Here is a 144,179-nt window from a genome sequence, read left to right as displayed (position 1 = left end):
TGGGTACCAACCGCACATGATCCGCTTACTTCCCACATGGTGGGCATAGCTGCATGTGGAAAGTAAGCAGATCAATGCATTCCTATGTGTGCGGAATCCCTGCGATTCCGCACAAGAAATGAACATGCTGCGTTTTTTTCCGGAATGCGATTCCGCCACGGAAAAAAATGCAACATGTGCACAAAAATTGCGGATTGTATTCTAATAATAGGATGCTTAATGGATGCGGGTTTTTTTGCGGTTTTATCGTGTTTTTATAGCAAAAATCAGCAAAAAAAATGTGAAAAATCCTGAACGTATGCACACAGGCTTAAGCTGTTTTTCCCTATGTCTTGGAATCCTTTGTTCAATCTGTTTTATTAGGCTTATAAAGTTAGTGGCAATTTTAAAAATGTTCAAGAACATTTTTACAAAATATTTCATATCGATGATTTTAAAGGGGTTCTCCAATTAAAATAAGTTATCACCAACCAATGACTCTTTTTATTCACTATTTAAAGCAGCAATTCTGGCGTTGTGTAATTTTTTGGGCCATATTGCTATTCTTGCACAGGAATCTGTTATGTGCTGCCATAGCGTTTTATTTTTTCTTCAATGTATGTAGATGTATGAGATCTCGTTTACTGTGGGAGAAATTATAGGTTTTATTAGCACCATTTTGGATACAAGCAACTTTTTCATCACTATTTATTCCAGGGTTTTCAGGCAGATGATGGACAGTAGTCAGCACGGCTGATGAGTCTGCAGCTACACTGCCCATACACAGCAAGGTGCTGAACTACGGTAGCTCTTCTCTCCACTGGACCACTTGCGCTAGCCCTCGGTCCCCAAATATATTAATGAGCCTTGAGCCACCGATCCAGTCATCGGGTCCATGAATGTTTTTCTTCTTTTCTTTACAAGTCTTATTAACTGATTTCAGGTTTCTAGTTCAGTCCCATCACCACAGGAGAATAATATTCATCCCCTCGCCTACAGTGTATAACATCCGGCCCCTCGCTGTGTTGTCTGCCTTTACTAACATGTGACAGAAAAGTCACCACTGCTCTGCTGACCCCATAATTGCAGAATCCAGACCTCCTCTGGTATAACATCAGCACAAACACTGATCCCCTGCCAGGAGCTTCATGGCCGAGCAGCTGCATACAGCCGTACATCACCAACCACAATGCCCAGCATAGGATGGAATGGTGTAAAGCCACCACTGGACTCTGGAGACAACATGTTCTGTGTGGTGACGGATCACACTTCTCTATCTGCGTCTGATGGAGGAGTCTGGTGATTCCAGGAGGACGTTACCCCCTGACTGCATTGTGCCCCCTGTACAGATGGTGGAGGAGGATAACGCTAGGGGCCGTTATCAGTGGGCGGCCTCGGCATCTTAGCTCCAGTGAAAAGAAATGTTATTGCTTCAGCACAAGACATTGTGGACAATTGTAGCTTCAGCTTTGTGGGAACAGTTTGGAGAAGACCCTTATCTGCCCCCCATGACCGAGCCCAGTGCATGAGGTCCATACAGACATGAGGGGAGAACATGAGCAGCCGCACAGAGCCTGGACCTCAGCCCCATGTTATACTGGAGCTCATGACTACCCCCCCTCCACAACATCAGGGTCTAACATCACAAATGGTTTTCTGGATGAAGGGGCAGAAATTCTCAGATGCCTCCAAAATCTTGTAGATATCTTCCCCAGAAGAGCGGGAACCGTTATATCTGCAGAGGGGCGACTCCATATTAATGAAGCATGGATGTAGGATGGGAGGAATAGTGCATACTGCCCAGTGGCGTAGGAAGGGGGGGGCGGGCCGCCCCGGGCGGCACAATGCGGGGGGCGGCACAATGCGGGGGGCGGGTCGCCGGCGGCGCAGAATTTACCTGTTCGCATCTCGGCTTCAGAAAAATGGCCGCCGCGATAGCCATCTGCGCATGCGCGGCATCCCGCGGCCATTTTCCTGAAGCCCCAGGCAGCAGAGCACTCCACCTGCGCACGCGCGGCCTCAGGAAGATGGCCGCCCCCACCGATAACCAGACAGAGCAGGATCGCGGTCAGGTAAGCAGAACTTGTTTTGTTTTGTTTTTTTATTGAGAGCGGCGATCGGGGGGGGGGGCCCAGGGCAGAAAGCTGGACACAGGGGGGCAGAAAGCTGGACACAGGGGGGCAGAAAGCTGGACACAGGGGGGCAGAAAGCTGGACACTGGGGGGCAGAAAGCTGGACACAGGGGGCAGAAAGCTGGACACAGGGGGGCAGAAAGCTGGACACAGGGGGGGCAGAAAGCTGGACACAGGGGGGCAGAAAGCTGGACACAGGGGGGCAGAAAGGACATTGGGGCAGAACGCTGGACACGAGGGCAGAACGCTGGACACGGGGGCAGAATGCTGGACACGGGGGCAGAACGCTGGACACGGGGGCAGAAAGCTGGACACTGGGGCAGAAAGCTGGACACTGGGGCAGAAAGCTGGACACTGGGGCAGAACGCTGGACACGGGGGCAGAACGCTGGACACGGGGGCAGAACGCTGGACACTGGGGCAGAACGCTGGACACTGAGGCAGAAAGCTGGACACTGCGGCAGAAAGCTGGACACTGGGGCAGAAAGCTGGACACTGGGGCAGAAAGCTGGACACTGGGGCAGAAGGCTGGACATTGGGGCAGAACGCTGGACACTGATGCAGAAAGCTGGACATTGGGGCAGAACGCTGGACTTTGGAGCAGAACGCTGGACACAGGAGCAGAAAACTGGACACAGGGGCAGAAAGCTGGACACAGGGGCAGAAAGCTGGACACAGGGGCAGAAAGCTGGACACAGGGGCAGAAAGCTGGACACAGGGGCAGAAAGCTGGACACGGGCAGAAAGCTGGACACAGGGGCAGAAAGCTGGACACTGGGGCAGAACGCTGGACATTGGGGCAGAAAGCTGGACACAGGAGCAGAAAACTGGACACAGGAGCAGAAAACTGGACACAGGAGCAGAAAACTGGACACAGGAGCAGAAAACTGGACACAGGGGCAGAAAGCTGGACACAGGGGCAGAAAGCTGGACACAGGGGCAGAATGCTTGACACAGGGGCAGAATGCTTGACACAGGGGCAGAATGGAGAAACGGGGCATGATTGGAGACACGGGGCAGGATGACAGACATGGCGTCATGACTGGAGACACTGGAGGCAGGATTGGAGACAGATGGGGCAGGATGGATACGATGGAGACAGATGGGGCAGGATGGGAAGATCATATGGGGCAGGATGGATACTCATGAGGGCAGGATGGGAGAACATATGGCTGGAGCCAGGAATGAGACACACGGGGGCCAGGATGGCGAATATTATTACCACAGGGGCTAATTAAGGGATATTAGGATATTATTACTGCAGTGATGTATTTATTTTATTTTTTGAGTATACTGTTTTAAATGGCGGGGCGGTCCTATTACTGTGAGAGTGACACTATGTCGCCTTCTTCATGTGGTGTAATGTAGAAGTTGGGAAAATTAAGTAATGTGTTCTGCAAGTGGAACTCGTGATAACTGTGTTATTTCCTGCAGAGACGAGTCCTGGCTGGATGAAGTGATGGCGGTCTGTGCGGGATGAAAGATGAAGGACTTCACCTAGAGACGTCACTGGTGAGTCAGTGTGTTACCTATACACTGACACTATACACTGTATACTATATACTGAGGTCCTGTGTATGTCACCGGTGATCACTGTATTACCTATACACAGACGCTGCATACTAAGTACAGATCTCCTGTGTATAATGGCACTTATGGTGATAGTATTGTGTTTTTTTTTTTATTATTGATCAGTATTGTAGTATTCAGTCACTATGTGGTGGTAATATGTGGTCTGGTCATGATGTTGTGGTATTTGTTCCTTGTATTTGATATTATTCGATCACTGTGGTGGTAATATGTCATCTGGTCATGGTGTGGCGGTATTTGTGCCTTGTAGATAGTATTATAGGTCACTGTGGTGATATTGTGTCTGGTCTGTCTATTGAACATCAGCTGAGTGAAGAAATAGACTTGTTGTCCTGACTATTTTTGGTAACCTTTGTGTGTATTGAGCCCGGGGGGGCGCCAAACTTGGGAACAGCCCCGGGCGGCAAAAGCTCTAGCTACGCCCCTGATACTGCCTCTTCAGTACGGGCCAAGGTCACAGAACCCCCCAGGAGCAGCGCGACGAGGCCGACACCACATAGGGGTCATTGTTACCGCCGAAGAGTGTCCGGCCAGTAACCTAAAGAAAGGAAGAAAAGCCAAAAATAAAATGTTACCATGAAATATAATACTGGTTACAAGCGCACGCTACTCTGTGCTGAAAACAAGTGTCAGATTATCAGACTTTCAGGATTATGTGATGCCGGATTAAAGGAAGTTTGCTACATAGTAAAGAAAATATACTTGTTAGCCCATATGCAAATTGCCTCTTCAGAGAGAAAGAGGACTTAACTCTATAGCGCCACCTGTTGGAAGTAGCGATCCTACAAGTCACAATCAACCCTCTAACGAGTCGTGCAATATGACTTAGGATAAAAGCCAAATCAGTATCTCAATTCGCAGACACGGTGTTTCGGGCTGTTGGCCCTCGTCAGTGCAAAGCATGAGAACTGATTTGGCTGGGTGAGAGGCTCTGGACTGGGGTCTAAGGGGTAACGTTTCTCCTTATGGAGAGTGACATACCATCTCTGGCTTGTCAAGGTAAGGAGGCTTATTTGCCGTGCAATGCTCCTCTACTCGCTACTTCCAACAGGTGACGCTATAGAGTTCAAGTCCTCTTTCTCTCTGAAGAGGTAATTTGCATATTATGTTTCCCAGAGGAGCATTGCACGGCGAATAAGCCTCCTTACCTTGACAAGCCAGAGATGGTATGTCACTCTCCATAAGGAGAAACGTTACCCCTTAGACCCCTTGTTAGCCCGGAAACCCACGCCTTATAATAAGAGAATATTTCTCCTATGGAGATAAATCAGAGGGGCCCAATAATTCACACATCTGACACCTGAAGAGCCCAGAACACAATAAACATGAAAGGAGAGAGAGGACCTGTGATGATGTCACTGTCATGTGATCAGTCACATGCTATAGAGTGGGCAGTCATGAAGCTGTCACTCCAGCCTGTGACTCCTCCCCTCGCTGATCACATGATTATGACATCATCACAGGTCCTTTTCCCCCTGCTCCCTGGAATCTCCTGGCATGTCCCTGGTCAGTGTCGCTTCTCTTATATCATTGTTTTACATTTATACATTATTGTTGTTTTTTTTATTTATTTTTTTTTACAAATTTAACCCATTAAAAGAGAATTTGTCAGCAAAAAGGCTCACACTATAGATGAGCAAATCGATTTGCAGAACCCTGGTCCAGCAGCCACGTTAGTGGTCCGTGGCCACCACACTGGACTGTGCTCTACCTGCCGGGGCATCTTCTGATTAACAGGCCATCATCCATGAAGGATGCCAGCAGGTAAGAAGTGGGCTCACAGGGCTCCTGTCTGGTGGCCTCAGACTACTGACGTACCCACACCCACTGCACCGGGGTCTCGATAATCAATCCGCTCATCTCTATCTCACACTACGAGGGAGAGGTACCATCCCGGCCAATCATACATGTTAGGCTCACACGGTGAGGCGGATCCACCAAGCCCAAGGTCCATGTGGGAACACAGGTGTCGGAGCAGCAGCTAGCCGGAGCACGCGGGACACGTACAGTCAAGGGACGGCAGGCAGAGGACCTGAGGAAACTGCAGGCAGGTGGAGAACCTGAGGAAGCTGCAGGCAGGTAGAGAACCTGAGGAAACCGCAGGCAGGTGGAGAACCTGAGGAAGCTGCAGGCAGGTGGATAACCTGAGGAAGCTGCAGGCAGGTGGAGAACCTGAGGAAACCTAAGGCAGGTGGAGAACCTGAGGAAGCTGCAGGCAGGTGGAAGACCTGATGACACCACAGGCAGACAGAGGACGTGAGGACAATGCAGACAGGCGGGGGGCATGACAAAACCGCAGGCAGATGGAGAACGTGAGGAAACTGCAGGCAGGCGGAGGACATGAGGAAGCCGCAGGCAGGCGGAGGACATGAGGAAGCCGCAGGCAGGCTGAGGACGTGAGGAAGCCACAGGCAGGCCACCATCATCCCACTGGCATTACCACCTCATTGATTTTGCCGTTACTGTAAAACATTTCCGCAACGAAAAAAAAGAAACAACTCCTGTCCATCAGTGTCCTGCACATTACACTCCTAAGCTGTAATTTATTTATTTCTATTGTTTATATAGGGAAATGGTATGAACAGTGTGAATGTGCAATAACACCTTCCTCTTCTTTTTTTCTTTGTGTATAAAGCATTACCTATTCTTTCTCATTTTTCTATAGGACGATTTTAATCAGAATCATGCCTAGCTGTTTGGTAAACCAGTGTCTTAGCCGAACTGGGAAAAAGGGCCAAAGTGAGCAGATAACATTACACCCTTTCCCCAAGGACATCAACAGAATAAAATTATGGCTGCAGCAGACGGGACAAGTCTTCAAGGATCTGAACGCTGTGGCCCTAAGGATATTGAACGAGAACAAAAAAAACAGGTACCGCCTGTGCTCCTGCCACTTCAGCCCGGATTCCTACATTGTGAACATTTGCGGCAGAACTTTACGAGTCGATGCCATACCCTCTATTTTTCCAATTGTCGACGAAGGGGAAACTATCATCGAAGAAAACTTAAAAAAAGACCGTGCCAAGGCGAGGAAGAGACCTTTTGTCGCAGCCCCTCCTACTACCTCAACTAACATCATTGTAAAGACTGAAGAAGAAGACGAAGACGACTACGACGAAGAATTGCTTCAGGATATACAATTGACAAAAATCGGATTTTGCAACACCGGAACGCAGACGGATTACACACTTTCCAACTCCGTTCTTGTTTTGAAAGATCTGATGATCTTTACTGACACTTTACGCCCATAAGGAAAAATCAGTTAGGGAAAAGTTTACTAGTAATTCATCAACAAGCAAAAACTTGGGAAACAAAAACTGAACTATTTCAAACTTCATATGATTCCCCCAAAGTATTAGCACCACTATTGACAATTGTTGATGAAGCCGCCCCCTGCCCCGTCATGGTCCACATTGAAAACACCTTAGGGGAAGATGCGGAGGAGACCGATGACCCAAGCATTGTCCAAGAGTAGAGGAGAATTGGACATTTTGGATTGGCTTCACTGTTTTCCAAAGTCATTTTTTTTTCAACACTATTTTAAAGTTCCTGGTAATTTACTTTGCCACCCAACCAAAACTTTGAGAGACAATTCAACTCTCAAATCTCCTTTTTGGTGACTTTTGTTCTCATGTTCCTGAAATTATATTAACTTTTAAACATTTTAGAAGTCATATATTCTGGAAAAACAAAAAAACAGATTACAGACACTAGTTCATTTCTATCAACGAACCACGGACGGCAGAAAAAGTCATACAAGTCCAAAGCATGGCATAGTCCATATCTGGTGATAGGCACCGTGGTGTGGGTCCGATCAGGCAAGAAAAAAAATACCAACAATATTTGTCTCACTGATCATCCCCATCACTACAGGTCTGTTCAGGTCTGTGCTTTCCGGTGCCATCTTGTACAAAGGAAATACTGGGAAATGCACAAAGACCCCATGGACTGGCATTTCCCAGCATGTCCTGCCTGATACTGGACTGCGAATTAAAGCCGGCGTACACCCCACCTGAGTGTCTGGGAGCTCTGTGCTAAGCACCGCGGGGGATTTTATGCCACTATGAGCCTTTGGTTAAAAAACATCCATCATCCAAAACATGGAAAGATTAATAAAGCCTGAATTAATAATCTTCAGTTTGGGATCCTAAAAAAATGTATCAGAATTAGTCAGAACTCAAGCACAGAATTTGCGCAGTGCCAAACACCAACGAAAAAAAAAAGCGAGAAAACAATAAAATTAATCAGAGAGACTTTTAGGCAATGTTCACATCTTTGTCGGAAGCTCCACGGCAGATGTAGCGGTTTAGGATCTGGAGCTTTGTTCTTAATGTTTAACTATGTTTTATTTAATAAAAATTATTTATATAATCATTTCCTGTATTTTTGTTATTGTCATAATCTATGGTGACCCCCTACTTGTCGGTGAGGGGTACGAGGGCTGCGCTTGTGCAGCCATTTCTCAGACCAGAGTGAGACATCTTCCTGTTTTCGAGATACGTTGGGGAACCAGAGATTGTGTGAACCTTGGAAGGAGCCGGTCCTGCGACCAAGTCTGTAATCTGTGGCCACTGAACAGGAGCCTCCGACCTGACAACATCCCTCCATGATCTTCTTTGGTTTCGCCGGCCTGACGTCATCGCTGCAGTGCGACCCACATGTGACGTTCTGCCAGGCTGGCTAATCGAAGGAAGAGCTCTCACAGATTACTTACTTGGCCACAGGGCAGAGTTCTTCTAATTGATTCACACCAGTTCTACTGGGAACCACAAGGTTCAGCCATCGGTACAAGATCACCACTGCCAATTATAATCCTCTTCTTGCTGGTGACGTATTTGTACAGCTACAGTAGTAAAGAGGACCTCCTGCTGTGAACAGGTAATTACACCAAGGGATGTGTAAGAACCTGCCAACAAGTCTAGGATTCCTATACTCAGAGGAGAAGTACACTCCCCAAGGCAAGAGCTTCCTCTGTTCAAAGTGCTTGTCTCACACACTGGAGACAATGTTCAGTAATGAATATTGGGGTTTGCATCGATGCGTTATTTATGGAAGATATACACTGCTCAAAAAAATAAAGGGAACACTAAAATCCCACGTCCTAGATATCTCTGAAATAAATATTCCAGTTGTAAATCTTTATTCATTACATAGTGGAATGTGTTGAGAACAATAAAACCTAAAAATGATTAATGTAAATCAAAACTAATATCCCACGGAAGTCTGGAGTTGGAATGATGCTCAAAATCAAAGTGGAAAATGAAATTACAGTGGAAATGCCTCAAGGCAAGGAAATGATGCTCAGTAGTGTGTGTGGCCTCCACATGCCTATATGACCTCCCTACAATGCCTGGGCATGCGCCTGATGAGGCAGTGGATGGTCTCCTGAGGGATCTCCTCCCAGACCTGGACTAAAGCATCCGCCAACTCCTGGACAGTCTGTGGTGCAATGTTGCATTGGTGAATGGAGTGAAACATGATGTCCCAGATGTGTTCAATCGGATTCAGGTCTGGGGAACGGGCGGGCCAGTCCATAGCTTCAATGCCTTCATCTTACAGGAACTGCTGACACACTCCAGCCACACGAGGTTTGGCATTGTCCTGCATTAGGAACCCAGGGCCAACCGAACCAGCATATGGTCTCACCAGGGGTCTGAGGATCTCATCTCGGTATCTAATGGCAGTCAGGCTACCTCTGGCGGGCACATGGTGGGCTGTGCGGCCCTCCAAAGAAATGCAACCCCACACCATTACTGACCCACTGCCAAACCGGTCATGCTGAAGGATGTTGCAGGCAGCAGATCGCTCTCCACGGCGTCTCCAGACTCTGTGACGTCTGTCACATGTGCTCAGTGTGAACCTGCTTTCATCTGTGAAGAGCACAGGGTGCCAGTGGTGAATTTGCCAATCCTGGTGTTCTGTGGCAAATGCCAAGCGTCCTGCACGGTGTTGGGCTGTGAGCACAACCCCTATCTGTTGAAGTCGGGCACTCAGAACATCCTCATGGAGTCAGTTTCCAACCGTTTGTGCAGACACATGCACATTTGTGGCCTACTGGATGTCATTTTGCAGGGCTCTGGCAGTGCTCCTCGCACAAAGGCTGAGGTAGCGGTCCTGCTGCTGGGTTGTTGCCCTCCTACGGCTCCCTCCACGTCTCGTGGTGTACTGGCCTGTTTCCTGGTAGCGCCTCCAGCCTCTGGACACTAAGCTGACAGACATAGCAAACCTTCTTGCCACAGCTCGCATTGATGTGCCATCCTGGATGAGCTGCACTACCTGAGCCACTTGTATGGGTAGCAGAGTCAGTCTCATGCTACCACGAGTGTGAAAGCACAACCAACATTCAAAAGTGACCAAAACATCAGCTAGAAAGCATTGGTACTGAGATGTGGTCTGTGGTCCCCACCTGCAGAACCACTCCTTTATTGAGGGGGTCTTGATAATTGCCAATAATTTCCATCTGTCGTCTATTCCATTTGCACAACAGCATGTGAAATTGATTGTCAGTCAGTGTTGCTTCCTAAGTGGACAGTTTGATTTCACAGAAGTTTGATTTACTTGGAGTTATATTCTGTTGTTTAAGTGTTCCCTTTATTTTTTTGAGCAGTGTATTTTTGACGTCATAGCAAAGGGACGAACATAACGCATTCTTTCACTGTCCCGTAAGACCAACCGAAGACCTAAAACTTAATATCGTTCAGATGGATCATGCTGTACATGCCATGTTTCATCTCTATAGAAAGGTAAAATCATGATAGGAAACATGACAACAATATCTACTGCCTGGGACCTCCAGGGGCGAAGATATATTGAAAGTTTGGGATCTCATAAACTTCTAAAAGACCTAGCACATCCCACAACCAGCCCACATGTGAGCTCACCAAGGAGAGGTATGTGGGAGTAACCTTGATCCAATAAAAATCAGAGTTTGGGTTTTGGCCATTTGTCAGTCCTGGAAGGTACAGATTACTGTACCTCTTTCCGTTAAGCTCTAAGCTATTTCTGTGCCATCAGGTTTAGTAATTTTCTTTTGTTAGCCCTTTTATTTTATGTATTTGTATATATTGTATTTTGTTCCCATTTTGTCTCATCTTTGTATATTTTTTATAAACACTGCCTTTCTGGATTAAATATATAAAATGTAATAGCTCTGTTCCTCTTGCTCTGTAAACCGCACCCCTGAAGCCGTATGCTGCCGGTAATATGCGTCCAATCGGCCGGTATAAATAATTGGTGGTGGCAGCTAGTAGTTCTTTAGTTATTGTGGATTTGGCAGTGACCGTATAATTTTCCACCCTGGAATTGGCGGCGTATATACCATACGCTCACTGTTGTGAATTTGGATTCTGGGCTCCCCCGGTGGCTACTGGTGGAATTGAACTTGTGACATCATCTTCCCTGTTCACCTGTTCTGATTAGATCTGGGTGTCGCTATATAACCTGGCTTCTTTGTTAGATGCTTGCCGGTCAACAATGTTATCAGAAGCCTCTCTGTGCTTGTTCCTGCTCCCAGACATCTACTAGATAAGTTGGACATTCGTCCATGTTTTGTTTTTGTATTTTGGTTCCAGTTCACAGCTGCAGTTTCGTTACTGTGTCTGGAAAGCTCTTGTTGATCAGGAATTGCCACTCTGGTATTATGAGTTAATGCCAGAGTCCTAAAGTAACTTCTGGATTTGTTTTGTTAGGGTTTTCTACTGACCATGAAAGTATGCTTTCTGTCTTCTGCTATCTAGAAAGCGGACCTCAAATTTGCTAAAACTATTTTCCTGCTGCGTTTGTTGTTTCATCTCATATCACCGCCAATATATGTGGGGGGCCTCTGTCTCCTTTTTTTTTGGGCATTTCTCTAGAGGTGAGTCAGGTCTTATATTTCCCTCTGCTAGCATTATTTAGTTCTCCGGCCGGCGCTGGGCATATAGGGATAAAAAGTAGGACATGCTACCTGGCTACTTCTAGATGATGCGGTAGGTTTAGTTCATGGTCAGTATAGTTACATCTTCCAAGAGCTTGTTCCTATAGAGGCTTATGCTAGTTCTCTGGCCATGGAGATCATGACAGTTTGACCGGCCCACTAAAGGGTTAAAATCCTTGGCTGAGAAAGGAGAGAAATAAGAAGTCTGCTGAAAATTTTTTTTTTTTTTTTTTTTTTCTCTAGTAGTTAGTGTGCTCTTGATTGGATCACTTGCCAGTCTGTCTATGCTGCAGTCTTTCTTTTTTTTCTCTCTCCTTCTAATCTTTGAATGGCTCTATGTTCACCTGTCTATAATGGATCTACAGAGTGTAACTGCAGGTTTGAATAATCTCGCCACGAAAGTACAAAGTTTGCAAGATTTTGTTGTTCATGCTCCGGTATCAGAGCCGAGAATTCCTTTGCCGGAATTCTTCTCAGGGAATAGATCTAGCTTTCAGAATTTTAGAAATAATTGTAAGTTATTTTTGTCCCTGAAATCTCGTTCTGCTGGAGACCCTGCACAGCAGGTTGGGATTGTGATTTCCTTGCTCCGCGGCGACCCTCAAGATTGGGCTTTTGCATTGGCACCAGGGGATCCTGCGTTGCGCAATGTGGATGCGTTTTTTCTGGCCTTGGGCTTGCTGTATGAGGAACCTCATTTGGAACTTCAGGCAGAAAAAACTTTGATGTCCCTATCGCAGGGGCAAGATGAAGCTGAAATTTACTGCCAAAAATTCCGTAAATGGTCTGTGCTTACTCAGTGGAATGAGTGTGCCTTGGCGGCTACTTTCAGAGAGGGTCTTTCTGATGCCATTAAGGATGTTATGGTGGGGTTCCCTGTGCCTGCAAGTCTGAATGAGTCCATGACAATGGCCATTCAGATCGATAGGCGTCTGCGGGAGCGCAAACCAGTGCACCATCTGGCGGTGTCCACTGAGAAGACGCCAGAAAACATGCAGTGTGATAGAATTCTGTCCAGAAGCGAGCGGCAGAATTTTAGACGGAAAAATGGGTTGTGTTTCTATTGTGGGGATTCTACTCATGTTATATCAGCATGCTTTAAGCGTACTAAAAAGCTTGATAAATCCGTTCCCATTGGCACTTTACAGTCTAAATTTATTTTGTCTGTGACCCTGATTTGCTCTTTGTCATCTATTACTACGGACGCCTATATCGACTCTGGCGCCGCTTTGAGTCTTATGGATTGGTCCTTTGCCAATCGTTGTGGGTATGATTTAGAGCCTTTGGAGACTCTTATTCCTCTGAAGGGGATTGACTCCACCCCATTGGCTAATAATAAACCACAATACTGGACACAAGTGACTATGTGTATTAATCCGGATCACCAGGAGACTATTCGTTTTCTGGTGCTGTATAATCTACATGATGATTTGGTGCTGGGATTGCCATGGCTGCAGTCTCACAACCCAGTCCTTGACTGGAGAGCTATGTCTGTGTTGAGCTGGGGATGTAAGGGGACTCATGGGGACGTACCTTTGGTGTCCATTTCATCATCTATTCCCTCTGAAATCCCTGAGTTCCTGTCTGATTATCGTGACGTCTTTGAAGAACCCAAGCTGGGTTCACTACCTCCGCACCGTGAGTGCGATTGTGCTATAGATTTAATTCCGGGTAGTAAATACCCAAAGGGTCGATTTATTTCTGGTTTTTCGGATGTCGTTAAGCCATTGACCGATTTGACTAGACAGGGTGCTGATGTTGCTAATTGGTCCCCTGATGCTGTGGAGGCCTTTCAGGAGCTTAAGCGCCGTTTTTCTTCTGCCCCTGTGTTGCGTCAGCCTGATGTGACTCTTCCTTTTCAGGTTGAGGTCGACGCTTCTGAGATCGGGGCTGGGGCAGTGTTGTCGCAGAAAAGTTCTGACTGCGCCGTGATGAGGCCTTGTGCCTTCTTTTCCCGTAAATTTTCGCCCGCTGAGCGGAATTATGATGTTGGGAATCGGGAGCTTTTGGCCATGAAGTGGGCGTTTGAGGAGTGGCGCCATTGGCTCGAGGGGGCCAGACATCAGGTGGTGGTATTGACTGACCACAAAAATTTGATCTATCTTGAGACCGCCAGGCGCCTGAATCCTAGACAGGCGCGCTGGTCATTATTTTTCTCTCGGTTTAATTTTGTGGTATCGTACCTACCGGGTTCTAAGAATGTTAAGGCGGATGCCCTTTCTAGGAGTTTTGAGCCTGATTCACCCGGCAACTCTGACCCCACAGGTATTCTTAAGGAGGGAGTTATCTTGTCAGCCGTTTCTCCAGACCTGCGGCGGGCCTTGCAGGAGTTTCAGGCGGATAGACCGGATCGTTGTCCGCCTGATAGGTTGTTTGTTCCTGATGATTGGACCAGTAGAGTCATCTCTGAGGTTCATTCTTCGGCATTGGCAGGTCATCCTGGAATTTTTGGTACCAGGGATTTGGTGGCAAGATCCTTCTGGTGGCCTTCCCTGTCACGAGATGTGCGAGGCTTTGTGCAGTCTTGTGACGTTTGTGCTCGGGCCAAGCCTTGTTGTTCTCGGGCTAGTGGATTATTGTTGCCCTTGCCTATTCCTAAGAGGCCTTGGACACACATCTCGATGGATTTTATTTCAGATCTGCCTGTTTCTCAGAAGATGTCTGTCATCTGGGTGGTGTGTGACCGTTTTTCTAAGATGGTCCATTTGGTTCCCCTGCCCAAATTGCCTTCTTCTTCCGAGTTGGTGCCCCTGTTTTTTCAAAATGTTGTTCGTTTGCATGGTATTCCTGAGAATATCGTTTCTGACAGAGGAACCCAATTTGTGTCTAGATTTTGGCGGGCATTCTGTGCTAGGATGGGCATAGATTTGTCTTTTTCGTCTGCTTTTCACCCTCAGACTAATGGCCAGACCGAGCGGACTAATCAGACCCTGGAGACATATCTGAGGTGTTTTGTGTCTGCTGACCAGGATGATTGGGTTGCTTTTTTGCCATTGGCGGAGTTCGCCCTCAATAATCGGGCCAGCTCTGCCACTTTGGTGTCCCCGTTTTTCTGTAATTCGGGGTTCCACCCTCGATTTTCCTCCGGTCAGATGGAATCCTCGGATTGTCCTGGAGTGGATGCGGTGGTGGAGAGATTGCATCATATCTGGGGGCAGGTGATGGACAATTTAAAGTTGTCCCAGGAGAAGACTCAGCTTTTTGCCAACCGTCACCGTCGTGTTGGTCCTCGGCTTTGTGTTGGAGATTTGGTGTGGTTGTCTTCTCGTTTTGTCCCTATGAGGGTCTCATCTCCTAAGTTTAAGCCTCGGTTCATCGGTCCGTATAAAATATTGGAGATTCTTAACCCTGTTTCCTTCCGTTTGGACCTCCCTGCATCCTTTTCTATTCATAACGTTTTTCATCGGTCGTTATTGCGCAGGTATGAGGCACCGGTTGTGCCTTCCGTTGAGCCTCCTGCTCCGGTGTTGGTTGAGGGTGAGTTGGAGTACGTTGTGGAAAAAATCCTAGACTCCCGTGTTTCCAGACGGAGACTCCAGTATCTGGTCAAGTGGAAGGGATACGGCCAGGAGGATAATTCTTGGGTCACTGCATCTGATGTTCATGCCTCTGATCTGGTTCGTGCCTTTCATAGGGCCCATCCTGATCGCCCTGGTGGTTCTGGTGAGGGTTCGGTGCCCCCTCCTTGAGGGGGGGGTACTGTTGTGAATTTGGATTCTGGGCTCCCCCGGTGGCTACTGGTGGAATTGAACTTGTGACATCATCTTCCCTGTTCACCTGTTCTGATTAGATCTGGGTGTCGCTATATAACCTGGCTTCTTTGTTAGATGCTTGCCGGTCAACAATGTTATCAGAAGCCTCTCTGTGCTTGTTCCTGCTCCCAGACATCTACTAGATAAGTTGGACATTCGTCCATGTTTTGTTTTTGTATTTTGGTTCCAGTTCACAGCTGCAGTTTCGTTACTGTGTCTGGAAAGCTCTTGTTGATCAGGAATTGCCACTCTGGTATTATGAGTTAATGCCAGAGTCCTAAAGTAACTTCTGGATTTGTTTTGTTAGGGTTTTCTACTGACCATGAAAGTATGCTTTCTGTCTTCTGCTATCTAGAAAGCGGACCTCAAATTTGCTAAAACTATTTTCCTGCTGCGTTTGTTGTTTCATCTCATATCACCGCCAATATATGTGGGGGGCCTCTGTCTCCTTTTTTTTGGGCATTTCTCTAGAGGTGAGTCAGGTCTTATATTTCCCTCTGCTAGCATTATTTAGTTCTCCGGCCGGCGCTGGGCATATAGGGATAAAAAGTAGGACATGCTACCTGGCTACTTCTAGATGATGCGGTAGGTTTAGTTCATGGTCAGTATAGTTACATCTTCCAAGAGCTTGTTCCTATAGAGGCTTATGCTAGTTCTCTGGCCATGGAGATCATGACAGCTCACTGTGGGTTCCTCGATAACCGGCCTACAAGTGGAAATAGCCATGGCCTTGTCCATCACTCGTCAGTTAATTGCGTAATTATCTTGACAATTGGAGGCAGCGGTGGGATCTGCATGATCTCTACGGTGTTATATGTGACATGCAGGCAAATAATCAAGGACACTGATTACAAGAATTTGTGTCAATTTTAATATTTTTCAAAAAGTTATAAAAACTTTAAACGTTGTTGCTTCATAATCCTGAGATGTGAATTGCAGGGGGGATCATTTTTCTGCTGCCGTCCTCAGTTGGGTAGGGAAAAGGTTAATAATCGGCTGCACTGGTCACAGTTCTAGGTCAGTACATGACATAAATGATGTTACACAGCAGCTTTCCAGACGTCTTAGGTCTCTTCCTCAGGCATGGGATAACAAAGTACCTGAAGAAACACAAATACAGTGGGGCAAAAAAGTATTTAGTCAGTCAGCAATAGTGCAAGTTCCACCACTTAAAAAGATGAGAGGCGTCTGTAATTTACATCATAGGTAGACCTCAACTATGGGAGACAAACTGAGAAAAAATAATCCAGAAAATCACATTGTCTGTTTTTTTTATCATTTTATTTGCATATTATGGTGGAAAATAAGTATTTGGTCAGAAACAAAATTTCATCTCAATACTTTGTAATATATCCTTTGTTGGCAATGACAGAGGTCAAACGTTTTCTGTAAGTCTTCACAAGGTTGCCACACACTGTTGTTGGTATGTTGGCCCATTCCTCCATGCAGATCTCCTCTAGAGCAGTGATGTTTTTGGCTTTTCGCTTGGCAACACGGACTTTCAACTCCCTCCAAAGGTTTTCTATAGGGTTGAGATCTGGAGACTGGCTAGGCCACTCCAGGACCTTGAAATGCTTCTTACGAAGCCACTCCTTCGTTGCCCTGGCGGTGTGCTTTGGATCATTGTCATGTTGAAAGACCCAGCCACATTTCATCTTCAATGCCCTTGCTGATGGAAGGAGGTTTGCACTCAAAATCTCACGATACATGGCCCCATTCATTCTTTCATGTACCCGGATCAGTCGTCCTGGCCCCTTTGCAGAGAAACAGCCCCAAAGCATGATGTTTCCACCACCATGCTTTACAGTAGGTATGGTGTTTGATGGATGCAACTCAGTATTCTTTTTCCTCCAAACACGACAAGTTGTGTTTCTACCAAACAGTTCCAGTTTGGTTTCATCAGACCATAGGACATTCTCCCAAAACTCCTCTGGATCAACCAAATGCTCTCTAGCAAACTTCAGACGGGCCCGGACATGTACTGGCTTAAGCAGTGGGACACGTCTGGCACTGCAGGATCTGAGTCCATGGTGGCGTAGTGTGTTACTTATGGTAGGCCTTGTTACATTGGTCCCAGCTCTCTGCAGTTCATTCACTAGGTCCCCCCGCGAGGTTCTGGGATTTTTGCTCACCGTTCTTGTGATCATTCTGACCCCATGGGGTGGGATTTTGCGTGGAGCCCCAGATCGAGGGAGATTATCAGTGGTCTTGTATGTCTTCCATTTTCTAATTATTGCTCCCACTGTTGATTTCTTCACTCCAAGCTGGTTGGCTATTGCAGATTCAGTCTTCCCAGCCTGGTGCAGGGCTACAATTTTGTTTCTGGTGTCCTTTGACAGCTCTTTGGTCTTCACCATAGTGGAGTTTGGAGTCAGACTGTTTGAGGGTGTGCACAGGTGTCTTTTTATACTGATAACAAGTTTAAACAGGTGCCATTACTACAGGTAATGAGTGGAGGAAAGAGGAGACTCTTAAAGAAGAAGTTACAGGTCTGTGAGAGCCAGAAATCTTGATTGTTTGTTTCTGACCAAATACTTATTTTCCACCATAATATGCAAATAAAATGATAAAAAAAACAGACAATGTGATTTTCTGGATTTTTTTTTCTCAGTTTGTCTCCCATAGTTGAGGTCTACCTATGATGTAAATTACAGACGCCTCTCATCTTTTTAAGTGGTGGAACTTGCACTATTGCTGACTGACTAAATACTTTTTTGCCCCACTGTATGTCCACAAAAAGAGCAGAGCTATGGCATAATAAATGGACACTGAATTAAACAAAGAAACTGAGCTCAGAGAATGATGTATCCGAGGGCGCTGAACTTCGGATCATGATGTTTCTTAAATTAGGAGGTTGCTTGTAGCAGAGGAGGGTTTGGACATTTTTAGCAGTTTTTCTCCGTACCTTCTCAGGGGCTGTAGGACACCACCAGAGGGTCCATGATTACTTTCCTCCTTTTCTCTGTATGGAAGTAATTGACTTCTAGTGATCCTGGTGGTCCTAACGATGTGATCATCAATGGAGGCGGGGTGGGGGCCTCGATTTAAGAATGTCTTTTTAAGATGGGATAAGTGTTCATCCCTTTCTGGTGGGCTGGAACAGACACGATTATATCTGAGGGTCCGGCTGCAGACGATGGACTTGTCCCATCTGGGGTCTGTGGGACGGTCAATTAGTTTCCGATAAAGAGAAGTCTGGGTTGAACCATTTTGATTTTTTTATGATGGTATCAAGAACGTTGAGTTCCGTTTCTGGGTGGTCCAATGTCAGCTTTATGGTGGGATGAAATATATAGATCTTGCTGTGTAACATCATTTTTTTTTGTTAGCCATTAAAATGTCTAACTACCGGATTGTTATCTTGTTTCCCCCCTGAGAGCAATCTTTATCTTTTTTTTCAGCTGGCTAACAAGGCAACAAACCTTTTTATCTTTCAAGAATGGACAAAGACCTGGAAGCTGCAGAATGTAAAAATTGTGGTTGCAGAAGGTGGAAAATGAGGAAATTGTAACGTGTGCTGAGGGGGGTATGTGGTGACAAAAGCATTAGATGGCCATAGCCCGGCTGGTCTGTGGTACTGAAAGCGTTAAATGATGTCATTCCTGGCTATCTGGGTTTCTGAAATGGTTATAAGGTGACAGCCCTGGTGGCTTGGGTTGCTTAAAACATTTTAAAAGAACTGTGTTTAGTGGTCTGAGGAGATGAAAAGGGTTAAATATTGACGTTCCTGGTGGTCTGAGTGATGAATGTGATATCAACAAACCTGGTGATCTGCTGTATTGAAAAGGTTTAGTATCAATGTCCCTGGTGGTGAAAAGATTAAATATAAACTTCCATGGTGGTCTGGGTTACTGAAAAGGTTAAATATCAACGACCCTGGTGGTCTGGGGTGGTAAAGGAGGTTAAATATTGATGTCCCTGCTGGACTAGGGTAGTGAAAAGGATAAATATCAACATCCCTGGTGGTTAAATATTCATGTCCCTGGTGGTCTGGGGTGGTGAAAGAGGTTAAATATCAACATCCGCCTTGGTCTGGGGTGGTGAAAGAATTAAATACCGATGTTCCTAGTGGTCTGGGGTGGTAAAAAAAAAAGGTTAAATATCGACTTCCCTGGTGGTCAGGGGTGGTCAAAGAGGTTCAATATCAATGTCACTTGTGGTCTCAATGTCACTTGTGGTCTGGGTTGGTGAAAGAAGTTAAAGGTCTTGAAAAGCTTAAATATCAATGTCCCTGGTGGCCTGAGGTGGTGTAAAGGTTAAATATCAATTTTCCTGTTGGTCTGAGGTGGTGAATGAGGTTAAATATCAATGTCCCTGGTGATCTGGGGTGGTGAATGAGGTTAAATATCAAAGTCCCTGGTGGTCTGGGGAATTGAAAAGGTTAAATATCCATTTTTCTGGTGGTCTGATGTATTGGAAGAGCTTAAATATTGATGTTCCTGGTGATCTAAGGTGGTGAAAAGGGTTAAATATTAATGTCCCTGGTGGTCTGGGGAGTTGAAAGAGATTAAATATCAACGTCCCTGGTGGTCTGGGGCGGTGAAAAGGTTAAATACTGACATTCCTGGTGGTCTGGGGTAGTGAAATATTGGCTTCCCTGGTGGTCTGGCATGGTGAAAGAAGTTAAATATCTATCCCTGGTGGTCTGAGGTGGTGAATAGTTTAAATATTGATTGCCCTAGTGGTCTGGGGTGGTGAAAAAGCTTAAATATCAACCTCCTTGGTGGTCTGGGGTAGTGAAATGGGTTATATATTGATGTCCCTAATGCTGTAGATATGTGTAAGAGGTTAGATATCATCATCCCTAGTGGTCTGGGGTGGTGAATGAGGTTAAATATGAACGTCCCTGGTGGTCTGAGGTGGTGAAAGAAATTAAATATCAACATCCCTGGTAGTCTGGCATGGTGAAAGAGGTTAAATAGCAATGTCCCTTGTGGTCTGGGTGGTAAAATAGGTTAAAGACAAAATTCCCTGGTGGTCTAGGGTAATGAATAAGGTTAAATGTCAACGTCCCCGGTGGTCTGGGATGGTTAAAGAGTTAAATATTGAAGTCTATGGTGGTCTGGGGTGGTGAAAGGCTTAAATACCGACATCCCTGGTGGTCTGGGGTGGTAAGAGGTTAAATATCAACGTCCCTGGTGTTCTGGGGTGGTGAAAGAGGTTAAATATTGATGTCCCTGATGGTCTAGGGTAGTGAAAGGTATAAATATCAATATCCCTTGCGGTGAAAAGGGTTAAATATTCATGTCCCTGGTGGTCTGGGGTGGTGAAAGAGGTTAAATATCAACGTCGTTGGTGGTCTAGTGTGATGAAAGAGGTTAAATATCAACATCCCTGGTGGTATAGGGTTGTGAATGATTTAAATATTGATGTCCATGGTGGTCTGGGGTAGTGAAAAGGATAAATACCAATGTCCCTGGTGGTGAAAGGGGTTAAATATCCATGTCTCTGGTGGTCTGGGGTGGTGAAAGAAGTTAAATATAGAATTCCTTGGTGGTATGGGGTGGTAAAAAGGTTAAATATCAACGTCCCTGGTGGTCTGGGGTCATGAATGCGGTTAAATACCAGATTCTCTGGTGGTCTGAAGTGGTGAAAAGGTTAAATATTAATATCCCTGGTGGTCTGGGGGTGGTGAAAGGGTTAAATACTGACAACCCTGGTGGTCTGGGGTAGTGAACTATTGGCTTCCCTGGTGGTCTGGGGTAGCGAAAAAGATAAATATTAACGTCCCTGGTACTGAGAGGGGTTAAATAATGCCCCTTGTGTTTTCCTCAGTGACTAGGTTTGGACATCATTGACTTCCGTAGTTCTCCCCCTCCCCGGCGTCTCCGGGTTTCCTAGCAACGCTCTGGATCACTGCCGGTGCCTTTCCCTTGACCGTGGGCGGCGACACAGAAGGATCCTGTAGAGCCGTGAGAAGCCGTCACATTGCCTGCCATGGGGAGTGTGCCGCCTGCTGTCCTGAGGGCCTAGCGGTCAGTAACGTCCTGCACCTGTTGTTATCACATTGTACATTCATTATTTCATGTGATTCATTGAGTCGGTGACCGGTGACCAGTGTGACATCGTCGTGTGACGGGGACTCCTTCTTCCAGTTTTTGTATGGGTGCATTCACATTAGGCGCAATTTTACGCCACGGAAAAATCTACAAAACCTCCGGATTCTATGGGGCAAGAACGGGGATATTACTACAGAAAGGACCAGGACGGGGACATTATTACAGGATGGGGCCTTTATTACAGAAGGGGCCAGGATGGGGGACATTATTACAGGATAGGGCCAGGATGGGGACAGTATTACAGAAAGGGGCCAGGATGGGGGACATTATTACAGAAGGGGCCAGGATGGGGACATTATTACAAAAGGGGCCAGGACGGGGACATTATTACAGAAAGGACCAGGATGGGGATATTATTACAGAAGGGGCCAGGACGGGGACATTATTACAGAAAGGGCCAGGATGGGGGACATTATTACAGAAGGGGCCAGGATGGGGGACATTATTACAGAAGGGGCCAGGACAGGGACATTATTACAGAAAGGGCCAGGACGGGGACATTATTATAGAAAGGGCCAGGAAGGGAGACATTATTCCAGGACGGGAACATTATTACAGAAAGGAGCCGGGATGGGGACATTGTTACAGAAAGGGCCAGGACGGGGACATTATTACAGAAGGGGCCAGGAAGGGAGACATTATTACAGGACGGGGACATTATTACAGAAGGGGCCAGGACTGGGACATTATTACAGAAAGGGCCAGGATGGGGGACATTATTACAGAAGGGACCAGGACAGGGACATTATTACAGAAGGGGCCAGGATGGGGGACATTATTACAGAAGGGGCCAGGACGGGGACATTATTACAGAAGGGGCCAGGACGGGGATATTATTACAGAAAGGGCCAGGACGGGGACATTATTACAGAAAGGGCCAGGAAGGGAGACATTATTACAGAAAGGGCCAGGAAGGGAGACATTATTCCAGGACGGGAACATTATTACAGAAAGGAGCCAGGATGGGGACATTGTTACAGAAAGGGGCCAGGATGGGGGAACATTACAGAAAGGGGCCAGGACGGGGACATTATTACAGGAAAGAGCCAGGACGGGGACATTGTTACAGCAAGGGGCCAGGACGGGGACATTGTTGCAGAAAGGGGCCAGGACGGGGGAACATTATTCCAGAAAGGGGCCAGTACGGGGGCATTATTACAGGAAAGGACCAGGACAGGGACATTATTACAGCAAGGGGCCAGGACGGGGACATTTTTACAGAAAGGGCCAGGACGGGGACATTATTACAGAAGGGGCCAGGACGGGGACGTTATTACAGAAAAGGCCAGGACGGGGACATTATTACAGAAGGGGCCAGTTTGGGGGGGGACATTATTACAGAAAGGGGCCAGGACAGGGACATTATTACAGAAGGGGCCAGGATGGGGACATTATTACAGAAGGGGCCAGGACGGTGACATTATTACAGAAGGGGCCAGGACGGTGACATTATTCCAGAAAGGGGCCAGGATGGGGACATTATTACAGCAAGGGGCCAGGACGGGGACATTATTACAGAAAGGGCCAGGATGGGGGGGACATTATTGCAGAAAGGGGCCAGGACAGGGACATTAATACAGAAGGGGCCAGGACGGTGACATTCCAGAAAGGGGCCAGGACGGGGACATTATTACAGGAAAGAGCCAGGACAGGGGGGAGACATTATTACAGAAAGGGACATTATTCCAGAAGGGACCAGGACGGGGACATTATTCCAGAAAGGGGCCAGGACGGGGACATTATTACAGGAAAGAGCCAGGACAGGGACATTATTAAAGCAAGGGGCCAGGACGGGGACATTATTACAGAAAGGGCGAGGACGGGGGGGACATTATTACAGAAAGGGGCCAGTACAGGGACATTATTACAGAAGGGGCCAGGATGGGGACATTATTACAGAAGGGGCCAGGACGGGGACATTATTACAGAAAGGGCCAGGATGGGGGGGACATTATTACAGAAAGGGGCCAGGAAAGGGACATTATTCCAGAAAGGGGCCAGGACGGGGACATTATTGCAGGAAAGAGCCAGGACAGGGACATTATTAAATCAAGAGGCCAGGACGGGGACATTATTACAGAAAGGACCAGGACGGGGGGGACATTATTACAGAAAGGGGCCAGTACAGGGACATTATTACAGAAGGGACCAGGATGGGGACATTATTACAGAAGGGACCAGGACGGGGACATTATTACAAAAGGGGCCAGGACGGGGACATTATTACAGAAAGGGCCAGGATGGGGGATATTATTACAGAAGGGGCCAGGACGGGGACATTATTACAGAAAGGGCCAGGATGGGGGACATTATTACAGAAGGGGCCAGGACGGGGACATTATTACAGAAAGGGCCAGGACGGGGACATTATTACAGAAAGGGCCAGGAAGGGAGACATTATTCCAGGACGGGAACATTATTACAGAAAGGAGCCAGGATGGGGACATTGTTACAGAAAGGGCCAGGATGGGAGACATTATTACAGAAGGGGGCAGGACGGGGACATTATTACAGAAGGGGCCAGGATGGGGACATTGTTACAGAAAGGGCCAGGATGGGAGACACTATTACAGAAGAGGCCAGGACGGGGACATTGTTACAGAAGGGGCGAGGAAGGGAGACATTATTACAGGACAGGGACATTATTACAGAAGGGGCCAGGACTGGGACATTATTACACAAAGGGTCAGGATGGGGGACATTATTACAGAAGGGTCCAGGACAGGGACATTATTACAGAAGGGGCCAGGATGGGGGACATTATTACAGAAAGGGCCAGGATGGGGGACATTATTACAGAAGGGGCCAGGATGGGGACATTATTACAGAAGGGGCCAGGACAAGGACATTATTACAGAAGGGGCCAGGACGGGGACATTATTACAGAAGGGGCCAGGACGGGGACATTATTACAGAAGGGGCCAGTTCGGGGACATTATTACAGAAGGGGCCAGGACGGGGACATTATTACAGGAAATGGCCAGATTTCCGTCAGTCCGTAGACTACAATGTGGTGGACCTTGGCAAGGTCCATCTCTGTAAGGCTAGGGTCACATTGCGTTATGTGACCGCGTTTAACGGACTACGTTACACCGCGGCATAACGCGGTGTTAACGTAGTCCGTTAACGCCGCCATAGCCTGTAATGGTGAACGCGTCGCTAGCATTGGGCGGGCGCTAGCGATGTGCCGTCATTTGAGTGATTTTGCGCTTAACGGATTGCCCTAACGCAATGTGACCCTAGCCTAAGTAAGGGTGATGGTGTGATGATGGACCTCGTCGACTTCTTGCTGTTTTGCATGAGCTCTGGAGCCGAAGACTCGCACAGGACTGCCGCATTCATTAAGGCCAGGAGCATTGTAGCTGACTATGTCCTATGATGGGCCGGTGCCTCCGCTGTCGGGTCCGCTCACATAGCAATCTACAGGCTTATCATGTTGTCTCTGTATTTAGTGTATATCCGTATCTGATTCTCTTTTTTTCTCTTCAGGTTCCTGGGATCTTTCTCCACTTGATCATCTCTTACTGACCAATCGAAGATGGACAAGGACAGAGATAACATGGCCGAGCGGATCTTAGGCCTCACCCTGGAGATCATCCACCTGCTGACCGGAGAGGTGAGGGCTGGGCATTATATGCCACAAGGGTTCCTAAGATGGCAGCATGTAGTGACATTTATCCGTGCGTCTCTCCTCACACACAGGATTACACCGTAGTGAAAAAAACAGATGAGTCCGTGGCCTCCAGTTCCCGACGGCAAGAATCAGGGGGATGGAGCAAGAGCCAAATCCCCAGGATGGTCCCTCCGCCCTCCACCCTAATACACGGGAGGAGCAACGAGCTGCAGATCCTGGAGCTCATCAGTAAGATCCTGCAGGTGGTGACCGGAGAGGTGAGTGCTGCCGGGGACGCCGGGACCTTATATAATGTGTCTGGGTGATGACGGGACCGTTGTGTTGTCAGGTCCCTGTGAGGTATCAGGACGTCACCGTCTATCTCTCCATGGAGGAGTGGGAGTATATGGAAGGACACAAGGACCAGTACAAGGACGTCCTGATGGAGGACCCCCGGCCCCTCACACCACCGGGTAAGAGGAGACTGCCATTTGTTGTGAAGAGTAATTAGGGAATTTTCACAAAATAGATTCTGGGGGGTCATGTGATGATGAGTTCAGTTCAATAGTCCCGGGTCCTGGTGGGCTTTTGAACCCACAGTAAAGCCGAGATATGTGGCTGCATTATTGTGGAGGAATCTGCCGGATCCTTCTCAGTAGGTGATCACATCGGGATTCACTGTGTTTTTCCACATCTTACAGGTGGATCCAGTAAAAGCCATTCACCCAACCGATGCGGCAGTCCTCAGGATGGAAACCAGGACGTGTCAGAGCATCACCAGGTAGAAGGACGAGAGGAGAATAAAGAGCCATGAGGACACATTGTATTACATGATATCAAACACCTTCTATTTCATTTTATAGAACGATGATCTAATTATTGTCAAAGTGGAAGACCCCGATCAGGAGGATGATGGGGCTGATTCCCCGGAGGAGGAGGAAACTCCTACCGCCATCAGCACCGGTGAGTATGGAAGATATACTATTGAGGCGAATAGATAAGTGTAGTCATCTTAAAGGAGCCTCCAAGTATAAATGGTTTTCTTTTGCTTTAACGTCTTCAGGTAAGTGATACTGATGGTAATTTCCTTACTAGGGTCCTGGTTATTTCACACTCTGTCCTCCGAATACTGCAGCGCCGTCTGTGTGGCCGGACGAGCGTCTCTCCAGACATCCCTGCGAGACTCAGATCTAGGCCCTTATAGGATTCAGAGAGGCAGACGTCGGCTCATGTGTTACAACCGAAGGACCATAACTGAGCCCATAATTCAGGAATAAAGCCACCAGTGAAAAAAGCACCATCAGTGTTATTTACCTTCACAACCAGGCCGGAGATACGACGTGTGCTGCATGGAGTAGCGCGGTCTTGATAAAAACTGTAGACAATCAGCTGGCAGAATCCTGGACAGGAGGCGCTGAGAGGGTTAATAACATATATGGGTCCAGGGTTGTTAGGAATGATTAGATGAGATGGGAAGAACCAGTCATTCCCACCCGCCGATCCAGGAGGAGCAGCTGGTGTAGATCGGCAGCTGAGCTGCTCAGTCCGTGTCTGGGAGTGGAGGTGCAAACACCTGGTATTTGGGTCTGTGTGTAGAGGTGGAAACATCTGTGGGCCCTGGTCTTTGTGGGAGACACCTCACCTCTGGTCAGACCGTGCAGTGAGAATCTGAACAATATTATGAATGATGCAAAATAGCCTTGGCACTCGGATGTTGCTGCCTGTCACTTGCACTTTTGCTTCTGATTTCCTTTTACTTGTGCAATCAGTGCTACTGAAGAAGGTCCACGTTGGGATCGAAACGTCTATTTTGGATTGCCTAAATATGTATTTACCGTTTTCGCATCCAAGTGCCAAGTTTACTTTGATAACAAGACTGTTTATCTGCTTTGTTGGGAAAGATTTATGAACTTTAATAAATCTGCCTGCTTGGACAAAGGAACTGCATCCCTGTGTGAACGCTGCCTACTACCTGAGACTGAAATCCTACCAAACATAAAATAATCCGTTTTTTCTTTACAGGAGATGACGGCTCCAGAGACTCGGAGGGACATCTCCTGCCATATTTAGATCGCGATGCAGAAAATTACAACATCCCACAAGATCTGTATGGAGACCACCTTGTTATGCCCAGGTTACCTTCCACCCTCGACAGCTTAGATCTCCCATCTGATGATCCCGCTCCTCTCACAGAACCTTCATCAGATCAGTCCCAGGTTCCTAAACCCTTCCCATGGTCTGAATACAGGGAGTATTGCAGAAAGAAATTGAATTTGTTGTCGCGGAATCACAGGGACGAGAGACAATTTTCATGTCCCGAATGCGAAAAATGTTTTTTGTACAAATCCAACCTATACGACCATCTAAAAATTCACACCGGGGAGAGGCCGTATCTGTGTTCTGATTGTGGGAAATGTTTCACCCGCAGATCAGACCTTGTCAGACATCAAAGAACTCACAGCGGGGAGAAGCCGTACTCGTGTCCGGACTGCGGCAAGAAATTTGCCATGAAATCAGTTCTAGTCGGACATCAGAGAATTCACACCGGGGAGAGGCCGTTCTCATGTCTGGAGTGTGGGAAACGCTTCAACCGGAAATTCAGTCTTGTGGTCCATCAGAGGATTCACACTGGGGAGAGGCCGTTCTCATGTTCAGAATGTGAGAAATCCTATACAAACAAGAAACAGCTGGTTCTACATCAGAGACTGCACACGGAGGGACAGACGTGACCGGAACGTGGGAAATGCTTTACCGGGAAGGCTACGTTCCTACTGGGTGGATAGGCGCAGATGTTCCTTCTATTCACAGTAACATGGACCGGTGTAGGAGACTTTTGGGAATCTCATGCCCTCAGTGCAGAAAACATCCGCAGCGGGCACTGATGTGTGTTGCAGATTTGAACTGTAAAGGGATCGTCCCCTCATCTTATCCCCTCGTCTTAAGGGCCCCATACATAATAGATAGTTGTCGGCTGAACAATGGCCATCGTGCCCGGTTCTCCCACACATGGGAGCTCGCGCTCTACCAAACATTTCTGTATTCTCGACAAAAGCCGCGCTGTTAGATCCCTCTGGCGGCTGCTTATCTCGCCAAAAATAAAAAGGATCAGCTGCCTGGAATCAGAGACATCAAATCCTCAGATCCCCCAACATCATCTTTTGGTGGAGTCGGGATGCCTCCATACACAGTGTTGGCCAAGCCTGCAGCACGTTCAGCCGACAGTCTTAATATGTATGGGACTCTTAAGATATTAATGACTGATGCAGAGAATTGATCATCAGTATCAGATCATTGGGCGTCCCACACCCGCCACCACCAATGGCCAAAGTTAATAAAAGCTGATCCTTGGGGGTGCTAGGGGGTCGGCCCCCTAAAAATATATTGTTGACTTATCCCACTTACTGGTCAATAAAATCTTTATCTTTTCCACCAGATGTTTTACAAAAACTGAAGCCGAAAAAGAAAACATATGTAGAGCAAAGTGTTTTTACAATAAAAATTATTAGGAAAAGTCTTTCATGCATTGATTTGTAGCTCCTAAAAGTACTGGTGTGAGCGTTGCCTTCAGAAATCGCACAGGAGCAGAACGACTGTCATGTTTTGGAATCTTAAGTTTACTGGAAAAATCTGAAAATTCTAGAAGAAAATCATTTTCTTGTTTCCAAGACATTTAGGTTTTCGTGCCCGTAATGAATGATGGTGGCTGGAAAAAGCAAAAGTGTCTCATACCGTGGGCAGGAGATTCACACGCAGCTTTAGGCAGAGTTTTGTCAGTATTTATTTCAGGTGTTTAATAATATGGCTGAATGTTGCTGTAAAGGGGTATTTCCATCCCGTATATTTATGGTATATCCACAGGAACGCCCGTCTATGTATGGGTGATGCAAGTTTCACCAGTAGGACCCTCATCGATCTCGGGAACGGGGTCCCAGTGCACAAAACTATCAGCGGAGAGTTGGTCAAAATTTCCATACAAATTAATTAAGTCCAACATCCTCTGCACTGATGGCGGCGTGTGTCAGAGCAAGGTTCTCGAGAAAAATGAATCTAGTGTGAATTTATGGCATATCCTATGGATAAATGTATGAGTTCAAGTTTTTGAAAAGTTTACATATAAATAATTTTTGGTTTATTGGGGGCTTCACTGGACAGGAACCGCGATAACATATAGGTCGCCTTCACATAACGGAAGCGGATGCCAAATACACCGCGAGATACTGCTGAAACCATTCTGACATTAACAACGACTTAACCAGGAATATCGGCACCCGGACACATCAGAGATCGTCCTTATGCCTTTTCAGCCAATTTTCTCTCTAAGTGGGCTTCCTCCCCTAAGGTGGACTGCACCTGCCAGTCTCTGGGCTATCTTAAGTCCACATTTAAGCTGACTCCATCCTGGCACCCCCATAGTCAGCCTCGCTGACTGCAAAGTCCAGGACCTATAAGTCCTCTTATGTATGATGGGGTGCTGGTTTCAGGTGAGTTGTTGGCTTCTCCTGCCGATACTTGTGTTATCTGCAGTTGAGGTCTTTTCGTTCGTACACAATATACTTTTCCACCACCCTTCAAGACCTGTTTTCCGATCTCCTCCTTGGCTTTCGGTTTCTCAGGCCATCTCCGATCTAATTCAGTCTATGGTTATCGTACCCAACCCCTCTTTAGAAAGATACACAGGTTTTTATTCAAAAAAGGACGGTTCACCTGGCCTATCCCGGACCTGAAATGTCTCAATACTTGAGAATCAAGTCTCTGCAGTTGGTCAAAGCTTCCATAAACCCGGCAAGTTTCTGGTCATTGATGGACATCCAAGAATCGATCTCCTCAGACCCATCTTTTCTCCTCACCAGAGGACTCTGAGGTCCACCACTCTTATTACACGGACCGGCTGCAGGTCTACATGACATGACGACCTCACAGAAGTACATGAAGCCGTCATGCTCTGGTCAGGAGACTTGCAGCCAGTCCGTGCATTAGCGGTCCGAGACCCTCGGACGTCTGAATGAGCTATTACACTTCACACCTTTCCTGAAATTTACAGATACCGCCCAAGTCCTCTTTTAACAGGTGACCCATTGAAATCCCATTGTATCCCGGGTACTCACCGATGTCTGGCCCTATGGCTCTACGAACGTTAGATCTCTTCATACAAGGAGGGAATCTGGGAAAGAAATTGTACCTGGGACGTCCAGAAGTGTTGATGTCTAACTTTAAACGGGTTGTCCAATAATGGACAACACCTTCACTGTTCAGACGCCCCCATAAATCAGAGTTTTGTAAACCAGATGGTAACAAACCTTCAGCTGTGTGAAGTATTAACCCTTTAATGACCACCAATACACTTTTTTTTATATCCCCCAAATGAGTGAAAATGCAGCAGATGTCAACTGGACAACCATGGCGGACACCGAATCACCCCCTACATGCTGCCGGCCACAGTGATATCGGCATCTAAACGGTTAACAGAGCACGAGCGCTCCCTCTTCAACCTAATCGGCAACCTGATATCAAGATTGTGTGGTTCTAATGGCAATGGCGACCCAAAGCCGAGTAATGTCCTCCGGGTGTCCCCCAGCTATAAGGGTCTACATAGTAACAGCAAGGCCGAAAAAAGACGTTTGTCCTTCCAGTTCAGCCTATATTCCATCAGAATAAATCCCCAGATCTACGTCCTTCTAAAGAACCTAATCACTGTAAGATACAAAATTGTTTTGAACAGCTGACATGTGCCCGCAACAGCCGCAGGTGGAATCGCGATCCACCCGCGGCTGTTAACCCGTTAAATGCCGCTGTCAAACTCAGCGGCACTTCTGGCAAGTGCGCCGGAAATCCTGCCCATCGGTTACCCCGTCACGTAACCGCGGGTCACTGATGGGTCAGCATGACAACCAGAGTTCTCCAGCAGACCTCTATGATTGTCACTGCTGGAATGCTATGAGCGACACCTGGTGGTCAGCACTCATAGCAAATCAGCCATTCTGCTACATAGAGGTGATCTGATCATCGCTGCTATGTAGCTGAGCCGATCGAGTTGTGCCAGTGTCTAACCTCCCATGGAGGCTATTGAAGCATGGCAAAAGTAAAAAAAAAAAAGATTTTAAAAATATTAAAAAAATAAAATATATAAAAGTTTAAATCCCCACCTTTCGGCACATTCAAAATAAAACAATAAAACAAATCAAACATACACATATTTGGTATCGCCGTGTTCAGAATCGCCCGAGCTATCAATAAAAAAAGGATTAACCTGATCGCTAAAAGGTGTAACGAAAAAAAAAGGTCAAAACCCCAGAATTCCTTTTTTTTTGTTGCCGTACCATTGCATTAAAATGCAATAACGGGTGATTAAAAGAACGTATATGCACAAAAATGGTATCATTAAGGCTATGTTCACACTGTCCTTTTTTTGCTGCGGATTTTTCAGGTCCTGGTTTTGTAAAACCGCAGTGCAAAACTGCGGTGGTTTTCCCTGCGGTTTTCTGTCCTTTTTCTACTGCGGATTCCACTGCGGGTTTCCAGCTGCACTTTCCTATTGGTGCAGGTGGAAACCCGCTGCGGAATCCGCAGAAAGAATTGACATGCTACTTTTTTTCCGCAGAAAATCAGCGCGGATTTTCAAGCCGAAAAAAGGAAAGTGGGAACAGCGGTTTTTGTTTTCCATAGGGTAACATTGTACTGTACCCTGCATGGAAAACTGCTGTGGATCCGCAGCGTCAAATCCGCTGCGGATCCGCAGCAAAAACCGCATTGTGTGAACATAGCCTAAAAATGTCAGCTCGTCAGGCAAAAAATAAGCCCTCACCCAACCTGAGAGCCTGAAAAATGGAGACGCTACGGGTATTGGAGAATGGCGCAATTTTAGTTTTTTGTAACAATTTGGATTTTTTTTTCACTACTTAAATAAAAAAGAACCTAGACATGTTTGGTGTCTATGAACTCGTAATGACCCGGAGAATCATAATGGCAGGTCGGTTGTAGCATTTGGTGAACATGGTAAAAAAAAAATTTAAAAAACTTTGTGGAATTGCAATTATTTTGCAATTTCACTGCACTTGGATTTTTTTTCCTGTTTTTGAGTACACGATATGATAAAAGCAATGCTGTAGTTCAAAAGTAAAACTCGTCTCTCAAAAAACAAGCCCTCACATGGCCATATTGACGGAAAAATATAAAAGTTAAGGCTCTGGGAAGGAGGGGAGTGAAAAACAGAAACGCAAAACCAAAAAACGGCTCCATCATGAAGGGGTTAAGTCTGTGCAGGATCCCCGGGAGCAGGTATCTCGCTATTGGCACCCAAACATTTATGTAAACGAAGACTTCAGTGGATGGAGAATCTTTTAAGAGGACACGATCATGTGACCAATCACATGGAGTGAGGGGGGGAGTGAGGGCTGTGATGATATTACGTGCTTGGTCACATGATCATGACATCATCAAAGGTCCTTCATCCACAGTGAGCTGGAGCCTCCTGGGGAGTCGGTGAATGTTTGCAGGGTCCAGCATCGCCCCCCATTGTCAGCGTCCCCCCCGGATTCTGTACACGTCCAGGTAATGTCTCCTCCATGACTCCGAACAATGCTCTTTATTGCATGTGACAATCTCCTGTGCTTCATGTGATATCACGCCAGTGATTGTCTTACCGCTGTCTCTAACATCATGTCCTCCCTCTATCTGAAACTGAACCTGTCAAAAACTGAACTCCTCGTGTTCTCTCCCTCTACAAACCTACCTTTGCCTGACATTGCCATCTCCGTGTGCGGTTCCACCATTACTCCCAAGCAACATGCCTGCTGCCTCGGGGTCATCCTTGATTCCGAGCTTTCATTCACCCCCCACATCCGATCACTGGCTCGCTCTTCTTATTTGCATCTCAAAAACATTTCTAGAATTCGCCCTTTTCTTACTTTCGACTCTGCAAAAACTCTTACTGTCTCACTTATTCATTCTCGTCTGGACTATTGTAACTCTCTACTAATCGGCCTCCCTCTTACCACACTCTCCCCGCTCCAATCTGTCCTGAATGCTGCTGCCAGAATCATATTCCTCACCAACCTCTTCTTACCTCTGCACCCCTGGTATCGCCAGTATTAGATCAGATAGACAGGATGGACAGCAGTGTGAGCAGCCTCCTCTTACCTCAGGACCCCTGATATGTCCAGTAGTATAGTACAGACCAAAAGTTTGGACACACCTTCTCATTTAAAGATTTTTCTGTATTTTCATGACTATGAAAATTGTACATTCACACTGAAGGCATCAAAACTATGAATTAACACATGTGGAATTATATACTTAACAAAAAAGTGTGAAACAACTGAAAATATGTCTTATATTCTAGGTTCTTCAAAGTAGTCACCTTTGCTTTAATGACTGCTTTGCACACTCTTGGCATTGTCTTGATGAGCTTCAAGAGGTAGTCACCGGGAATGGTCTTCCAACAATCTTGAAGGAGTTCCCAGAGATGCTTAGCACTTGTTGGCCCTTTTGCCTTCACTCTTTGTCCAGCTCACCCCAAACCATCTCGATTGGGTTCAGGTCTGGTGACTGTGGAGGCCAGGTCATCTGGCGTAGCACCCCATCACTCTCCTTCTTGGTCAAATAGCCCTTACACAGCCTGGAGGTGTGTTTGGGGTCATGGTCCTGTTGAAAAATAAATGATGGTCCAACTAAACGCAAACCGGATGGAATAGCATGCCGCTGCAAGATGCTGTGGTAGCCATGCTGGTTCAGTATGCCTTCAATTTTGAATAAATCCCCAACAGTGTCACCAGCAAAGCACCATCACACCTCCTCCTCCATGCTTCACGGTGGGAACCAGGCATGTAGAGTCCATCCGTTCACCTTTTCTGCATCGCACAAAGACACGGTGGTTGGAACCAAAGATCCTCCTCAGACCAAAGCACAGATTTCCACTAGTCTAATGTCCATTCCTTGTGTTCTCTGAAGGCCTGCTGCACAAAGTCTCCTCTTAGCAGTTGTTGTAGAGATGTGTCTGCTGCTAGAACTCTGTGTGGCATTGACCTGGTCTCTAATCTGAGCTGCTGTTAACCTGCGATTTCTGAGGCTGGTGACTCAGATAAACTTATCCTCAGAAGCAGAGGTGACTCTTGGTCTTCCTTTCCTGGGGCGGTCCTCATGTGAGCCAGTTTCTTTGTAGCGCTTGATGGTTTTTGCCACTGCACTTGGGGACACTTTCAAAGTTTTCCCAATTTTTCGGACTGACTGACCTTCATGTCTTAAAGTAATGATGGCCACTTGTTTTTCTATACTTAGCTGCTTTTTTCTTGCCATAATACAAATTCTAACAGTCTATTCAGTAGGACTATCAGCTGTGTATCCACCAGACTTCTGCTCAACACAACTGATGGTCCCAACCCCATTTATAAGGCAAGAAATCCCACTTATTAAACCTGACAGGGCACACCTGTGAAGTGAAAACCATTTCCGGTGACTACCTCTTGAAGCTCATCAAGAGAATGCCAAGAGTGTGCAAAGCAGTCATCAAAGCAAAAGGTGGCTACTTTGAAGAACCTAGAATATACAACATAATTTCAGTTGTTTCACAATTTTTTGTTAAGTATATAATTCCACATGTGTTAATTCATAGTTTTGATGCCTTCAGTGTGAATGTACAATTTTCATAGTCATGAAAATACAGAAAAATCTTTAAATGAGAAGGTGTGTCCAAACTTTTGGTCTGTACTGTATATCAGAATATCAATATGGAGCAGTCCTCATCTTGGTTGTGCAGTAAGGAGTATCAGAGGACCCCTGATCTGGTAATTATGGGGATACCTGAAATGCTTCATTGGTCATTAGTTTCAGATATTAGATCTTTTCCTTAATATTTCCTCTAAGTGAATGTATCGCTTGACTTGTCCTCTCTCCAGGTCCCTGCTGTGAGGGACCCTCTATCAGATAATGGTCCTACTGACTGACCAATTAAGGATGGACAGGAGTCATAAAATGGCTGAGCAGATATTAAGCCTCACCCTGGAGATCATCTACCTGCTGACCGGAGAGGTGAGGACTTGTCGTAATTGTCATATGATGTGACTCTGGATAAAGATGAGGCGAGAGATGATGAGTGATGTATATCAGTGCGTCTCTCTGTACACAGGATTACACAGTTGTGAAGAAATCTGGTGAACGTGGGACAACCAGCTCCGATCACCAAGCGTCAGGAGGATGGAGTGAGATCAGAAGTGCCATCATGGTGCCTCCACCTCCATCACCGTTGCATGAGAGAAGCAACGAGCAGAAGATCGTGGAGATCACCAATAAGATCCTGCACGTGGTGACCGGAGAGGTGAGTTCTCCCGGGGACGCTGGGACCTTATATAATGTGTCTGGGTGATGACGGCACCGTTGTATTCTCAGGTCCCTGTGAGGTGTCAGGACGTCACCGTCTATCTCTCCATGGAGGAGTGGGAGTATATGGAAGGACACAAGGACCAGTACAAGGACGTCCTGATGGAGGACCCCCAACCCCTAGCAACAACCATTAAAGAGGAGACTGCCCATAAACATAAAGGTGGGCTTGTGACTTATTTATTTTATGTTTTTCTCTGTCTTCTGCCTCCTTCCGGACTAGTGAGGCGGACTACGCTCGTCTCTATTGTTTTCTGATGTACATCAGACTGATGAAGGCCAAAATGAGACTATTTGCCCTCTGTTGAGTTTTCCTGGCACATATCAGTGTGAATTCAGCTTGATCCGTATATGTTCAGTAACCTTATACGTGTTTCTTACAGATCGACCAAGGCACAGTCCCTCACCAGAAAGTTGTCCCTGTCTAGTTTATTCTAAGGAAGGTCCAGGAGAAAATCCAAATGTCCCTCAGGATCGACAGGTAGAAGAATCCTTCAACAAGGACATGAAGTGCCACAAGTAGACATCACTGCGTTATACTGTATATCATTTACTGCATTTTTCTTTTAGAACAATGAGCTGATTATTGTGAAAGTGGAAGAGACGGAGGGAGACGAGGAGTATTACAGAAGTGACGACCTGAAGAGGGAAGAGGAAACTCTGACTAATGTCAGCGCAGGTGAGTAATAACCGGACAAGAGAGAAGAGCCAACACACAAGCCGACCTGCCTCCCCATGTATGGGGAACGCTCAACGCTTCCTGACGGTTGATATCAGGGGAGATCGGTATCAAACAGCTTGAAGTTCAATACGTGAGCCTTTTGTTCTCGGGGAAGATCAGCTGACCCCAGATCTGTCTGTCCGAACCTTTCTTGCCATCCTCTATCTACTGAGAACCCCTGGACCCTCAGCTAAGCCTTTATGAATGACCATATTCATGTGTCCTCATCCCAATTGTCAGCACAGTCTAAATCTCTGTTACCAGCAGTGTCGTTCTCTCTTGTGCTCGGCTCCGGAGGTCTGATGTCCCCCATTATAAGTTGACGAGATTAATTCTTCCAGACATAGAAGGTTCTCGCGTGTCCTATATCTTTTGGGTGTACGGAGCGGGATCAGGAAAATCAATTTCTCCATATTCGGCAACTACTGACTGTGACATACAGCCAATACCTGCCCCTAACAGCAATAAACGGAGCTCTGATCTCTGCCATTTAACCATTTTCGTGCCTCTGACAGGAGCATTTCAATGGCCCAGTCATTCCAGCGTCCATCAGCTGAGCCACAGGCCGGGCTTCACTGGAGACCAGTGATTTTTTTTTTATGCCCTGGAATATTAAAGTATTCCATTATACCGTACAAGAGATTAAAAAAATCATAAGTTCAAGTCCCATAAGGGCACTACAAAATAAGCTAAAAAGTAAAAAATATATAAAAGTTTTAAATCACAAATTGCAAAAATAAACATTTGATAGCATCGCGTCCGTAAAAATCCAATTTATCAAAATAATAAAATGATTTAACCCGTATGTTTAACTGAACTCCTCCGAGTGGATTTTTAGCTGCATCAAAACTTCCTTGCGGTCACAAATCAGCTTAGAGGAATTTAGTAGAAGCCAGATGTGCGATATAATCACTGCTGTCATAACAATTGTACACGGAAGCTGCAGAAAGATTGACTTTTTATGAAAATGGCCCATGAATCCAAGATAGGGAGATCTTGGGTTCCCTACTGGGGACATGGACTCCTGATATATGGCATTAGAGTCTTGGTGTCCATCTACCACTATCTTTTTCTTCCCAGCAGATGTTCCTCCGAGCCTCGGCTGCAGTCCGCTCCTGTCATCTTCAGAATATTCGTCAAACCTTAATATCTCACCGACTATTTATGGACAGCCTTTTATTACCATAAACCTTCCTTCCCTCATCACCGGCGGCAATCTGCTGTCTGTTCCCACCACGGTCCTACAGCCGTCATCCGATCAGTCACAGGCTCCACGGCTGCCTCCAAAGGCCAGAGGAGAGAAGAAGCCGAACAGCCGCAGAACCGAAGGACGATTTCCTTGTGCGGAATGTGGAAAAAGTTTTGCGATGAGATCAAACTTTCTGGAACATCTGAAAGTTCACACAGTGGAGAAGCCGCTCTCGTGTACCGTGTGCGGGAAGTGTTTCAAGCGGAAATCCGATCTCGTCAGACACCAGAAAACTCACACCGGGGAGAAGCCGCACTTGTGTACAGAATGTGGGAAACGTTTCGCCATTAAATCAAACCTCTTTGCACATCACAGAATCCACACAGGAGAGCGGCCGTTCCCGTGTCCCGTGTGTGGGAAATGTTTCATCCAGAAGTCGGATCTGGTTGTGCATCAGATCGCTCACACAGGGGAGAAGCCGTTCGGCTGTACGGTGTGCGGGAAATATTTTAACCGGAAAAGAAGTCTTGTCCGACATGAGAGAATCCACATGAGAGATAAGTCATAGTCGAGGGTCCACAATGGGGGAAGCGTCATCCAAAACTTTGTGTCAGCCGGAACCATTGACAATTTTATGTAGGACTTTTTTTTTAAATAAATAAGCCACATCTTGTATATTAGAAAATCCACACAAAGAAGAAATCGTTTCATGTGAAGAATGTGGGAAATGTTCTTCTAGGAAGTCAAATCTCATTGAATTATTACGGGAAAAATATATATTTTTGTACTGTGTTAATCAGTAGATAGAAAAATATTAAAGATTGAGAGTCTTCAGTGGTTGAAAAGATAAATGGTAAGAGACGACTCAGGTTTCTTCATCAGGTATAGAATAACACAGAATCTGAAGAGTCACATATTTATACACAGGAGGACGCAGGAGTAATGCAATAGATAGGACAAGTGACGTGAAGCAGAACTATCAGGACGGGAGACGGAGATACAATAATGGCAGCAAAGATTGGAGGAGTTCATAGATAAGGAGTATGAAAGTTTTATTGTCCTGTGATTGAGGTCTGGTTCATGTTTGTGATTATTATTTATATATACCAAATGTTCAGCTGGGGGTCTGTATGTGGGGGAGACAGGGCAAAACGTAGAACAAGGTTGAATTCTCATCACCACACGATAAAAGAATCCATCTAACTGTGGACAAACAGTTTTGTCTTCCTGATCATAGCACCATGGACATGAGATTACTTGTATTAAAACGTAACTTCAAATCTCAGAGAGACAGAAGAGTTTGTGAATATACCGTAAGCTGATAACGACCTTTGACACTATCAGTGCAGGAATGAATGTGTCGCATGGATTTATGTCTTTCTACATCACCTAAGAAATGTGCTCCTCAGACCATTTGGGGGCATTACAATCATGGACCAGACCTCAATCGCAGGACAATAAACCGTTCACACTCCTTATCTATGAACTGTTCCAATATTTATGGACATAACTGTTTATCACTGTCCCCTAATAATAGTAGTTTTGCGTCACGTCACCTGTCTTATATATGACATTATTTCAGTGTCCTGTTGTGTATAAATATGTGATTCTTCAGATTCTGTGTTATTCTATGCCTGATGAAGAGACCCGAGTCGTCTCAATTTGTTACCTTTTAAGGACTGACTGTAAAGATACTATCAACCACTGAGGACTCTCAAAAATTGAATTATTATTATTGGCCTTTGACTCGATCTCCAGCCATGGTGACTTGATGGATGAACGCTCTGTAGGAAGAGCGTTCATGTACAAGCCTAGATAGGTCCACCAGGGTCTTCTCCACCTTTATATTGATAGTATCAGGCCATCTGGTTGCTGGTTTTCCTCTTCGCCTTGTTCCTTCATTATGGAATATCTAAACATTTTATTCTGAGATAAAGTTTATGTGGACCTGTCTCCTGAAGAGACCCTGCCCGTATGCCCCTAACTTACATCCATGCTACTTTATCTCTGCATTTCATTTTCCACAGCTACTCACCATCATTATCAGCTGCTGTGCCTGCTGCCATGGCCATACTTTAGACCCTGTTCACATCATCTTTTCGGGTGTTGCAGTCAGATGACACAATAATCTTTGGGTTGTCATTGTATGGCATCCATTACAGACTCCTGGTAAAAGTTTACATTGGGAAGCGCCAGTGACCATACAGCCCACATTAGGGTATTTCAGTCACTGTAGCTTCCCGGATCCCCTCTCATCGCTTGCTAGTGCAGCTTCTCCCCACTGATATGATTTATGGATTGGTATCCTAATGGGAGGTACATTGCAACACAAAGAAGGACACGACCCTGGCTGGCAGCAGTCTGTGCCCACCACCCTCCAGGGTAGCCCACCTCCTCTAATCTAATCTTCTAACACAGGGCAGCCAGGTGTACAATGGTAGCCAGGTTCCTGACAAAGTTCAAGTAACTGCCAGTGTTCACAGCACCCATAAGTGACTACTTCCAGCCCTGTCCCTTCTTCTGCAGCTACCAGGCCAACCCCCGAGGCACCCACATATCTGGAGACGTTTAAGATCTGCTCCCCCAAACTTGACCCTTCCTCCAAAGGACGCCTGTGGCCCACTCAAGGTTTCCATAAGCCCTGCTTTCTTATAGCCAAGGAGTTCTGAGAAATTCTGGACAGATATTAACTACGACAATCAACACAGCACCCTAAACACCAGTGTCTGGTGAAGGGAGCTGTATGAGGACACATCCTACTGTGGAAGTCCCTGCAGAATGGAGTCCTCCTTACATTTACTGCTGGAAATCTCATGACGAGCCAACTTGTCAGCTGTCCTGGATTTCCCCAAACTAGATCGGAAGGGTTAGGGGGTGAGACTCTAAAAGAGCTTCTCCACTCCTCCATCTCCACACCCTGCAGATCGGTGGTTTGGGATCAGGTCCAGAGACTGATATCTCAAAACGTTTCTCGAATTTGCGCTGCTCAGGCAGCAGAATCTTCTCTGTACACACAGTGGACTTCCGCCAATCTGCAGGGCATTTTATCACCCAAGTGTAGGTACTCTAAAAATCCCCAGAAATGAGGGCAACTACGTACAGGGGCATGAAGACTCATTTCTGAAGGTAATCTCAGGGGCTGGGTCTAAACTACACGACCTGCAGCCGAACATGGCTTCTGATTAGCAGTAATTTCATAGATAGTTTGCACAGACTGACGCCATACTTCCCATCAATAACAGATCGTTCTGTGTACGTAGGCTGTAATTTTTCCAGGCAGCACATGTCCTGATTACATATGACGACGTGCTACTGAGAACAACCATTTTGAATCATTCGATTAGTGTTCTGCTCATTCATTAAAGAAGTTGTCCACTACTTGGATAACTTCTTATCATACCCCCTGATTGGCCCCTATAAAATAATAAAGTCTATACTCGCCTCCCATGCCGGCACCATTTCGGCAGTGTCTGCACTTGCTCTCCCCAGGGCTCCCGTGCTGTTGTGACACATGACCCAGGCACCCAATCAGCACTGGCGTCACTGTCCCCGCCTCCTGTCAAATTGAGCAGGAAGAGGAAGTCAGGGATCGGCTACAGCCTGGACTTCATATTCAATTTGTCCGAAGGCGGAGACAGTGACGCCAGTGCTGATTGATTGCCGACGTCACGTGTCGCAACAGCATGGGAGCCCCGGGGACAGCAAGTGGCAACGGGGCGGGAGGTGAGTATAGGCTTTATTATTTCATGTAGGCCAAATATTTTGATCAAGAAGGGGTTGTGCTAGTAGTGGACAACCCCTCTAAGTGATTGTCGGTGTATTTAGGTAGGATGACAGTCGTGAAGCAGGCATTCCTAGGAACGATCCTTTCCCAATAATCGGCCATGATGAGTGAACCTCAAGGCCAGGTTCGCATGTTGGGTATTTGGTGCGGATTTTCCAGCAATCGTAATCTAATCCTTGTGCTGCATTTCTTTTTGGTTTGGAATCCGCTAGGCCCCCGGCTCATGCCGTGTTTTATAAGTCCACAACATATCAATTTCTGCAGTGACCATGTATCTTTTTACTGCAGATTTTACTCATTTCAATTACTCCACAAAACCTTGGTCGGGACATTGCTCTGCTCCATCTTTTAAGTGCATTTCTGTAAATAAAAACCAAACACATAATGCATGAATAAGAGGAGAAAATAAACTCGTATTTTAGATGCAGAAACTTTGCAGACTGCAGTTGAGAAATCAATGCATGTTCACGTGATGTGTTCCTGATGGGGTTTTGTGCTGATATTTTGCAAAAATTCAGCGAATTCACCTGATTTTACCACGTTTGGAAAATTGCATCAAAAACCGCATCAGGAACATATCATGTGAACAATGTCGAAAACGGCATCAAATACACAAATGTCCTGAACGCAGGTTTAGCTTGGAGATTTCAGCTCTGAAATCTCAGGTCATGTTCCAATATATTATTATTTATTATTATAGCGCCATTTATTTATTATGGCGCTTTACATGTGAGGAGGGGTATACATAATAAAAACAGATACAATAATCTTGAACAATACAAGTCATAACTGGTACAGGGGGAGAGAGGACCCTGCCCGCGAGGGCTCACAATCTACAAGGGATGGGTGAGGATACAGTAGGTGTAAGGCCGGCGTCACACATGCGAGTTTTACGGACGTAAGAGCGCAGAAACTACGTCCGTAAAACTCGCATTACATACGGCACAATTATTCTCAATGGGGCTGCTCCTATCAGCCGTATATTACGGTTCAGTATTATACGTCTTTCTACGGCCGTACAAAATCGCAGCATGCTGCGTTTGTCAGCGTATTGCGCAAAAAATAAAAAATAAAATAAAAATAAAAATCGCTAATGAAAGTCTATGGGGGCGAGAAAAATACGGATTCCACACGGACCAGCAGTGTGACTTGCGAGAAATACGCAGCGCTGTTAGTGAAAAGTCGGTAATTCAATTGCTGGCTTTTAATTTCTCCTGCACAAACCCGACAGGATATGAGACACGGTTTACATACAGTAAACCATCTCATATCCCCTTTTTTTTTGCATATTCCACACTACTAATGTTAGTAGTGTGTATGTGCAAAATTTCAGCACTATAGCTGCTGAAATAAAGGGTTAAATGGCGGAAAAAATTGGCATGGGCTCCCGCGCAATTTTCTCCGCCAGAATGGTAAAGCCAGTGACTGAGGGCAGATATTAATAGCCTAGAGAGGGTCCACGGTTATTGGCCCCCCCGTGGCTAAAAACATCTGCCCCCAGCCACCCCAGAAAAGGCACATCTGGAAGATGCGCCTATTCTGGCACTTGGCCACTCTCTTCCCACTCCCTGTAGCGGTGGGATATGGGGTAATGAAGGGTTAATGCCACCTTGCTATTGTAAGGTGACATTAAGCCAGATTAATAATGGAGAGGCGTCAATTATGACACCTATCCATTATTAATCCAATTGTTTGAAAGGGTTAAAAAACACACACACACAATTTAAAAGTATTTTAATGAAATAAACACAGCGGTTGTTTTAATAATTTATTGCTCTCTCAATCCATCAGGAACACCCTCGCTTGGAAAAATAATAAACGCACAAGATACATACCTTCTGATGTCCTATCACGTCCAACGAGGTAATCCATCTGAAGGGGTTAACTAATATTACAGGCAGGAGCCCTGCTAATGCAGCTGTGCTCCGTGCCTGTAATCCCCAGCGAATGAATGAAATGTAGGTCATTGACCTACATTTCCTTCAGTCGCGGTGATGCGCCCCCTGGTGGATGTCCTCATATGACCTGGAGCGTGGGAAAAAGTTCCCAGGCTGCAGTTAATGAGAACATCCAGCAGGGGCGCATCACCGCGACTGAATGCAAGTACAGATCTAGCTTTCCTTTCAGCACCTGGGGATTACAGGCACGAGCGAGTGGTTTATCGCAGCTCGTGCCTGTAATATTAGTTAACCCCTTCAGATGGATTACCTCGTGGGACGTGATCTGACATCAGAAGGAATGTATATTGTGTGTTTATTATTTTGCCAAGCGAGGGCCTGGAAATGGATTGAGAGAGTAATAAATTATTACAACAACCGCTGTGTTTATTTCATTAAAATACTTTTCAATCATGTGTGTGTGTGTTTTTTAACCCTTTCCAACAATTGGATTAATAATGGATAGGTGTCATAATTGACGCCTCTCCATTATTAATCTGGCTCAATGTCACCTTACAATAGCAAGGTGGCATTAACCCTTCATTACCCCATATCCCACCGCTACAGGGAGTGGGAAGAGAGTGGCCAAGTGCCAGAATAGGCGCATCTTCCAGATGTGCCTTTTCTGGGGTGGCTGGGGGCAGATGTTTGTAGCCACGGGGGGGCCAATAACCATGGACCCTCTCCTGGCTATTAATATCTGCCCTCAGTCACTGGCTTTACCACTCTGGCGGAGAAAATTGCGCGGGAGCCCACGCCAATTTTTTCCGCCATTTAACCCTTTATTTCAGCAGCTACAGAGCTAAAATTTTGCACATACACACTACTAACATTAGTAGTGTGGAATATGCAAAAAAAGGGGATATGAGATGGTTTACTGTATGTAATCATGTCTCATATCCTGTCGGGTTTGTGCAGGAGAAATGAAAAGCCGGCAATTGAATTACCGGCTGTTCACAGATATTGCGCTGTAGTAAATCTAAATACAGAATATATATATATGTGTCTCAATGACATTATATATATATATACTGTATATATGTTTTCCCTAACATTTGAGCACATAAATCCATTAGATGTCGGTTTTGCAAGCCTGCGCGAAAATCTCGCAGTACGGATGCCATACGGATTACATACGGAGGATGCCATGCGCAAAATACGCTGACACACCCTGACTACGGATCACTATTTTGGGAACATTTCTCCGTATTACGGCTGTAGTATGGACGTATAATACGTAGCGTATTGTCTTACGCCAAGTGTGACCCCAGCCTAATATAGTATATAGTGCAATATAGTGTAAAAGCTGCATATTTTCTGCAAAGAATCTGTTGAATGTGATTTCATGAAACCTCATGTCCACTATGACACGTGTGGGGATTTCGTGTCCCCCCCCCATAATCATCTATGGGGAGACTGAGAACAAGAAAATAATGTATGATCGCCATTCCATGTGGAAGAGCCTAATTACAGTGTCCTGCACTGAGAAGATTCCCATTGGAAAACCCTTTCAATTCAGCATTGAAAAAAAACTATGAAAACGCATTAAAAAACCTATTGTATATTTTGGTGCAGCGTTTCCACACATGGGACCTTGGGCTATGGATTATTCGTTCCTGGACTATCGTTCATGCATCTTCCAGTTCCTCATCATATTATAGATCCAATAAACTGACAGCAAGCAGAGGTGTTAAATATGGAGAGAAACTCGACCTCCAAGCCTTTCTTAGTAAATCACGAGCTCCATACGGTTGCAGTCTAATCGATGTCCTGACCGGGAGAGATGGAAACATTCTGGGGTAAAGTGTGAAGGTTCCTCCTGACTGACAGCAAGCAGAGATCCTGAAAAGGGTTAAATATGAAAAATGAAATCCTCCTGTTTCGTCTTAGGCTGTGTTCACACCTTGCGTTTTTGCTGGGTTTTTTTTTCTGCTGTACCAGCAAACACTAGGAGCTTCCAGAAATCTCCTGCACACACATTTGTTTTTTTCCCCCTGATTTGGAAAACTGTTGTGTTTTTGCAGCGTCGCTTCTTTCCGCGTTTTTCACCCATAGAAAGCAATGAGTAGGTGCCAAAAAGAAAACGCAGGTATCAGGTTTTTCTGCAGTTTTGGTGCAAAAACCTTATGGAAGATGCGTCATGTTTTATTGGGAGGTTCCAAACTTTATCAACACACACAAGAGACAACAAAGACGCAGCAAAACGGTTTTTCTGTATGTAAAAATATATAAAAAGAGCAAAACGGCCTAAACCCGACAAAATGTCGTCAGACAGAGCATTCTTTATTACATCGCTGCCATGTATATTTGTATTCGTCCATCCGGCGCAGAGCGACGCACACGGGACCCCACCTTGTGTCTCCTCCACCTTCTGTCACCGTGACAGCAGAGCACTCTGTATGTAGCAGTAGGGTGCAGGACCTGTGATGACATCACGATCATGTGACCAGTGAGGCCTGGGAGGAGTGAGGGCTGTGATAACGTTACGTGCTTGGTCACATGATCGTGACATCATCAAAGGTCCTTCATCCACAGTGAGCTGGAGCCTCCTGGGGAGTCGGTGAATGTTTGCAGGGTCCAGCATCGCCCCCCATTGTCAGCGTCCCCCCCGGATTCTGTACACGTCCAGGTAACGACGCCTCCGTGGTGGATGTGAGTGTGTATGTCTCCTACACTGTACACGGGGTATATGTACAGTACAGACCAAAAGTTTGGACACACCTTCTCATTTAAAGATTTTTCTGTATTTCATGACTATGAAAACTGTACATTCACACTGAAGGCATCAAAACTATGAATTAACACATGTGGAATTATATACTTAAAGGGAACCTGTCACCCCCAAAATCGATGGTGACGTAAGGCTATCTTCACATTTGCGTTATTGGGCGCAGAGTCGTCAACGCATGCGTCATGCGCCCCTATCTTTAACATGGGGGGCGCATGGACATGCGCAGGTATGCGTTGCATGACGCATGCGTTTTTTTTGGCGCACCAGACAGTTTTGATGCGACACATTTCCGAAGAAAAACGCATGCAACGCACCTGCGTCGTAAATGCGCCAAAAAACACATTAGTGTCTATGAAAAACGCATAGGGCACAGTTGCCTGCGTTGAGCCGCGTTTTTTGACGCATGCGCCTTTTGACTAAATGTATTTTTTGGGGGGCGTTTTGGATCGTCAATTGTATAGGACAACGCATGCGTCAAAAAACGCTGCGTTGTGTATGCATTTGACATGCGTTGTGTTATGACCCCAGTGGACAGGGTCTCAGAGGAACGTGTAAGTCTGCAAGATACAAAAATCCAGCTCATAGGACTGTGGTAACTGGGTTGACCAAATAGCTACTCCTAACGCCAACACTAGAAGTAGCCGGGGATCATGCCTACGGTGATCGCTAGATGACTCGCGCCAGCCGGAGAATCTAACTACCCCTAGGAGAAGAAAACAAAGACCTCTCTTGCCTCCAGAGAAAGGGACCCCAAAGCAAGATACAAGCCCCCCACAAATAATAACGGTGAGGTAAGAGGAAATGACAAACACAGAAATGAACCAGGTTCAGCAAAGAGAGGCCAGCTTACTAATAGCAGAATATAGCAAGATAACTTATCTGGTCAACAAAAACCCTATAAAAATCCACGCTGGAGATTCAAGAACCCCCGAACCGTCTAACGGTCCGGGGGGAGAACACCAGCCCCCTAGAGCTTCCAGCAAAGGTCAGGATACAGATAGGAACAAGCTGGACAAAAATACCAAACAAAAACAAAAGCAAAAAGCAAAGAAGCAGACTTAGCTTGAAAAACAGGAACCAGGATCAGAGGACAAGAGCACAACAGATTAGCTCTGATTTCAACGATGCCAGGCATTGAACTGAAGGTCCAGGGAGCTTATATAGCAACGCCCCTGAACTAACGGCCCAGGTGAGGATATAGGAAAAGACAGACGCTCCAGAGTCAAATCACTAATGACCACTAGAGGGAGCAAAAAGCAAAATCACAACAGTACCCCCCCCTTAGTGAGGGGTCACCGAACCCTCACCACGACCACCAGGGCGATCAGGATGAGCGGCGTGAAAGGCACGAACTAAATCGGCCGCATGAACATCAGAGGCGACCACCCAGGAATTATCTTCCTGACCATAGCCCTTCCACTTGACCAGGTACTGAAGCCTCCGCCTGGAGAGACGAGAATCCAAGATCTTCTCCACCACGTACTCCAACTCGCCCTCAACCAACACCAGAGCAGGAGGCTCAGCAGAAGAAACCACAGGCACAACGTACCGCCGCAACAAGGACCTATGAAACACGTTGTGGATAGCAAACGACACAGGAAGATCCAGGCGAAAGGACACAGGATTAAGAATTTCCAATATCTTGTAAGGACCAATAAAACGAGGTTTAAATTTGGGAGAGGAAACCTTCATAGGAACAAAGCGGGAAGAAAGCCACACCAAATCCCCAACACGTAGTCGGGGACCCACACCGCGGCGGCGGTTGGCAAAGCGCTGAGCCCTCTCCTGTGACAACTTCAAGTTGTCCACCACAAGATTCCAGATCCGCTGCAACCTATCCACCACAGAATCCACCCCAGGGCAGTCAGAAGGTTCCACATGACCCGAAGAAAAACGAGGGTGGAAACCAGAGTTGCAGAAAAACGGCGAAACCAAGGTGGCGGAACTAGCCCGATTATTAAGGGCAAACTCAGCTAACGGCAAGAAGGTCACCCAATCGTCCTGATCAGCAGAGACAAAACACCTCAAATAAGCCTCCAAAGTCTGATTAGTTCGCTCCGTCTGTCCATTAGTCTGAGGATGGAAAGCAGACGAAAACGACAAGTCAATGCCCATCCTACTACAAAAGGATCGCCAGAATCTGGAAACGAACTGGGATCCTCTGTCTGACACAATATTCTCAGGGATGCCGTGCAAACGAACCACGTTCTGGAAAAACACAGGAACCAGATCGGAAGAGGAAGGCAGTTTAGGCAAAGGAACCAAATGGACCATCTTGGAGAAGCGATCACATATCACCCAGATAACAGACATGCCCTGAGACACCGGAAGATCAGAAATGAAATCCATGGAGATATGTGTCCAAGGTCTCTTAGGGACAGGCAAGGGCAAGAGCAACCCGCTGGCACGAGAACAGCAAGGCTTAGCTCGAGCACAAGTCCCACAGGACTGCACAAATGACCGCACATCCCTAGACAAGGAAGGCCACCAAAAGGATCTGGCCACCAGATCTCTGGTGCCAAAAATTCCTGGGTGACCTGCCAACACCGAGGAATGAACCTCGGAAATGACTCTGCTGGTCCACTTATCAGGCACAAACAGTCTGTCAGGTGGACAAGAATCAGGCCTATCAGCCTGAAATCTCTGCAACACACGTCGCAGATCAGGAGAAATAGCTGACAAGATAATACCATCCTTAAGAATACCAACAGGTTCAGCGACTGCAGGAGCATCAGGCACAAAGCTCCTAGACAGAGCATCGGCCTTCACATTCTTAGAACCTGGTAAATACGAGACCACAAAGTCAAAACGGGAGAAAAACAATGACCAGCGGGCCTGTCTAGGATTCAGGCGTTTAGCAGACTCGAGATACATCAGATTTTTGTGATCAGTCAAGACCACCACACGATGCTTAGCACCCTCGAGCCAATGACGCCACTCCTCAAATGCCCATTTCATGGCCAACAACTCCCGATTGCCCACATCATAATTTCGCTCCGCAGGCGAAAACTTCCTAGAGAAAAAGGCGCAAGGTCTCATAACAGAGCAACCAGGGCCTCTCTGCGACAAAACGGCCCCTGCTCCAATCTCTGAAGCATCCACCTCAACTTGAAAGGGAAGCGAGACATCAGGCTGGCACAAAACAGGCGCCGAAGTAAACCGACGTTTCAACTCCTGGAAAGCCTCCACGGCAGCAGGAGCCCAATTAACCACATCGGAGCCCTTCTTGGTCATATCCGTCAAAGGTTTCACAATGCTAGAAAAGTTAGCGATAAAACGACGGTAGAAATTAGCGAAACCCAAGAACTTCTGAAGACTCTTAACTGACGAGGGCTGAGTCCAATCAAGAATAGCTCGGACCTTGACTGGGTCCATCTCCACAGCAGAAGGGGAAAAAATGAACCCCAAAAAGGGAACCTTCTGTACACCAAAAAGACACTTTGAGCCCTTGACAAACAAAGAATTTTCACGCAAAATTTTAAAGACCATCCTGACCTGCTCCACATGCGAATCCCAATTATCAGAAAAAACCAAAATATCATCCAGATAAACAATCAAAAATTTATCCAGATACTTCCGGAAAATGTCATGCATAAAGGACTGAAAAACTGAAGGCGCATTGGAGAGCCCAAAAGGCATCACCAAGTACTCAAAATGACCTTCGGGCGTATTGAATGCGGTTTTCCATTCATCCCCTTGCTTAATGCGCACAAGGTTGTACGCACCACGAAGGTCTATCTTGGTAAACCACTTGGCACCTTTAATCCGGGCAAACAAGTCAGACAACAACGGCAAAGGATACTGAAATTTGACAGTGATCTTATTTAAAAGCCGATAGTCAATACAAGGTCTCAAAGATCCGTCCTTTTTAGCCACAAAAAAGAATCCCGCACCAAGAGGGGAAGAAGACGGACGGATGTGTCCTTTCTCCAGAGACTCCTTGATATATGAACGCATAGCGGTATGTTCAGGTATCGACAGATTAAACAGTCTTCCCTTAGGAAATTTACTGCCTGGAATCAAATCTATTGCACAGTCACATTCCCTATGAGGAGGCAATGCACTGGACCTGGACTCGCTAAAGACATCCTGATAATCAGACAAGTACTCCGGAACTTCCGAAGGCGTAGAAGAAGCAATAGACACAGGCAGGGAATCCTCATGAATACCACGACAGCCCCAACTAGACACTGACATAGCCTTCCAGTCAAGGACTGGATTATGGGTCTGTAACCATGGCAGCCCCAAAACAACCAAATCATGCATTTTATGTAGAACGAGAAAACGTATCACCTCGCGGTGTTCAGGAGTCATGCACATGGTAACCTGTGTCCAATACTGCGGCTTATTTTCTGCCAATGGCGTAGCATCAATACCCCTAAGAGGGATAGGATTTTCTAATGGTTCAAGAATAAAACCACAGCGCTTAGCAAATGAGAGATCCATAAGACTCAGGGCAGCACCTGAATCTACAAACGCCATGACAGGATAAGATGACAGTGAGCAAATCAAAGTTACAGACAGAATAAACTTAGGATGCAAATTACCAACGGTGACAGGACTAACAACCTTAGATATACGTTTAGAGCATGCTGAGATAACATGTGTAGAATCACCACAGTAGTAGCACAAGCCATTCCGGCGTCTATGAATTTTCCTCTCATTTCTAGTCAGGATTCTATCACATTGCATCAAATCAGGTGTCCGTTCAGACAACCCCATGAGGGAATTTGCGGTTTTTCTATCACATTGCATCACATCAGGTGTCTGTTCAGACAACAACATGAGGGAATTTGCGGTTTTGCGCTCCCGCAACCGCCGGTCAATTTGAATAGCCAGGGACATGGTATCATTCAGACCTGTGGGAATGGGAAAACCCACCATAACATTCTTAATGGCCTCAGAAAGGCCATTTCTAAAATTGGCGGCCAGTGCACACTCGTTCCAATGTGTCAGCACGGACCATTTCCGAAATTTTTGGCAATACACCTCAGCCTCGTCCTGGCCCTGAGACATAGCCAGCAAGGCTTTCTCTGCCTGAATCTCAAGATTGGGTTCCTCATAAAGTAAACCGAGCGCCAGAAAAAACGCATCAATATCAGCCAATGCCGGATCTCCTGGCGCCAACGAAAAAGCCCAATCCTGAGGGTCACCCCGTAAGAATGAAATAACAATTTTTACTTGTTGAGCAGAGTCTCCAGACGAACAAGGTTTCAGGGACAAAAATAATTTACAATTATTCCTGAAATTCCTAAACTTAAATCGGTCTCCTGAAAACAGTTCAGGAATCGGAATCTTGGGTTCAGACCTAGGATTTCTGGTAACATAATCTTGTATACCCTGCACACGAGCAGCAAGCTGGTCCACACTTGTAATCAAGGTCTGGACATTCATGTCTGCAGCAAGCTTAAGCCACTCTGAGGTAAAGGGGAAAAGAAAAAAAAAAATGAGAGAGGGAAAAAAAAACCTCAAAATTTTCTCTCTTATAATCCCTCTTCTGCAATGCATTAAACATTTAATACTGGCCTGGCATACTATTATGACCCCAGTGGACAGGGTCTCAGAGGAATGTGTAAGTCTGCAAGATACAAAAATCCAGCTCATAGGGCTGTGGTAACTGGGTTGACCAAATAGCTACTCCTAACGCCAACACTAGAAGTAGCCGGGGATCATGCCTACGGTGATCGCTAGATGACTCGCGCCAGCCGGAGAATCTAACTACCCCTAGGAGAAGAAAACAAAGACCTCTCTTGCCTCCAGAGAAAGGGACCCCAAAGCAAGATACAAGCCCCCCACAAATAATAACGGTGAGGTAAGAGGAAATGACAAACACAGAAATGAACCAGGTTCAGCAAAGAGAGGCCCACTTACTAATAGCAGAATGTAGTAAGATAACTTATATGGTCAACAAAAACCCTATAAAAATCCACGCTGGAGATTCAAGAACCCCCGAACCGTCTAACGGTCTGGGGGGAGAACACCAGCCCCCTAGAGCTTCCAGCAAAGGTCAGGATACAGATAGGAACAAGCTGGACAAAAATACCAAACAAAAACAAAAGCAAAAAGCAAAGAAGCAGACTTAGCTTGAAAAACAGGAACCAGGATCAGAGGACAAGAGCACAACAGATTAGCTCTGATTTCAACGATGCCAGGCATTGAACTGAAGGTCCAGGGAGCTTATATAGCAACGCCCCTGAACTAACGGCCCAGGTGAGGATATAGGAAAAGACAGACGCTCCAGAGTCAAATCACTAATGACCACTAGAGGGAGCAAAAAGCAAAATCACAACAGCGTTGTGCGTTGCGTCGACGACGCTGCGCCCAACAACGCAAATGTGAACGTAGCCTAAGCTCACCGTCATCAGGGGGTTATCTACAGCATTCTGTAATGCATTCTGTAATGCTGCAGATAAGCCCCCGATGTTACCTAAAAGAGGAGAAAAAGACGTTAGATTATACTCACGCAGGGTGGGTATAATTTAGCGCAGGCATACTCTATCTGTCCTGTTGAGGGCAGAACAAAGTACTGCAGTGCGCAGTCGCCGGGCCTCTCTGACCTTTCCAGCACCTGCGCACTGCAGTACTTTGCTCTGCCCTCACCAGGACAGATAGAGTATGCCTGCGCTGGAGCCGCGGCATGAAGTCCAGAAGAGGACGTCATGGAATGAAGATGGGAGGCCCCGGACCGGACCTGAGACGCCCATCGGAGCGGGACCGCCCCTGGGTGAGTATAATCTAACGTCTTTTTCTCCTCTTTCAGGTAACATCGGGGGCTTATCTACAGCATTACAGAATCGATCTGTACACCATCGATTTTGGGGCTGACAGGTTCCCTTTAACAAAAAAGTGTGAAAGCTCATCAAGAGAATGCCAAGAGTGTGCAAAGCAGTCATCAAAGCAAAAGGTGGCTACTTTGCAGAACCTAGAATATAAGACATAATTTCAGTTGTTTCACACTATTTTGTTAAGTATATAATTCCACATGTGTTAATTCATAGTTTTGATGCCTTCAGTGTGAATGTACAATTTTCATAGTCATGAAAATACAGAAAAATCTTTAAATGAGAAGGTGTGTCCAAACTTTTGTGCTCTCTCTCTCTCTCTCATCTAATATATAATTGTCTAAGGGTCACTTCCGTCTGTCTGTCCTTCTGTCTGTCGCGGATATTCATTGGTCGCTGCCTCTGTCTGTCATGGAAATCCAAGTCGCTGATTGGTCGCGGCAAGACGGGCACAGTCCGGCGGCAAAATGGCCGCTCCTTCCTCCCCGCAGTCAGTTAATGGCAGCGGTAACGGACCGCGTTATGCCGCGGTGTAATGCACTCCGTTACCGCTGCTATTAACCCTGTGTGACCAACTTTTTACTATTGATACTGCCTATGCGGCATCAATAGTAAAAAGATCTAATGTTAAAAATAATGAAAAAAATAAAAAATCGTTGTATACTCACCGCCCGTCGGCCCCTCGGATCCAGAACCGGCCTTTCCCGCTCCTCACGACGCTCCGGTGACCGCTCCATGCATTGCGGTCTCGCGAGATGATGACGACGTAGCGGTCTCGCGAGACCGCTACGTCATCATCTCGCGAGACCGCAATGCACTCTTGGGACCGGAGCGCGCGAGGAGCGTCGGAAACCGCTTCGCCTGCATCCGGGGGCCAACGGAAGGTGAGTATATAACTATTTTTTATTTTAATTATTTTTTTTTAACAGGGATATGATGCCCACATTGCTATATACTGCGTGGGCTGTGCAATATACTACGTGGGCTGTGCTATATACTGCGTGGCTGTGCAATATACTGCGTGGGCTGTGCAATATACTGCGTGGGCTGTGCAATATACTGCGTGGGCTATGCAATATACTACGTGGGCTGTGCAATATTCTACGTGGGCTGTGCAATATACTACGTGGGCTGTGCAGTGTACTACGTGGGCTGTGCAATATACTACGTGGGCTGTGCAGTGTACTACGTGGGCTGTGCAGTGTACTACGTGGGCTGTGCAATATATTACGTGGCTGTGCAATATACTACGTGGGCTGTGCAATATACTACGTGGCTGTGCAATATACTACGTGGCTGTGCAATATACTACGTGGGCTGTGCTATATACTGCGTGGGCTGTGCAATATACTGCGTGGGCTGTGCAATATACTGCGTGGGCTGTGCAATATACTACGTGGCCTGTGCTATATACTACGTGGGCTGTGCAATATACTACGTGGGCTGTGCAATATACTACGTGGGCTGTGCAATATACTACGTGGGCTGTGCAATATACTACGTGGGCTGTGCAATATACTACGTGGGCTGTGCAATATACTACGTGGGCTGTGTTATACACTACGTGGGCTGTGTTATACACTACGTGGGCTGTGTTATACACTACGTGGGCTGTGTTATACACTACGTGGGCTGTGTTATACACTACGTGGGCTGTGTTATACACTACGTGGGCTGTGTTATATACTGCGTGTGGGCTGTTATATACTACATGAGCTGTGTTATATGCTACGTGGGCTGTTATAAACTACGTGGCTGTGTTATATGCTACGTGGGCTGTTATACACTCCGTGGGCTGTGCTATATACTACGTGGCTGTGCTATATACTCCGTGGGTTGTGTTATATACTCCGTGGGCTGTGCTATATACTCCGTGGGCTGTGCTATATACTACGTGGGCTGTGCTATATACTACGTGGCTGTGCTATTTACTACGTGGACTGTTATATACTACATGGCCGGCCGCGAACAATCAGCGACAGGCGCAGTCCGGCTGCGAATTGGCGCGGGATTTGAACCACACTTCGCTAATTGGTTGCGGCTGGCCGAATCCTGTGTATTCAATGTATTATTCTAAAATCTTCATAAATAAACTACATACATATTCTAGAATACCCGATGCGTTAGAATCGGGCCTTCCATCTAGTGTGTGTGTGTATGTGTGAATATATATATATATATATATATATATATATATATATATATATATATACATACATGCATACAAGGAAATTAGTATTTGATCCCTTGCTGATTTTCTAAGTTTTCCCACTGACAAAGAAAATAGTGAGGCCGCACCCTATCATCACATCGTCTCTATGGACATCAGGGCGCACGTCCTACCAGGGGGTCCATCCCAGATAAAAGGTCCAGATCCAAATTGAAGAAAGGGACAGCGCCACACCAGGAAGTGAGAAAAGCAGCTCACATTTTATTCTGCCTCCTGCGTCAACGTTTCGGTCAGAAGACCTTTGTCAAGCACAGTACAAAAGCTTTTCAACCACCATTATATACCCTTAGGCCCACCCCATTAATTAACCAACTACCAATAGGAATACCATATCAGAATAGAAAAAACACATAACGCTATAATACACACATATATATAAAAACAATCACATATGAGTAGCAACCAATACATCACCCCATCTAACATAGATCAACTAACCCCAATCGCTCCTTTATGTATAATCTAGCCCACAAAAACAGTGATAGACTCCCGGCACCCGAGATGTAAACCAATCACATCCCCCTATCAGAGCAATGCAAGGTTTGCGCACATGTCAGGAGGAATTTTGATCCACTCCTCTTTGCAGATCATCTCTAAATCTTTAAGATCACTTGGCAACTTGGAGCTTCACTCCCTCCATAAGTTTTCTATGGGATTAAGGTCTGGAGACTGACTAGGCCACTCCATGACCTGAATGTGCTTCTTTTTGAGCCCGTCCTTTGTTGCCTTGGCTGTATGTTTTGGGTCACTGTCTTGCTGGAAGACCCAGCCATGACCCATTTTTAATATCCTGGCAGAGGGAAGGAGATTGTCACTCAGGATTTTACGGTACATGGCTCCATCCATTCTCCCATTGATGCTGTGAAGTAGTCCTGTACCATTAGAGAAACACCCCCAAAACATAATGTTTCCACCTCCATGCTTGACAGTGGAGATGGTTTTCTTTGGGTCATAGGCAGCATTTCTCTTCCTCCAAACACGGCGAGTTGAGTTAATGGCAAAGGCCTCAATTTTTGTCTCATCTGACCACAGCACCTTCTTCCAATCACTCACAGAATCATCCAGGTGTTCACTGGCAGACTTCAGACGGGCCTGCATGTGTGCCTTCTTCAGCAGGGGGACCTTGTGAGGCTGCAGGATTTTAAACCTTTACGGCGTAATGTGTTACCAATGGTTTTCTTGGTGACTGTGGTCCCAGCTGCTTTGAGATCATTAATAAGTTACCCCCCCGTGTAGTTTTAGGCTGATCGCTCACCTTCCTCATGATCAAGGATACCCCATGAGGTGATATTTTGCACGGTGCCTCAGATCGATGTCGATTGACAGTCATTTTGTATTTCTTCCATTTTCTTACTATTTCACCAACAGTTGTCTCCTTCTCTCCCAGCGTCTTACTTATGGTTTTATAGCCCATTCCAGCTTTGTGCAGATCTATAATCTTGTCCCTGACATCCTTATAAAGCTCTTTGGTCTTGTCCATGTTGTAGAGGTTAGAGTCTGACTGATTAATTGAGTCTGTGGACAGGAGTCTTTTATAAAGGTGACTATGTAAGACAGCTGTCTGTAATGCAGATAACGAGCTGATTAGGAGCGTCTAACTGGTCTGTAGGAGCCAGAAGTCTTAATGGCTGGTAGGGGATCAAATATTTATTTCTCACTACAAAATGCAAATAAATGTATATAATTTATACAATGTGATTTTCTTTTTTATATTCTATCCCTCAATGTTAAAATTAACCTACTCTTAAAATTATAGACTGTTCATGTCTTTGTCAGTGGGCAAACTTACACAATAGGCAAGGGATCAAATACTTATTTCCCCCACTGTATATATATATATATATATATATATATATAGATGTGTGTGTGTATAAATGTAATCGGCCAAGACTATAAAACCACTGACAAGTCACGCGACTGCTGATAATTGGGGAATGTGAAAGAACCGTGGAGGCGAACAGATGTCTGCCATCATAATGCATAAGGCAGCAATGGGCAACTGTCATAAGGGTTACATGGTCACACGACTGGCTCACATCTCCAAATAGCAGGTCTTGTGGGGTGTTCCCGCTATACGGCAGGTCTTGTGGGGTGTTCCCAGGATATGGCGGGTCTTGTGGGGTGTTCCCGGGATACGGCAGGTCTTGTGGGGTGTTTCCTGTATATGGCTGATCTGTGTGGGGTGTTCCCGGGATACGGCTGGTCTTGTGGGGTGATCCTGGTAAATGGCGGTTCTTGTGAGGTGTTCCTGGTATATGGTGGGTCTTGTGGGGTGTTCCCAGGATACGGCAGTTCTTGTGGGGTGTTCCTGGGATATGGCGGGTCTTCTTGTTCCTGGGATACGGTGGGTCTTGTGGGGTGTTCCTGGTATATGGCCGGTCTTGTGGGGTGTTCCCGGGATATGGCGGATCCATGTGGGTTGTTCCCGGGATATGGCGGGTCTTGTGGGGTGTTCCCGGGATATGGCAGGTCTTGTGGGGTGTTCCTGGGATATGGCGGGTCTTGTTCCTGGGATACGGCGGGTCTTGTGGGGTGTTTCCTGTATTTGGCTGAACCATGTGGGGTGTTCCCGGGATATGGCATGTCTGGTGGGGTGTTCCCAGGATATGGCGGGTCTTTTGGGGTGTTCCTGGTATATGGTGGGTCTTGTGAGGTGTTCCCAGTATACGACAGTTCTTGTGGGGTGTTCCCGGGATATGACGAGTCTTGTAGGGTGTTCCCAGGATATGGCGGGTCTTGTTCCCAGGATATGGTGGGTCTTGTGGGGTGTCTCTGATATATATCCCGTTATGCACAGCTTAGTACCTACCATATGTGGTCCAAGGAAGGAGAACCAGTGAGCAGTGTCAGGGTCATAGGTGTAGAAGGCTAAGGCTTCTTTCACACTAGCGTCCCCGACGCTAGCGTTGTCCCCGCCGCACAACGGGGGCAGCAGATGCATTTTTCCTGCGCATCCGCTGCCCCATTGTGAGGTGAGGGGAAGTGCGGGGAGGTGGGGGCGGAGTTCCGGCCGCGCATGCGCGGTCGGAAAAAGCGGACCGTCGGGAGCAAAAAACGTTACATGTAACGTTTTTTGCTCCCGACGGTCCGCAACAGCACAGCGCAACCGTCCCAGGACGGTTGCGACGTGTGTCATTGCGTCGCAAATGCGTCGCTAATGTTAGTCAATGCAGAAAAAACGCATCCTGCAAGCACTTTTGCAGGATGCGTTTTTTCGGCAAAACGACGCATTTGCGACGTAATGCAGTTAACGCTAGTGTGAAAGTAGCCTAAGGCTACTTTCACACATCAGTTTTTTGCCATCAGTCACAATCCGTCGAATTTTGAAAAAAATGGATCCGTCGCAGATTGTGAAAAACTGATGCAACGGATCCGTTTTTTCGCCGTATCCGACTAGCTGATGCAGCTAATTGGATCCTAAAAAAATCGGAGCATGCTCAGTTAAAAAAACGGATTCCGTCTCCAGATTCCTTCATTTGACGGATCCGGCGCCATAGGCTTCCATTCTAGCAAACTACGGATGGCGACGGATCTGTCACTGTCTGTTTTTTTTCTTTTTACGGACACAAAAAACGTTACTATGTTCGTTGTCTCCGGCCGCTGGATAAACAATTTTCCACGGATCTGGCAAACGACGGAGGAAACGTGAGGCCATCCGTTACAATCTGTTGCTAATACAAGTCTATGAGAAAAAAACGGACCCGGCTGCAACTTTTACCTGATCTGTTTTTTTCAAAATTCGCCGGATTGAGCCTGACGGCAAAAAACTGATGTGTGAAAGCAGCCTTACTGATGTGTGCGGGGAGTGAAGGCTAGCCGGTCTGCTCTGATCCCTCTGAAGAGCAACTGTAGTATAAAATACTGAGCTATTTGAACATGCAGAGCATCACCGCTGTGACATTAAAGGGGGCAGCAGTCGGACCCCCGGTGGGTGATTACAGACCCTGCCAGCAGCCAGCAAGACAGACCCTGCCAGCAATTTTTCAGGATTTTCCCTCAATTCAATGTAAAGTGTGGAATAAACGCCACGGGTCATGCGTTGGGCTGTGATAGGATGGATCCACCGCCTTCTCTTCCGCCGCTGCCGCAGGATGCGCAGTCTTTCTTCCTCCTTGTCTCGAACGATGACTGCCAACCGATTAGCCTCAAAAGTGTAATCCGCACATATCTTCACAATATTTGCCAGCACCCCTTCCATCTCTGCCACTTTCTCTACAACCTTTCAAAGATGTGGTGTAAATACACTGTATATATAGTTTCCCAGTAGTTTCCAGTAGCCAGTCACATTTCCAAGTACTTTGTATTAGCCAATCACATTGAGATCTTCGGTTTTTAAAAACGGATCCGTCAAAAAACGGTTCCAATGGATGTAAAAAACGGTCGCAATGGTTCTAACGGATCCGTTTTTTGACGCATCCGTGTAACGGATCCGTCAAAAAACGGATCCATTAGAACCTTTTTTCTCAACAATTTTGACGGATCCGTCAATCCGTCACTATGTCGGAGCTGACTGACGCCAAACAATTGAAGTGTGAAAGAAGCCTTAGACGAACGCACACTCACAACTCTCCACCATCATGTTTCCTTGTCGACGTCTTAAGCTGCAGTTCAGACTAGAATTTCCTTCAGAAGCAAATTCGAGATTCCAAATTAAAAAATTAAATTATTCTCAAAAAAAAAATGTGTTTTTATTTTTTCATTATTCCCTATAAGTGACGGTATCACAGGTCTTGTCCTGTCTCCAGGTTCCTGCACTGTAAGATTTCTGTGTTGTTCACCTTTTCTCTACTCCATAATTGTCCGACTACTGACCGACCATTGAAGGATGGACACGAGTCACAGGAGTCCCAACAAGACTGTTCAGATCCTAGACCTGACCCTGGAGATAATCTACCTGCTGACCGGAGAGGTGAGGACCCGTGAGTTCTAACAATGGAGGCCGCATGATCAGAAATCTTTCAAACTTTCCGAAATGTATATAGTAGAGTTGAGCAGAAACATTGTTCTTCCCTGATTCTGCGTCCAGTCCTCCGAGGTGGACAGACCAGTGTTATTTTCTCTTCTGGCATTGACTAGGCCCCGCGATGTCACGATGTGGCGGTGCTAGTAAATGCCCAGGACGCCGTCTGAGAAGTGAACACTGCCTTGGAGTGGACGCCGGCTGAGAGCAACACCAATCTTCCTGCTCATCTCTAGTATTTTCGTCTCAGCTGCAATTTCATACATCCATCATTAGGGACGCTATATTATGACCTTTACTTGGCTGAATTATAGTTATTCGGGATAAGTAATATATGCAAATTTTCATATGCAAATTGGTAACTCATTTTCATAAATTATCAACCTAAAAGGGGTTGTGCTGTAAATTGGATGGGATTCAGCCATTCAAGTCTATGAATGCAAGAGAAAAATTGGATGCCATACAGAGCCACAATCTAGCGATCGATTGTTACGGATACATTGCCGTTCTGTAACATAGGAAACTGTAAATGATCCTGTAGGTGATTAATGGCTGCTGCTGTAAAAAACAGATTGTACACGGATGACAAGTGAAAAAAATAATTTGTCACACTTTTCTGGATGAAGAAAGTTAGCGGCACTCACCAGTGTCCATAACCAGTGTCTATAAAAAGTTTTTTTTTTTTTTAAATTTCAAATCTTCCTGCGGGGCGAGAGCGGCAGAGGGAGTGGGGCGAGAGCGGCAGAGGGAGCGGGGCGAGAGCGGCAGAGGGAGCTCCCTCTGCCACAGAGATGGTTTGAAAGAAGATTTTAAAGTAAAAAAAACAACTTTTTATGGACATTTGTGAGTGTCGCTAACTTTCTTCGTCACTGGACACAGTACACAAGCAGGGATTGTCTAAGAAACCGGTAATGTGTATGTGTTGTGGCTGTCGAACAGCCGTGAGACGTGCAGGCACGGAGACTCGAACATATTATTCGAGCACACCGAAGTCACTAGGTTAGCACTTGAGCATGCTCAGATAACAGCTTATCCCCGCACGTTCGCTCATCACTAGTAACTTCACATCTAAAAAAAAAATGGTATTTTTGTGGGGCAGCAGTCAAGTGTGAATAGAATAGTGAGGAGGTTGTAGTTTAATCGTTGGTGGAAGATTTGAGGCAGACTGAAGGCTCCCATACACATTAGGCTAAAGTCCTCAGTGAGATCATCAGACAGCATTCTGTTGGGGCCTCCCGACTGTCGGGGAAGAGAAGGCTTGGGCCAGTTGAATTTCAGCGGCCGATCCTTTTGTTCTCCGAGAGGTAAACCACTACTAGAGGAGTGTGACAGCGGACCTCTCATAGAGAACACAGGAGCGATGGGCTGAATCTAGCGTTCCTGTGTATGTGGGACTCAGGTGAGATGGCAGCTATCCAATGTGTATGGAGGCCTTAAGGACTTGGCCGAGCGTTCCCATGTCACTTATAAGACAGCCCCAGTGGCTTGTCATGGCCAGATCCTTATCTGTCGCTAGGCCCCCATACACATTAGATGGTTGGCCAATCCTAGATAATTTTTATCTAATATGAGGGTTTCAATCTACCCTGCCGCACAGAGAAAACATCATCAGTGTTAACAGAACGTCATCTTTACATAAATTCAGACTCGTTAGTGTAAAGTTCTCCTGGAAACTGAGAATTATCATGTCTCTATGGATGCAGTCAGGGCCAGAGATGATGAGAGTCATGTTCCTCCATGCGTTTCTGTATACACAGGGTTATATAATAGTGAAGAAGTCTGATAAGTGTGAGACATCCAGCTTCGATCACGCAGCATCAAGACAATGGAGCAAGATCAGATGGCCCATCATGGGGCCATCACCGATACATGAGAAGAGCAAGGAGCAGAAGATCATAGAGATCACCACTAAGATCCTGCAGATGTTGACTGAAGAGGTGAGCGCTGCCGGGAACGCGGGGACATAATGCAGTAACATTGAGGGCTGATGAATGAGTGATGACTGTATCTTCGTGTGTTAGGATGTCGCTGTACATCGCGCCATGGACGAGTGGGAGGATATGAAAGGACACAAGGACCAGGGCAAGGATGGCATGATGGAGGTTCCTCGGCCCCTCACACCACCGGGTAAGAGGAGATTGTCCAGGAGAAAGCAGTTCTATGGCTCACGTAGACTCCCAATCTGTATTTAGTAACTTCGCATCTTCTTACAGAAGCATCGGGTAATATTCCCTCACCAGAGAGTTGTCCCTGTCCTCTTAACCCTCAGGAAGGTCCAGAAAAAAATTCCAAAGTCTCACAGGATCAACAGGTAGAAACATGGCCACAAGCAGACATCGCTACGTTATACTGTACTTCATTTAGTGCATTTTTGTTTTAGACCGACAACCTGATTATTGTGAAAGTGGAAGAGACAGAGGGAGACGAGGAGTATTACAGAAGTGACGACCTGAAGAGGGAAGAGGAAACCCCGACTAATATCAGCGCAGGTGAGTAATAACTGAGAGAAAAGCCACATTGTCGCCATCTTCTTCTACATCTGCTCTATCGGCACTACCCAAAGCTCCTTAACCCCTTCACCCCCAAGGGTGGTTTGCACGTTAATGACCGGGCCAATTTTTACAATTCTGACCACTGTCCCCTTATGAGGTTATAACTCTGGAACGCTTCAATGGATCTTGGCGATTCTGACATTGTTTTCTCGTGACATATTGTACTTCATGATAGTGGTAAAATTTCTTCGATATAAGTTGCGTTTATTTGTGAAAAAAACGAATATTTGGCGAAAATTTTGAAAATTTTGAAAATTTCGCAATTTTCCAACTTTGAATTTTTATGCCCTTAAATCACAGACATATGTCACGCAAAATACTTAATAAGTAACATTTCCCACATGTCTACTTTACATCAGCACAATTTTGGAACCAAAATTTTTTTGGGTGACGGAGTTATAAGGGTTAAAAGTTGACCAGCAATTTCTCATTTTTACAACACCATTTTTTTTTAGGGACCACATCTCATTTGAAGTCATTTTGGGGGGTCTATATGATAGAAAATACCCAAGTGTGACACCATTCTAAAAACTGCACCCCTCAAGGTACTCAAAACCACTTTCAAGAAGTTTATTAACCCTTCAGGTGTTTCACAGGAATTTTTGGAATGTTTAAATAAAAATGAACATTTAACTTTTTTTCACACAAAATTTATTTCAGATCCAATTTGTTTTATTTTACCAAGGGTAACAGGAGAAAATAGACCCCAAAATTTGTTGTACAATTTGTCCTGAGTACGCTGATACCCCATATGTGGGGGTAAACCACTGTTTGGGCGCATGGCAGAGCTCGGAAGGAAAGGAGCGCCATTTGACTTTTCAATGCAAAATTGACTGGAATTGAGATGGGACGCCATGTTGCATTTGGAGAGCCCCTGATGTGCCTAAACATTGAAACCCCCCACAAGTGACACCATTTTGGAAAGTAGACCCCCTAAGGAACTTATCTAGATGTGTGGTGAGCACTTTGACCCAACAAGTGCTTCACAGAAGTTTATAATGCAGAGCCGTAAAAATAAAAAATCATATTTTTTCACAAAAATGATCTTTTCGCCCCCAATTTTTTATTTTCCCAAGGGTAAGAGAAGAAATTGGACCCCAAAAATTGTTGTGCAATTTGTCCTGAGTATGCTGATTCCCCATATGTGGGGGGGAACCACTGTTTGGGCGCATGACAGAGCTCGGAAGGGAAGGAGCGCCATTTGGAATGCAGACTTAAATGGATTGGTCTGCAGGCGTCACGTTGCATTTGCAGAGCCCCTGATGTACCCAAACAGTACAAACCCCCCACAAGTGACCCCATATTGGAAACTAGACCCCCCAAGGAACTTATCTAGATGTGTTGTGAGAACTTTGAACCCCCAAGTGTTTCACTACAGTTTATAACGCAGAGCCGTGAAAATAAAAATTCTTTTTTTTTTCACAAAAATGATTTTTTTAGCCCCCAGTTTTGTATTTTCACAAGGGTATCAGGATAAATTGGACCCAAAAAGTTGTTGTCCAATTTGTCCTGAGTATGCTGATACCCCATATGTGGGGGGGAACCACTGTTTGGGCGCATGACAGAGCTCGGAAGGGAAGGAGCGCCATTTGGAATGCAGACTTAAATGGATTGGTCTGCAGGCGTCACGTTGCATTTGCAGAGCCCCTGATGTACGCAAACAGTACAAACCCCCTACAAGTGACCCCATATCGGAAACTAGACCCCCCAAGGAACTTATCTAGATGTGTTGTGAGAACTTTGAACCCCCAAGTGTTTCACTACAGTTTACAACGCAGAGCCGTGAAAATAAAAAATCTTTTTTTTCCCACAAAACTTATTTTTTGGCCCCTAGTTTTGTTTTTTCACAAGGGTAGCAAGAGAAATTGGACCCCAAAAGATGATGTCCAATTTGTCCTGAGTACGCTGATACCCCATATGTTGGGGTAAACCCCTGTTTGGGCACACGGGAGAGCTCGGAAGGGAAGGAGCACTGTTTTCCTTTTTCAACGCAGAATTGGCTGGAATTCAGATCGGATGCCATATCCCGTTTGGAAAGCCCCTGACGTGCCCGAACAGTGGAAACCCCCCAATTATAACTGAAACCCTAATCCAAACACACCCCTTACCCTAATCCCAACAGTAACCCTAACCACTCCTCTAACCCAGACACACCCAACCCTATTCCCAACCGTAAATGTAATCCAAACCCTAACCCTATCTTTAGCCCCAACCCTAGCCCCAACCCTAGCCCTAACCCTAGCAATAACCCTAGCCCTAACTCTAGTCCTAACTCTAGCCCTAACCCTAACCCTAATGGGAAAATGGAAATAAATACATTTTTTAATTTTTTTATTTTTCCCTAACTAAGGGGGTGATGAAGGGGGATTTGATTTACTTTTATAGCGGGTTTTTTAGCGGATTTTTATGATTGGCAGCCGTCACACACTGAAAGACGCTTTTCATTGCAAAAAATATTTTTTGCGTTACCACATTTTGAGAGCTGTAATTTTTCCATATTTGAGTCCACAGAGTCATGTGAGATCTTGTTTTTTGCGAGATGCGTTGACGTTTTTATTGGTAACATTTTCGGACACGTGACATTTTTTGATCGCTTTTTATTCCGATTTTTGTGAGGCAGAGTGATCAAAAACCAGCTATTCATGAATTTCTTTTTGGGGAGGCGTTTATACCGTTCCGCGTTTGGTAAAATTGATAAAGCAGTTTTATTCGTCGGGTCAGTACGATTACAGCGATATCTCATTTATATCATTTTTTTTATGTTTTGGCGCTTTTATACGATAAAAACTATTTTATAGAAAAAATAATTATTTTGGTATTGCTTTATTCTCAGGACTATAACTTTTTTATTTTTTTGCCGATGATGCTGTATGGCGGCTTGTTTTTTGCGGGACAAGATGACGTTTTCAGCGGTACCATGGTTATTTATATCAGTCTTTTTGATCGCGTGTTATTCCACTTTTTGTTCGGCGGTATGATAATAAAGCGTTGTTTTTTGCCTCGTTTTTTTTTTTTTTTTCTTACGGTGTTTACTGAAGGGGTTAACTAGTGGGCCAGTTTTATAGGTCGGGTCGTTACGGACGCGGCGATACTAAATATGTGTACTTTTATTGTTTTTTTTATTTTATTTAGATAAAGAAATGTATTTATGGGAATAATATATATATTTTTTTTCATTATTTTGGAATATTTTTTTTTTTTTACACATTTGGAAATTTTTTTTTTTACTTTTTTACTTTGCCCCAGGGGGGGACAATACAGATCGGTGATCTGTCAGTTTGCATAGCACTCTGACAGATCACCGATCTGCGAGAAGTGCAGGCTGCTTCACAGTGCCTGCTCTGAGCAGGCTTCTGTGAAGCCACCTCCCTCCCTGCAGGACCCGGATCCGCGGCCATCTTGGATCCGGGTCTGGAGCAGGCAGGGAGGGAGGTAAGACCCTCGCAGCAACGCGATCACATCGCGTTGCTGCGGGGGGCTCAGGGAAGCCCGCAGGGAGCCCCCTCCCTGCGCGATGCTTCCCTGCACCGCCGGCACATCGCGATCATGTTTGATCGCGGTGTGCCGGGGGTTAATGTGCCGGGGCCGGTCCGTGACCGCTCCTGGCACATAGTGCCGGATGTCAGCTGCGATATGCAGCTGACACCCGGCCGCGCTCCCCCCGTGAGCGCCGCCGATCGCGCTGGACGTACTATCCCGTCGGCGGTCATACGGGCCCACCCCACCTCGACGGGATAGTACGTCCGATGTCAGGAAGGGGTTAAAAAAAAAAAAAGTTAAAAAACCTGTAAAGTTTGAATCACTCTTTTCACCTTTTAACCCCAAAACGACCGCCGATACGCCTTTTAACGGCGGCCGCTAAGGGTACTTAAACCACCGCTATGGAAAAAGAGAATAGCGCCCCCCAGATTCGGATTTTCTCTGGGGTCTCGGTTACAGGGGGTAGCCGAGACCCCAGAGAACATGATTCGGGGGTTTTTTACCGACCCCCGAGTTGCGATCGCCGGTAATTAACCGTTTACCGGCGGTCGCAAAAAAAAAAAAGAAGCGATTTCCCATTTAATTTCTCTGTCCTCCGATGTGATCGCACATCAGAGGACAGAGAAATGGGGTCCCCGATCGCCCCCGATAGCCGCCTGATACTCACCTGTCTTCCCGGTGCTCCTCGTGGCTCCCGATGGGCGCCGCCATCTTCTTCCGGCAAAAAAATGGTGGGCACATGCGCAGTGCGCCCGGGAGATCTTTCGGGTCTCGGCTGCCGGGGGTATCCGAGACCCCAAAGAACATGATCGGGGTCGGTTTTTACCGACCCGTTTTGCAATCGCCGGTAATTAACTGTTTACCGGCGACCGCAAAAAAAAAGCGATGTGTAATTCTCTGTCCTCTGATGTGATCGCACATAAATAGGGGGATTCGGGGACCCTATCATACTTACCGGTGTCCCTGGGTCCTCCTGTGTCCTCTTCTGGCCGCCGGCTTCTTCCTTCTGTAAGAAAATGGCGGGCGCATGCGCAGTGCGCCCACCATGATCTGCCGGCCGGCAGCTAGAGGAGTTGGGGCTAAATTTAGGCTTAGGGTTAGGGCTAGGGTTAGGGTTAGGGTCAGGGCTAAATTTAGGGTTGGGGCTAAATTTAGGGTTAGGGTTGAGGCTAAATTTAGGGTTAGGGTTGGGGCTAAAGTTAGGGCTAGGGTTGGGGCTAAAGTTAGGGCTAGGGTTGCGGCTAAAGTTAGGGTTAGAGTTGGGATTAGGGTTTGGATTAGGGTTGGCATTAGGTTTACGTTTGGGATTAGGGTTAGGTTTGGGATTAGGGTTAAGGTTGGGATTAGGGGTGTATTGGGATTAGGGTTAGGTTTAAGGTTAGGGTTGAGATTAGGATTAGGGGTGTGTTGGATTTAGGGTTCTGATTAGGGTTATGGTTGTTTTGGGGTTAGGGTTGCGATTATCCTTAAGGGTTGTGATTAGGATTATGGATCGGGTTGGCATTAGGGTTAGGGGTGTGTTGGGGTTAGGGTTGGAGTTAGATTTGGGGGGTTTCCACTGTTTAGGTACATCAGAGGGTCTCTAAACGCCACAGCCAATTTTGCGCTCAAAAAGTCAAATGGTGCTCCCTCCCTTCCGAGCTCTGTCGTGCACCCAAACAGTGGTTTACCCCCACATATGGGGCATCAGCGTACTCGGGATAAATTGGACAACTTTTCGGGTCCAATTTCTCCTGTTAGCCTTGTGAAAATAAAAACTTGGGGGCTAAAAAATCTTTTTTGTGGGAAAAAAAAATATTTTTTATTTTCACAACTCTGCATTATAAACTTCTGTGAAGCACTTGGGCATTCAAAGTTCTCACCACACATCTAGATAAGTTCCTTGGGGGCTCTAGTTTCCAAAATGGGGTCACTTGTGGGGGGTTTCTACTGTTTAGGTACATCAGGGTCTCTGCAAACGCAACATAATGCCCGCAGACCATTCTATCAAAGTCTGCATTCCAAAATGGCATTCCTTCCCTTCCGAGCTCTGCCATGCGCTCAAGCAGTGGTCCCCCCCCACACATGGGGTATCAGTGTACTCAGGACAAATTGGACAACAACTTTTGGGGTCCAATTTCTCTTGTTATCCTTGTCAAAATAAAAATTTGGGGGCTTAAATATCTTTTTTGTGGAAAAAAAAAATTATTTTTATTTTCACGACTCTGCATTATAAACTTCTGTGAAGCACTTGGGCATTCAAAGTTCTCACCACACATCTAGATAAGTTCCTTGGGGAGTCTAGTTTCAAAAATGGGGTCACTTGTGGGGGGTTTCTACTGTTTAGGTACATCGGGGGCTCTGCAAAAGCAACATAACGCCCGCAGACCATTCTATCAAAGTCTGCATTCCAAAACGGCACTCCTTCCCTTCCGAGCTCTGCCATGCGCCCAAACAGTGGTTTACCCCAACATATGGGGTATCAGCCTACTCAGCATAAATTGCACAATAAATTTTGCGGTCCAATTTCTCCTGTTACCCTTGTGAAAGCAAAAATTTGGGGGTAAAAAATCATTTTTGTGGAAAAAATGTTTTTTTTTTTATTTTCATGGCTCTACATTATAAACTTCTGTGAAGCAGTTGGGGGTTCATAGTGCTCATCACACATCTAGATAAGCTCTTTGGGGGGTCTAGTTTCCAAAATGGGGTCACTTGTGGGGGGTTTCTACTGTTTAGGTACATCAGGAGTTCTGCGAATGCAACATGACGCCCGCAGACCATCCCATCAAAGTCTGCATTCCAAGCGGCGCTCCTTCTGTTCCGAGCCCCGATGGATGCCCAAACAGTGCCCCCACCCACATATGGGGTATCAGCGTACTCAGGACAAAATGGTCAACAGATTTTGGGGTCCAATGTCTCCTGTTACCCTTGAGAAAATAAAAAATTGCAGGCTAAAAAATCATTTTTGAGGAAAAAAAAAAAGGATTTTTTATTTTCACGGGTCTACTTTATAAATTTCTGTGAAGCACTTTGGGGTTTAAAGTGCTCACCACACATCTAGATAAGTTCCTTAAGTGGTCTAGTTTCCAAAATGGTGTCACTTGTGGGGGGTTTCTACTGTTTAAGCACATCAGGGGCTCTCCAAACGCGACATGACGTCCGATCTCAATTCCAGCCAATTCTACATCGAAAAAGTAAAATGGCGCTCCTTCTCTTCCAAGCTCTGCAGTGCGCACAAACAGTGGTTTACCCCCACATATGGGGTATCGATGTACTCAGGAAAAATTGCACAACAACTTTTGTGGTCTAATTTCTTCTGTTACCCTTGAGAAAATAAAAATTTTGGGGCAAAAAGATCATTTTTGTAGAAAAAAATTTGATTTTTTATTTTCACGGCCCTACGTTATAAACTTCTGAGAAGCACCTGGGGGTCTAAAGTGCTCACCACACATCTAGTTAAGTCCTTTAAGGGGTCTAGTTTGCAAAATGGGGTCACTTGTGGGGGGTTTCCACTGTTTAGGCAAATCAGGGGCTCTCTAAACGCGACATGGCATCCGATCTCAATTCCAGCCAATTCTGCATTGAAAAAGTCAAACGGCGCTCCTTCTCTTCCAAGCTCTGCGGTGCGCCCAAACAGTGGTTTACCCCCACATATGGGGTATCGGCGTATTCAGGAGAAATTGCACAACAACATTTATGGTTAAATTTCTGTTTTTACACTTGTGAAAATAAAAAAAAATGGTTCTGAAGTAAAATGTTTGCAAAAAAAAGTTAAATGTTCATTTTTGCCTTCCACATTGTTTCAGTTCCTGTGAAGCACGTAAAGGGTTAATAAACTTATTGAATGTGGTTTAGAGCACCTTGAGGGGTGCAGTTTTTAGAATGGTGTCACACTTGGTTATTTTCTATCATATAGACCGCTCAAAATGACTTCAAATGTGATGTGGTCCCTAAAAAAAAAATGGTGTTGTAAAAATGAGAAATTGCTGGTCAACTTTTAACCCTTATAACTCCCTAACAAAAAAAAATTTTGTTTCCAAAATTGTGCTGATGTAAAGTAGACATGTGGGAAATGTTATTTATTAACTATTTTTTGTGACATATCTCTCTGATTTAAGGGCATAAAAATACAAAGTTTGAAAATTGCAAAATTTTAAATTTTTTTTGCCATATTTCAGTTTTTTTTATACATAATCGCAAGTAATATCGAAGAAATGTTACCACTAACATGAAGTACAATATGTCATGAAAAACCTGTCTCAGAATCAGCGGGATCCGTTGAAGTGTTCCAGAATTATAACCTCATAAAGTGACAGTGGTCAGAATTGTAAAAATTGGCCTGGTCATTACCGTATTTTTCAGACTACAAGGCGCACTTTTTCCCCCCCAAAAAAGGGGGGAATATGGGGGGTGCGTCTAATAGTCGCAATGCAGGCTTACCGTGGCGGCAGAGGTGCGGCGGAGAGGTGTGGCGGCAGAGGTGTGGGGATGAGGAGGTGCAGTGAGCGGGGTCCCTTTCCCCGGTGAGGTGAAGCAGCAGCCCGGTAAGCAGCAGAGCCGGGTGAATCCTGTTGTTATCGGTGGAGGCGGCCATCTTCCTGAGGCCGCGCGTGCGCAGATGGAGCGCTCTGCTTCCCGGGGCTTCAGGAAAATGGCAGCGGGAGTCCGCGCGTGCGCAGATGGAGATCGCGGTGGCCATTTTCCTGAAGCCGAGTTCGCAGATTTAGATCTTGGCTTCAGGAAAATGGCCGCCGCGATCTCCATCTGCGCACGCGCGGCCTCCCGCGGCCATTTTCCTGAAGCCCCGGGAAGAAGAGCGCTTCATCTGCGCACGCGCGGCCTCAGGAAGATGGCCGCCACCACCGATAACAACAGGATTCACCCGGCTCTGCTGCTTACCGGGCTGCTGCATCACCTCACCGGGGAAAGGGACCCCTCTCACGCCATACCTCTCACTGCGCCTCCTCATCCCAGCACCTCTGCCGGTAACCACTGCTGCAACCCTCCCATGGACACCAGGCCGTGGCGTCGCCCACCTAAGCAGGAAGGGACCCTGCTCAGGTGCACGCCGTACCGCATCACCCCACCTCTGCCAACACCATGTCATGCCATCCTGTGACCCTGCTCTGCCACCGCCAGCCCTCAGGTAAGATACTGTAAATTCGGACAATAAGACGGACCCCCATCTTATAAAAAATCTTGTTTTCCGCAATTTTCACCCCAAATTTGGGGTGCGCCTTATGGTCCGGTGCGTCTTATAGTCCGAAAAATACGGTAAGTACCAAATTGGCTCTGTCACTAAGGGGTTAAAAATAAAGATATTCTGCTTGTTTTTGAGAAGCGTTAGTAAACATCCGACCTATGAAAACCTAAATTATTTAACTTGTATGATAAAAGTCGTAACGCAAAAAATAAATGATTGAAGTCCGGAATTCCCGTTTTTTTGGTCCGCAAAAAATTAAAAACAAAAAGAGATCACCGAAATGGTGTAAATCGCAATGCCACGGTACTTAAAAAAAAAACAACAAAAAAAAAAACAAGCCCTCAAAGTTACGGGTCTGTAAAAGTGGTGAAACAAGGGAAATATTTTTTTTTTTTTTTTACAAATTTCAGAATATTTTTTTCATCACTAAAATTAAATAAAAAAAAATGGACAAGTTTGGAGTCATGAACGCCGTAAAAATATGGATTTTTTTCCCCCATTTTTCAGCACTACAACATGTCCCACAAAAAAATAAACTTCTAGTACGGTCATGGGAATAGAGAGAGAAATAAAAAGTTATGGCTTTTGGAAGAAGGGGAGGAAGAAAGCAAAAAAAATGCAAAAATGAAAATTGTCTGTGGCGGGAAGAGGGTTAAGACGTAAGTTATGGCACATTGCTAGAGTGAAGGCCCCTCCACCCCATGCACGTTCTCTGCCGGACGCTCCTTCCTGACATGTTGGAGCAATGTCTCTTTCTTTTATTCCTAACAGATGCCGCCCCGAGCCTCGGCTACAGTCCTCTTTCTTCAGGTTGTGAAGCCGAGCCTAATGGCACACAAAGTATTAACGAACTACAAAACATGACCATGAACATCTCCTCCATGATCCACAGCGGAGATCCGTTATCCGTCCACAATACCCTCATACAACCTTCATCAGATCCCTTACAGACTCCACACCTGATTCCAGGAGGCGAGAACCAGATCAACGATCCCAATAACAAGGGGCCGTTTCCCTGCCCGGTATGCGAAAAACTTTTTAACATCAGATCGAACTTATTTCATCACCTAAAAATTCACCCGGTGAAGCCGATCTGCGCCATGTGCGGGAAATGTTTCAAACGGAAAACGGATCTCATCAGACACCAGAAAACTCACAAAGGGGAGAAGCCGTTGTTGTGTTCAGAATGCGGGAACCTTTTCACCGTCAAAGCAGATCTTTTACCGCTTGTCACGGAGGAGCAGCCGTTCCCACGTCCCATATGTGGGAAATGTTTCTTCCAGAAATCAGATCTTGCTGCACATCAAAATCAGGCGGCTCAAAAAGTGGAGAAGCCGCATAGATGTACGACGTGCGGGAAAGGTTTCATCCACAAAAGAAATCTCGTACAACATGAAAAGACCCACACAAAAGAGAAGTCGTAGTCCTGTTCCCAAACTGTATGCACCTGAGAATTGACGGGGACAGGAGCAAGTTTCATGTTTAGAGTCTAGGACTTTTTGTATTATGTCCGAAGAAAGACCATAAAGTTCAAAATGTCGCTTGTTTTCACGGGGATGGAAGAATAATTGGTCTGTTCAAGCTCCGTCAGCGCTGTGTTTTATCTCTTTTGAACTGTTGGTGCCGAGTGGATTCCTTTGGCATTTCTTGACTTTGTCGCTCTTATCGTTTTGAGAGTGCCGTGGACACTTTTCTGTATTCTTGTTTTTTGTATTAATAAATCAAATGTTGTATTAAATGTTCTGATAGAAAAAAAAATCAAATCTCATTTAATGTCCAAACTTTTTTATTAGTGAATTTAAGGGTATGTGTCCACGTTCAGGATTGCATCAGGATTTGGTCAGGATTTTCCATCAGTATTTGTAAGCCAAAACCAGGAGTGGAACAATTAGAGGAAAAGTATAATAGAAACACATGCACCACTTCTGCATTTATCACCCACTCCTGGTTTTGGCTTACAAATACTGATGAAAAATCCTGACCAAATCCTGATGCAATCCTGAACGTGGACACATACCCTTAAGGGAACCTGTGGGGGAGATTTTTACTAATTAAACTCATTATTAGTGATGGGAGAATCGATTCGTTGGACTCCGGGCTGTCGGCCAGATCAGCAATCTGGGACCACTGCTGGAATTGAGGCCTACAAACTGCCGCCAGCCTCTCCCTTTAATTACCCAGGTTGGCGCCACGTCACATGTGTCACACTGCAATGATGACATTGCGCCAGCCCAGCTAATGAAAAAGAGAGATTTGCAGGTCTACCATCAAGCGGTCACAGATTACCAACCTGGCAAGTGGACTGGAGTCCTGCAGATCTATTTTTTCATCTGTTCTAGTCATACCTGTCTTGTAGTAATACTGCTAAAATCAAGCTACAAGCAATTTAACCTCCTGTCACGGTACAGTTGCAGGATATCTCAAGACTAGGGGCTCCTTCGCTATCCCTAAAGCTATGGGTGCCCTAGCTATCCCTGCTTCTCATATTACTTTTGATGGTGAAGACTCTCGGGCCCCGTGCCTTGTTGAGCTAATAAATCAGCCCTTATCTGTCCATTTCCCTACCCAGGGAAGTGGAGAGTTGTTGTTGTGTATACGAATACACAAACCAGACTAACAAGGGAAGAGGTACAGGGATAAATGAAAATGCTGAACTTACAAATATGCACTCACAGAATGGAACATTGGGAAGTAAAGGAAGATAAAAACATAGGAGAGACGAAGATATGCACACAGACATATCACTAAGCAACAGTCTCCTGAACAACACTCGAAACACGCTTCCTTGAACAACCAACTCCTACAGCTCCAGAATCAGGCAGTATGAAACTAACACTGGCAATCCATTATTGCCAGAGGCGAGTATATATAAGAGAGAGGAATGGCCAGCAATGAACAGCTGAGACCATCAAAGCAGGAAAGCTCCAGAGACTCTAAGCTTTAAATGGTTTAGGCCATTGTCTTTTTGGAAGGTGAACTTCCGTCCCATTCTCAAATCACTGACAGATTGAAACAGGTTTTGCTCAAGAATATCCCTGTATTTTGCACCATCCATCTTCAACTCTACTCTGACCATTTTCCCTGTCCCTGCTGACGAAAAAAATCCCCACAGTATTAGGCTGCCACCACGTTTCACTGTGGGGATGGTGATCTTGTGGTGATTGTGTTTGTTTGGCACCAGAAATAGTTTACCTTGGTGGACAAAAAGTTTAATTTTGGACTCATCTGACCCCAGCACCTTTCGCCATACTTTTGGGGAGTCTCCCACATGTCTTTTGGCAAACTGAAAACGAGCCTTACAATTTGTGTGTAAGTAAAGGCTTTTTTCTGCCCGCTCTTCAATAAAAGCATAATAAAAGGAATAATGAAAGAAAATAATTAAACCTATGTCACAGAAATGTCTCAGAGCACAGCGGAGGGAGGTACTCCAATTGGGAAAATCAGACACCCTCACAGCGAACTGTATCTTCCAAGGACTGACAAATGACTCAGAGTCAAATACTGCCTTTTATTAGCTCAAGGTTATGCCCACACACCTCCCCTTGATGAGCTCATGTGGGGGCAGATTGTGGGATGTGCTGGGTCTGATAGACTTTTAAGAGATTCCCCACATCATATTTCTTACCATGATTTTACCATTACACGGAGATCAGTTATGACATGGATAGCATCATCTCTCAGATCGTTATTAAGTTGGAGGGGTTTTACTGCTCTTATGGTGATGTGAGTGAATGAGTCTTGTCTGTCTCTTCGCTACAATGCTGAAAATCTATATCTCATAAATGTCAGATGAATACAGACCCTAAATATTCATAGCTGACCACTGGTACCAGCTGGGCTGCAAGAATTCCTTTAATCAAATAAAGTTTATGCCTGGTAAGGCAGTTCTCCGCGTAAGCTCATCTCAGACTAGTTGTCCCTTTCCTGATGTAAGTAGCTGGCCACTGCAGGAGGTCTCTGGTTCAAAGGTTGTTTTAAATTAGTTTCTCTCTCCCTTCCCCAAATATTGAACATCAGGCCTACAAAATGAGTTTGAAGTGTCAGCTCTTTCTTGTGGAGAGGTCTTATGGAGTTTAATTTGTCTATATGACATTAGTATCCCTCTGTTATCTATCTCTCTTTCTTCTATCTGCCTCCTCCTCCCTTTTCACTGTTCCCTTTCTGTCTCTTCTCCTCCTCCCCTTTCCCTCTTTCTCTCCTCCCTCTTTTCAACTCTTTCTCCTTTTTCCCTCGTTCTCTCCTCCCTTTTTCTCTTTTCATCTTTCTCTCCTCCTCCCTTTTCATCTATTTCTCTCCTCCTCCTTGTTCTCTCTTCCCTTTTTCTCTCCTGTTCCCTTTCTCTCCTCTTTTCATCTTTCTCTCCTCTCCCCTCCTACCTTTTCATCTCTCTCTCCTCCTTCCTTTTCCCTCTCGTTCTCTTCTCCCTTTTCCCTCTCATTCTCTCCTCCTGTTTTTCTTCAGGTTCTCTCGTCCTCCCTTATCCCTCTCGTTCTCTCCTCCTGTTTTTCCTCTCGTTCTCTCCTGTTCCTTTTCACTTCCACCTTTCTCTTTCTCGTCTCCTCTCTCTCCTCCATTTTCCCTTTCTCTCCCTTTTCATCTCTTTCTCTCCTCCTCCCTTTTCCCTCTCTCCTGTTCCCTTCCTCTCCTCTCTCTGTGTCTCCTCCATTTTCCCTCATAGAATATTAAGAGTTGGAAGGGACCTCCAGGGTCATCGTGTTCAACCCCCTGCTCAATGCAGGAGTCACTAAATCATCCCAGACAGATGTCTGTCCAGCCTCTGTTTGAAGACTTCCAATGAAGGAGAACTGGCCACCTCTCGTGGCAGTCTGTTCCACTCATTGATCACCCGCACTGTCAAAAAGTTTTTTTTCTAATATCTAATCTGTATCTTCTCCCTTTCAGTTTTATCCCATTGCTTCTAATCTTTCCTTGTGCAAATGAGAATAATGATAATCCCTCTACAATGTGACAGCCCTTCAGATATTTGCAGACAGCTATTAAGTCTCCTCTCAGCCTTCATTTTTGCAAGCTAAACATTCCCAGATCCTTGTAGAACATACTTTGCAGACCGCTCACCATCCTGGTTGCTCTTTTCTGAACTTGCTCCAGTTTTTCAATGTCTTTTTTAAAATGTGGTGCCCAAAACTGGACACAGTATTCCAGATGAGGCCTGACCAAGGTGGAGTAGGGGGGATAATGACTTCATGTGATCTACTCTATGCTTCTCCTAATAAATCATAGAACTGTTTGCTGCTGCATCACACTGTTGGCTCATGTGCAGTTTGTGATCTATGAAGAAGCCCTAAGGCTATGTGCACACGTTCTGGATTTTTTGCATTTTTTGCGCGTTTTTCGGCGGTATTCCTCGGCAAAAACGCATAAAAAACGCATACATTATGCATCCCATCATTTCCAATGAATTCCGCAATTTTTGTGCACGTTGCGGATTTTTCCGCACAAAAATTGCATGCGGAAAAATACGCAGCATGTTCATTCATTTTGCGGATTTCCCACTATGTAATTGAATTGGGAAGCTCTGGGAAAAAATGCGAAAAATCCGCACAAAAAATGCGACAAAATTGGGAGTAAAACGCGAGAAAAACTCGTGTGGAATTTATGCGGAAAATCTCCGGTTTTGCTCAGGAAATTCTCAGGAGACTCTCCTCCACGGACTGAGCACCATATCCCTGTTAAAAAAAAATAGAATTAAAATAAAAAATAGGGATATACTTACCTTCTGATGGCCCCCGGAGTCCTCCCGCCTTACAGCGCTGCACGCGGCGCATAGGCGGTGCATAGGCAGCATCAATAGTAAAAAGTTGGTCACACTTGTCAAACCCTATGTTTGACAAGTGTGACCAACCTGTTAATCAGTTTTCCAAGTGATGCTACAGATCGCATGGAAAACGCTAGTGTTTAGCGGGAATACGCATGCCAATTCCATATGCGTATTTCCCACGGCAGGGAGTTCTGGAATTGCTGCGGAAATCTCCACGGCAATTCCGGACGTGTGCACACGACCTAAAGGTTTTAATCTAAAGAGGGAAACCATGTATCAGTATTGACTGTTTTCATACACTTGTTGCTTAAGGAATGTATTAATTGATGTAATTGTGTCATGTGACTTGTTCCAACTGTTTTGATTGGCATTTTTTTTTAGTATTTTAGCAAATCCTTTTTGTGTAGCCAAGCTGTGATAAAGAACGCAAGTGAGCGTTCGAAACACGTCTTGCTCCCCGCCTTGTCTGTGCAACTGTTATAATTTTTTATAGACTTAAAATGAACTATTTTACCAAACGTTGGAACAACCTTTTCTTTTGTCTTTGATCCATTAGTGTACCTGTCTTTTTCACATGTGCTGATGCTTAGTTCTATTCCTCCCATTCTGAAGATGTAATTTTAGTTTTTTGTCCCAATATAGAATCTTGCATTTCTCCTTGTTAACCCCTTTCTGACATCTGACGTACTATCCCGTCGAGGTGGGGTGGGCCCGTATGACCACCGACGGGATAGTACGTCATACGCGATCGGCCGCGCTCACGGGGGGAGCGCGGCTGATCGCGGCCGGGTGTCAGCTGCATATCGCAGCTGACATCCGGCACTATGTGCCAGGAGCGGTCACGGACCGCCCCCGGCACATTAACCCCCGGCACACTGCGATCAAACATGATCGCGGTGTACCGGCGGTATAGGGAAGCATCGCGCAGGGAGGGGATGTGATCGCGTTGCTCCGAGGGTCTCCTACCTCCCTCCTCGCCGCAGGTCACGGATCCAAGATGGCCGCGGCATCCGGGTCCTGCAGGGAGGGAGGTGGCTTACCGAGTGCCTGCTCAGAGCAGACACTTGGTAAGCCTGCAGCCCTGCACAGCAGATCGCAGATCTGGCAGAGTGCTGTGCACACTGCCAGATCAATGATCTGTGATGTCCCCCCCTGGGACAAAGTAAAAAAGTTAAAAAAAATTCCCCACATGTGTGTGAAAAAAAAATAAAAAAAATATCCTAAATAAAGGAAAAAAAAAAAATATTATTCCCATAAATACATTTCTTTAGCTAAATAAAATTAAAAAAACAATAAAAGTACACATATTTAGTATCGCCGCGTCCGTAACGACCCAACCTATAAAACTGCCCCACTAGTTAACCCCTTCAGTAAACACCGTAAGAGAAAAAAAAAAAAAACGAGGCAAAAAACAACGCTTTATTATCATACTGCCGAACAAAAAGTGGAATAACACGCGATCAAAAAGACTGATATAAATAACCATGGTACCGCTGAAAACGTCATCTTGTCCCGCAAAAAACAAGCCGCCATACAGCATCATCGGCAAAAAAATAAAAAAGTTATAGTCCTGAGAATAAAGCGATACCAAAATAATAATTTTTTCTATAAAATAGTTTTTATCGTATAAAAGCGCCAAAACATAAAAAAAATGATATAAATGAGATATCGCTGTAATCGTACTGACCCGACGAATAAAACTGCTTTATCAATTTTACCAAACGCAGAACGGTATAAACGCCTCCCCAAAAAGAAATTCATGAATAGCTGGTTTTTGATCACTCTGCCTCACAAAAATCGGAATAAAAAGCGATCAAAAAATGTCACGTGTCCGAAAATATTACCAATAAAAACGTCAACTCGTCCCGCAAAAAACAAGATCTCACATGACTCTGTGGACTCAAATATGGAAAAATTACAGCTCTCAAAATGTGGTAACGCAAAAAATATTTTTTGCAATGAAAAGCGTCTTTCAGTGTGTGACAGCTGCCAATCATAAAAATCCGCTAAATAACCCGCTATAAAATTAAATCAAACCCCCCTTCATCACCCCCTTAGTTAGGGAAAAATAAAAAAATTAAAAAATGTATTTATTTCCATTTTCCCATTAGGGTTAGGGCTAGAGTTAGGACTAGAGTTAGGGCTAGGGTTAGGGTTAGGGCAAGGGTTAGGGCTAGGGTTAGGGTTGGGGCTAGGGTTAGGGCTAGGGTTAGGGCTAGGTTTGGGGCTAGGGTTGGGGCTAGGGTTAGGGCTAGTGTTACGGCTAGTGTTAGGGCTAGTGATAGGGCTAGGGTTAGGGCTAGGGTTAGGGCTAGGGTTGGGGCTAGGGTTGGGGCTACATTTAGGGTTGGGGCTAAAGATAGGGTTAGGGTTTGGATTACATTTACGGTTGGGAATAGGGTTGGGTGTGTCTGGGTTAGAGGAGTGGTTAGGGTTACTGTTGGGATTAGGGTAAGGGGTGTGTTTGGATTAGGGTTTCAGTTATAATTGGGGGGTTTCCACTGTTTAGGCACATCAGGGGCTCTCCAAACGGGACATGGCATCCGATCTGAATTCCAGCCAATTCTGCGTTGAAAAAGGAAAACAGTGCTCCTTCCCTTCAGAGCTGTCCCGTGTGCCCAAACAGGGGTTTACCCCAACATATGGGGTATCAGCGTACTCAGGACAAATTGGACATCATCTTTTGGGGTCCAATTTATCCTGCTACCCTTGGGAAAATACAAAACTGGGGGCCAAAAAATAAGTTTTGTGGGAAAAAAAAGATTTTTTATTTTCACGGCTCTGCGTTGTAAACTGTAGTGAAACACTTGGGGGTTCAAAGTTCTCACAACACATCTAGATAAGTTCCTTGGGGGGTCTAGTTTCCGATATGGGGTCACTTATGGGGGGTTTGTACTGTTTGGGTACATCAGGGGCTCTGCAAATGCAACGTGACGCCTGCAGACCAATCCATTTAAGTCTGCATTCCAAATGGCGCTCCTTCCTTTCCGAGCTCTGTCATGCGCCCAAACAGTGGTTCCCCCCCACATATGGGGTATCAGCGTACTCAGGACAAATTGGACAACAATGTTTGGTGTCCAATTTATCCTGATACCCTTGTGAAAATACAAAACTGGGGGCTAAAAATCATTTTTGTGAAAAAAAAAAAAGAATTTTTATTTTCACGGCTCTGCGTTATAAACTGTAGTGAAACACTTGGGGGTTCAAAGCTATCAAAACACATCTAGATAAGTTCCTTAGGGGGTCTACTTTCCAAAATGGTGTCACTTGTGGGGGTTTTTAATGTTTAGGCACATCAGGGGCTCTCCAAACGCAACATGGCATCCCATCTCAATTCCAGTCAATTTTGCATTGAAAAGTCAAATGGCGCTCCTTCCCTTCCGAGCTCTGCTATGCGCCCAAACAGTGGTTCACCCCCACATATGGGGTATCGTCGTACTCAGGACAAATTGCACAACAATTTTTGGGGTCCAATTTCTTCTCTTACCCTTGGGAAAATAAAAAATTGGGGGCGAAAAGATCATTTTTGTGAAAAAATATGATTTTTTATTTTTACGGCTCTGCATTATAAACTTCTGTGAAGCACTTGTTGGGTCAAAGTGCTCACCACACATCTAGATAAGATCCTTAGGGGGTCTACTTTCCAAAATGGTGTCACTTGTGGGGGGTTTCAATGTTTAGGCACATCAGGGGCTCTCCAAATGCAACATGGCGTCCCATCTCAATTCCAGTCAATTTTGCATTGAAAAGTCAAATGGCGCTCCTTTCCTTCCGAGCTCTGCCATGCGCCCAAACAGTGGTTTACCCCCACATATGGGGTATCAGCGTACTCAGGACAAATTGTACAACAAATTTTGGGGTCTATTTTCTCCTGTTACCCTTGGTAAAATAAAACAAATTGGAGCTGAAATAAATTTTGTGTGAAAAAAAGTTAAATGTTTATTTTTATTTAAACATTCCAAAAATTCCTGTGAAACACCTGAAGGGTTAATAAACTTCTTGAAAGTGGTTTTGAGTACCTTGAGGGGTGCAGTTTTTAGAATGGTGTCACACTTGGGTATTTTCTATCATATAGACCCCTCAAAATGACTTCAAATGAGATGTGGTCCCTAAAAAAAAAATGGTGTTGTAAAAATGAGAAATTGCTGGTCAACTTTTAACCGTTATAAATCCGTCACAAAAAAAAAATTTGGTTCCAAAATTGTGCTGATGTAAAGTAGACATGTGGGAAATGTTACTTATTAAGTATTTTGCGTGACATATGTCTGTGATTTAAGGGCATAAAAATTCAAAGTTGGAAAATTGCGAAATTTTCAAAATTTTCGCCAAATATTCGTTTTTTTTCACAAATAAATGCAAGTTATATCGAAGAAATTTTACCACTATCATGAAGTACAATATGTCACGAGAAAACAATGTCAGAATCGCCAAGATCCGTTGAAGCGTTCCAGAGTTATAACCTCATAAAGGGACAGTGGTCAGAATTGTAAAAATTGGCCCGGTCATTAACGTGCAAACCACCCTTGGGGGTGAAGGGGTTAAATACCATTCTACTAGTCACTGCCCATTCTTCATGCTTTTCTAAATCTGTCCGAATCCTCTGTCTTCTCCAGTGTTAGCTATCCCTCCTAGCTTTGCATCATCAATGTGATTAGTTTATCTTCAGTTCCCTTATCTAGCTCATTTATAAAAATGTTGAATAACACTGAGGCTGGTTTCACACACACGTCAGTGGCTCTGGTACATGAGGTGACAGTTTCCTCACGTACCGGAGACACTGACACACGTAGACACATTAAAATCAATGTGTCTCTGCAGATGTCATTGATTTTTTGCGGACCGTGTGTCCGTGTGCAAAACACGGAGACATGTCAGTGTTCGTGGGAGCGCACGGATCACACGGACCCATTAAAGTCAATGGGTCCGTATAAACACGTACCGCACACGGATGCTGTCCGTGTGCAGTCCGTATGCCGTGCAGGAGACAGCGCTACAGTAAGCGCTGTCCCCCCAGCGTGGTGCTCAAGCTACCATTCATTTCTTCTCTCCAGCAGCATTCGCTGGAGAGAAGGAATGAAAAATCATAGTTTTTTTATTTTTTTTGTGTTTAAAATAAAGATCCTTGTCACCACCCCCCTCCCACCACCTGTGCGCCCGCCCGCTGGAAATAAAATACTCACCCGGCTCCCTCGATGCTTCCTCTCAGCGCCGCAATGACAAGGATCTTTATTTTAAACACAAAAAAAAATAAAAAAATGATTTTTCATTCCTTCTCTCCAGCGAACGCTGCTGGGAAGAAGGAATGAATTCCGGCTTCAGCACCAGAAGCAGGGGACAGCGCTTATCTCTAGCGCTGTCTCCTGCACAGTCCGTGTGGTACCCAGTCGGCACACGGCTGCCGCACGTGAGCTCACGGGCACGGATAACTCCGGTACCGATTTTTCCGGTACCGGAATTATCTGGACGTGTGAGACTGGCCTGAGATAGAGCCTTCTGGTACCCCACTTGAAACACTTTCCCAATTGGATGTGCAACCATTTATTACCACTCTGAGTATGATCCCTGAGCCAGTTATGAATCCACCTAAAAGCAGCCTTGTCAATACCGTACTTGGTCATTTTTCCAATAAGTATAGACTAAGATATTTTATCTTCACTTCAGCAAAGCATTTGATATACTATATCTACCGCATTTTCATGATCCACCCAGTCAGTGATTCCATCATAAAAGGAAATTAGATTCTCCTCTCTAATGCCTCCCTTTTTTTCACTTTCTCTCCTCCTCCCTTTTCCCTCTCCTTTATCTCCTCCATTTTCACTATTTCTCTTTTCCATCTGTCTCTCCTCCTCCCTAGCCTCTCCACTTCTCCCTCTTTCTCTTCTCCCTTTCACCTGTCTCTCCTCCCTTTCTCTCCACAGTTCCCTCTCCTCCTCCCTCTTTCTCTCTCCTCCCTTTCTCTCTCTTTCTCTCCTTAGTTCCCTCTCCTCCTCCTCCCTTCCCACTCTCCTCCTCTCTTTCTCTGCTCCTCTCTTTCCTCCCTTTTCCCTCTCTCTCTCCTCCCTTCCCCCTCTCTCTCAGTCTCTTCGTCTGCACATAAAGGACCTTCCAGTGCTCCCCACGTGACCAGCCGCTGGTACAGACACGCTTTGTCTCTGCAGACTCCGCCTCTGTGCGGTCACGTGTGTGTGGCGTCACCACAGGTCCTTCACCCCCTGCGCTCTCAGCCTCCTGGGATGTTCCCGGTCAGTGTGTGCTGTAGTGATTCTCATGTGATGAGTAGATTTCTCCCCGCGTCTCCAGCACTGTGCAGACGGGCAGGTGAGGCCTCTGCGGTATCACACACGGGGCAGGCTGCGCTCTATGGAGAATATATGAAGGGCAGAAATCTGCTGTGCCTATAGGGGGTAGTGGGGGGATTCCTGCTGCTGTTATTGGGGGGCACTGATGTGACTATAGGGGGTAGTGGGGGGATTCCTGCTGCTGTTACAGGAGGGCACTGATGTGACTATAGGGGGTAGTGGGGGGATTCCTGCTGCTGTTATAGGAGGGCACTGATGTGACTATAGGGCGTAGTGGGGAGATTCCTGCTTCTGTTATAGGGGGGCACTGATGTGACTATAGGGGGTAGTGGGGGGATTCCTGCTGCTATTGTAGGAGGGCACTGATGTGACTATAGGGAGTAGTGGGGGGATTCCTGCTGCTGTTATTGGGGGGCACTGATGTGACTATAGGGGGTAGTGGGGGGATTCCTGCTGCTGTTACAGGAGGGCACTGATGTGACTATAGGAGATAGTGGGGGGATTCCTGCTGCTGTTATAGGAGAGCACTGATGTGACTATAGGGGGTAGTGGGGGATTCCTGCTGAACTTATAGGAGGGCACTGATGTGACTATAGGGGGTAGTGCGGGGTATTCCTGCTGCTGTTATAGGAGGGCACTGATGTGACTATAGGGGGTAGTGGGGGGATTCCTGCTGCTGTTATAGGAGGGCACTGATGTGACTATAGGGGGTAGTGGGGGGATTCCTGCTGCTATAGGAGGGCACTGATGTGACTATAGGGGGTAGTGGGGGGATTCCTGCTGAACTTATAGGAGGGCACTGATGTGACTATAGGGGGTAGTGCGGGGGATTCCTGCTGCTGTTATAGGAGAGCACTGATGTGACTATAGGAGGTAGTGGGGGGATTCCTTCTGCTATTATAGGAGGGCACTGATGTGACTTTAGGAGGTAGTGGGGGGATTCCTGCTGCTGTTACAGGAGGGCACTGATGTGACTATAGGGGGTAGTGCGGGGGATTCTTGCTGCTGTTATAGGAGGGCACTGATGTGACTTTAGGAGGTAGTGGGGGGATGGATTCCTGCTGCTGTTAAACAAGGGCACTAATGTGACTATAGGGGGTAGTGGGGGTATTCCTGCTGCTGTTATTGGGGGGCACTGATGTGACTTTAGGGGGTAGTGGGGGGGATTCCTGCTGCTGTTACAGGAGAGCACTGATGTGACTATATGGGGTAGTGGGGGATTCCTGCTGCTGTTATAGGAGAGCACTGATGTGACTATAGGGGGTAGTGGGGGGATTCCTGCTGCTGTTATAGGAGAGCACTGATGTGACTTTAGGAGGTAGTGGGGGATTCCTGCTGCTATTATTGGGGTGCACTGATGTGACTATGGGGGTAGTGGGGGGATTCCTGCTGCTGTTACAGGAGGGCACTGATGTGACTATAGGGGGTAGTGGGGGATTCCTGCTGCTATTATTGGGGTGCACTGATGTGACTATAGGGGGTAGTGGGGGGATCCTGCTGCTATTATAGGAGGGCACTGATGTGACTATAGGGAGTAGTGGGGGGATTCCTGCTGCTGTTATTGGGGGGCACTGATGTGACTATAGGGGGTAGTGGGGGGGATTCCTGCTGCTGTTACAGGAGGGCACTGATGTGACTATAGGGGGTAGTGGGGGGATTCCTGCTGCTGTTATAGGAGAGCACTGATGTGACTATAGGGGGTAGTGGGGGATTCCTGCTGAACTTATAGGAGGGCACTGATGTGACTATAGGGGGTAGTGCGGGGTATTCCTGCTGCTGTTATAGGAGGGCACTGATGTGACTATAGGGGGTAGTGGGGGGATTCCTGCTGCTGTTATAGGAGGGCACTGATGTGACTATAGGGGGTAGTGGGGGGATTCCTGCTGAACTTATAGGAGGGCACTGATGTGACTATAGGGGGTAGTGCGGGGGATTCCTGCTGCTGTTATAGGAGAGCACTGATGTGACTATAAGAGGTAGTGGGGGGATTCCTTCTGCTATTATAGGAGGGCACTGATGTGACTTTAGGAGGTAGTGGGGGGATTCCTGCTGCTGTTACAGGAGGGCACTGATGTGACTATAGGGGGTAGTGCGGGGGATTCTTGCTGCTGTTATAGGAGGGCACTGATGTGACTTTAGGAGGTAGTGGGGGGATGGATTCCTGCTGCTGTTAAACAAGGGCACTAATGTGACTATAGGGGGTAGTTGGGGTATTCCTGCTGCTGTTATTGGGGGGCACTGATGTGACTATAGGGGGTAGTGGGGGATTCCTGCTGCTGTTATTGGGGGGCACTGATGTGACTTTAGGGGGTAGTGGGGGGATTCCTGCTGCTGTTACAGGAGGGCACTGATGTGACTATAGGGGGTAGTGCGGGGGATTCCTGCTGCTGTTATAGGAGAGCACTGATGTGACTATAGGGGGTAGTGGGGGGATTCCTGCTATTATAGGAGAGCCCTGATGTGACTATAGGGGGTAGTGCGGGGATTCCTGCTGCTGTTACAGGACGGCACTGATGTGACTATAGGGGGTAGTTGGGGGGATTCCTGCTGCTGTTGTAGGAGGGCACTGATGTGACTATAGGGGGTAGTGGGGGATTCCTGCTGCTATTATTGGGGTGCACTGATGTGACTATAGGGGGTAGTGGGGGGATTCCTGCTGCTATTATAGGAGGGCACTGATGTGACTATAGGGAGTAGTGGGGGGATTCCTGCTGCTGTTTTTGGGGGGCACTGATGTGACTATAGGGGGTAGTGGGGGGATTCCTGCTGCTGTTACAGGAGGGCACTGATGTGACTATAGGGGGTAGTGGGGGGATTCCTGCTGCTGTTATAGGAGAGCACTGATGTGACTATAGGGGGTAGTGGGGGGATTCCTGCTGCTGTTATAGGAGAGCACTGATGTGACTTTAGGAGGTAGTGGGGGATTCCTGCTGCTATTATTGGGGTGCACTGATGTGACTATGGGGGTAGTGGGGGGATTCCTGCTGTTATTATAGGAGAGCCCTGATGTGACTATAGGGGGTAGTGCGGGGATTCCTGCTGCTGTTATAGGAGGGCACTGATGTGACTATAGGGGGTAGTGGGGGGGATTCATGCTGCTGTTGTAGGAGGGCACTGATGTGACTATAGGGGGTAGTGGGGGATTCCTGCTGCTATTATAGGAGGGCACTGATGTGACTATAGGTGGTAGTGGGGATTCCTGCTGCTATTATTGGGGTGCACTGATGTGACTATAGGGGGTAGTGGGGGGATTCCTGCTGCTATTATAGGAGGGCACTGATGTGACTATAGGGAGTAGTGGGGGGATTCCTGCTGCTGTTTTTGGGGGGCACTGATGTGACTAGGGGGTAGTGGGGGGATTCCTGCTGCTGTTATAGGAGAGCACTGATGTGACTATAGGGGGTAGTGCGGGGGATTCCTGCTGCTGTTATAGGAGGGCACTGATGTGACTGTAGGGGGTAGTGGGGGGATTCCTGCTGAACTTATAGGAGGGCACTGATGTGACTATAGGGGGTAGTGCGGGGGATTCCTGCTGCTGTTATAGGAGAGCACTGATGTGACTATAGGGGGTAGTGGGGGGATTCCTTCTGCTATTATAGGAGGGCACTGATGTGACTTTAGGAGGTAGTGGGGGGATTCCTGCTGCTGTTACAGGAGGGCACTGATGTGACTATAGGGGGTAGTGCGGGGGATTCTTGCTGCTGTTATAGGAGGGCACTGATGTGACTTTAGGAGGTAGTGGGGGGATGGATTCCTGCTGCTGTTAAACGATGGCACTAATGTGACTATAGGGGGTAGTTGGGGTATTCCTGCTGCTGTTATTGGGGGGCACTGATGTGACTATAGGGGGTAGTGGGGGATTCCTGCTGCTGTTACAGGACGGCACTGATGTGACTATAGGGGGTAGTGGGGGATTCCTGCTGCTATTATAAGAGGGCACTGATGTGACTATAGGGGATAGTGGGGGGATTCCTGCTGCTATTATAGGAGGGCACTGATGTGACTATAGGGGGTAATGGGGGGATTCCTTCTGCTGTTATAGAAGGGCACTGATGTGACTATAGGGGGTAGTGGGGGGATTCCTGCTGCTATTATAGGAGAGCCCTGATGTGACTATACGGGGTAGTGCGGGGATTCCTGCTATTATTGGGGAGCACTGATGCGACTATAGGGGGTAGAGGTGGGATTCCTGCTGCTGTTATAGGAGGGCACTGATGTGACTATAGGGGGTAGTGGGGGGATTCCTCCTGCTATTATAAGAGGGCACTGATGTGGCTATAGGGAGTAGTGAGGGATTCTTGCTGCTGTTTTAGGAGAGCACTGATGTGACTTTAGGAGGTAGTGGGGGGGGGGGGGGTTCCTGCTGCTGTTATAGGAGGGCACTGATGTGACTATAGGGGGTAGTGGGGGGATTCCTCCTGCTATTATAAGAGGGCACTGATGTGGCTATAGGGAGTAGTGAGGGATTCTTGCTGCTGTTTTAGGAGAGCACTGATGTGACTTTAGGAGGTAGTGGGGGGGGGGTTCCTGCTGCTGTTATAGGAGGGCACTGATGTGACTATAGGGGGTAGTGGGGGGGATTCTTGCTGCTGTTATAGGAGGGCACTGATGTGACTATAGGAGGTAGTGGGGGATTCCTGCTGCTGTTATAGGAGGGCACTGATGTGACTATAGGGGGTAGTGGGGAGATTCCTGCTGCTATTATAGGAGAGCCTTGATGTGACTATAGGGGGTAGTGGGGGGATTCCTGCTGCTGTTATAGGAGGGCACTGATGTGACTGTAGGGGGTAGTGGGGGGATTCCTGCTGCTGTTACAGGAGGGCACTGATGTGACTATAGGGGGTAGTGGGGGGATTCCTGCTGCTGTTATAGGAGAGCACTGATGTGACTATAGGGGGTAGTGCGGGGGATTCCTGCTGCTGTTATAGGAGGGCACTGATGTGACTATAGGGGGTAGTGCGTGGGATTCCTGCTGCTGTTATAGGAGAGCACTGATGTGACTATAGGGGGTAGTGGGGGGATTCCTTCTGCTATTATAGGAGGGCACTGATGTGATTTTAGGAGGTAGTGGGGGGATTCCTGCTGCTGTTACAGGAGGGCACTGATGTGACTATAGGGGGTAGTGCGGGGGATTCTTGCTGCTGTTATAGGAGGGCACTGATGTGACTTTAGGAGGTAGTGGGGGGATGGATTCCTGCTGCTGTTAAACAAGGGCACTAATGTGACTATAGGGGGTAGTTGGGGTATTCCTGCTGCTATTGGGGGGCACTGATGTGACTATAGGGGGTAGTGGGGGATTCCTGCTGCTGTTATTGGGGGGCACTGATGTGACTATAGGGGGTAGTGGGGGTATTCCTGCTGCTGTTACAGGAGGGCACTGATGTGACTATAGGGGGTAGTGCGTGGGATTCCTGCTGCTGTTATAGGAGAGCACTGATGTGACTATAGGGGGTAGTGGGGGATTCCTGCTGCTATTATTGGGGTGCACTGATGTGACTATGGGGGGGTAGTGGGGGGATTCCTGCTGCTATTATAGGAGAGCCCTGATGTGACTATAGGGGGTAGTGCGGGGATTCCTGCTGCTGTTACAGGACGGCAGTGATGTGACTATAGGGGGTAGTGGGGGGGGATTCCTGCTGCTGTTGTAGGAGGGCACTGATGTGACTATAGGGGGTAGTGGGGGATTGCTGCTGCTATTATAGGAGGGCACTGATGTGACTATAGGGGATAGTGGGGGGATTCCTGCTGCTGTTAAAGGAGGGCACTGATGTGACTATAGGGGATAGTGGGGGGATTCCTGCTGCTGTTAAAGGAGGGCACTGATGTGACTATAGGGGGTAATGGGGGGATTCCTTCTGCTGTTATAGAAGGGCACTGATGTGACTATAGGGGGTAGTGGGGGGATTCCTGCTGCTATTATAGGAGAGCCCTGATGTGACTATAGGGGGTAGTGCGGGGATTCCTGCTATTATTGGGGAGCACTGATGCGACTATAGGGGGTAGAGGTGGAATTCCTGCTGCTGTTATAGGAGGGCACTGATGTGACTATAGGGGGTAGTGGGGCGATTCCTGCTGCTGTCATAGGAGAGCCCTGATGTGACTATAGGAGGTAGTGGGGGGATTCCTCCTGCTATTATAAGAGGGCACTGATGTGGCTATAGGGAGTAGTGAGGGATTCTTGCTGCTGTTTTAGGAGAGCACTGATGTGACTTTAGGAGGTAGTGGGGGGGGTTCCTGCTGCTGTTATAGGAGGGCACTGATGTGACTATAGGAGGTAGTGGGGGATTCCTGCTGCTGTTATGGGAGGGCACTGATGTGACTATAGGGGGTAGTGGGGAGATTCCTGCTTCTATTATAGGAGAGCCTTGATGTGACTATAGGGGGTAGTGGGGGGATTCCTGCTGCTGTTATAGGAGGGCACTGATGTGACTGTAGGGGGTAGTGGGGGGGATTCCTGCTGCTATTATAGGAGGGCACTGATGTGATTATAGGGGGTAGTGGGGGATTCCTGCTGCTATTATAGGAGGGCACTGATGTGACTGTAGGGGGTAGTGGGGGGGATTCCTGCTGCTATTATAGGAGGGCACTGATGTGACTATATAGGGTAGTGGGGGGGATTCCTGCTGCTGTTATAGGAGAGCACTGATGTGACTATAGGGGGTAGTGGGGGGATTCCTGCTGCTGTTATAGGAGGTCACTGATGTGACTATAGGGGTAGTGGGTATTCCTGCTGCTAATATAGGAAATAACTGGACATGGTATCTAGATGAGGCCTGACCGAGGAGGAGTAGAGGAGAATTGCTTCTCGTGATCTAGACTCTATGCTTCTCTTAATATATCTCAGAACTGTGTTTTCCTTTTTTGCTGCTGCATCACACTGTTGACTGATGTGCAGTCTGTAATCTAGTAGTGTACCCAAGTCTTTTTCACACGTGCTGTTGTTAAGTTCTATTCCTCCCATTCTGGAGATGTAGTTTTAGTTTTTGTTACCCAGATGTAGAATCCTGCATTTCTTCCTGTTAAATACCATTCTATTAGTCACTGCCCATTCTTCAAACTTATCTAGATCCTTCTGAATCCATTCTCTGTCTTCTCTAGTGCTAGCTATCCCTCCTAGCTTTGCATCGTCTGCAAATTTGATTAGTTTACCTTCAGTTCCCTTATCTAGATCATTTATAAAAATGTTGAACAACACTGGGGCCGGGACAGAGCCTTGTGGTACCCCACTGGAAACACTTTTCCAATTGGATGTGCAATCATTTATCACCATTCTTTGGGTCCGATCACTGAGCCAGTTATGAATCCACCTAACCGTAACCTTGTCAATCCCATACTTGGTCATTTTTTCAATAAAGATAGTATGAGATACTTTTATCAAATTCTTTGCTGAAGTCGAGATCTACTATATCTACTGCATTTCCCTGATCCACCCAGTCAGTGATTCCATCATAGAAGGAAATTAGATTAGTCAGGCATGACTTGTTTGCTATAAACCCATGCTAGCTCCGGTTAATTACTGTATTCTTATGCAAGTACTGAAGTGCTGAAAACGCCCCCCACCTTGGCTTATACACGAGTCACGGTACAGAAAGCCGGCGGGGGAGGGGCGGTGGAGCAACGGGTGCCAGGAGTCGGCGCACACATCATACCTACCTGCGCGCCTTGGGTGCTGGCACTGCATCTTGTTCCGGCCGCCAGCGCATGTCTGCAGCTCTTCCTGTGCTCAGCGGTCACGTGGTACCACTCATTAAGATCATGAATATGGACGCATCTCCACTCCCATAGGGGTGGAGCGCATATTCATTACCTTAATGAGCGGTACCACATGACCGCTGAGCACAGGAAGAGCTGCAGACAGGCCCCGGCGGACGGAACAAGATGCAGTGCCAGCACTCAGGGTTCGCAGGTAGGTGAGTATGATGGTTTTTTGTAATAGGAAACATGCACACAGGGATAGGGGATGGGGAGGCATGCATTCAGGGACTGAACGGGGGAGGCATGCATACAGGGACTGAACGGGGGAGGCATGCATACAGGGGCTGAACGGGGGAGGCATGCATACAGGGACTGAATGGGGGAGGCATGCATACAGGGACTGAACGGGGGAGGCACACATACAGGGACTGAACGGGGGAGGCATGCATGCATACAGGGACTGAACGGGGGAGGCATGCATACAGGGACTGAACGGGGGAGGCATGCATACAGGGACTGAACGGGGGAGGCGTGCGAACGGGGGAGGCATGCATACAGGGACGGAACGGGGGAAGCATGCATACAGGGACTGAACGGGGGAGGCACACATACAGGGACTGAACGGGGGAGGCATGCATGCATACAGGGACTGAACGGGGGAGGCATGCATACAGGGACTGAACGAGGGAGGCATGCATACAGGGACTGAACGGGGGATGCATGCATACAGAGACTGAACGGGGGAGGCATGCATACAGGGACTGAACGGGGGAGGCGTGCGAACGGGGGAGGCATGCATACAGGGACGGAACGGGGGAGGCATGCATACAGGGACGGAACGGGGGAGGCATGCATACAGGGACTGAACGGGGGAGGCATGCATACAGGGACTGAACGGGGGAGGCATGCATACAGGGACTGAACGGGGGAGGCATGCATACAGGGACTGAACGGGGGAGGCATGCATACAGGGACTGAACGGGGGAGGCATGCATACAGGGACTGAACGGGGGAGGCATGCATACAGGGACTGAACGGGGGAGGCATGCATACAGGGACTGAACGGGGGAGGCATGCATACAGGGACTGAACGGGGGAGGCATGCATACAGGGACTGAACGGGGGAGGCATGCATACAGGGACTGAACGGGGGAGGCATGCATACAGGGACTGAACGGGGGAGGCATGCATACAGGGACTGAACGGGGGAGGCATGCATACAGGGACTGAACGGGGGAGGCATGCATACAGGGACTGAACGGGGGAGGCATGCATACAGGGACTGAACGGGGGAGGCATGCATACAGGGACTGAACGGGGGAGGCATGCATACAAAGACGGAACGGGGGAGTCATGCATACAGGGACTGAACGGGGGAGGCATGCATACAGGGAGGGAATGGGGGAGGCATGCATACGGGGACTGACCGGGGGAGGCATGCATACGAGGACTGAACGAGGGAGGCATGCATTCATGGAGGAAATGGGGGAGGCATGCATACGGGGGCGGGGAAGAGGGGGCATTCATACCATGGCAGGGAAGGTGGAGCCATGCATAGCAGGACAGGGATGAGGGGGACAATGCATACACGGCTTATACTCGATTCAATAAGCTTACCCAGTTTTCTGTGGCAAAAGTAGGTGCCTCGGCTTACACTCGGGTCGGCTTATACTCGAGTATATACGGCACATACATGCTGTTTAATAATTCATAATTAATAATTCAATGCTATTTCCTGGTATAGAAGTAAGACTAACTGGCCTGTAATTTCCTAGCTCTGTCTTCTTCTCTTTTTTGAAATTTGGGACATTTACCTTTCTCCAATCTTCTGGGACTTCTCCTGTTCTCTAGGATTTTTAAAAGATTCTGGCTAGTGGTTCCGCAATTTCCTCTGCTAACTCTTTCAGTACCCTAGGGTGTAATTCATCTGGACCAGGAGATTTATATTCATGTAAATTAGCTAAATGTTCCCTCACCGTCTTTCTGTTTATGGATAGTGTGGATTATTTTATTCCTTCAATGTCACCGTGAAGATCAGTTGATGTTGCATTCACTTTCTTAGAGGACATAGATGTAAAATAGGAATTTTAAAGTTCGGCCTTCTCAACTTCAATTTTTTACCACTTCACCCTTTTCATCCTGTAAAAATCCTATAGCATCTTTGACTTTTCTTTGCTTTTGACATATCCCCAAAATCCCTTTTTACTGCTTTTGGTATCACTTACAAGCCTCACTTCATTAATGGCTTTAGCTCTTCTAACTCTTGCCCTGCATTCCCTACAGACAGCGTTATATTCTTCTTTAGATATGCCCCCTCTTTCCATGTGATATACATTTCTTTTTTTCCTTTTTAGCAAGTGATTAAGTTCTGTGTTCATCCATCCTTGCCTCTTTAAATGCTTCCAATTCTTCTTTTTGGAATTGTTACCGATTGTGCAGTGAGAATTTCATTTAACAAAATCTCCCATCCTTCCTGGACCTTTCTGTCCTTTAGAACATTCGGCCATTGGACCTTTCCTACCCTCTTTCTGAGTCCATTAAAATCTGTCTTTTCCGAAGTCCAACCTTAAAGTCTGAGTCCTCGCTGGTCTTCCTACTCTTGTAATCCAAAATTCGAGGATTCTTGGTCTCCCACTAATGTCAGTTGTACATGTTGGCATTAGAGAAGTTATTCAATGCTGCTCACTTCCGGATCGATGGGTGAGAGTTTGGTGTCCTTCATCCATCTGCCCACTATCATTGGTTTGGGCATCAGTTCATAGGTGCTGGTTACCAGCAATGTACGAGACTTGGCCAGTGGCTGATGGGTGCCACATGACCCCCAGATATTAGAGGCTCTAGATGACTCCTTGAAACCTCTGTCCACATCGCCAGCTCATTTAGTTCCGGTGTTTTCCAGATAAGTGATGCTTATGCTCAGTACACAGCACCAGACACCTCCCAAGCCAAAAAAAACTACTTCTTGCACAAAATAAGACAAGTTGATGATATATTCGGGAATATTTCCTTGATATTCTCACGGAATGTTTTAGCATCGCTTTCTTTTTCCTCTCCAGGTCTTTGCAGTATAAGATCCTCATCACTTAGGTTCTTTTCAACAGGAAAGTCGTCTTGTAGATGTCCAACCGTACAATGGCTGAGCAGATATTAAGTCTCACGTTGGAGATCATCTACCTGCTGACCGGAGAGGTGACATTACTTCTATGGAAGCTTCGCACATCCCGACATTCACAATCCGAGCACCGACTCGGGGACACGAAATCAGCAGCCTTGTAGGCTGTGAAGTACTGGTCAAGAGACCTTAGGCCAATCCGGACGTTGCAGTCGGTACTCCATTGTGAATGTCAGACGTGTGAATCCCGCCTTAGTTGGTATCGACAAGACGTTCGCAAGAGAGATATTTATATGTGCGTCTTTCCATATACAGGATTACACAGTAGTAAAGAAGTCTGCCGACTGCGAGACAGAAAGGTTGGAGAAGAACCTTGATTCCGTGCCGTCACTGATACATCTTGGAGACCACGAGCAGAAGATCGTGGAGCTCATCAGTAAGATCCTGCAGGTGGTGACCAGAGAGGTGAGCGCTGCCGGGAACGCCGGGACCTTATATAATGTGTCTGGGTGATGATGGGACCCTTGTGTTGTCAGGTCCCTGTAAGGTGTCAGGACGTCACCGTCTATCTCTCCATGGAGGAGTGGGAGTATATGGAAGAACACAAGGACCAGTACAAGGACGTCCTGATGGAGGATCCCCGGCCCCTCACACCACCGGGTAAGAGGAGATTCTACATGCCTGTAAAGGTGGGCCATTTCAGAGACCCCTACAGTCACTTATTATTATTATTTATTATAGCACCATTTATTTCATGGTGCTTTACGTGTGAGGAGGGGTATACATAATATAAACAAGTTCAATAATCTTAAACAATACAAGTCATGACTGGTACAGGAGGAGAGAGGACCCTGCCCGCGATGGCTCACAATCTACAAGGGATGGGTGAGGATACAGTAGGTGAGGGTGGAGCTGTTCGTGCAGCGGTTTGGTCGATCGGTGGTTACTGCAGGTTGTAGGCTTGTCAGAAGAGGTGGGTCTTCAGGTTCTTTTTGAAAATTTCCATGGTAGGCGAGAGTCTGATATGTTGGGGTAGAGAGTTCCAGAGTATGGGGGAAGCACAGGAGAAGTCTTGTATGCGATTGTGGGAAGAGGAGATAAGAGGGGAGTAGAGAACGAGATCTTGTGAGGATAGGAGGTTGCGTGCAGGAAAGTACTGGGAGACGAGGTCACAGATGTATGGAGGAGACAGGTTGTGGATGGCTTTGTATGTCATGGTTAGGCTTTTGTACTGGAGTCTCTGGGTAATGGGGAGCCAGTGAAGGGACTGACAGAGGGGAGAGGCCGGGGAATAGCGGGGAGACAGGTGGATTAGTCGGGCAGCAGATTTTAGAATAGATTGGAGGGGTGCGAGAGTGTTTGAGGGGAGGCCACAGAGCAGGAGGTTGCAGTAGTCAAGGCGGGAGATGATGAGGGCATGGACAAGGGTTTTTGCAGATTTTTGGTTTAGGAATGTACGGATCCATGAAATATTTTTGAGTTGAAGGCGGCAGGAAGTGGAAAGGGCTTGGATATGTGGTTTGAAAGAGGGATCAGTGATCAGTGTCAAGGATTACCCCAAGGCAGCAAGCTTGTGGGACTGGGAAGAGTGGGCAGCCCTTTTCTGTAATGATGGGTATGTTGGGGGTGGGGGTCTTGTGAGATGGAGGAAAGATGATGAATTCTGTTTTGTCCATGTTAAGTATTAGAAATCTAGCGGAGAAGAAGGATTAAATAGCGGACAGACATTGAGGGATTCTGGTTAGTAGGGAGGTGATATCTGGTCCAGAGATGTAGATCTGTGTGTCATCAGCATAGAGGTGGTACTGCAGACCGTGGTATTCTATGAGCTGTCCCAGGCCAAAGGTGTAGATGGAGAAGAGCAGGGGCCCTAGGACTGAACCGTGCGGGACTCCGATAGATAGGGGGCGAGGTGAGGAGGTGGTGTGTGAATGGGAGATGCTGAACGTCCGGTCTGTTAGGCATGACGAGATCCAGGATAGGGCCAAGTCTGTGATGCCACGAGATGAGGGTCTGTAGTAATAGGGAGTGGTCCACTGTGTCAAAGGCAGAAGACAGGTCCAGGAGGAGGAAGACAGTGAAGTGTCGCTTGCTCTTGGCAGTTAATAGGTCATTGGTGACCTTAGTTAGGGCAGTTTCAGTGGAGTGGTGTGACCGGAAGCCAGATTGTAAACTGTCGAAGAGGGAGCAAGAAGAGAGGTGGGAGGACAGTTCAAGATGGACGTGTTGTTCCAGTAGTTTTGAGGCATAGGGGATAAGTGATATGGGGCAGTAGCTAGATACAGAGGATGGGTCAAGAGAGGGCTTTTTGAGGATAGGTGTGATTGAGGCATGTTTAAAGCTTGAGGGGAAAACACCAGTTGTTAGTGATAGGTTGAAGAGATGGGTTAGAGTTGGGATGAAGACTGTGGCGAGGTTTGGGATGAAGTGGGAAGGGATCGGGTCAAGTGCACAGGTGGTGAGATGCGATCTTGAGAATAGAATGGAGAGTCGATCTTCTGTAATGGTGGAGAAGTTGGTTTTGGAGCTGGGCAGTTAGGAGGAAGGGCTATGGGGGTTGTTGACCAAAACTGTCTCTGATGTTATCAATCTTCTGCTTGAAAAATGAGGCAAAGTCTTCAGCTGAGATGAGAGGGGAGGGAGGAGGTTCTGGGGGACGGAGGAGAGAATTGAAGGTGTTGAATAACTGTTTAGGGTTGTGAGACAGGGAGGATATGAGAGATGAGAAGTAGGTTTGTTTTGCTGTGGCGAGTGTGGCCCTGAAAGTAGAGAGGGACTGTTTGAATGCGATGAAGTGCTCGTTGCAGTGGAATCTTTTCTATCTCCGCTCAGCAGCCCTGGAAGCTCTCCTCAGTTCTTTGGTCAAGCTGGTGTGCCAGGGCTGTCTGTTGATTTTGCGAGCTTTGGTATGTGTGAGAGGGGCAAGAGATTCCAAAGCTGCAGCTATTGTGGTGTTATATAGAGCGGCAGTGTCATATGCATTGTGTAGGGAACTTATGTCTGTGAGAGGGAGGAGGGATTCAGAGAGTGAGTGTAGATCAAGGTGTTTAAGATTTCTGCGAGGGTGTGCAAGTTTGTGGGACAAGGAGTGGAAGTTTGTAGACAAGGAGTGGTGAGGGAAGAGAATGTGAGTAGGTTGTGGTCAGAAAGAGGAAGAGGTGAGTTAGAGAGGTTAGATAGGGAGCAGAGGCGGGTGAAGATGAGGTCCAGTGTGTGACCATCTTTGTGAGTGGCTGCAGAAGACCATTGAGTGAGGCCGAAGGAGGAATTGAGAGATAGAAGCTTAGTGGCAGCTGAGAGAGAAGTGTCAATGGGAATGTTGAAGTCGCCCATGATGATAGTGGGGATGTCCGCAGAAAGGAAAAGAAGTAGCCAGGTGGTGAAGTGGTCAAAGAAGGTGTTGGCTGGCCCTGGGGGGCGGTAAATGACAGCCAGTTGGAGGTTGGTAGGGGCATAGATGCGCACAGAGTGCACCTCAAAGGAAGGGAGGGTAACAGGGTGGCAGTGGGATTGGGGCGAAGGAGCAGTTATCTGACAGGAGAAAACCAACTCCTCCACCATGCTTGCTGCTGGGGCGGGGTGTGTGAGAAAGGTGGAAGTCACCAAACGAAAGTGCAGCAGGGGAGGCTGTGTCAGAAGGGGTGAGCCAGGTTTCGGTGATGGAGAGGAAGAAAAGTTTGCTAGTAACAAAAAGATCATGGATGAGGCAAGCTTGTTGCAGACAGAGCGAGCGTTCCACAGAGCTCCTGTTAGTGGGACTGTGGAAGCAGTGCCTGGGCGAATAATAAGGTTAGAGAAGTTACTGAAATTTGTGGTAGAGCGTGGATGTGAGATAGAAATAACTGTGGGGATGTGGTGAGGAGGACCAGGATTTGGAGAGATATCACCAGCAGTGAAGCGGTGAGAAGGAGCAGAGAAAGTGTTAGCAGGTGGGAGCAGGAGAGGGTGTGAGGGGGCTGTCTGTCTTTGGAGGCAGAGGATTGTATGTTGAGGAACAATTCTGAGGAGGAGGTGAGATGGATGGGGAGGACTGAAGAAGAGATGAACAGTTCCTTACTTGGTGTATGGATTAGGGGAGTTAGCAGAAAGTGAAGGCTTAGGCTACGTTCACACGATCCTTTTTTTGCTGCGGATCCGCAGCGGATTTTGCACTGCGGATCCGCAGCCGTTTTCCATGCAGGGTACAGTACAATGTAACCCTATGGAAAACTCCAACTGCTGTGCCCACTATCCTTTTTTCCGCTGGAAAATCCGCGCGGATTTTCTGCGGAAAAAAAGAAGTACCATGTCAATTCTTGCTGCGGATTCCGCTCCTGTTTTCAACATGCACCAATAGGAAAGTGCTGTTGAAAACCCGCAGAGGAATCCGCAGAAGAAACAGTCGGAAAATCAGCAGTGCAGTTTTGCACTGCGGATTTTCCAAAACAGGACCTGAAAAAAAAAGGACCAAAAAAAGGATCGTGTGAACGTAGCCTTATATGGGTGAGAGTGAAAACAAACAAACATTGTTTACAGTGACTGGCCAGTTACCTTCAGTTCCCTTCTAGTTCAATTCTGGAATTAATTCTGATCTTCACACTTGTATGATACACACTTATATAACCATTGTGTACCACCGCCGCTGTGTCTGTGTCTTCCTTACAGATGCATTGAGTAGAAGTTTTACCCCTGAGAGTTGTCACAGTCCTCTTGATGATTTACCCTTGGACCATCCTGAGGATAATGAGGTAGAAGATCTAAGTCTGAGTGATTCTTCACGTTACAAATCTCTTTCTAATCCTGGTTCAATTTTGTTTTAGATCGATGAACAGATTATTGTCAAAGTGGAAGAGGTAGATGGAGACGAGGAGTATTATGGAGGCGCTAATCCTTGTAAGGAGGAGGAGATCCCTACCCCTGTCAGCACCGGTGAGTAATAACTGCCCAGTATACAGGAGCCACATATTCTCCACCCGCTGCCAGTCCATGCATCACAGGCTTATACTCAGACTGTGACACCGGGATGTGTTAGTCCAGCCTTATTCTCAGCATTTCAAGTACTTAAAATTGCAAAGTACCTGTAAAAAAAAGCAACTTGCAATTTATTTAAAAAAAAAAAAATGTTTTTAATTTTAATGTTTACTGCTCATTACCTATGTTAGCAGTGGCAAAAAAAACATGCGCAGTGCTTACAAACACTTTTTGTTAGAGCTTGTAATTGCTGCTCTCCTCATTGCTACTTGGATTTTAATCCATTACAATTGAATGGTCTCTTATTAGGCCACATTCACTCGTTCAGTATTTGGTCAGTATTTTACATCAGTATTTGTAAGCCTAAAATAGGCGTGTGTGAAAAATACAGGAGTGGTGACGTGTTTGTATTATACGTTTTCGCTGATTGTTTTTCTCTCCTAATTTTGACTTACAAATACTGATTGAAAATACTGACCAAATACTGAATGTGTCAGGATCAAAATGTACGAGTTTTCTAAAATCTCATTCACACGGTGCATTTTTTTTTTTTTTTTTACCTGTGGTGCATTTTTTTTTCAACGTTTTTATTGCAGTTTTTCCCCATTGAGATCAAAATTAAGTTAGCAGCAAAAATGCACGAAGAAAAAATATGCATGATTTTCCATTGCAGTTTTCCGCATTTTTTATATATAAAAAAGCTACATGTGAACATACCCTAAATGATAGTATACAACTGTGTGAAAGAGTCAATGAAAAACTATTTTTTTCTTTTATTCCCAACAGACGACCTATTGAGTCTCCAGTGCAATCCTCTACCTGAGTTTTCTGATGTAGAATACTACAGCATTCGGAATATTTTTGGAGAACACTTTGGTAACTCAAATCTACCTTTAGCCATCCACAGCAGAGATCTCCCATCTGATCCTGCTAGTCTCGAAGGACCTTCAGCTGATCTGTCGCTCATTGCTAAACCATTCCCTTGCTTTGACACGCTCGACCGCAGAAACCAGAGCCAATTTTCATGCTTGGAATGCGGAAAATGTTTCACAAACAAAGCAAATTTTCTTGAACACCAGAGAATCCACACAGGAGAGCGTCCTTATTCGTGTCTGGAATGCGGGAAAACTTTCACCTGGAAATCAAATCTTTGTGAACATCTAAAAATTCACTCAGAGGAGAAGCCATTTTTGTGCCCGGTGTGCGGAAAATGTTTTAATCAGAAGGCAGGTCTGGTTAGACATCAGAGGATACACACTGAGGAGAAACCGTTCTCATGTTCAGTGTGTGGGAAATGCTTTAGAATGAAACAACATCTTGTAGAACACGAGAGAGTTCACACCGGGGAGAAACCATTCTCTTGTTCAGAATGTGGGAAATGTTTTAGAATAAGAAACAATCTTTACGTACATAAGAGAGTTCACACAGGGGAGCGCCCTTTTAAATGTTCTGAATGCGAGAGATCTTTTACTCAGAGATCCGAACTTACTACACATAGGAGAAGTCACACAGGGGAGAGACCATATGGATGTACGGAGTGTGGGAAATGTTTTACCCGAAAGCGAAGTCTTGTTGAACACCAGAGAATCCATACAGGGGAAAGGCCGTATTCGTGTACAGAATGTGGGAGACGCTTTAACCAGAAACAAGCTCTTGTTGTACATCAGAGAATTCACACAACAGAGAGGCCGTACTCGTGTTCAGAATGCGGGAAAGGGTTTAACCAGAAACAAGCACTTATCGTCCATCAGAGAAATCACACTGGAGAGAAGCCATATGCTTGTGATGACTGCGGGAAACGTTTTTTCCAACTGCAAACTCTAATTGTACATCAGAGAAATCACACTGGGGAGAAGCCATACTCCTGTTTGGAATGTGGGAAATGTTTTGCGATTAAAACAAATCTTGATGAACATCAGAAGGTTCACTCAGAGGAGAAGCCATTTTCGTGTTTGTTGTGTGGGAAATGTTTCCATCGGAAAGCAGATCTAATGAGACATCAGAGAATCCACTCAGGAGAGAAGCCATTCTCATGTGCAATATGTGCGAAGAGCTTTACAAATAAACAACATCTTGTGGAACACGAGAGGATTCATACTGGAGAAAAACCATTTTCATGTTCTGTATGTGGGAAATGTTTTAGAATAAGAAACAATTTATACGTACATCAGAGAATTCACACAGGTGAACGTCCGTTTTCATGTCCAGAATGTGACAAATGTTTTACCCAGAGGTCAGATCTTATGGCACATAAGAGAAGTCACACAGGAGAGAAACCGTATGCATGTCCAGATTGTGGGAAATGTTTTACACGGAAACGAAGTCTTGTTGAACACCAGAGAATCCACACAGGGGAGAAGCCGTACTCTTGTACAGATTGTGGAAGATGTTTTAACCAGAAACAAGCTCTTGTTGTACATCGGAGAATTCACACAAAAGAGACACCGTACTCGTGTTCAGATTGTGGCAAACGGTTTAACCAAAAACATGCTCTTATAGTACATCAGAGGAGTCACACCGGGGAGAAGCCGTATTCTTGTGCGGAATGTGGGAAAAGGTTTATACAACTGCAAACTCTTATTGTACATCAGAGGAATCACACCGGAGAGAGGCCATTTTCATGTGCAGAATGTGGAAAACGGTTCATCCAGAAGCAATCTCTTAACAGCCATCAGAGAACTCACACTGGGGAGAAGCAATAGTCTCATGTAAAAAAGAGGGAAATTAATGCGGACTATACATCAGATAATTCGCATTAGGGGAGTTAAGGTTCAGAATATGTATTAAGTAGTTACATATTTTCAGCATTTTTCTTTGGAGAAGACCTTAAGACAGTTATATCTGCTATAGGATTTGCCCCCACGGGATGCAGTGTTATCGTTAACACAAGGGTTTGAACCTGGAAACATTAGCGATTTGGAGGAAAGACCAAACCTTATGTATTGTGGTAGAACCAGTGGTATGACCTGTTTCTTCCAAGCTTTACCAAGACGATAAGCTTGAAACTTACCAATATTTTGCGGCATCTTGAATTTGATTTCATGGCCTCACTAAGCAAGTGCTTATCACCCGACCATGGACCAATAATTATGACCCCCTGGAGCATTTTACATGTACATCTCCTTTTGGGTACCCTCAGCAAAAGTGTTTATTTTTTTTCTAAAGTTTTTTTTTTAGAACTCGTTAAGTAATATGATGGCCATGATGTACTGCAAAAACGACATCATCATTCCCTACATGAACAAGCATATTGAAGGAATCCACCATGGTGGATATACGGACCTTCTAGCGGACGGGTCATGATGATTCTTAGGCTCCATTACCACCGTCTTGTTTTCTGTAAGAGCGATAGATTGTGAACCTATTCCAAGCTTGAGATGGCCACATTTTTATAGTCTGATTTTCAATTACAATGGGGAAAATAAGTATATTATCCACTGCCGATTTTGCAAGTTTTCCCACCTACAAAAAATGGAGAGTGCTGTAATTTAAATCATAGGTGCACGTCACCTGTGAGAGACTAAATCTAAAAATAAAAAACAGAAAATCACATTGTATGATTTTTACAAAATTAGTTTGCATTTTATTGTATGAAATAAGTGTTTGATACAATAGAAAAACAGAACTTAATATTTGGTCCAGAAACCTTTGTTTGCAATTACAGAGGTCAGACGTTTCCTGTAGTTTTTGGCCAGGTTTGCACACAGTGCATCAGAGATTTTGGCCCCCTCCTCCATACAGATCTTCTCCAGATCTTTCAGATTTTGGGGCTGTCGCTGGGCAACATTGAGTTTCAGCTCCCTCCAAAGATTTTCTATTGGGTTCAGGTCTGGAGACTGATTAGGCCACTCCAGGACCTTGAAATGCTTCTTACGGAGCCACTAGTTGGCCTGGCTGTGTTTTGGGTCATTGTCATGCTGGAAGACCCAGCCATGAACCATTTTCAATGCTTTTACAGAGAGAAGGAGGTTGTTGGCCAAAATCTCACGATATATATGACCCCATCCATCCTCCCTTCAATATGATGCAGTCGTCCTGTCCCCTTTGCAGAAAAGCAGCTCTAAAGTATGATGTTTTCCCCACCATTCTTCACAGTTGGGATGGTGTTCTTGGGGTTGTACTCATCCTTCTTCCTCCAAACACGGCGAGCGGAGTTGATTTCATAAAGTTATATTTTGGTCTCATCTGACCACGACCTTCTCCCATGCCTCTTTTGGATCATCCAGATCAGAGATGTCAAACTGCATTCCTCGAGGGCCGCCAACAGGTCATGTTTTCAGGATTTCCTTAGCATTCCACAAGGTGCTGGAATCATTCTGTGCAGGTGATTAAATTATCACCTGTGCAATACAAGGAAATCCTGAAAACATGACCTGTTGGCGGACCTCGAGGAATGCAGTTTGACACCTCTGATCCAGATGGTCATTGGTGAACTTCAAATGGGCCTGGACATGTGCTGGTGTGAGCAGGGGGACCTTGTGTGCCCTGTGGGATTTTAATCCATGACGGCGTAGTGTGTCTGATGTGTCTGATGGTAATGTTTGAGACTGTGGTCCCAGCTCTCTTCAGGTCATTGACCGGATCCTACCGTGTAGCTCTGAGCTGATTCTTGATGTTTCTCAGAATCATCCTTACCCCACGAGGTGAGACCTTGTATGGAGCTCCAGACCGAGGAAGATTGACAGTCATCTTGTGTTTCTTCCATTTTCTAATAATTGTGCCTACAGTTGTTGCCTTCACACCAAGCTGCTTGCCCATTGTCCTGTAGCCCATCCCAGCCTTGTCCCTGGTGTCCTTAGACAGCTCTTTGGTCTTGGCCATGGTGGGGAGGTTGGAGTGTGATTGAGTGTGTGGACATGTGTCTTTTATACAGGTAACGAGTTCAAACAGGAGCAATTAATACAAGTAATGAGTGCAGAGTAGAAGGCTTCTTACAGAAACACTAAGGCTATGTGCACACGCTGCGGAATGGTGTGCGTATTTTTCCGCACTGTTTGTGGTAAATCCGCAGGTAAACCGCACTGCGGATTTACCGTGGTTTTTGTGCAGATTCCACCTGCGGATTTCTATTGTGGAGAAGGTGTAAACCGCCGAAGAATCCGCACCAAGAATTGACATGCGGAAAATATACTGCTGCGTTTCTGCATGTTTTTTTTTCTGCAGCATGCGCACTGCGGATTTTTTTTTCCATAGGTTTATATGGTACTGTACACCTCATGGAAAACTGCTGCGGATCCACAGCAAAATCCGCAGCGTGTGTACATAGCCTAACAGTTCTGTTAGAGCCAGAATTCTTGCTGTTTGGTAGCTGATCAAATAATTAATTTGCATTTTATTACATGAAATGTGTAAAAATATGTGATTTTTGGGGGATTTTAATTTTAGATTCTGTTTCACTCTTGAAGTGTACCTACGATAAAAAATTACAGACCCCTTCCATTCTTTGTTGGTGGGAAAATCTGCAAAATCGGCAGTGTATCAAATACTTATTTTCCCCACTGTATGTAAATAGTTCAATACAGGGTGATTCACTCACTATTTTACCCAGAAAAATTCAAAAATTTTTAAAAGACGATCTATCGTACTATAATTTGGACTGTACCTAAATAGTCATGACAAACTGATGTTTTAAAGCAGGTGTTGAAAATGTGCACCGTTCACATCCCTGCATTGTTCCATATTGTTGAATGAATTCCGCAGGATGTCTGGGGTCACAGCCTGAATTCCTCCCTGTATGTTCTCTCAGAGCTCCTGTAATATTCGTGGTTCATTACTGTACACCCGAATCTTCAAATGGCCCAAAGAAAAAAAATCCTGCAATAACGAATTCTCCTCTCTTGATTGCGCTCTTTTAACTCCTGAACGATAGTGAACGGTTGAACACGACCTTTCTTGGCCACTCATTGACACGTAGAACACGACATGCCTGTCTCTTGGGAAAGTCTGTGCAATGATTTACGTGGAGATGCCAGAAGTCGCTGTTTCACATCTTGAATTGTTGTTTACTCAGACGTTTTCGGTGTTCTCCAACGTGCCTATCCAGTAATGTTCCTGTGCGTTCCAGCTCATTCACCAATGGCATAATACATGGTTTGGATGGTGGATTTCGATCTCCAAACTTCTTTAGAAACCCCCTTTGATCCTCTTTAAGGACCCGATTTTCCAGTAAGTTTGCACAATGGAATGTGTTCCTCCAAAAGTGCATTTGTACGTTGTTAAAGAATGACGAAGGAATACGGCAGGAGTGAAATGCCAGAACCGCACATAAACTACCGACACGCAGAAAGGCGTGCAGCGAGTGTGGCCCGTAGTGGGGTTGACCGCCGGGGCGACAAGTTGGTGAGACCACTCGGCAATGTCGCTGAGGTCCATTGCAGTCTCACTTCTCATGAACCAAAGTAAGGACAGTCCAAATCTCAGTACGGTCAATGTTTCCTAGTAAAGTAGCAATTGAATCACCCTGTACAAAGGCATATAAAGAAATGTGACCGTATTATGGAGATGAAATGTGTTTGGGGGTCCTCGCTGGATCATAACAGCAGAAGATTGGACAGGTGAAGATTGGACGTAGTTGCTGATGTCTGTTAATGGTGGAGTCTAGATATATATATGTATATATATATATTGGCCTTTGCAGAGTTTGATGATTGCGAGGAGATTCAGGAGGAAGGCGAGGCAAAGATCTTGGACTGCTTGTCATGGAGTTTAGCGTGGTCCACATTTGCCTGCCTTAATGGTTTCAGTACTTCTGTTGAGATAAGGCCACGAGAATTCCAGGCAGGGGAAGGTTGATTAGAATGTTTTTGTTGGAAAGCTTGGTGTAGGGTGTATGGCCTAATTGGGGTTCAATCCTGTTAGTTATTGACTCCTTATTAGTGATGAGCGAGCGTGCTCGGATATCATATTATTTGAGCGTGTTTTCGAGTGTTGTCCTAGTATCTTGGGCTCGAATAATATTTTTGAATCCCGTCGGCTGTTCAGCAGCCTCAACACATGAAGAGATTTCCTAACAACCGGGCATTCCCCACATTTGTTGCTGCCGTCTACCAGCCATGAGACATGCAGTTGCGGGGACTCGAACAAATTATTTGAGCGCGCCGAAGATGCTCGGCTAACACTCGAGCGCGGATGGTAAAATTCACAGATATTGATGGGTTCAGCCGACACGGTCATGGGTATGGGGGCACCAATCGATTGATCATTGGAGAACATGTTGATTGGGCATGTCTGATGTTTGGACTTTCAATGTTTTTTTTTTTTTTCTCTCCTGGAGATAAGTCCCCACCAGAGATGTCCGACAGCAGTAACTTGAAAGCACTTGGCCAAGTGAACGCTCCTGTGAATGGTACAAATCAAGCTGAAGCATTGTGCAGACGACAGCCATATGGGGGGCTTTAGAAGCGGAAAGCTTGTATGTCTCCTGTGCGGTAATAATTGGGGTCACCTACTTTTACCTTCATACCTTTTTTACGGAGGTGCTAGTCTGTGTCCCGGGTAGGATGTGAGTTGCTGCGTGCCGTCGAGCTTTAGCTTACACCATTGTGTTATAGAGGCAATTTTACTTTTCTATATTAAAAAAGTTCAACTTTTGGTTTAATTTCAAAATATTACTTTCCATTGGGCCAAAGAAATCCCAGCAAATGGCGCCGTTCCTCTAGGCCCCAAGTGTGCGCTGTCCTCGCGATCAGGGCACAATATGGCTCTCGCACAGACCCCGATAATGTGAATTATGCCTGATGTCAGGGGAATACACTTCAATAACAAACACGGACAAGGAAGAACTGGGGCAACTTTCCTCTTCTGTTCTTGGATTCTTGAGACTCCAGAAAATATCTAATTTTGCTGAAATCCCAGAAATAGCTTAGGGCCATCTGAAGTCATAACCTCCGCAGCTTCCCTTACACGAAGGTCCCGACTTGTATGTTTTTGCCTTAATCCTGTTGGTTTTTTATGCCCCTAGTTTGATTATTTAAAAAAAAAAAAAGTAGACTTATGGTAATAAATTAACATTTCTTCAAAAAGTCTCAGTCTGCTTCCTAACGAATCATGGGCTCCCAAATGTTTCTGGTCCTTTTGTTAAAGCTGCAAGAACGTGATCATCTATGAAAAATAACAATCTGAAGAATAATTGATTAAAAAAAAAAACAATTCATAGATGCTCAACTCTGACGGACGTGGTCATCAATCGGCTTGGAAGATTCCAGGAGAAGATAAGGGCAGGGGAAAGACGTCTACGAATCCCATATAAGGGAATAAAAAAATATTAAAGAAAAATGCTCCATAGTATAAAGCCAAAGGGCAGGATGGTGGTGATGTGTAGAGTAAGTGCGCACCATGAACACGGACGCAACGTGAGGCTGGATATCAAATCCACTGGACCGCTGCTGCTCCATCTGTGGAACCAACTATGGGACAATTTGCTGGAAAGTGCAGGAAAAAAAAACTAGTAGAGTAAGCAGAGGGTTGAATATATATATATATATATATATATATATATATATATATATATATATATATATTAAAAATATACTACGAGTTTCTGACCACTTTCCTTCTGCACTTCCCAACCATTCAAGTCTATGGGGCTGCTCCAATGTCCCGTGTTTTTTTTACAGACTGTGTCCACAAAAAAGTAATAGACGCGGTTGTCACGGATCATAATTACCCATAAAAGTCTTGGTTTTGAGGATCACTAACATCTGATTAACATTGCAATGACTAGGAGAACATTTTTTAATTTTTTTTATTAATGAAAATGACTGATGACGTTCCGGCTCATAAACCGTTGGTGAACGACGGTCCTTGTTTTTACTTGCGAGAAAAATCACGCCCGTCTCAATGAGGCCTTACAAACATGACTGTCAAACTGAGCTCACTGATGGGTTCACTATTAACGCAGTCTGCAGCCACCCCCTTTACTTTTTACCCATTTTGTTATATTTCAACTGGTGTTTAAATAGTTTTGTAATCTGCTTTGTGTGTGACGCATCAGCACCAAATAGTGCAAACTGGTGAAGTGAGAAAAATAGTCATAAATTACATTTATGAGATCTGATAACTAAAAATTGGCATGTGCATATGTATTCACCCAGAGGCGTAGCTAGGGTTTCAACTTAGGGGGGGCGAAACATCTGAGTGGGCCCCTAACCAGCTAACCCTGATTACAGCTACGGTTGCGCACTCTAATTGTGAGTATAGGGGAACCTCAGAATATGACCCTACTGTTATTGAAAATAAATCTATATACAAAAACGAACATTGACTTTACCGCCATATTGTGACCATATGCAACGTTGATGGTCACAATACTCTGAGTGACCCTATAACAACGATGCTGAAGTGCCCACTTAACATTTAATAATGTCCCCTAAGTTCCCCCATGTACTGCTCCATTATACACAGTAAGGTGAGCTTAAAGCTTCCCTATACACAGTATAAGGCCCCCACAGCTCCCCTATACACCGTATGATGTTCCCACTGCTCCCCTCTACACAGTATGAGCCCAATGCTCCCCTATACACAGTATAATGCTGACAGAACTCCACTATAGAAAGTATAATGCCTCCCAGAGCTCCCCTATATACAGTGTAATGGGCCAACAGCTCCCATATGCACAACATGCCTTCATAGTTCCCTATACACAGTATGATGGGTCCGCAGCTCCCTTATACACAGTATGATGGGTCCGCAGCTCCCTTATACACAGTATGATGGGCCTGCAGCTCCCCTATACACAGTATGATGGGCCCACAGCTCCCTTATACACAGTATGATGGGCTTTCAGCTCCCTTATACACAGTATGATGGGCCCGCAGCTCCCTTATACACAGTATGATGGGCTTTCAGCTCCCTTATACACAGTATGATGGGCCCGCAGCTCCCTTATACACAGTATGATGGGCCCGCAGCTCCCTGTCATGATTTGGATGCCCCGGTCATTTACTCATCCTCCGGCATAATCAATATTTTGTGGCACTGCTGCAGGGCCGCTGCTCAAACTTGTGAGCGCAGCTTCTGACAGGCCAGAAGTTAGAAGCTATGTCACAAGTGCTCAATGTAAGACTATGAGGCTATGTGCACTGGTTGTGGATTTGTGTGCGGATTTACCGTGGATTTCCTGTGTTTTTTGTGCAGATTTCACCTGCGGAATCCTATACAGGAGCAGGTGTAAAACGCTGCGGAATCCTCAAAAAGAATTGACATGCTACGGAAAATACAACGCAGCGTTTCTGCGCAGTATTTTCCGCACCATGGGCACAGCGGATTTGGTTTTCCATAGGTTTACATGGCACTGTAAACCAGATGGAAAACTGCTGCAAATCCGCAGCGGCCAATCCGCACCGTGTGCACATAGCCTGAGAGTGAGAAAGAGGCCAGAACGAGGCTCCCACAGACTCACATTGATTAGTGACCTCTGCGCTGCTCCATGAAACACTGGAGCCTCGGACAGGCCACAAACTGCAGGAGACGGAGCCGAGCGGAGACAAAAACAGATGAGAACGCCAGAAGGTGAGTATCAGACAGGGGGCAGGGGACGGGGATTATCAGCACCGCTCCAGCAGTGAAATACAAAATAATGCTGGAGTGGTGCTGTAAATGTGATGCAGCTCTTGGTTACTGTATGAGGCTCCTTATACTAATACTCATAAAAGACCCAGGTGGTACGTATCAAAGGCCCCCTACTCCCCATCTCCAGCCTCCCCAGACAGCAAATATTACATGATGGAGTATATATAATATCATAACAAAACATTATAATATTCAGCCCCCAGTGACCTGTCCCCCCTCCCCCACTGCAGCCCCAATACCCCCATCATCTCACATCCACCCCTCAGTGCCCTGTCCCCCCTCACCCACCTTCTGCCCTCACAACCCCCAAATGGTCTTACATCCACCCTCCAGTGTCCTGTCTCCCCTCCCCCACAATACCTCACTCACTTTCAGCCCCCACAACACCCCAACGGCCTCACAGTGACATACCTGAATTTAATAAACCTAATAAGTTCCATCCCCAGCACTTACTGATAAGGTTTGCACTGCAGGCAGGACCAGGAAGTGTGAGTGAAATGCAAGGTGTGGGCACTAGGACCCAGCGTGCCTGAGCCAATCCCAGCGTGCACAGAGTGAAGGAAAACTGCAGCCAGGGAAAAGCTTCATGATCAGGTCAGAGGGGCGAAACCATTCACTGCAGGGGGGAGACTGCAGCCGGCCACTGTGCTAGTAGCAGCGTGCAGAGTCTCCGTCAGACGGGAGCAGACATTATACTGCTCTGCTCCTATGCTATGTTCTGCCTCGTCACAGAAGTGGCCCTGGCTCCCAGTGGGCCCCTTCATGTGACAGGGCCCGGGGCGACGGCCCCCTCTGCCCCCCCAGCAGCTACGCTACTGTATTCACCCCTTTTGCAATGAAACCCCTAAACATTTCTGGTGCAAGCAATTCCATTCGTAAGTCCCATGCTAAGTGACAGGACGGCCCCCTGTGTGCAATCTAAGTGTCACATGTCGGTCAGTATATACACTTTAACTTTTCTGAAAGGCCACAGAGGCTGTAACACCATTAACAAGAGGCACCACTAACCAAACACCATAAATACCAAGGAGATCTCCAAACAACTACAACATGGAGACCAAGGAGATCTCCAAACAACAACATGGAGACCAAAGAGATATCCAAACACCACCATGGAGACCAAAGAGATATCCAAACACCACCATGAAGACCAAGGAGATCTCCAAACAACACCATGAACACCTAGGAGATCTACAAACAACACTGTGAAGACCAAGGAGATCTCTAAACAACACCATAAAGACCAAGGAGATCTCCAAACAACACTGGGAAGACCAAGGAGATCTCCAAACATGTCAGACAAAGTTGTTGAGAAGTGCAAGTCAGCAAACGCATATCTAGGAGGGGGCAGGCGCGGAATAAACCCCGGGTGCAGCCTACAGAGAGGAGCCATCAGGCTAATGTGTCTCTCACGGCAGTGGAGGAGAAATTGGTGTGCACTAAGGTTAAAATAAGACGAGGTGCAGGTGTAGAGGACTGGAACGTCCTGATATACTAGAATTAAATTAAATACACCGCACTCTCTAAGTGTATCATTTGTGAAAAATTAGAAATTTATTGAAGTGCTATAGACATATCATTCAACAATGCAGAATGCGACCAGAAGTCAAACTGACAACGTTTCGACTCCTCCCGAGTCTTTATCAAAATGGTCGCTGGAAAGAATAGAACAAATGTAAGTGACTGTACATCAAGTATATACATAATTTACATATAGGGTGGTAGCACATTGCAACCCGAGAAAGAGAAAAACATAATATATACAAACATAAATATAGGACATAGCATAGTACAGGTATTTGATCCTGTCTAACAAAGGAAAAAATTAGAGAAAATATCCCCATCCTATGGGTGAAGGTGTCAATCCGCGTGGTGATTTCTGATAGTTGAGAGGACGGAGAGTTCGAGAAGAGACCGAGGTGAGGTTTACCTTAGCAAGGTGAATAGTAGTATAGCATAAATAGTATCCTCGTGGTATAAAGAGTATCTATAAGGAATAAAAAAGTGTTAGTAAGAACTGTAGATGAGATGCAACCTTTACCAGATTTGTATGAAGAATATACCTTAACAAGAATGGTATTAATAATGGGCAGGTGACCTTTTGTTATGGTACCGCAGGTATAGTCTGTTGGGGGTATATGGAATGAGAATATGTAATGGAACAAGATATATAGAAGGGCATAACAAGTGTAAATATCGGCGAGCCGTTTTACCTTGCAGCGTGGTGGGAGTATTGCGAATATACTTGTAGTTCAAAAAATGCGACGTTCCTGTTGTGTCATAAGGTAGAACCTATATAAGGTGTTGAGAAATAGGGTATATGTAGGTAACCGTGACCTGGAGCAGGTGTGTTGAACTTCTGCTATATTATATTACCTGGCTGGCTTAGTGGGTAGTGAGGGGGGTAACCTCATGTAGTATATGAGCAGCAGATGGATCTAACGTGCCGTAGATCCTGTCTGATATAAATGCACCAGGTTAGGCGAGAAAAGGCGTTATATAGGAAATGGTTGTAAAAAGATATTACCTCTGACCACTGTTGGTGTGGGGCTGACCTCTGGTAATTAGGTAGATAGGTAGCAGCAGCTGCGAAGCTGAAAACAGGACGCTTCTGCAGGTAGTAATACAGGTAATATGTGGTTAAAATGTCCATGGGGCAGTGGTATACAGGGAGGGATGTTTAGAGGGTAATACCTTAATGCGCAAGGCTCCACGATGGCTGAAGGCAGCGGTATCAAGGAATGGCAAGAAGGGCCATGAATTGGAGACCTCTAAGGGAAAATATATACTGTGAGTCAATAGTATAGATGCCACTAGGGCCATATAAACCCTGGAGCTGTGGGCTACAGCTACATTGGTGGATCAGGGCATTACCTTCGGGTGCTGGGGTGTCGGCGGCGCTCCTGCGCCTTGCTGTGATGGCAGGTACCCTGTGGCGTCTGAGCCTTCTATTTAAGCGCGGCAGGGACTTGCGGCGCCGGAAGTGCGGCACCCGGTACCGGACGTCCCGCCGCTTAGTGTCTAGTGTGGAGTGCGCAAGTGCGGGCGTTGTCAGGGGGACCAAGCACTGCGTACTTGCTGTTATGACTGCGCATGCGCTGTTGGGGCATAGGCGGAAATAGAGTATAGATGTAATGTCTTATAATTGGATAACAGGTCAGACTATAGGTGCGGTACTGGTTCATTATTATAGCTGGAAGGGATAAGTCCCTCCAGATATAGGATAACCTAACTAAGGGCGAACAATACATAAATACATATATGAGTAGAGGACAATAACCGTTCCTGCTGTAGTAGTGTAGGTGGATATTCCCTGTCCCTGAACTTTTGGGACATAAGGTCAAGTCTGTGTTGACGTGATTCTGAATCTGACACTATTCGTGACACCCTTTTGAATTGGGAGCGGGGAAGACTGTTTTTAGTAGATCTAGGATGGCAGCTTGAATATAACAGTAAGCTGTTACAATCCGTAGGTTTAGTGTAAAGGTCAGTACTCAATCTTCCCTCGGGGTCCTTTAGGACCAATGTGTCGGGGAAGGCTATCTGTGTAGTGCTGGAGTTCAATGTGAACTGAAGTTCTTGAAAGATAGAGTTGAGATATCCATGGAACTCACTGAGTGAGTCGGGGGTACCTGTCCAAATCATGAAAATATCATCTATGTAGCGATGATACTCAATTGCGTATTGGAGAAACAACTCGTTATTGTAAACATAATGTTCTTCAAAATAATGCATATAGGCATTTGCATATGCCGGGGCTACATTTGAGCCCATGGCGGTCCCGCGTGCCTGGACGTAGTACGAGTCCTCGTATAGGAAATAGTTTTCATAGAGAACTATCCTGAGCAGGTCTAGGCAAAAGTTAATTGAGTTTTGGGATAAGTCAGATTTGTCCAATAAATCTTTGGTAGCTAGGATACCCTTATCGTGCGAAATGGAAGTATACAAACTTTGAACATCTAAGGTAACTAGGAGGCTGGATTGGGGTATTAGTTTGATGTTTTTTATGACGCCCAGGAATTGGCTGGTATCTAGCAAAAAGGCCCAAGGGCCTCAACAGAGAAATTGACTGGTTGCCTTAACATTGCCATTGATATATTCTCTTTTTTCTTCCTATAGACCCGCTGACCGTGGGGGTTGGTCTAATCTCAATTGGTACGACTACCCTCTTCCCCCTATGGGGCTTCTATCCTCATTTCCAACCCCCGTTTATTTTTGATTTTGTTTTTGATTTTTATCTTTATTTTTATTCTTATCTCTATTTTTATTTTTATTTTTATTTTTACTATTTTTATTATTTTTCATTCATTTTCCCCATTTTTCTTTTTCTTCATTTTTCCTTTTTTCTTTCATTGTTGTTCCCACTTTTATCTTTATTTCATTGTTTTCACTTTTATCTTCATTTTTATTTTCCATTTTTTCCATTTTTCCTTTATTTTCCATATACATTCTCCTTTTGTCTGATCCAATTTTCCCTTTTTTACGTTTCATTTTTTTATTTACATGACCCGTAGTATGAGTTTAGTACACCTGCATATATGTATTTATGTATTGTTCGCCCTTAGTTAGGTTATCCTATATCTGGAGGGACTTATCCCTTCCAGCTATAATAATGAACCAGTACCGCACCTATAGTCTGACCTGTTATCCAATTATAAGACATTACATCTATACTCTATTTCCGCCTATGCCCCAACAGCGCATGCGCAGTCATAACAGCAAGTACGCAGTGCTTGGTCCCCCTGACAACGCCCGCACTTGCGCACTCCACACTAGACACTAAGCGGCGGGACTTCCGGTACCGGGTGCCGCACTTCCGGCGCCGCAAGTCCCTGCCGCGCCTAAATAGAAGGCTCAGACGCCACAGGGTACCTGCCATCACAGCAAGGCGCAGGAGCGCCGCCGACACCCCAGCACCCGAAGGTAATGCCCTGATCCACCAATGTAGTTGTAGCCCACAGCTCCAGGGTTTATATGGCCCTAGTGGCATCTATACTATTGACTCACAGTATATATTTTCCCTTAGAGGTCTCCAATTCATGGCCCTTCTTGCCATTCCTTGATACCGCTGCCTTCAGCCATCGTGGAGCCTTGCGCATTAAGGTATTACCCTCTAAACATCCCTCCCTGTATACCACTGCCCCATGGACATTTTAACCACATATTACCTGTATTACTACCTGCAGAAGCGTCCTGTTTTCAGCGTCGCAGCTGCTGCTACCTATCTACCTAATTACCAGAGGTCAGCCCCACACCAACAGTGGTCAGAGGTAATATCTTTTTACAACCATTTCCTATATAACGCCTTTTCTCGCCTAACCTGGTGCATTTATATCAGACAGGATCTACGGCACGTTAGATCCATCTGCTGCTCATATACTACATGAGGTTACCCCCCTCACTACCCACTAAGCCAGCCAGGTAATATAATATAGCAGAAGTTCAACACACCTGCTCCAGGTCACGGTTACCTACATATACCCTATTTCTCAACACCTTATATAGGTTCTACCTTATGACACAACAGGAACGTCGCATTTTTTGAACTACAAGTATATTCGCAATACTCCCACCACGCTGCAAGGTAAAACGGCTCGCCGATATTTACACTTGTTATGCCCTTCTATATATCTTGTTCCATTACATATTCTCATTCCATATACCCCCAACAGACTATACCTGCGGTACCATAACAAAAGGCCACCTGCCCATTATTAATACCATTCTTGTTAAGGTATATTCTTCATACAAATCTGGTAAAGGTTGCATCTCATCTACAGTTCTTACTAACACTTTTTTATTCCTTATAGATATTCTTTATACCACGAGGATACTATTTATGCTATACTACTATTCACCTTGCTAAGGTAAACCTCACCTCGGTCTCTTCTCGAACTCTCCGTCCTCTCAACTATCAGAAATCACCACGCGGATTGACACCTTCACCCATAGGATGGGGATATTTTCTCTAATTTTTTCCTTTGTTAGACAGGATCAAATACCTGTACTATGCTATGTCCTATATTTATGTTTGTATATATTATGTTTTTCTCTTTCTCGGGTTGCAATGTGCTACCACCCTATATGTAAATTATGTATATACTTGATGTACAGTCACTTACATTTGTTCTATTCTTTCCAGCGACCATTTTGATAAAGACTCGGGAGGAGTCGAAACGTTGTCAGTTTGACTTCTGGTCGCATTCTGCATTGTTGAATGATATGTCTATAGCACTTCAATAAATTTCTAATTTTTCACAAATGATACACTTAGAGAGTGCGGTGTATTTAATTTAATTCTCTCACGGCAGTGGCATTTTGCCGCCGCCGGACTGGGAGTATAATTGAAGCCCTGACTGCTGGGTATGGAATATTGTTGTTTGTTTTGTTTAACTTTATTTCCGGTGACAAGGGTCTTCAGGTGGATTGAAAGTATAATAAAATATTAAAACACCCTGTGTCTTTAATTCATTAAAATACTTTTTAATAATGTGTGTGTGTTTTATTAACCATTTCATACTATTGGATTAATAATGGATAGGTGTCATAATTGATGCCTCTCCATTATTAACCTGGCTTAATGTCACCTTACAATAGCAAGGTGACATTAACCCTTCATTACCCCATATCCCACTGCTACACGGGAGTGGGAAGAGAGAGGCTAAGTGCCAGAATAGGCGCATCTTCCAGATGTGCCTTTTCTGGGGTGGCTGGGGGCAGATGTTTTTAGCCAGGGGGGGCCAATAACCATGGACCCTCTCTAGGCTATTAACCCCTTTCTGACCTCGGACGGGATAGTATGTCCGAGGTCAGATACCGCGCTTTGATGTGGGCTCCGCGGTGAGCCCGCATCAAAGCCGGGACATGTCAGCTGTTTTGAACAGCTGACGTGCCCGAAATAGCGGCGGGTGAAATCGTGATTCACCCGCCGCTATTAACTAGTTAAATGCCGCTGTCAAACGCAGACAGCGGCATTTAACCGGCGCTTCCAGCCGGGCGGCCGGAAATGAGCGCATCGCCGACCCCCGTCACATGATCGGAGGTCGGCGATGCTTCAGAATAGTAACCATAGAGGTCCTTGAGACCTCTATGGTTACTGATCCCTGGCAGCTGTGAGCGCCACCCTGTGGTCGGTGCTCATAGCACACCTGCATTTCTGCTACATAGCAGCGAACATCAGATCGCTGCTATGTAGCAGAGGCCATCGTGTTGTGCCTGCTTCTAGCCTCCCATGGAGGCTATTGAAGCATGGCAAAAGTGAAAAAAAATGTGAAAAAAATATAAAAGTTTAAATCACCCCCCTTTCGCCCCATTCAAAATAAATCAATAAAAAAATAATCAAACCTACACATATTTGGTATCGCCGCGTTCAGAATCGCCAGATCTATCAAAAAAAAAAAGCATTAACCTGATCGCTAAACGGCGTAACGAGAAAAAAAATTAGAAACGCCAGAATTACGTTTTTTTTGTCGCCGTGACATTGCATTAAAATGCAATAACGGGCGATCAAAAGAACGTATCTGCACCGAAATGGTATCATTAAAAATTCTGGCTCGGCACGCAAAAAATAAGCCCTCAACCGACCCCAGATTATGAAAAATGGAGACGCTACGGGTATCGGAATTTCGCATTTTTTTTTTTTTTTTAGCAAAGTTTGGAATTTTTTTTCACCACTTAGATAAAAAATAACCTAGTCATGTTAGGTGTCTATGAACTCGTACTGACCTGGAGAATCATAATGGCAGGTCAGTTTTAGCATTTAGTGAACCTAGCAAAAAAGTCAAACAAAAAACAAGTGTGGGACTGCACTTTTTTTGCAATTCACAGCACTTGGAAATGTTCCCGTTTTCCAGTACACAACATGGTAAAACCAATGATTTCATTCAAAAGTACAACTCGTCCCGCAAAAAATAAGCCCTGACATGGTCAAATTGACGGAAAAATAAAAAAGTTATGGCTCTGGGAAGGAGGGGAGCGAAAAATGAACACGGAAAAATGGAAAATCCCAAGGTCATGAAGGGGTTAATATCTGCCCTCAGTCACTGGCTTTCCCACTCTGGCGGAGAAAATTGTGCGGGAGCCCACCCCAATTTTTCCCGGGATTTAACCCTTTAATTTAATAGAGCTAAATTTGACACACAGACACTTGTTACATTAGTAAAGAGGAATATGTAAAATAAGAAGGGATATGCGATGGTTTACTGTATGTAAACCATGTCTCATCCTGTCTGGTTTGGGAAGGAGAAATGAAAAGCCGGCAATTGAATTACCGACTTTTCTGCTATCTAGCGCTGACTTAAATATATATATATGTGTCTCACTGACATATATATATATGTATATATATTTACCTATTCTATGTGTACACATTTATTCTACCTATTCTATTCTATTCTGTGATTTTACTGTACACCGCACTGAATTACCGGCTTTTCTATCTAACACCGCTGCGTATTTCTCGCAAGTCCGTGTGTAATCCGTATTTTTCTCGCCCCCATAGACTGTCATTGGCGGTTTTTTTGCGCAATACGGTGACAAACGCAGCATGCTGTGATTTTCTACGGCCGTACAAGACCATATAATACAGATCAGTAAAATACGGCTGATAGGAGCTGGGACATAGAGAAACATTGTACCGTATGCAATCCGTATTTTCTGCGCCTCTCATACGTCCTTAAAACTCGCTAGTGTGACGCCGGCCTAACCTGAAGGAGCTGGAGCAGTTTTGCCTTGAGGAATGGGCAATAATCCCAGTGGCAACATGTGGAAAGCTCACAGACTTATCCAAAGCGAATTGTAGCTGCAATTGCCACATGAGGAGACTCTACAAAGTACGGACTTTAGGGGGTTGAATAGTTATGCACACTGAAGTTTTCAGTTATTTTGTCCTTTTGTTTGTTTGCTTCACAATAAAAAGAAAAACAAATGATCACATTGTAGGCATGTACTTTACATGAACTGATGCAAACCCTAAAAAAAAAAACTGAAATTCCAGGTTATGGGGAAGCAAAGCATGAAAATGCCGGGGGGTGAATACTTTCCCAAGGCACTGTATGTACAATGATAAATACAGGCTGTAGAAGGCAAGTGCTCAAAATTTGTCATGAAACTTGATTACAAATCTTTAGCCAAAGTATAAAGAAAAATTGCCCTGAATGTGGCCGCATCCTTGAGGACACTGCCCCGTCATGGCCATGGTACATTTTGGATCTCTCTCATCATTTTTTCTTAGATTACATTGTTCCTGCCTTACCAAAGGTGGGAATAAATCACTGTGACTCGCTGTGGTTCAGGAGCTGAATGCCACCTTCTGTGCCCGATGTAGCGGCATTACTGCTTTGCTCCCCATTGCGTTCATTCTCATAGTCGGCGAGCTCTGACACCACAAATTCAGAAGTCATTGTAGTGGATGGCGTCTGTGTGCTGTCCGTTTTCTTGGTTGGAACCTAGACTGGTTTTCATCCACTGTTGTCCGGTGCTTTAATATTAATTTAATATATCCATGAATATTAGATCTGTTGGGGTGCAGCATCCTGCGGGGGGATGATCAGCTGTTCCTTGTGCTGCTGCCGGCGGGGGGCAGATGTGCTTAGTTGTGCTGTTTCGTTTCTCTACTCCATCAACTGCATAGTGGCTACAACGGTTTCGGCAGGTCCACTCCTACTCATTTGAATAGGGGCGCATGTGCAGTACCTGGCTGCAGCCACCATTCAGTGGGTGGCGCTGTGCTGTTCTGCAACTAAGCAGATCTGGCCAACATTGGGAACAGCAGATCAGTGTGGGGGCCGGGTGCTGCCATCTATATATAAAGTATGGGACAACCCCTTTAATTTCACACGTTTTTGACTGCAGTTTCTTGCAGGAATAAGAACATGTTGTTAAGGCCACGTTCACACATTCAGTATTCGGTCAGTATTTTACATCCGTATTTGTAACAATTAGAGGAAAAGTATAATAGAAACACGTCACCACTTCTGTATTTATCACCCACTCCTGGTTTTGGCTTCTAAATACTGATGTGAAACACTGACCAAATACTGAATGTGTGAACGCGGCCTTAGTGTCTGGAACGTCCTTTTCCAAGGAAACTTCAATCGGTCTAACAGCAAAAGTCTCCATACAGTCAGTGACTTTTATGTCAAAGGGTTTTTTTGTGTTTTTTTTCCATCTACTAAGCACAACTTTATTCACTTTTTTTTTTTTTTTGCACTTTATGAGATTTTTACTTTCAAAGTTTTTTGTGCTTTTCTTTTGTAATTGCACAATTTTTTGGGTGGTGATATCATGTAATATTAATATTAGCATATGACACGTTAACCAAATGCTGCGAGTCCGTGAAGTGACGGCAATGCCAAAGTAATACCGTTTTATCATTTTTAAAATCTACAATGAAAACACCATTGTTGAAATCAAAGACTAATAACTGTTATTTTTTTCTGTTGTTTGGAGCTGCACAAGGTTTTTTTTTTTTTTTTGCAGGATGAGCTGTGTCCTTACTAGCACCATTTTACGGTATGTATGGATTTGTTTCAATTTTCATTAGTTTTTAGTAGCATCAGAATCTGCAATGCAAGTCTGTGGGTCCGTGAAAAAATAAGTCTTCACTTGGACGACATCTGAGTGTGGTCTGATTTTCATGGATAGAGGAAAAAAGGAAAAAAAAAATTCTCCACGTTCAATTAAAACTGATGTCACTTAGTTCAAACGCTGATCAAAATATTTGGTCTGTTTTTCTCGTATGGGGAAAAAAAGATGTCTGAATAAGGAGAGAGCAGCCCAATTGATGTACACAGATCTGCAGTAGAAAGGGGAAAAATTATTTAAAGTTTTATGGAGGGCAGAGAAAAAACAGCTATAGAGAAGAGGAAAGCACAGGTGAGTTTGGAAGTCTGCACAGGGCTCACATCCAGCCTGTATTTCTGGGAAGGACACTCCCAAAAGATAAAAATCAGAAACCTGGATCAGGCTGCAAACTGCAAATAACGGGCCTGAAAATGAATGAAGCCATGAAGATTACATAGTGCAATTTTATTAACTGAAGGTAATTACTATCATAGGTTTAAAATATATATATATATCATTTTTTTTCATGTCAAAAGTTGTCTAATACCCTTTAGGGCGCAGTCAGACGGCCATATCACTCGTGTGAGAATCGCATCTCAATTCTCGGACTGGCCATCAGCATGGTTGTCACCAGTGGCGTAACTACAAAGTTATGGGCCCCGGTGCGAACTTCCAAATGGGGCCCCCCCCGCCATAAAATTCAATGTAAGCCCCATAGAATACAATGCAGCCCCCCTCATAGTATAATGCAGCCCCTCCATACAGGGGCAGTGACAAAGACACGAGCAAATGGTGACGAGGGGGCAGAGGAGAGGGAACAAGGGGGCAAGGAAGACAGGCACTAGGGGACACATGGGGGCTAGGAGGCAGGGGAGAAGGATACAAGGGGTCTAGTGGGCAAGGGAGACTGACACAAGTGGGCAAGGGAGACTGACACACGGGGACAAGGGACAAGCACAAGGGGACAAGGGAGACAGGCACAAGGGGACACATAGGGACTAGTGAGCAAGAGACTGACACAAGGGGACAAGGGATACAAGCACAAGGGGACACACAGGGACTAGTGGGCAAAGGAGACTGACACAAGCACAAGGGGACAAAGGAGACTGACAAGCACAAGGGGACATAGGAGACAGGCACATGGGGACACACAGGGACTAATGGGCAAGGGAGACTGGCACACGGGGACACAAGCATAAGGGAGACAGGCTCAAGGGGACACACAGGGACTAATGGGCAAGGGAGACTGGCACACGGGGACAAGGGACACAAGCATAAGGGGACAAGGGAGACAGGCACATGGGGACACACAGGGACTAATGGGCAAGGGAGACTGGCACATGGGGACACAAGCATAAGGGAGACAGGCTCAAGGGGACTCACGGCCCCCTGACCTGCCAGAGCCGCTTGCAGCTGCGACCGTAGTAGTTACGCCGCTGCCTCACACACACACATACTACAGATATCACACACACACTACAGATATCACACACACACACATCATACTACAGATATCACACACACACACACACACACATCAGTTATTACACACACTACAGATATCACACACACATCATATTACAGATATCACACACATACTACAGTTATCACACACACACACTACAGATATCACACACACACACAGACATACTACAGATATCACACACACTACAGATATCACACACACACACACACACACACACACACACACACACTACAGATATCACACACACACATACACACACTACAGATATCACACACACACACACACATCAGTTATTACACACACTATATTACAGATATCACACACATACTACAGATATCACACACACACACAGATATCACACACACACACACACACACATCATACTACAGATATCACACACACACACACTACAGATATCACACACACACACACACACACACTACAGATATCACACACACACACACACACACACACACTACAGATATCACACACACACACAGATATCACACACACACACATCATACTACAGATATCACACACACACACACTACAGATAACACACACACACACACACTACAGATATCACACACACACACACACACACACACACACATACACACACTACAGATATCACACACACACACACATACACACACTACAGATATCACACACACACACATCATACTACAGATATCACACACACACTACAGATATCACACACACACACACACACCAGAGATACCAGCTCATATACACAACTCACAATCTCCTCTCTGGTACAGGGGTGGCTGATGTAAACCGGCTGCAGCTCCTCAGCTTCTCCTGACTAAGGCTAGTTTCACACTAGCGTCGGGAACAACCCGTCGCTGTGCGTCGGGCCGAGGTTCCCGACGCTAGCGTGGTCTCCGCCGCACAACGGGGGCAGCGGATGCATTTTTCCCACGCATCCGCTGCCCCATTGTGAGGTGCGGGGAAGTGCGGGGAGGTGGGGGCGGAGTTCCGGCCGCGCATGCGCGGTCGGAAAAAGTGGACCGTCGGGAGCAAAAAACGTTACATGTAAGGTTTTTTTCTCCCGACGGTCCACTACCACACGCCCAAGCGTCGCAAAACGGACGCAACGTTTGGCAATGCGTCGCAAATGCGTCGCTAATGTTAGTCTATGACGAAAAAACGTATCCAGCAAGAACTTTTGCTGGATGCGTATTTTCGGCAAAACGACGCATTTGCGACGTATTGCAGTTAACGCTAGTGTGAAACTAGCCTAAAGCGGCTCTGTCCCGCACCTCCCCCCTGCTCTCGCCTTCTGTCCCGGGTTTATTTTGGCTTTCTCTTAAAGGGCACCTGTCACCCCGTTTTTTCCGTATGAGATAAAAATACTGTTAAATAGGGCCTGAGCTGTGCATTGCAATAGTGTATTTTGTGGACCCCGATTCCCCACCTATGCTGCCAAAATACGTTACCAAAGTAGTCGTTTTCGCCTGTCAATCAGGCTGGTCTGGTCAGATGGGCGTGGTGTCTTCCCCCAGATCTTGCTTAGTTTTCCGTTGGTGGCGTAGTGGTGTGCGCATGCCCAAGGTCCCGAATCCACTGCACAGGGGAGTGAAAATAGCGTGATGTGCGACATTTCATTGGTGATCGGTGGGGGCGGCCATCTTCCTTTGGCCGCGCGTGCGCAGAAGCGGCGCTCTGCTGGCCGCGGCTTCAGGAAAATGGCCGCAGGATGCCGCGCGTGCCCAGATGGAGATCGCGGCGGCCATTTTCCTGAAGCAGAGATGCGACACCTCGTACACACCCGACTCCGCTCCGTACACACCCGACTCCGCTCCGTACACCTCGTACACACACGGCTCCGCTCCGTACACCTCGTACACACACGGCTCCGCTCCGTACACCTCGTACACACACGGCTCCGCTCCGTACACCTCGTACACACACGGCTCCGCTCCGTACACCTCGTACACACACGGCTCCGCTCCGTACACCTCGTACACACACGGCTCCGCTCCGTACACCTCGTACACACACGGCTCCGCTCCGTACACCTCGTACACACCCGGCTCCGCTCCGTACACCTCGTACACACCCGGCTCCGCTCCGTACACCTCGTACACACCCGGCTCCGCTCCGTACACCTCGTACACACCCGGCTCCGCTCCGTACACCTCGTACACACCCGGCTCCGCTCCGTACACCTCGTACACACCCGGCTCCGCTCCGTACACCTCGTACACACCCGGCTCCGCTCCGTACACCTCGTACACACCCGGCTCCGCTCCGTACACCTCGTACACACCCGGCTCCGCTCCGTACACCTCGTACACACCCGGCTCCGCTCCGTACACCTCGTACACACCCGGCTCCGCTCCGTACACCTCGTACACACCCGGCTCCGCTCCGTACACCTCGTACACACCCGGTTCCGCTCCGTACACCTCGTACACACCCGGCTCCGCTCCGTACACCTCGTACACACCCGGCTCCGCTCCGTACACCTCATGCACACCCGGCTCTGCTCCGTACACCTCATACACACCCGGCTCTGCTCCGTACACCTCATACACACCCGGCTCCGCTCCGTACACCTCATACACACCCGGCTCCGCTCCGTACACCTCATACACACCCGGCTCTGCTCCGTACACCTCATGCACACCCAGCTCCGCTCCGTACACCTCATACACACCCGGCTCCGCTCCGTACACCTCATACACACACGGCTCCGCTCTGTACACCTCATACACACACTGCTCTGCTACATCCACCCAAACCCCTCCTGACCTCACACAAAAGCTTACCCTCCAGCACGATGACGACCAGCACTGCACTACTGTCCTGCACTACACGGAAGCCCTTGATCATGTGACTCCAACTCCTCCCCTCCTGTGACCTCATCACAGGTCCTGTGCGCACAGAGCAGTGGCAGCTATAGTAGTGGTGTGCGGCTCTCTGCGGTGGAGGGGCTCTGCTGCGGGTCAAGTGCAGTCCCACCCGTGATCGCGAGTGCACGCGCAGCAGGGCCTGTAAGGAAGAATTATTTAAAGGGCCGGCGGCCCATTTTGTAGCTTAGAGTTCTTAGGAGCCCGCCCAGTCTGCTGGACTGGGTGGGCCCCTAAGCACTGCGGGCCCCGTCGCAATTGCGACCCCTGCGACCGCGGTAGTTACGCCCCTGGTTGTCACGCTCGGGTCAGGAGAGCCGCCGGCAAGTCCGAGGAATGAGATGGGATCCTCACGCTGCATCCATTCCAACGTACCCTGGCTTGTGGTCCTTTTCTGCACCAGGTCTTACTATTATGCTCTCTGAGGCTATATACACGCAAAGAGTTTTCAGAGGAATTATTTGGAGACGGCCTGTAAACAAAAAAAAAATACCTGAAATATCTTTTAAAAATTTTCCTAGTAATTTATTTTGTAAAACTAATTTGCTATTCGCACGTTCATTGCTTCAAGTGTTTATTTTTATTTGACACTCCAGGTTTTGAAAAACACAAAGAGCAGTCACGTCTTTGAGGTGGATCCTGGTGCAATCTGCTCCAAACAAGACACTGACCAAGGAGAAGCCTGCAAAAAAAAAAAAAAAAAACTTAGGAAAACTCTTCAAAACTCCTCTAAAGCCAGTCTCACACGTCCAGATAATTCCGGTACCGGAAAATTCGGTACCGGAGTTATCCGTGTCCGTGTGCTCACGTGGCACATCAGTGTGGCACACATGTGGCAGCCGTGTGCCGACTGAGGACGACACGGACCATACAGGAGACAGCGCTAGAGTTAAGCGCGGTCCCCTGCTTTAGGTGCTGAAGCCGGCATTTATTCCTCCCCAGCAGTGTTTGCTGGAGAGAAGGAATGAAAAATAAAGGTTTTTGTTTTTTTTTGTGTTTAAAATAAAGTTCGTGGTCACCTCCCGCCTCCCACCCCATGTGCGCCGCCCGCTTGCATTAAAATACTCACCCAGATCCCGCGATGCTTCCTCTCAGCGCCGGCAGCTTGTCCTGTGTGAGTGTAAACATGAGGATGAATGACCTCGGGGAGATCAAAACATTCAACACCGCGGAGACACCATCACGTGAACATCAGTGTTCTGGATCACATCGTTGAGAAACACGTGATGGTGTCTCCGCGGTGTTGGATGTTTTGATCTCCCCGAGGTCATTCACCCTTATGTTTATAGTCTTTTCATTAGACACTGCTCCTAATAGCCAGTTTCCTACTCCCCACTGATGAGGGGCAAATACCCCGAAACAGCTGTCTGTGGATGGATACCATGTTTTGGCATAGGTGGTTTTCCTTTATTGGATGCTGCCCTTCCCGTGGTTGTTTCTTCCCGGTGAAAGACCTGGCTATTCATTGCTTGTGTTGAGAAACACGTGATGGTGTCTCCGCGGCTTTTCTACATGTCCTGTGTGAGCGGTCACGTGGTACCACTCATTACAGGGATGAATATGCGGCTCCACCCCTATGGGAGTTGGAGCCGCATATTTATCATTGTAATGAGCGGTACCACGTGACCGCTCACACAGGGCAAGCTGCGGCGCTGAGAGGAGGCTTCGCGGGAGCTGGGTGAGTGTTTTAATGCAAGCGGGTGGGCGCACAGGGAGGCGGGAGGTGACCACGAACTTTATTTTAAACACTAAAAAAAACCAAAAACTTGATTTTTCATTCCTTCTCTCCAGCAAACGCTGCTGGGGAGAAGGAATGAATGCCGGCTTCAGCACCACACGCAGGGGGGACAGCGCTTAACTCTAGCGCTGTCTCCTGCACGGTCCGTGTGGTCCTCAGTCGGCACACGGGCGGCACATGGACAGCATCCGTGTGCGGTACGTGTTTACATGGACACATTGACTTTAATGGGTCCGTGTGATCCGTGCGCTCCCACGAACACTGACATGTCTCCGTGTTTTGCAAACGGACACACGGTCCGTGAAAACACGCTGACATGTGCAGAGACACATTTATTTTAATGTGTCTACGTGAGTCAGTGTCTCCGGTACGTGAGGAAACTGTCACCACACATACCGGAGCCACTGACATGTGAAACCGGCCTAAGATAGATTTTTTTTTTGGCAGCCTTCAGATTGGACAGTGCTTGTTTTTTAGTGTTGTCCATCAGGAACCACCTTAAAGATGTGACATGCACTTATTTTTTTACTCACCATGTACTTTTTAAAAACCAAAGCGAAAAGGAGGAGCGTCATCAGCTCACTGACAGATCCTCAGTTAGCTCTAAAGACTCAACATGTGAACAGCAAAGTGGTAATCCAATAGAAATGAATAGGAAGAGTCTGCAGTGTGCACATACCCTAAGGCTGTGCGCCCACCATCAGTTTTGACGCTGTGTATCTTCCCTGCATTAAAAACGCAGCGTCTTACAGTTCCAGCAATGTGATGGGATTTATAGCAATCTCCTGCCCGCGCTGCGTGCTTCAAATCCATGTTCACACGCTCAGTATTTGGTCATTTTTTTACATCAGTTTTTGTAGCCAAAATCAGGAGGGAACAATCAGAGGAAAAGTAGAATAACTTTACATCTGATTCTTCCACTCCTGTGCAAATACTGGGGTAAAAACCCTCACCAAATACTGTGTGAACGCGGCCTTACACGTCCATTTCTCTTGCAGTTGCGCTGAGTTTTCTTTTTAGAGGCAGAAAATCTGCAGGTAATGAACCCACATTGGACATTAGTGCGTTACTGTGGCAGAAACACATAAAAACCACATAGAAACTACACGACTGTATGGATAAACGTGTCCAAGCCAATGGCAGGAAGTGTCAAAAACAAAGCAGCTTTATTTAAAGCGTGACAGGACAAAAATGGCAGCGTCAAAAACGTTCTAAAGACGCAAGTGACCTAATGTAAAGAATAGGAAAATCTGCGACATCACACACTCATCCTGGGAGCGAGCGTTGACCGGCACAAACTGTACAGCAGTTAGGAAAACATGCGACTTTCCGTGCTGAAAAAGGTAAAGGACAAAAATAAAGATCATTGTGTGTGCGATTCATGGACCGATAAGAAGTCATTTAAAGGATATTTCCATCTGCCAGATCCTATCCCCATATGTAGTGGGTGCAATAATAACAATATTAGCAAATAGCTCCAATTAGAAGTGTAGTATAGTTCTTCTGATTCACTGTCACCTCATGTGCAGGCATTGCAGGATCTTATGTACCACTAATATAGTGACAGCTGTTAGTGATCGTAGCCATGGACACCGAAGGTCCTGCGATGCCCTGCACATGAGGTAAGTGACATAGTGAATCAGGAGAACTGTACCTCATTTCTAATTGGAGGTATTTGCCAATATCACACCTACTACACATTGGTAGAGGCTCCTGGAGATGGGCATACCCCCTTTAAGGCTCCAATTTAATATTTGCGTTTTTATTTTCTCATCTTCATCAGAGAATAATTTGATATTTTCTCAGTTTTCAGATGGCTGTAGGACCTGCGGTGACGTCACGGTCATGTGATCAGGTGGGAGCGGCTATGCGCAGTGCACATGCTTCTCACAATGAAGAGGCCTCGGGTGCAGACTCCGCCCCCTGTGATCACATGACCGTGACGTCATCAGTGGTGCCCGCAGGTCCTGCAGAGCAGCCACCTGTCATGTACTTGGTCACTGTCAGTGTATGCCTGTCGCCTTTGTCATGTGATCTGCTCGTCTCCCGGGAGACCGTGGTGCAGACGTCCAGGTAATTCCACGCTGCGTTCGCTCTTCGCTTTAACCCCTTCACCCCCAAGGGTGGTTTGCACGTTAATGACCGGGCCAATTTTTACAATTCTGACCACTGTCCCTTTATGAGGTTATAACTCTGGAACGCTTCAACGGATCTTGGCGATTCTGACATTGTTTTCTCGTGACATATTGTACTTCATGATAGTGGTAAAATTTATTTGATATTACCTGTGTTTATTTGTGAAAAAAACGGAAATTTGAAGAAAATGTAGAAAATTTCGCAATTTTCCAACTTTGAATTTTTATGCCCGTAAATCACAGAGATATGTCACACAAAATACTTAATAAGTAACATTTCCCACATGTCTACTTTACATCAGCACAATTTAGGAACCACAATTTTTTTTTGTTAGGGAGTTATAAGGGTTAAAAGTTGACCAGCAATTTCTCATTTTTACAACACCATTTTTTTTTAGGGACCACATCTCATTTGAAGTCATTTTGACGGGTCTATATGATAGAAAATACCCAAGTGTGACACCATTCTAAAAACTGCACCCCTCAAGGTGCTCAAAACCACATTCAAGAAGTTTATTAACCCTTCAGGTGTTTTACAGGAATTTTTGGAATGTTTTAAAAAAAAATGAACATTTAACTTTTTTTCACAAAAAAATTAATTCAGACAAAAATTTGTTTTATTTTACCAAGGGTAACAGGAGAAAATGGACCCCAAAAGTTGTTGTACAATTTGTCCTAAGTAGGCCAATACCCCATATGTGGGGATAAACCACTGTTTGGGCGCATGGGAGAGCTCGGAAGGGAAGGAGCGCCATTTGACTTTTCAATGCAAAATTGACTGGAATTGAGATGGGACACCATGTTGCGTTTGGAGAGCCCCTGATGTGCCTAAACATTGAAGCCCCCCACAAGTGACACCATTTTGGAAAGTAGACCCCCTAAGGAACTTATCTAGATGTGTGGTGAGCACCCTGACCCCCAAGTGCTTCACAGAAGTTTATAATGTGAAGCCGTAAAAATAAAAAATCATATTTTTTCCACAAAAAATGATCTTTTCAATCCTAATTTTTATTTTCGCAAGGGTAACAGGACCCCAAAAGTTATTGTGCAATTTGTCCTGAGTACACTGATACGTGATATGTGGGGGTAAACCACTGTTTGGGCGCATGGTAGAGCTCAGAAGGGAAGGAGTGCCAGATTTTACTGTTATGGTTTGCAGGTGCCGTGACCCACTGGGAGAGCCCATGAGATGCCAAAACAGCAGAACCCCCATAAGTGACCCCATTTTACAAACTACACCTCTCAATGAATTCATCTAGGGGTGCAGTGATCATATTGACACCATGGGTGTGTCACAGAATTTTATACCATTGGGCAGCCATGTGGAGAGTCTCGGGAGGAATGGAGCACTATTTGCCTATTCAAGTGAATGGGTCTGTGCACATGTCAGTGCGTTTTCACAGACCGTGTGTCTATGGGCAAAACACGCTGACATGTCCGTTTTTTTAATATCAGCACAGGCCAAAAAACATCCAGCACACGTGCATACGCATAACACACATGGATGTGATCCATCTGACACGCATCGGCGCCGGGGAAGAAGCGTTGCAGTAAGCGCTGTTCCCCAGCGCCGGGTGCTGAACACGGCTCTCATCAATCTCCCCTGCTCTGCCAGCAATCGGCGCGAGCAGGGGAGAATGATTCTGTCCGTGTGGTTCTGATGCGGCACTCACATGCCACAAGTATTACACACATGGACACTGATATCTCCGGTACCAGAAATATCAGGACGTGTGAAAAAGGCGTTATAGCGGGTTTTTATGTTTTGCAGCGGTCACACACTAAAAGATGCTTTTTATTGCAAAAAATAGTTTTTGCATCACGATATTTTCAGAGCTATAATTTTTCCATATTTTGGTCCACAGAGTCATGTGAGGTCTTGTTTTTTGCTTGACGAGTTGACGTTTTTATTGGTATCATTTTCGGGCACATGACATTTTTTGATCACTTTTTATTACGATTTTTGGGAGGCGGAATCAACAAAAACCAGGAATTCATGAGTTTCTTTTGAGTGGGGCGATTATACCGTTCCACGATTGGTAAAATTGATAACGCAGTTTTATTCTTCTGGTCAATACGATTACAGCCATACCTCCATTTATATTATTGTTTTATGTTTTGGCTCTTTTATACGATAAAAACTATTTTATATAAAAAAAAAATATTTTTGCATCGCTTTATTCTGAGGACTATAACTTGATTTATTTTTATGCTGATGGAGCTGTATGGTGGCTCGTTTTTTGCGGGACAAGATGACGTTTTCAGCGGTACCATTTTTATTATTATACGTCTCTTTGATCGTGTGGTATTGCACTTTTTGTTCGGTGGTATAATGATAAAGCGTTGTTTTTTGCCTTGTTTTTTTTTTGTGTTCTCTAAAGGGGTTAACTAGTGGGACAGTTTCATGGATCGGGTTGTTACAGATGCGGGGATACCAAATATGTGTACTTTTATTGTCTTGGGTTTTTTTTTTTTTCATTCAAATAATTATTTATTGATTGAAAAAATATTGATTTTTTTTATTATTATTTTTAAAAATATTTTTACAATTTTTTTTTTATTTTTTTTTTCATTCATTCTCACTTTTACACTGTGTCCCACTACAGGACACTTATTTTTTGCAGACAGATCGCTTCTATAGCATGTAGGTGAAGCAGCATCTGCATGCTATAGAATCTGTCAGCGCTGCAATCAGTGCACACTGACCTGAGAGACTTCCTGGTCATCACTGCGCATGACAGGTAGTTTCTCAGGTCTGGAGACCCGGATGTCATCATGACGACATTGGGTCTCCATGGGAGCGATTGGGACCCCGCGTCATGCCGCGGGGTGTCCAATCCAAAGGCAGTGGGGCTGCCAGCCCTCTGTCGGCTGGGGAATGCTGCGATCGTGTTCGATCGCACTATTCCAGGGGTTAAAATGCCAGGAGCAGTCTGTGACCGCTCCTAGACTTAGTGCCAGGTGTCAGCTGTGACAATCGGCCCTGATCAGCTGCACGCCACCCATGTGCATGGCCGATAGGTAATGATGTACTATTCTGTCCATGGGAATTAAGTCCCAGGTCACATGGACGAAATAGGACGACTGAGGTCAGAGAGGGGTTAAACCAGAACTGGAAGCGTTGCCCATAGCAACCAATTCAATTGCTGAGCTTTCTCTTTGGGTCGGTGCTGTATACGTGGGACTTTTTAGGGACCTGCACCCCTCGTGCGCCCATCGGGCACTGAGCCGCCCCATTTCTGTCTGGCACATGGCAGGATGGCATCGTACACAGGGACCCGATGCTTAGCACAGAGAGCAGCACATTCAGCTTTCGGTTTCACCCCATCATCCTATCGGCCGCACACTCCTCCCACCTGGACACCTATCGCATGTATTTCGTTCTAGAAATACATTTGTTCACTTGGGTTTCATTACGAATTTTGCACTGTTTGACTCTTACAGGCTACTTGTTCCACTTTGATGTAGTCTGTTCTTTTAAATCCGCAAAGCAGAGCGTTATCAACTGAGCAGCTCACTGACAGATCCTCTGTCGGCTCATTCTGCAGCTCCCGATGGACAGTGCAGCACAGAGGCTGCGGAAGGCAAACGGTGCTGTGCTGTTAGCAAAGACTTCCAGCCATTATAGGTCATTATGTAATACTAGATGGTGGCCCGATTCTAACACATCGGGTATTCTAGAATATGTATGTAGTTTATTTATGAAGATTTCAGAATAATGCAATGAAGACACAGGATTTGGCCAGCTGGGCGTGACCAATTAGCGAAGCGTGGTTCAAATCCCACGCCAATTGGCGGCCGGACTGCTCCTGTCGCTGATTGGTCGCGCCCGGCCGGCCGCAAACAATCTGTGAAGCCAGCTCCAGCTTTTTGAGGACTGTGGGCCCACGTACTATATTGCAGAGCGACGTAGTATATAGCACAGCCCACGTAGTATATAGTACAGCCCACGTAGTATATAGCACAGCCCACGCAGTATCACGTACTATATAACACAGCCACGTAGTATATAGCACAGCCCACGTAGTATATAGCACAGCCCACGTAGTATATAGCACAGCCCACGTAGTATATAGCACAGCCCACGCAGTATATAGCACAGCCAATGTAGTATATAGCACAGCCCACGTAGTATATAGCACAGCCCACGTAGTATATAACACAGCCCACGTAGTATATAACACAGCCACGTAGTATATAACACAACCCATGCAGTATATAACACAGCCCACGCAGTATATAACACCTCCACGTATATAGCACAGCCCACGCAGTATATAACACAGCCCACGCATTGTATAACACAGCCCACGTAGTATATAACACAGCCCACGTAGTATATAACACAGCCCACGTAGTATATAACACAGCCCACGTAGTATATAACACAGCCCACGTAGTATATAACACAGCCCACGTAGTATATAACACAGCCCACGTAGTATATAACACAGCCCACGTAGTATATAACACAGCCCACGTAGTATATAACACAGCCCACGTAGTATATAACACAGCCCACGTAGTATGTGACCGCTCCTAGCACTTAGTGTCAGCTGTGACAATCGGCCCTGATCAGCTGCACACCACCCATGTGCACTGCCGATCGGTAATGATGTACTATTCCGTCCATGGGAATTAAGTCCCAGGTCACATGGACGAAATAGTACATCTGAGGTCAGAGAGAGGTTAAACCAGAACTGGAAACGTTGCTCATAGCAACAAATTCAATTGCTGAGCTTTCTCTTTGGGTCAGTGCTGTATACGTGGGACTTTTTAGGGACCTGCACTCCTCATGTGCGCCCATCGGGCACTGAGCCGCCCCATTTCTGTCTGACACATGGCAGGACGGTCTCGTGTATAAAACACTTATAATTGTAGGAAAAGATCCTCCAGGAAGAAGCTCGAGCAGGGTACGTCGGGGTGCAGAGCCCGTGGGGCTGATTCTTACATGTACTGGTGTCATTTACCAAAATTGGTACATTTTTATTTTTTTGCAACATTTTGCGAATTGTAATAGATTGATCTGAACTAGGACTAGTTTTTTTCCATCAAGACCGTCTGTTAGGACACATGATCCGCACTAATGCTTCTCTCCCTACACAGGATTACACGGTAGTGTGTGACAACCGGCTCCGACCATCCGCATCTACCACGAGAGCAGAGCGAGCCTTCACCTCCATTTCTGGAGACAACAAGCAGAAGATCGTGGAGATCACCAATAAGATCCTGCAGGTGGTGAGCGGAGAGGTGAGCGTTGCCGGGGACGCCGGGACCTTATATAATGTGTTTGGGTGATGACGGGACCGTTGTATTCTCAGGTCCCTGTGAGGTGTCAGGACGTCACCGTCTATCTCTCCATGGAGGAGTGGGAGTATATGGAAGGACACAAGGACCAGTACAAGGACGTCCTGATGGAGGACCCCCGGCCCCTCACACCACCGGGTAAGAGGAGACTATAACTCTAGCTTCTGATGTCACCTGTGATGACATTTACACAACGTGTCTGTGTGCCCCTTCCAGATGGATCCAGTAGAAGCAGTGCTCCCGAGACCTGTCAGAGTGCCCTTGATGACCACCCTGAAAATAACGAGGTAGAGGAATCTGCCACAAGAACGTGACTAGACATCGTTTCATCAAACTGTACATTGTCTGGTGCCATTTTTATTTCAGATCAATGACCTGGTGATTGTGAAAGTGGAGGAGACCGAGGGAGACGAGGAGTATTATAGGACCAATCTCTCTATGAAAAAGGATGAACTGGCCACGAAGGTCGGCACAGGTAACATGATGGTCCCCGCTGTAGAAGACTCACGTATTCTTCTTCTACCATCTAACAAGGAAAACGTTTCAGTAGGGTATAGTCTTCAGCCCTCTCATCCCAGCGTGTCACATAATGGCTGACTGACGGACACCGTTGTTTTATCTCCTACATATGTGGATAGAACTCTGAGTTTTGTACAGGAACCTAAACCCTCTGAAAATGTGACCGAGCTCCCGAATCCTTGAGTTCAGTTTTCCCTTCTGCTATGCTTGGCTTTCCTTACATCTGCCTCCCCGTGCAAGTGCTCCCAATCCCACCGGTAGCTCCTTACTCTCACGGTAAAGGGAAGATAATACCCCTCCCCGCGTACCCAATAATGAGCGCTAGCACTCATCCATGGAAAATGATAGATCAGATGAGAAATGCAAATGTGTTGTAATTCAGAAGTAGAATAATCCGCACTGCCACTAAGTTGTTTCCACATTTGCCAACCCCCCTCGCCTCTTCATTGCTTCTAACATCAGACATTACTCTTCTATGCCTGAGCCCCCCACCTCCACCAGAGCTGACAGTCATCTACTTGGCTCTGTGAAATCCTATTGATGCCAAAAATCGAAATGAAATATTATCCTCATCAGATTTTATACACCATATACACATTATTTTTGTTATGCCCCCCCCCCCAATCGGTCAAGAAACAGCTATGTTCCTGCATTCAGCACAAATGCTCAGAGAAATGAACAGACTCCATAGACAGTAAAACAATATATCAATGTACAGATACATACATAGACTTTCTACTGAGCTTTCCAGTAGTCTGTGCACGGGCAGCATGGCGGAGCTGAGAGCTCAATTAGTTGGGGGTCTCGTGACATAGACTGGATCAACAGCACGTGGAAGAAGATGGGAAAACATCAACTGTGAGAGACAGAATCTAAAAATAAGAACCAGAAAAATCACATTGTATGATTTTTACATAATTAATTTGCCTTTTATTGCTGGAAATAGGCAAGAATTCTGGCTCTCACAGACCTATTAGTTTTTCTTTAATAAGCCTCCTACTGTGCACTCATTACCTGTATTAATTGCACCTGTTTGAAATTGTTATCCGTATAAAAGACCCCTGTCCACACAATCAATCACACTGCAACCTCTCCACCATGGCCAAGACCAAAGAGGTGTCTAAGGACATCAGGGACAAAATTGTAGACCTGCACAAGGCTGGGATGGGCTAGAGGGCAATAGGCAAGCAGCTTGGTGAGAAGGCAACAAGTGTTGGCGCAATTATTAGAAAATGGAAGAAACACAAGATGACTGTCAATCTTCCTCATTCTTGGGCTCCATGCAAGATTTCGCCTTGTGGGGTAAGGATGATTCTGAGAAAGGTCAGGAATCAGCCAAGAACTACACGGGAGAACCTGGTAAATGACCTGAAGAGAGGTGGGACCACAGTCTCAAACATTAGCGTTAGTGACACACTACGCCATCATGGATTAAAATCCTGCAAGACACCCAATGTCCTCCTGCTCACGCCAGCACATGTCCAGGCCCGTTTGAAGCTCAGCAATCACCATCTGGATTATCCAGAAGAGGCATGGGAGAAGGTCATGTGGTCAGATGAGACAAAATAGAACTTTTTGGTATCATCTCCATTTGCCGTGTTTGGAGGAAGGATGAATACAATCCCAAGAACACCATCCCAACCGTGAAGCATGGTGGGGGAGACATCTTACTTTGGTTATGCTTTACTGCAAAGGGGACGACTGCAAAGTATTGAATGGAGGATGGATGGGGTCATGTATTGCAAGATTTTGGCCAACAACCTCCTTCTCTCAGTAACAGCATTGAAGATGGGTCATGGATGGGTTTTCCAGCATGACAATATCACGATGAAGAAGGTGCTCACTTTTTCAATAGGAGGTGCTCAGGAGAAAACAATAATATATATCAGAGAAAAAACTCCGGCACACTATAAGTCCCAAAGAATTCCTAGAGTTTATTTTTTATTTTTTAACAATGTATGACACATAATAGGATTTCCCAAAAAAAGAGAAGAGTCCTTTTGTACACTTTGCTTGGACATATATAATTTCTTTCTCAACGTTTCGGCTTAAAAGCCTTTCTCGAGATGTCCTTTTGCGGGTACGAAGGTTCGGGCAAGGAAAACCACTTACTGAAGAGTCACATATAAACGTCGCACTACGTGCAGAGAGCCGGGGAACTGTGACCGCTCTATGAGAGCATGTTCCAGCATGACAATGACCCAAAACACACAGCCAGGGCAACTAAGGAGTGGGTCCATAAGAAGCATTTTGAGGTCCTGGAGGGGCCTAGCCAGTCTCCAGACCTGAACCCAATAGAAAATCTTTGTAGGGAGCTGAAACTCAATGTTGTCCAGTGACAGCCCCGAAACCTAAAAGATCAGGAGAAGATCTGTATGGAGGAGGGGGCCAAAATCCCTGCTGCAGTGTGTGCAAACCTGGTGAAAAACTACAGGAAACATCTGACCTCTGTAATTGCAAACAAAGGTTTCTGGACCAAATATTAAGTTCCGTTTTTCTATTTTATCACATACTAATTTCATGCAATAAAATGAAAATTAATTACCGTATTTTCCGGCGTATAAGACGACTGGGCGTATAAGACGACCCCCCAACTTTACCAGTTAAAATATAAAATCTTCTTAAAAGTCGGGGGTCTTCTTATACACCGTATGTCGTCTTATAGGGCCGGTGAATATGTGCCTTTTGGGGGGGGGGAGTGATCCTGATGACGACGAGGGGGCGTCTCACAGGAAAGTGAGTATCCCCCATTACCTTATCGTAGCGCTGCAGCGTGGAGTCTCTGTGCTGGGAGCGGCGGCTGCTGTGCTGTGGTGCGGCGGCTCCTCTTCTGCAGTGTGGGGCCTCTGTGCTGTGGGGTGGCGGCGGCGGCGTATCTTTATGCAGTCGGGGCTCCTCCGGCATCTCCTTAAAGCCTGGAGGCCCCGCCGGCAACTCCATCGGTGCAATGCGGTGGCCTCCGGGAAAATGGCCGCTGCTCAGAATCAGATCTCGTCCCGAGATCTCGGGAGACGAGATCTGAATCTGAGCAGCGGCCATTTTCCCGGAGGCCACCGCATTGCACCGATGGAGTTGCCGGCGGGGCCTCCAGGCTTTAAGGAGATGCCGGAGGAGCCCCGACTGCATGAAGATACGCCGCCACCCCACAGCACCAGAGGCCCCACACTGCAGAACAGGAGCCGCCGTCGCACAGCAGCCGCCGCTCCCAGCACAGAGACCCCACGCTGCAGCGCTACGATAAGGTAATGGGGGATACTCACTTTCCTGTGAGACGCCCCCTCGTCGTCATCAGGACCACTCCCCCCCCCACCCACCATATACACCCGGCGTACAAGACGATTCCCGGCGTATAAGACGACCCCCGACTTTTAAGAAGATTTTCAGGGGTTAAAAAGTCGTCTTATACGCCGGAAAATACGGTATGAAATAATCATACAATGTAATTTTCTGGATTTTAGTTTTAGATTCTGTTTCTCACAGGTGAAGTGTACCTACCATATAAATTACAGACCTCTCCATTCATTGTAGGTGGGAAAACATGAAAAATTGGCAGTGGATCAAATACTTATTTTCCCCACTGTATATAAATAGAAAAAAAGTTCTATCCGTTGCAGGCTGATGTCACGTGGCTGTAGTATGAGTGCAGTTCATATTGACATCCTCCAGATTTCCTCTAGTTTTCGTAAGCCGAAGCTTTATGAGAACCATATACAGATTTATGTTGGGTTTAAAGGAAATCTGTCATCAGTTTTTGTTGTGTAATCTGAGAGCAGCAAGATGTAGGGGCTGAGGCCCTGGTTCCGGTGATGTTAATTACTAGGGTGTGTTAAGCTGTTTGAATTCTATCAGTGTTTTATCAGCAAGACATTATCACTCATGGACTAGGTGTCTCGTCCCACCACGCCCCCTCCACTGATTAATGTATATAGAAGGCAGCCAATCAGTGGTGTGGGCGGGGTTATCCATGGCTCAGCATTCCGAGCTCTGCTAGATCTGCAGCAGAGAAAACGTATCATAATTGTTGCATCCAATAACCTGAGTGATACATCGCTGGAATCAGGGTCTCGACCCCTACATCATTCTGCTGTCGGATTACATAACAAAAACCTGCTGACATATTCTCTTTAAATGCACTGTATCAGGATGTTGTGTTAGTAAGGGTATGTTCATATGTCCTTTTGGATTTGTCGGACCAGTCACAATTGTTGATTGCAGATATATATAGGAGGTGCCTGCTGTTTACGTACATTAGTCTGGTCCATAAATCGGACGCACGCCGTGGTGTTATTCATAGAGATCTGAGCTCTGTGTATAAAGTAAAAGATAGGTTAACATTGGGTCTGCATGGGTAACAAACACGAAAAATACGCTAGTGTGAACAAACCCTTAGGTAGATCAAACAAAAAATAGATTGTGAAGATTTGAAAAAAAAAATTATACATTTATTTATTACATGCAAGTAAAATGATACAACTGTGTAAAACGAGCAAAAAAAAACAATGAAAAATAATTTCCTTTTCTTCCTAACAGACGACCTGATGAGTCGCCAGTGCAGTCCTCTCTCTTCTGACTGTGAAGTTGAAGACTGTACTTTCCAAAATACTTCTGAGAAACATAAAGAAGACGTTCGTGTCTCCAACAGCAAAGATCTCCCATCTGACCCCGCTGGCCCTGAAGGGCCTTCATCTGGTCAGTCTCAAATTGTCAGAAATCATGGAATCGAGGACCGATTTTACTGCTTCGAATGCCAAGAACACTTCACAGATAAAACTACTTTTCTTGAGCATCGGAGAATGCACACGGGAGAGCGGCCGTATACTTGTCTGGAATGTGGGAAAACCTTCACCTGGAGATCAAATCTTTGTGAACATCAAAAAACTCACAGGGAGAAGAAGCCATTTGTGTGCTCAGTGTGCCAGAAATGTTTCAAACACAAGTCAGGTCTGGATAGACACCAGAGAATTCACACAGGGGAGAAGCCACATTCATGTTCAGTTTGTGGAAAATGTTTCACAAATAGGCAACATCTTGTTGAACATCACAGAGTTCACACTGGAGAGAAGCCGTTTCCGTGTCCCGAATGTGGAAGATGTTTTGCAATTAAATCAAATCTTTATGCCCATCAGAAAACTCACACTGGAGAGAGGCCATATAAGTGTCCAGTATGTCAGAGATGTTTTATCCTAAAGACAGATCTTATTATCCATCAGCGAATTCACACAGGGGAGAGGCCATATTCATGTACTATGTGCGGGAGATCTTTTAACCGGCAAAGAGACCTTGCTAGACATGAGAGAATCCACACTGGGGAGAAGCCATACTCTTGTCCAGAATGTGCGAGATGTTTTATACAGAAACAAGCTCTTCTTACACATCAGAGAACTCACATGGGTGAGAATCCATGTTCATGCTTGGAATGTGGGAAATGTTTTGAAAATAAAGCAAATCTTGAAGAACATCAGAAAGTTCACATGGAGGATAAGCCATTTTCATGTTTTGTTTGTGGAAAAAATTTCAGTCGGAAAGCTGACCTACTAAGACACGAGAGAATTCACTCGGGAGAGAAGCCATTCACCTGTTCAATATGTGGAAAGTGCTTTAGCAATAAACCACATCTTGTGGAACACGAGAGGATTCACACAGGGGAGAAACCATTCTCATGTACAGATTGTGGGAAATGTTTTAGATTGAGAAACAATCTTAATGTACATAGGAGAATTCACACCGGTGAACGTCCGTTTTCATGTTCAGAATGTGGAAGATGTTTCACGCAGAAATCAGATCTAACTGCACATAAGAGAAGTCACACAGGAGAGAAACCATACGTGTTTCCAGACTGTGGGAAACGTTTTACAAGGAAGCGAAGTCTTGTTGAACACAAGAGAATACATACAGGGGAGAAGCCGTACTCCTGTTCAGATTGTGGAAGACGCTTTAATCAGAAACAATCTCTTGTTGTACATCAGAGAATTCACTCAGAAGAGAAGCCATACTTGTGTTCAGAATGTGGGAAAGGGTTTAACCAGAAACAAGCTCTTATCATGCATCAGAAAAAACACTCCAATGAGAATCCGTATTCCTGTCTTGAATGCGGACAACAGTTTATCAAGCTACAGGCTCTTATCGCACATCAGAGGTGTCACATGGTTGAAAGGCCGTTATCGCACTGAAGAAGGTTTGTTTTAGTGGGCAGAGTGTTGGAAAGGATTTTATGCAGAAATAATCTCCTTATTGTTTATCGGAGAGATTGCATCAGGGACAAATTGGCCATGTGGACACTTGTGCATCAAAGGACTCTCATTGGGAGAGCTGATATTAAAAGTGAAGAATAGAGGAAGGCTTTTCTAAGTTGTTACATATTTTCTGCAGTTATAATTGGAGAATTTTTCTTTTTGTTAATCAATATCATACCCCAGAACTACCACAACAGTGACTATAGGACCTGTCGAGGTAGGATGCATTATCATCTTTAATATGCATCTTTGACGTTCAGCGGGATGGTAGGACTGTAATGTGACTGTTCAGTGTAATGAAGGCAATCATCCTAAAATTAGATGAAGTAAAGACTCATTCATTAACTGTGTAAATCACCTGATTATTGACTAGCGGCGTCATGGCTTAGTGGCCTCGTGAGCATTTTCCACGTACGTCGCTCTTCTACGTCCTATGGAAGTTGGTGCCACCTACAGATGATGCAAATCATTTTGCAGGATCCGTTCCAGCAGCCACATCAGTGATGGGAGCCCTGCGACCTAAATTTACCGGCCGAGCTTTTCATTTAATTAGCCGGCCTGGTGCAATGTCAAATGTGCGCAGGCTCGGACTGGCCCATCGGAGAACAGGAGAATCCTCCGGTAGGCCCCTGTGAAGGAGTGTTTAGGAGTAGTGCTATTACACTTTATTTACAATTTGTAGAAAAAGGTATAATCATCAAACAAGCTAGCTAAATTAATATTACATAGAAGAAAAAGTAAATTTTGTGTACTGGGTTCAGCTGAACAGTGGCCCCAAGAATCAATGTGGACCTTTGCTAACCCAGCCTGACAGTGCTGTACAGAGTCTGGTCGCATAAGCCGGGCTAATCAAAAGAGGAACTGGGGATGCCGTGTGGTAAGGTTTTAGTTTTCAGGGCTCCCACTGATTACTGACCTGACCACTGCTCCGGGTCCTGGTTGTTGATTTGCCTCCATCTCTTGCTTTGACATTTATAGCTTTCTGAAGCCCATGAAGTAATTACTTTATTGATAAAGGCACTCTGCTCTTTAAAGAGGTTGTCCACAACTCGGACAATCCCTATTTGATCTAAATATTTGCATTTATAAAATAAAGCCTATACTCACCTTCTGTGCCAGGGCCGTTCCCACAGTGTCGGTGCTGGCTCTCGCCGTGGCACCTGTACTGTGACACATGATCCCGGCGCCCAATCAGCGCTGCCACCACTGTCTCGGCCTTCTGTCGAATTGAACATGAAGAGGAAATCGGGGCTGTGGCTGATCTGACTTCCTGTTCATGCGCCATCTGACAGGACCTGAGACATTGACGACAGCGCTGACTGGACACCAGTGTCACAACAACCGCACGGGATCCCTGGGGAAGAGCGAGTGGCCACGTCGCGGGAACAGGGACAGGAGGTGAGCATAGGCTATTATCGGGGCCAAGCATGGGGTATTAGAAGGGGTTATCCAAGTAGTGGACAACTTCGTCAAGGCTCCTGTCCATATCGGGGCTCCTTCACATAGCAGTCATTTTTCTCATACCCGAAAAAACAGCTAGAGTTTCATTAATGGTTTTGATCAGAGTTTGGTCAGAGTCCTTTTTTACCATCAGAGTTTGGATCTTATTTATTTATTTTTTTTAGATGGTGGTTTTTGCAGTTTCTCCTATCAAACAGTCCGTGATAATTCAGGTTCAGCTCACGGGTGTCGTCCATATATTATATTAGCAAGAAAAGACAAAAACTGACGTGTGAATGAGCCCTTAGACTAATGTTGGCCAAATCTTCCAATTTCATCTGGATCAGCCGGCGGTCTATGGGGACCCTCTGATGCTCCGAAGAACAATCTGACAAACTGGATCTCCAACGGCCACTCAGTTTGTTCTATTAGCTGAGACTCCTGGCAGCGGCTCTGGTAGAGACCCCCGGAGAGATCCGCGAAGAGCTCCTGTGTATGGCGGAGCTTGGAGCGATGGATCAGCCGATGGTTAGCGGAAGTGTATGAGGGGGAGGCGTTACCTTCTGCTTTACAAAACATACTCCTGATCTGTAGATGATGGGTCCCCAGTGAGGAGATGATCATACGCAACTATATAGTTATTAATCTCACACTTTTAGGATCTGTGGACTTGATTGTTTTGTGTTTTTTTTTGTTGTTTTTTTTGTACAAGCCACAGATTTTGTCAAATAACAGAACCTTGTCCTGACAGAAGGGAAACTGTGAGCGGCCATACACACATCTAATGTTACTCTCATAATACAGAGAATGGAAGATGCTCATCTAAGAATCCCTAGAGTGGGCCATCACAGATAAGGTGTGGAGTGGGCCATCACAGATAAGGTGCGGAGTGGGCCATCCACAGATAAGGTGCGGAGTGGGCCATCCACAGATAAGGTGTGGAGTGGGCCATCACAGATAAGGTGTAGAGTGGGCCATCACAGATAAGGAGTGGAGCGGGCCATCACAGATAAGGTGTGGAGTGGGCCATCACAGATAAGGTGTGGAGTGGGCCATCCACAGATAAGGTGTGGAGCGGGCTATCACAGATAAGGTGTGGAGCTGGCCATCACAGATAAGGAGTGGAGCGGGCTATCACAGATAAGGTGTGGAGCGGGCTATCACAGATAAGGAGTGGAGCGGGCCATCACAGATAAGGAGTGGAGCGGGCCATCACAGATAAGGAGTGGAGTAGGCCATCACAGATAAGGAGTGGAGTAGGCCATCACAGATAAGGTGTGGAGCGGGCTATCACAGATAAGGAGTGGAGCGGGCTATCACAGATAAGGTGTGGAGCGGGCTATCACAGATAAGGAGTGGAGCGGGCCATCACAGATAAGGAGTGGAGCGGGCCATCACAGATAAGGAGTGGAGTAGGCCATCACAGATAAGGAGTGGAGTAGGCCATCACAGATAAGGAGTGGAGCGGGCCATCACAGATAAGGAGTGGAGCGGGCCATCACAGATAAGGAGTGGAGTAGGCCATCACAGATAAGGAGTGGAGTAGGCCATCACAGATAAGGAGTGGAGCGGGCCATCACAGATAAGGAGTGGAGCGGGCCATCACAGATAAGGAGTGGAGTAGGCCATCACAGATAAGGAGTGGAGCGGGCCATCACAGATAAGGAGTGGAGCGGGCCATCACAGATAAGGAGTGGAGTAGGCCATCACAGATAAGGTGTGGAGTGGGCAGCCAGTCGTCCTGTAGCAGATATTAATCATGTACAAGGAGAGAAGCTGCTGCTGGAGACACATGTCGGTCTACATGGAGTTGGGAGTGATATAGTTTTTTTGTTAATAAACGGTTTTTACTTATTTTCTTCACATTACCTGCAGCTTACCTTGAGTTCTTCTACCTAGGACGCCGGTGCCTGCGGCGGGTATATAATATCGCACTGTATTACGGCACCATTACACAGAAAGGACACAGGTCTTCTGAAACCAGAAATCCTCTCTAATGATAGGACTGATGTTTTCTTCTCATGTCTCCAGTCCCTTCATATTTAGACTACGTCACCGTCCATCCAGCTTTCCCAATGTACATTACCATCCACCCAGCTTTCCCTATATACATCACCGTCTACCCAGCTTTCCCTATATACATCACCATCCATCCAGCTTTCCCTATATACATCACCATCCACTCAGCTTTCCCCATATACATCACCATCCACCCAGCTTTCCCCATATACATTACAGTCTACCCAGCTTTCCCCATATACATCACCGTCTACCCATCTTTCCCCATATACATCACCGTCTACCCATCTTTCCCCATATACATCACCGTCTACCCAGCTTTCCTCATATACATCAGCGTCTACACAGCTTTCTTCATATACATCACCATCCACCCATCTTTCCCCATATACATCACCGTCTACCCAGCTTTCCTCATATACATCAGCGTCTACACAGCTTTCTTCATATACATCACCATCCACCCAGCTTTCCCCATATACATCACCATCCACCCAGCTTT

At 46.0% G+C, this 144,179-nt stretch overlaps 5 protein-coding genes and 1 long non-coding RNA gene across 10 annotated transcripts; 5 read left to right on the top strand and 1 right to left on the bottom strand.

Moving 5' to 3' along the window:
- The first annotated feature begins 4,851 nt into the window (after positions 1-4,851).
- On the top strand, positions 4,852-8,721 carry LOC143806130 (uncharacterized). Of its 2 annotated transcripts, none has more exons than XR_013221396.1 (2): positions 4,852-5,205; positions 6,365-8,721. XR_013221396.1 is itself a non-coding variant. In XM_077286105.1 (2 exons), exons 1-2 carry the CDS (start codon positions 5,447-5,449, stop codon positions 6,948-6,950), a joined length of 603 nt encoding a protein of 200 aa, XP_077142220.1. In that variant the 5' UTR covers positions 5,219-5,446; the 3' UTR covers positions 6,951-8,665. The 2 variants fall into 2 exon arrangements, 1 of the variants encoding a protein (XP_077142220.1); XM_077286105.1 differs by lacking the exon at positions 4,852-5,205 and adding an exon at positions 5,219-5,463 and having other exon boundaries at positions 6,365-8,665.
- Positions 8,722-21,142: 12,421 nt separating this feature from the next.
- LOC143806125 (oocyte zinc finger protein XlCOF8.4-like) lies at positions 21,143-28,470 on the top strand. 2 transcript variants are annotated; one of them, XM_077286095.1, is made up of 8 exons: positions 21,143-21,341; positions 24,915-25,041; positions 25,128-25,316; positions 25,388-25,511; positions 25,740-25,819; positions 25,902-26,001; positions 27,061-27,172; positions 27,467-28,470. In XM_077286095.1, exons 2-8 carry the CDS (start codon positions 24,964-24,966, stop codon positions 27,765-27,767), a joined length of 984 nt encoding a protein of 327 aa, XP_077142210.1. In that variant the 5' UTR covers positions 21,143-21,341; positions 24,915-24,963; the 3' UTR covers positions 27,768-28,470. The 2 variants fall into 2 exon arrangements, with proteins under 2 accessions (XP_077142210.1, XP_077142209.1); XM_077286094.1 differs by having other exon boundaries at positions 27,061-28,470.
- A 3,966-nt stretch (positions 28,471-32,436) lies between these two features.
- On the top strand, positions 32,437-38,229 carry LOC143806124 (uncharacterized). 2 transcript variants are annotated; one of them, XM_077286092.1, is made up of 7 exons: positions 32,437-32,586; positions 34,929-35,061; positions 35,159-35,347; positions 35,419-35,572; positions 35,793-35,890; positions 35,980-36,088; positions 37,214-38,229. In XM_077286092.1, exons 2-7 carry the CDS (start codon positions 34,960-34,962, stop codon positions 37,885-37,887), a joined length of 1,326 nt encoding a protein of 441 aa, XP_077142207.1. In that variant the 5' UTR covers positions 32,437-32,586; positions 34,929-34,959; the 3' UTR covers positions 37,888-38,229. The 2 variants fall into 2 exon arrangements, with proteins under 2 accessions (XP_077142207.1, XP_077142208.1); XM_077286093.1 differs by having other exon boundaries at positions 32,459-32,586; positions 35,140-35,347; positions 37,214-38,227.
- Positions 38,230-45,500: 7,271 nt separating this feature from the next.
- LOC143806128 (uncharacterized) lies at positions 45,501-72,728 on the top strand. Of its 2 annotated transcripts, none has more exons than XM_077286102.1 (7): positions 45,501-45,669; positions 59,511-59,692; positions 61,501-61,680; positions 61,765-61,870; positions 61,957-62,054; positions 62,124-62,232; positions 71,729-72,728. In XM_077286102.1, the coding sequence occupies exons 2-7, from the start codon at positions 59,609-59,611 to the stop codon at positions 72,379-72,381; spliced, it is 1,230 nt and encodes a 409-aa protein (XP_077142217.1). In that variant the 5' UTR covers positions 45,501-45,669; positions 59,511-59,608; the 3' UTR covers positions 72,382-72,728. The 2 variants fall into 2 exon arrangements, with proteins under 2 accessions (XP_077142217.1, XP_077142216.1); XM_077286101.1 differs by having other exon boundaries at positions 45,528-45,669; positions 59,529-59,692.
- A 10,027-nt stretch (positions 72,729-82,755) lies between these two features.
- On the top strand, positions 82,756-142,860 carry LOC143803806 (uncharacterized). Its single transcript, XM_077281573.1, has 14 exons — positions 82,756-83,054; positions 93,787-93,919; positions 94,158-94,307; positions 94,379-94,502; positions 98,487-98,569; positions 98,642-98,750; positions 99,579-101,493; positions 103,352-103,435; positions 105,014-105,131; positions 133,266-133,409; positions 133,481-133,604; positions 133,683-133,753; positions 133,833-133,941; positions 138,516-142,860. The coding sequence occupies exons 2-14, from the start codon at positions 93,848-93,850 to the stop codon at positions 140,153-140,155; spliced, it is 4,743 nt and encodes a 1,580-aa protein (XP_077137688.1). The 5' UTR covers positions 82,756-83,054; positions 93,787-93,847; the 3' UTR covers positions 140,156-142,860.
- Positions 119,697-124,263, bottom strand: LOC143806132 (uncharacterized). Its single transcript, XR_013221400.1, has 3 exons — positions 124,206-124,263; positions 122,871-122,997; positions 119,697-120,156 (listed from the first exon to the last, which is right to left on the bottom strand). It is a non-coding gene; the product is annotated as an uncharacterized LOC143806132 (long non-coding RNA).
- Positions 142,861-144,179: the final 1,319 nt, after the last annotated feature.

Source organism: Ranitomeya variabilis, chromosome 2 (assembly GCF_051348905.1).
Source record: "Ranitomeya variabilis isolate aRanVar5 chromosome 2, aRanVar5.hap1, whole genome shotgun sequence".
In the NCBI taxonomy this organism is placed as follows: Eukaryota; Metazoa; Chordata; class Amphibia; order Anura; family Dendrobatidae; genus Ranitomeya; species Ranitomeya variabilis.
This window is presented reverse-complemented; position numbering and strand designations above follow the sequence as displayed.

Bases quoted from the DNA above. Each gene is read 5' to 3' on its own strand.
- LOC143806125 (XM_077286094.1), top strand. From the start codon at position 24,964: ATGGACAAGGACAGAGATAACATGGCCGAGCGGATCTTAGGCCTCACC. The intron at 25,512-25,739 runs GTAAGAGGAGAC...CACATCTTACAG, and splicing joins CCGGCCCCTCACACCACCGG to GTGGATCCAGTAAAAGCCAT. The intron at 26,002-27,060 runs GTGAGTATGGAA...TTTTCTTTACAG, and splicing joins TCCTACCGCCATCAGCACCG to GAGATGACGGCTCCAGAGAC.
- LOC143806124 (XM_077286092.1), top strand. From the start codon at position 34,960: ATGGTCCTACTGACTGACCAATTAAGGATGGACAGGAGTCATAAAATG. The intron at 35,348-35,418 runs GTGAGTTCTCCC...TTGTATTCTCAG, and splicing joins TGCACGTGGTGACCGGAGAG to GTCCCTGTGAGGTGTCAGGA. The intron at 35,573-35,792 runs GTGGGCTTGTGA...TGTTTCTTACAG, and splicing joins GACTGCCCATAAACATAAAG to ATCGACCAAGGCACAGTCCC.
- LOC143806128 (XM_077286102.1), top strand. From the start codon at position 59,609: ATGGACACGAGTCACAGGAGTCCCAACAAGACTGTTCAGATCCTAGAC. The intron at 59,693-61,500 runs GTGAGGACCCGT...CTGTATACACAG, and splicing joins TCTACCTGCTGACCGGAGAG to GGTTATATAATAGTGAAGAA. The intron at 62,233-71,728 runs GTGAGTAATAAC...TATTCCTAACAG, and splicing joins CCCGACTAATATCAGCGCAG to ATGCCGCCCCGAGCCTCGGC.
- LOC143803806 (XM_077281573.1), top strand. From the start codon at position 93,848: ATGTCCAACCGTACAATGGCTGAGCAGATATTAAGTCTCACGTTGGAG. The intron at 103,436-105,013 runs GTGAGACCTTGT...ACGTTGTTAAAG, and splicing joins AATCATCCTTACCCCACGAG to AATGACGAAGGAATACGGCA. The intron at 133,942-138,515 runs GTAACATGATGG...TCTTCCTAACAG, and splicing joins GGCCACGAAGGTCGGCACAG to ACGACCTGATGAGTCGCCAG.